This window comes from Schistocerca serialis, unplaced genomic scaffold, assembly GCF_023864345.2.
Source record: "Schistocerca serialis cubense isolate TAMUIC-IGC-003099 unplaced genomic scaffold, iqSchSeri2.2 HiC_scaffold_1420, whole genome shotgun sequence".
NCBI lineage: Eukaryota > Metazoa > Arthropoda > Insecta > Orthoptera > Acrididae > Schistocerca > Schistocerca serialis.
Genome location: NW_026047648.1, coordinates 7569331 through 7713509, shown reverse-complemented (window position 1 = coordinate 7713509; position 144179 = coordinate 7569331). Strand labels below are relative to the sequence as shown.

At 41.6% G+C, this 144179-nt stretch overlaps 1 protein-coding gene and 2 non-coding genes across 3 annotated transcripts; 2 read left to right on the top strand and 1 right to left on the bottom strand.

Annotated features, from left to right (window-relative positions):
* Positions 1-245: 245 nt before the first annotated feature.
* Positions 246-320, bottom strand: Trnat-ugu (transfer RNA threonine (anticodon UGU)). The gene has a single exon. It is a non-coding gene; the product is annotated as a tRNA-Thr (tRNA).
* A 186-nt stretch (positions 321-506) lies between these two features.
* On the top strand, positions 507-581 carry Trnat-ugu (transfer RNA threonine (anticodon UGU)). Its single transcript has one exon. It is a non-coding gene; the product is annotated as a tRNA-Thr (tRNA).
* Positions 582-25523: 24942 nt separating this feature from the next.
* On the top strand, positions 25524-141341 carry LOC126443026 (GDNF-inducible zinc finger protein 1-like). The gene is made up of 12 exons (XM_050090873.1): positions 25524-25755; positions 34500-34745; positions 48237-48557; positions 64833-64957; positions 86672-86752; positions 91535-91609; positions 91692-91811; positions 110671-110751; positions 114417-114491; positions 114574-114705; positions 122931-122968; positions 140495-141341. The coding sequence occupies exons 4-12, from the start codon at positions 64895-64897 to the stop codon at positions 141312-141314; spliced, it is 1485 nt and encodes a 494-aa protein (XP_049946830.1). The 5' UTR covers positions 25524-25755; positions 34500-34745; positions 48237-48557; positions 64833-64894; the 3' UTR covers positions 141315-141341.
* Positions 141342-144179: the final 2838 nt, after the last annotated feature.

The following is a 144179-nucleotide window of genomic DNA, read 5'->3' as shown; positions in this document are numbered from 1 at the left end:
ACAACACGAATGGGTCTTTGAAGCCGGACACGCCGTAATCTCAATATGTGTCAGCACAACACGCACTTCGGTTTTGGCTTTTTGTGGGAGACTTACTGATTATATATGACGGTAGTATCTGTTCCCGAAAGAACACATACCGTGGATGACCATGCAGCTTTGCTAGAAATGAAATGATAATTAAATAGACACCCTAGCTGCAAACAGGCGTTGATATACTTCACTGGGGACATGTTGAAAATGTGTGCCCCGACCGGGCCTCGAACCCGGGATCTCCTGCTTACATGGCAGACGCTCTATCCATCTGAGCCACCGCGGGCACAGAGGATAGTGCGTCTGCAGGGACTGATCCCTTGCACGCTCCTCGTGAGATCCACATTGCCAATATGTCCACACCACTACATTCGTAGTGCGCCTAATAGATGTAGTGGTGTGGACATGTTGGCAATGTGGATCTCACACGGAGCGTGCAAGGGATCAGTCCCTGCAGACGCACTATCCTCTGTGCCCGCGGTGGCTCAGATGGATAGAGCGTCTGCCATGTAAGCAGGAGATCCCGGGTTCGAGGCCCGGTCGGGGCACACATTTTCAACATGTCCCCAGTGAAGTATATCAACGCCTGTTTGCAGCTAGGGTGTCTATTTAATTATCATTTGACTTACTGATTATTACATTTTTGCCGTACAAGTGACATTGCGCACTGCATACCGTATCCCGGCAGCCTGGTGCTGCTGCTGCTCTGTCACAATGTGGAAAGCATTGCTGTGTCTTTGGTTGTCCTTTCTTCTATCCTCTGTATTTTGACTTCTTGCTCGGTACGTCAAAATGCCGTCTTTCATCATTGATAGTTGACCATTATCGTCTCAGTTTGGACGTTTGCTCTGGCTGCTTTTGTTTTGATGTTGGTAGCACTGCCATAGTTTTTGAAAGAAATCTATTTCGCAAAGTAATAAGTTGTCCACTGCGTGCAATAGTGAGTATTATTGGTTCAGATTGTAAAATCGGTGTTACTTGTGGGTTGTGAGAATTGTCTCTGTACGTGTTGTTTACTTTTCGAAGCTCTACTAACAACTAAGCTTTCAGGATTGTTACCTAAATTCACATGGATACAATTCGTATATTTACCATTGAACAGGGTCAATGTCCTGTAGTCTTAAATGCCAATGACCAATAGATGTGTGACAGTCACATGACCCCAGTAACTGTAAGTTTGTCACTGTAACGTGCAATGCGTTTATGTGAAACAAACTGATCAGAACACACAGAAATACAATTGAGTCTCACAAATTTAACACACAGTTACAGAGATAATTATATCTGTTGTCAGATTTTATTAAATTTTGCCATAATCCAGTGGGGAACTTAGCATCAGTCACCTTACAGCAAGAAGCTGTTTGTGGAGTGTGACCCGAAAGACTCACCTCCGTATGAGGTGTTTGGTATGTCTTCTTTCCCATTCTGCGTGTGATTTGCTTCCATTTTGTCCTCCGTTTGACTTGTTCCTTTTTTAGCTAAAATCTCTTTCAGTTCTTGTCTTATTTCTCTGGCAGTTTCCAGTTATTTCACCCCATTGTTACAACTGTAGATGCCGAATGTTAATGTCCAATGTTCACACGAGAAGGAAGTAGCAGTTTTGCTTTCCCCTTCTGCCTGAAGTGGAAAGTGTGTCATAACAGAATTAAAAATCTCTCCGTACATTTTGCGACAGTTTCTGCCTCGCTCGTACGAGTTTCAGCTCCCGAGAACGTGGCGGATGTCTCTGACCGTACTGCCCTCTGATCTGCCATTCATTAGTACGTGAATCGACACAGTTCTGCCCTCGGTTAATCTCCGACTACTAAATTTGTCTGCCCTAATCTTTATGTAGACTACTCTTTCTCCCGTTACGAGGCAGGCAGAGTAGAGATTTTGGTGTGTCGCTTTCTCGTGCGACTCATTCTAGAACTCGCACTTGACTCGAGTGAAAAGGTAAAGCTTGCGATCTTAGCACCTGTATCTGATATGTATATATGCACAGTGTTGAATATTGTTGAAATGTTGTAGTGAACTAGTTCCTTCATATGATTTCAGTGGAAAATTTACTTGTGTTAGGTGTTTCCATTTGTTAATCATTTATATACTGAATTGTTAGATTATGTTGTACTGAATAAGGTAAAAGATAGCAGCCATGGCTAATGATTCTTTATGAACATGATGTGCTAGTTGTTTTGTGCATTTGCTTATCAGCAGTGTGTATTGGTGTGCCCCAAATTTCTGATTCCATAAATATTTGTACTGTATATCTCTTTCTTTTTTGTAATCACCCTACCTGATATGTAACAAATGAATCAATAAAGAGCTATTTGTGTGTTAAATAGATTTATTGTTGTACCACTGCTCTCCTCTTTTCCCCTTTCCAACCTTTGTATTCTGGAGTACCACCCACTGCAGTTCGATACTCCTGGTCTATAGTCCCATTAAAATTACTCGATAGTTGACACTTCACACTTTGTAGCAGGTTTCATTCAGGCAGAGCCCGAACTGTTTGCTGCCATAACAATTGGGCAGTTCTCTTCCTATTTCTTATCTAGCATTGTTTGTTGATGTGTTTGGATCCCAAATCATGGGATTGGTACTTTTATTTCCTATTTAATCGCAAATGATAACCACACACATGCGCACGCACGCACAATGGGTGCATATTAACGTGTTGTGTTGAAGGTAACAGGTTCGAATCTCGTTAAATGCAGCAAAATTATTTTTTGTTTCTAAACCTAATGAAAAGACTTTCATTATTATTTTTATTAAATTAATTAATTCATTGAAATGTAATTTTTTATTTACAATTCTTTGCCTTGTCATTTTCATCACCATACTGACATTTTTATTTGCTCCTATTTTTTTCTTTTTTCGTTTGTAACCTGCGTGTGCCACGTATAACCTGGAACCGAGTGCCAACGAGAGCTGCTCGTCATTTGGTGACACGGGAGCTCGTGTAACTGGTGTGAAACTACTTCCAGGTAACCGATGATAGCCAGAGATTACACTTTGTGTTTTAGTGCTGAAACTGAAATTTACATGTCTCGAGTTTGCTCACGGAGGTTAGCTTTAGTCTCTGTGTACTAACTGGTTGCTATTTCAGTTCTTCTGCAGATTGTTAATTGCCATTTTCTCGGATACATTTTGCGTAATAAGGTTGTGGTTAGGTTAGCACACGAGGTTAAATTCAGGGCTACAAAACACATCATCCACCACAGTTCACTTATTGGTCATTTAAAATATTGTGTATCTGACATAGCTATCTTGAGTGACACGTATAATCTAGTGGGTAGTTGATGTAGCAAGTGACATACATCAGCTATTGTGTAATTTTAATCGGACTTCAGATCTTTCGTACAAACAAAGCTACTGTCATAAACTTTTTTATTGGAAAATAATATTGCAGGTTGGCTAACAGAGGTATATTGTGTGTTTGCATATTAGTTGCAAAAAAAGATGCTAGTTATAAAATTTTAATTATCATGTTAATACATACAATGCTATGATATTTAACCAATTATAAGATGTATTTTTTTTTTCTCAATTTTGTTATTCGAAAAATACAGGATTGTCTCGGACTTGCAGATTTATCGTTGCTGCTGAGGTCAACATTTTTACATTGTTTAATACAGTATATAGGTGTTGCCCTATATTTACAGATGAAGTTTTGGCTATAGAGGTCAGGTGCAGATTTATTTTGAAGGGCAGAGCAGGTAAACGATACTCCCATTCGAATGGGCTGGAGATTTCTTGACACATCGAAGCGTTCGTCCCTGTTCCAATAATTGTGTCATTTGACTCGCACGATGCCAGTGCAAAAAAATGTGAGGTTCAAAATGGTTCAGAACTACTTAAACCTAACTAACCTAAGGACATCACACACATCCATCCCCGAGGCAGGATTCAAACCTGTGACCGTAGCAGTCATGCGGTTCCGGACTACAGCGCCTAGAACCGCATGGCCACCGCGGCCGGCAAAAATGTGAGAAACAACAAACTAGTCACTACAACAATCTTTTGCTCTGCTTAAAATTTTACAGTTTTGTGAAACACTGGACCAAATAGTATTGAACTCTATCAACTTAAAAACTCCAATTGTATTTGAACAGCTCTGTAATAAAACTTTGTACATGTATTTGTGACATTTTCTAGCTCCCCCCATAACTGGAACCTCAGAAGTCGCATCATATTTGGAAGAAATTGCGAAATATTTGTAACATAGAAGATATAAATTTCTGAGCTGCAGTATTAGGAGCAGCATAAAAATGGTCCGAAAATCAATGTATTTTTTTCTCTATGTATTATCAAAATGTGGATGATAAATAGAATAAATGTAGAATATGTATAATGTTATTTTTTTAGGCAAATACTTTGTCAATAAAATAGTTTGTCGAACAGAAACAATAGTAAAGATCGCAGAATATCTCATTTATTAAAATGACTTGTTTCGGGACATTTAAACGGCTATCTTAAGGTTGTGAGCACTGTAAATAAATTAAAGTGCTCGTTAATTAGGGAAGTCGGCCTTCACGTAACATATACAAAAGCTCAGAAATACTGTGGCGTGATGATTACCCGTTTGGCTGCAGCCGACAACGTGACGTCAGTTGCGTGTGGTCAAAGTTTCTAAAGGCTGTTCTGGCACAGGTTAGATAGCATACGAAGGCTCGAGCATTTGCTGCATCATCTCAGCTATAGCCAGTGAGAACAGAACTTAATGTAAAAAATGTTAAAAGTTGTGAATAAAACGTAAAAATAATAGGAGAGTTGTGCACTGCTAAGGCAGAGCTTTAGGACCTCCTACCTAATACCCATTATGTCTATCTTTGGCACAGATATCACGGTGATCCATCATGGTGTGGGAGCAGTGAGGCCTCGGTAGGGAGCTGGCAGCCCCCCCACCCCCCCCCCCCCCACCCCCCGGTCATCTAATTCCCGTAAATTGCGGGTCGGAGGGTGATGAGCTCTGACGCCAGGTTCAATTATCCCAGATGTGTTCGACCAGATTGAGATCTGGCGAGCTGGGGGCCACCACTTCAATTGGAACTCACCACTGCATTCCTCCGACCGCTCCGTCGTGCCCCTGGCCTCGTGACACGGTGCATTATCTTGCTGAAAAATGTCAATGCTGTCGCAAAATGTGACCGCCCCAAAGTGGTTTATGCGGTCTGCGACCGGTGTACGGCACTCCTCGATTGTCACAGTGCCTTTCACGAGCTCCGGTACATCCTCGGAAGCCCACACGACTGTTCCCCGGAGCACAGTGGAGCCGCCGGCAGATTATCTCCGTCCAGCGGTAGGGGTGTCGAGGAGCTGTTTCCCCCCCCCCCCCCCCTCCCCCCCAGAAGGTGACAGATCGCTCAGTCCCATCGGCACGGTGAAGGTGGTGTCGCGATTCGTCAGACCGTGCAGTGCTCTGCCACTGTCGCGACGTCTAGCACCGACGGTCACGAGCCAGATTCGGTCGTCGTTGCCGATGTCGCGGTGTTGACGTCGGCACGTGCGCGGGTCTCCAGCTGTGGAGGCCCGTCGTTAACGGTGTTCGGTGCACGGTGTGGTCGGACCCACTCGTACTCTGTCCGGCATTAAAGCCGGATGCCGAGCCTGTGACATCGGACATCTGCAGTGAGGGCCCAGCCCCACGACTTCTGGACTCGGTTTCGCCACTTGTCGAGCACTGGCCACGGCACACCTGGACAAGCCGTGCAGTTTCAGAAATGCTCGTGCCGAGCCTCTGGGTCTTCACACTCTACCGTCGGTAAAACCCAGATTGCTTGCACCTTCCGTGTTCTACACAGGGCGGCACATTGACCGATACTAGGTGACACTGCTGTCGCGCGGATGGGTTTATATTGATAGTAGGTTGGTGGTCGTAATATTCTGGCCAGTCGTTGCACGTATACAATTGTACAAATGTAACTGTTCAAACGCGTAATAAAAGTCTTCAATAATTCTGCTATAATTTTATGAAATACTTTAAAATAGAAATGCCATTAGAAACATTTGTCATGTCATCTTCTACTTTAGATGTGACGACGCATTTGCAGAAGTATTTTTGGCAATGCGTCTTCAGCTCCACACCGCACATAATTCGACACACACTGGGAGCAAGTGTGTTTTTCGGTCACTGTAGTGGCATTTATATCTCAATTTTGTTACTGCATAATTTCGAGTACCAGTATTATAAAGGGTGTCATTGCTCTGTGTAAAAGCAAAAGTAGTAACTGTGATGTTATAGTTCAGTTTAATGAGACAGAGTGGTGCATATAGTTCCCTTTGCTGCAGTACTAGAGCAAAATTTGTTTTTGCATTAAGTGTATTTCCTTAAAATCATATGAAACTTTCAAGAGTAAATTATCTTGTAAATTATCTTCATTCAAATGACAACTATCAACTTTAAAGGTTCCTTGGAAAGTCTCTGTGTAAGAACAGGAAGTTGGTAAATGTCTCGTCAGTTTCGAATCTGGTTCTATTGAGCAAGTTTCAGTTTCGTTAAAACATAATTTAAATAACTGTTTCGAGATGATTGGCAACTTTACATTCTCAAAATTTGTCCCATCAGCTGAAACAGTAGACGGTCTAGTTAACTTTCAGGAGGAAGTTCTCGAGGTAAGTTGAGTCACTGTTCTCGATCCTGTGGTGTATGCAGTCACAGTGTTCAATGGAGGATGTAAATTATCGAACCGATAATTCGAGATAGGCAGTAAAGTGCAGTCAATACTTTGTTGCTATGTACAGTGGCCCAATAGTGTGTGTAATAAACGCACTAGAAGATGGCCAGATTAAAATTCAGTCTGGTAAACAATCAGTCGACATAGTGTTCGAAATGTTAATACTGTTCTGAAAGTACGTGCCACAGAAGGTAGGTCGTGCTGCTTCGGACTCTAAGTGAATGCGGAAGTAATGAAAACAGTTAATTTGACAATAGGAAAGAGGGGGTGTTTCTTTGAGTGATCGATCTTCTGACTGGTCTGATGTGGCATGCCACAAATTTGTCTTCTGTCAACTTCTTCATCTCAGAGCAGCACTTACAACCTATGTCCTCAATTATTTGCCAGACGTATTCCAATCTCTGTCTTCCGTTACAGTTTTTACCCTCTACAGCTGCCTCTAGTAACGTGGAAGCTCTTCCCAGATGTCTTACCAGACGTCCAGTCGTTCTGTCCCTTCTTCTCGTCACTGTTTTCTAGATACTCCATTCGTCTCTGGTTCTGCAGAGGACCTCTTCATTCCTTACCTCATCAGTCCACCTAATTTTCACCATTCTTCTGTAGCACCACATCTCAAATGTTTCAATTCTCATCTTTTCCAGTTTTCTCACATTCCGTATTTCACTATCCTACAGCGCTGTGCTCAAAACGTACATTCTCAGAAATTTCTTCCTCAAATTAAGGCCTATATTTGATACTAACAGACTTCTCGTGGACAAGAATGGCCTTTTCTCCAGTGCTAGTGTACTTTTTGTGTCGTTGCTCTGTCTGTTACAGTTTATTTTGCTGCCTAGGTAGCAGAATTTCTTAACTTTTCCCTGCTTCGTGGTCTTCATTTCTTGTGCGAGTTCCTCACTGTTCCAATTACTGGTACTTGTCACTACTGTCGCCTCTGTCTGTATTCTGTACCAGTTAGACTATTCGTTCCATCCAGCAGATCCTGTGATTCTTCTTCACTTTCACCGAGGATAGCACGTCGTCGGTGAATCTTATCCTCGAAATTTAACTCCACTCTGGAACCTTTCTTTTATTTCTATTATTGCTTCCTCAATGTACCGGTTGAACGACAGGAGCGAAAGACTGCATCTCTGCCTTATACCCTTTTTAATCCGAGCAGTTCGTTCTCGGTCTTCCCCTCTTATTTTTCCCACTTGCCTCTCGTACATATTGTAAAGGCACCAGAGAGGCAGTTCTGATGTTGTGGTCGATAATGGAGACGAGACTAAAGAAAAATACACTTTCGTAGGATTTGTCAACTTGGAAAAAGAATTCGATAATGTAAAATGGTGCAAGATTTAGAAATCCTGAGAAAAATATGGGTGAGCCACAAGGAGAGATGATATACAGTATGTACGTGAATGTGGTCCGGTCTACAAATCTGTAGTAGTGGCACACATTGAGATTCTCACACCACAGGAAGCCGCTCGTGGAGAAAAATGGAACAGCCGATTGATACAGTGGAGTATTGTGCCCTTATCAATTTTAGGCAGCAGTAGGAAACTCTGGCTAATAAAATCGTCCGGATCGGTCCGTCTCGGCAGCAATATTTTCACTGTTGCTGAACATGAATTTTCGCACAATGTTCCGCTTCATCGGTGGACTGCATAATTGTAATTTGCTTTCTCTGACCACATGTTATGCTGCTGTGATGTGAAGGTTGCAGTGGGTACCAGGAGTGCAGGCACGTCGCTGTAAACAAAGAAATAACTGAAACGTCCCGACAGAGTAGAAATGTGTGCACGACTGGGACTCGAACCTGGGACCTTTGCATTTTTAGGGCTAGTGCACTACCAACTGAGGTACCCGAGCTCCACTCCCGACTGAGGTACCCGAGCTCCACTCCCGACCTGCCAGTATGCCAAAGTGCGAGCTACAGATCACCTGTGTCTACACGTACATCTAAATATACGTACATGTTCTGTAAGCCAACAAACAGTGTGTGGCAGCGGGCACTCCGTATCACTACTGTTCACATCGTCTCCTGTTCCACTCCCAAACAGCGCGAGGGAAAAACAGATGTCTGTATGCCTCCGTATGAGGCGTAATTCCTAATATCGTATCATTGCAGTACATTGGCGGCAGCAAAATCGTTCGGCAGGTAGCTTCGGTGCGAATTACTGAAGCATTTATCTAATAATTGCTTGATGTTCGAACCTACCGGTAATAACAAATCTGACAGCCCGCCTCTGAATTGCTCCAAAGTCGGAGTGGATCTCAAAGCTCGAGAATAGGTCGCACTAGTGTCCTATATATGGTATCCTTTACAAATCTACCACGCTAACCAAAAATTCTCCCAATAAACCAAACTCAGTCATTCACTTTTCCTCTGACAGCATTCACACGCTTGTTCCGTTTCATACTGCTTTGCAAGATTACGCCCAGATTTGTTGTTGTTGTGGTCTTTAGTCCTGAGACTGGTTTGATGCAGCTCTCCATGCTACTCTATCCTGTGCAAGCTCCTTCATCTCCCAGTACCTACTGCAACCTACATCCTTCTGAATCTGCTTAGTGTATTCATCTCTTGGTCTCCCTCTACGATTTTACCCTCCACGGTGCCCTCCAATGCTAAATTTGTGATCCCTCGATGCCTCAAAACATGTCCTACCAACCGATCCCTTCTTCTAGTCACGTTGTGCCACAAACTTCTCTTCTCCCCAATCCTATTCAGTACCTCCTCATTAGTTACGTGATCTACCCACCTTATTTTCAGCATTTTTCTGTAGCACCACATTTCGAAAGCTTCTATTCTCTTCTTGTCCAAACTAGTTATCGTCCATGTTTCACTTCCATACATGGCTACACTCCATACAAATACTTTCAGAAACGACTTCCTGACACTTAAATCTATACTCGATGTTAACAAATTTCTCTTCTTCTGAAATGCTCTCCTTGCCATTGCCAGTCTACATTTTATATCCTCTCTACTTCGACCATCATCAGTTATTTTACTCCCCAAATAGCAAAACTCCTTTACAACTTTAAGTGCCTCATTTCCTAATCTAATTCCCTCAGCATCACCCGACTTAATTCGACTACATTCCATTATCCTGGTTTTGCTTTTGTTGATGTTCATCTTATATCCTCCTTTCAAGACACTGTCCATTCCGCCCAGATTTAAATGATGTAAATGTGCCAAGCAGGACACTAATAATGCTATATCCGAGCATTAAGTTTTTCTCCCCTACTAATCCACATTAATTTATATTTCTACATTTAGAGCTAGCTGCCATTCATCACATCACCTACAAATTTTGTCTAAGTCGTCTTGTTTCTTCTTACAGTCATTCAGCTTTGACGCCTTACCGTACGCCACAGCATCCTCAGCAGATTTTTGCTCCCCCTATCCGAAAGACCATTGATATGTGTAGAAAATAACAGCAGTCCTATCGCACTTCCCTTTGGCACTCCTGGCAGCACCCTCTCATCTCTGACGAACATTCGCCACAGTCGAGGGCAACGCACTGGGTCCTGTTACTTAAGAAGCCATAGATTCACTCACATACGTGGGAACCTGTTCCGTATGCTTGTGCATTCTTTAACAGCCCGCAGTGGGGCACCGGGTCAAATGGTCAGGTGGTTGAGTGTCGCTTGTGTCGTACGTCTGTACGCGAGATTTCCACACTCCTAAACACCCCTAGGTCCACTGTTTCCGATGTGATAGTGAAGTGGAAATGTGAAGGGACACGTACAGCACAAAAGCCTACAGGCCGACCTCGTCTGTTGAGTGACAGAGACCGCCGACAGTTGAAGAGGGTCGTGATGTGCAATAGGCAGACATCTATCCAGACCATCACACAGGAATTCCAAACTGCATCAGGATCCACTGCAAGTACCATGACAGTTAGGTGGGAGGTGAGAAAACTTGGATTTCGTGGTCGAGTGGCTGCTCATAAGCCACACATCACGCCAGTAAATGCCAAATGATGCCACGCTCGGTGTAAGGAGCGTGAATATTGGACGATTGAACAGTGGAAAAACGTTGCGTGGAGGGACGAATCACGGTACACAATGTGACGATCCGATGGCAGGGTGTGGGTATGGCAAATTCCCGGTGAACATCATCTGCCAGTGTGTGTAATGCAAACAGTAAAATTCCGAGGCGTTGGTGTTACGGCATGGTCGTGTGTTTCTGGATGGGGCTTGCACCCCTTGTTCTTTTGCACGGCACTATCACAGCACAGGCCTACATTGATGTTATGAGTACCTTCTTGCTTTCCACTGTTGATGAGGAATTTGGGGACGGCGATTGCATCTTCCAACACGATCGAGCACCTGTTCATAATGCACGGCCCGTGGCAGAGTGGTTAGACGACAGTAACATCCGTGTAATGAACTGGCCTGCACAGAGTCCTGACCGGAATCCCATAGAACACGTTTCGGATGTTTTGAAACGCCAAATCCGTGCCAGGCCTCACCGACCGACATCGATACCTCTCCTCAGTGCAGCACTCTGTGAAGAATGGGCTGCCATTCCCCAAGAAACCTTCCAGCATGTGACTGAACGTATGCCAATGAGAGTGGAAGCTGCCATCAAGGCGAAGGGTGGGCCAACACCATATTGAATTCCAGCATTACCGATGGCAGGCGCCACAAACTTGTAAGTCATTTTCGGCCAGGTGTCCGGATACTTATGATCACGTAGTGTACCTCTGTTACACAAGCAGCCACCAACAGTTTGCCCTAGGTCGACTTCAGTTACCTCCGACACAGTGCACTCACGACTACACGGAACACTGTTATGACGACGACTGACATTTCCGACATATTGAGGACACGGCATAGGTGCCATTTGCTGTCAAATACTTAGAGTGGAAACTAGAGGTTTGGCTAGCATCCACATTTGTGTTCAAGCATGCATCTTTCGAGGTGTCTCCGTATTTTTGGCCAACCCTTGTATTTCTGTCAACTGTGATCAGTGGTGTAACAAAATTCCAAGAATTTTTCAGTCTCAGAAATTTTTCAACAGAGAATCCGTCGATTATCAGGAAAGAGAGGACTGTTCTGTCGACACCTCATTCGCTGTACACAATTTCGAGCATTATTCGAGGGCACATCGAATATTTCCGTAATCTATTTTATTTCTTACTTTTAGGCAGATTAGTGACAGTTCTTCTTTTCTTTTTAAATTTTGTTTTAGTCGGACTGAGACTCCCAATTTTTCGCTTTATGCTTGTCGAATACGTTCCAAGCAGGTACATAACTCCACTCTGGTTCACTGCGAGAAGGCAGAGTCTGCGTGAAAATTGTGGTACTGTCTTATGCTTGTGTATGTCACAGTTCATTTAAAATATTGTCTGCAAGAAAAACCGTGAAAAAGGAAATTTAATGGGGTAGTTAGTGCAAGAATACCAATATTCTTAAAAAGTCTCGTACAAGGAGTGCAGTTATCTACTTAGCACAGCAGCCTCGCAGCAAACTTGTGCTAAACAAGCATTTTACTTGCTTAAGTCTCCATTATCATTCTGTCTTATAACCTGCTGTCCCCTAAGGCGTCTGTACACATGTCCAGGTAGCACCCCACATTCATTGGCAGATCACTAGCTGCCTCCCATAATGTTCTATTTTATTTTTGCACCCTACAGTTTTAAGTATTGCGATTCTTTAGATACTTATTTTCAGCATGTAGCGTAGATATTATGACGCGCTTGATTTATGGTTAAGTAGTTATAACGGGCCATTCGACTGACTTTTCAAAATTTATGTAATATGTTGTAGGGTTCTGAACTATTTTTTACAAGGGCACTCACAAACATAGAGCATGAGCTCATAAATGTTAATCGGTCAGGGTTCGTTAAAGTGTGTGGAGACAAAAGAAAACACTATTCTAGTTATTACTTATGAAATGTTTCTGAAATAACAAAATAGAGGTGATTTGTTGTCAGTTTGCTATGTAAAAACGTACTCAGCTTGTGTACCCCGGTATGGACACACTAACTGACAATTATTAAAATTATTGGAACACGTGAGGCATACTGACCCTACGACTTATCTTAGAAGCTAGATTAAGAAAAGGCAAACCTACGTTTATAGCATTTGTAGACTTAGAGAAACCTTTTGACAAGAGAAACCTTTTGACAGTGTTGACTGGAATACTGTCTTTCAAATTCTGAAGGTGGCAGGGGTAAAATACAGGGAGTGAAAGGCTATTTACAATTTGTACAGAAAGGAGATGGCAGTTATAAGAGCCGAGGGGCATGAAAGGGAAGCAGTGGTTGGGAAGGGAGTGCGACAGGGTTGTAGCCTCTCCCCGATGTTTTTCAATCTGTATATTGAGCAAGCAATAAACGAAAAAAAAAGAAAAATTTGGAGTAGATATTCAAATCCACCGAGAAAAAACAAAAACTTTGAGGTTCGCCGATGACATTGTAATTCTTTCAGAGACTGCAAAGGACTTGGAAGAGCAGTTGAACGGAATGGACAGTGTCTTGAAAGGAGGATATAAGATGAACATCAACAAAAGCAAAACGAGGATAATGGAATGTAGTCAAATTAACTCGGGTGATGCTGCAGGAATTAGATTAGGAAATGAGACACTTAAAGTAGTAGATGAGTTTTGCTATTTGGGGAGCAAAATAACTGATGATGGTCGAAGTAGAGAGGATAAAAAATGTAGACTGGCAATGGTGAGGAAAGTGTTTCTGAAGAAGACAAATTTGTTAACGTTGAGTATAGATTTAAGCGTCAGGAAGTCGTTTCTGAAAGTATTTGTATGGAGTGTAGCCATGTATGGAAGTGAAACATGGATGATAACCAGTTTGGACAAGAAGAGACTAGAAGCTTTTGAAATGTGGTGCTACAGAAGAATGCTGAAGATTAGATGGGTAGATCACATAACTAATGAGGAGGTATTGAATAGAATTGGGGAGAAGAGGAGTTTGTGGCACAACTTGACTAGAAGAAGGGATCGATTGGTAGGACATGTTCTGAGGCATCAAGGGATCACCAATTTAGTATTGGAGGGCAGCGTGGAGGGTAAAAATCATAGAGGGAGACCGAGAGACGAATACACTAAGAAGATTCAGAAGGATGTAGGCTGCAGTAGGTACTCGGAGCTGAAGCAGCTTGCACTGAATAGAGTAGCATGGAGAGCTGCATCAAACCAGTCTCGGGACTGAAGACCACAACAACACCACCACTCATGAAATGTTTCTGAAATAACAAAATAGAGGTGATTTGTTGTCAGGTTGCTACGTAAAAATGTACCCCGGTGCGGGCACACTGACAATTATTAAAATGTTTGTTCAGTATATCCAGATGTTTACCATATTTATTTATCTTTAGTACAACTCAGGCCCTCAGGCTGTATGTAATAAAAATCTCTCCATAACGGTGGACAAAATGAAATTGATTTCAACATTCGTATTACGGAGATATTCGATTTAGGATACTATTTCTGTACAAGTGAAAGGCTTTTGTAATTAACAAGACCTCGTGTATTTCAAACTCACTTATCACTACAATGCTTCGTCTGCTGGTTGTTGACAGTTCTTTGACCTCACAACACTGCACATTCAACCCATTTATGGAGTTGTTTTAAAAAATGGTTCAAATTGCTCTGAGCACTATGGGACTTGACATCTGAGGTCATCAGTCCCCTAGAACTTAGAACCACTTAAACCTAACTAACTCAAGGACACCACACACATCCATGCCCGAGGCAGGATTCAAACCTGCGACCGTAGCGGTCGCGAAGTTCCAGACTGAAGCGTCTAGAACCGCTCGGCCACACGGCCGGTGAGTTGTTTTATTTAGATATTCCAGCAGATGGTACAATTTGAAAGAAAGTGACAGTATGAACGTTTTCTAAAAATTTCAGGATGGTATCTACACTACTTTGTGAGACATTGTTTCGGGATTTACACTTCTGTTGTTCGCCGTAATGCTTATTTTCCTTTTGATTTGCATATAATCACGCAAAAACCTTGATCAGTGTTGTAACTGTCCCACATAAAAATTAAAATTAAAGTATTACCTATTTTGAGAGGTTGTAGCATGGACGAAACCCAGAAAAAAGTTAGTAAACGAGCTCTAAAAAGCATAACTTACGAGCTGTGACCACTTTTTCATCTTCGCTACTGTGAAACACACCTCTTCTACTGTAAGCTCTTCGCCAATCCTTACGAACTATCTTTAGAACGAAGTAAACAATTGACACATCCCCCGATTATTGTGCATGGATACGGCCGTGCAGTACACTCATGAGCGTCATTACTGTAAACTGTATTCGTGGTTCTCAGTAAGTGAAGAGCGTATATTAGTTCTAATGGAACAGGTTTGTTTTTCCACCGTGCTGGAAATTCAGAGATGAAATAAAGTGTAAAAGCTTTTCACAAACTTATCAAAACACAAACTGGTTTCATTAGACCAGTTGTCCCGATACTTTCTGAGAATTCCCGCAAGACGAGATCGTGTAGAACCCAATACCCTCAACAGAGTTTATCAAATAACAAGTCTGGATTGGGAAAACATTTTTTTGACGACCCCTATTTTTAAAATTAATGAGAAATGCATAGTATCTCATAAATGTTCTTGATTCTTAATGCTTTTGCTTTGCTGCTCCAATTTTAGTTCCTGCTTTGTCCATGGGTGACTGGACACAAACTTTTGTGGATCTAACAGCCTTTACATACGACCAGAATTTCTTTGTAAGAAAATGAAACGCCTACCTCCGTCCTTGTGATCTCAGGCGTATTTATTGTGTAGCTACCAGTTTCGGCACTTCTCTGTGCCATCTATCTTCAGGCCTTATGGGTGCTGAAGGGATTATCACGAACCATATACAGGGTGACTGCAACTATTTCAAAGTGTTATTCTGCAAGCAAAACTAAAGAAAAAATTTCAATAAATATAGCTCTGCAATTGTTTAGTTACGAAGTTATGGCTAATAAAAGATTTTGTCTGAAATTTAGCAACTTCGCTAATGTGAAGCCATCGCAAAACTGTATTTTGTTATTGGTCTGGTGAATCTAATCAAATGTGACCCAGAAGTATATCTGCAGAAGTTTTCCAGAACATTCAGAGAAACAAACACTATTGTAGAAGTAAATTTGTTTAATTTACGTTAAGAATGTAGAAACGTTTATGTCATTGTTGGGAACAGTTAGAGTTGTTTAAGACGTTTCTCAATCTTGAAACGAGTAAAGTTTTCTGTATTGTTCAATAAAAGAACATAACAAAAGTGTATTTAAGTGAAACCATATAATAACTGTTGTTTGCCTCACGTGTGCCATGGAATTGATAAAAGCAGATTTTCTGACACATCCATACAGTTTCTGTGAACGTTATTGCCATCATTTTTCCAAAATTAAATTCTCTACAGCTTCTGTTGAAAACTTTGTGCAATTGTCTGGAATTTGAAAAGCAGATTGGGCCAAGTAGATAGTAAATTAAAAATTTTACCAAATTACTTTTTTGCTTCTCTGGATGTTCTGGAAAAAGTACTGCAGATACGCGTTTGAGACAAGTTTTATTAGATTCACTAAAACAATAACAACAAAATAAATGGAAATCGTGCTTTACTTTAATCTCGTACAGTTTTGCAACAGCTTCATTTTAGTGAAGTTGCTAAATTTCCGGCAAAAATCTTTTATTAGTCGTAACTTCGTAACTAAACACTTGCGCACCTATGTTTATATGAATTTTTTTTTTTTTTGTAACCTAACAAATGTGAATCGCCTTCAATACGCTCGCATCAGTGAATGGCCAATATAACTGGTTTACGCAGACTGTGTGCAACTGTGGTATCACCCATCAGCTACCACGAGTTTTTAGCCAATCAGCAGCACATGTGTAGAACAGTCAATCAATCCCAAGGGCAGCGTTTACGAACAGGCTAAGGAACCGAACCGCACATGTCAGCATTGCCAGGGAAGTAGAGAAGTGAAGGAGGTAGTGATGCAATTTGCATTGTAGTACAAGGCGCCGCCGGCAGTGTTCTGCCGTCTGAGTAGTGCTAAACACGACGGACAGATGGCACGGCGCGCAGTGACTCACTTCCTTTACGCCACTTCTTCCAGTGCTCTTCTCTCCTACTACCCGCACCGGCTCGGCGAATTCGTCACCGTCAAATTGACAGGTGTTAAAAAGGCGCGCGCTCAAACACATCAGTGCTGTCTGTGATCGTCCCAGTAACTACGTTTTCCCAGGTGCGGGAATTTCCCGCAACGTGCTGCGTAAAACGCGTGCAGTCGCACAATGTAAACGAGCCAGACGGTTTTCCTAGAGGGCGCACGTACAAGGATGCGCCGCTGCGGGCTCCTTCGGTTGTATCCGTTTTTTTTTTTTCCAACCAGTTTAATCTGACCGTTAAAACCGCTTAAAGTAACCAGTTTGTGAAATAACCGAGCTTCGATTTTTGATTCCTATTGTTTCCTGTAAGACACGTAGAAATCGAACAAAATTTCAAAAAAAAAAAAAATTATGGTTCAAATGGCTCTGAGCACTATGGGACTCAACTGCTGAGGTCATTAGTCCCCTAGAACTTAGAACTAGTTGAACCTAACTAACCTAAGGACACCACACACATCCATGCCCGAGGCAGGATTCGAACCTGCGACCGTAGCGGTCTTGCGGTTCCAGTCTGCAGCGCCTTTAACCGCACGGCCACTTCGGCAAAAAAAAAAAAAAAATTATGGTTCTTTTAGTTTCAAGATACATACAAAAGTATCCAAGCATTAAATTAAATAGGCAAATGAACGAAAATTTTGTCCTCCACCGTTCGCTGCTTTCCTTGAAAAGTGACAACGTGTTTGCATAGTACTAAAAAAGTATTCGATTGATCCTAATTTTTTGAGACGGTGCTCAAAAATCATATTGTAATTGTGTATCATACCGTTCTTAGGGTATTACAAATAGTCAGTGCTGAAGGGTGAAAAGTGAAGTCGAACTGTTTATCGTGTTATAAGTTCGAAGGCTTCCACGCCCGGTGTCAATGTGAATAAAATAATGTAGGTTATTCGGCCGCGTCAAGGTAAACACGATGACCCAAAATTATTTTATCGAAAATGTTTTTCATGTTAATTTCTCAGTCTGGGCTACAAGCAAACAGAAGGCGTATTATGTAGACAGCAGTTCAGTTACTTTTCATTTTTAGTGTATACTTTCAATCAGTTGTTGTTAACAATCAGTTTTTGATGTTATACAATAATTTTTAAATCAACACACTGCCAATTGTCTGTATTGTTGTTTATTTAGTTACGACACAAGTTTCGGCTTTTTATCCAAATTTCAAGCTACTGAGTTTGTCATTAACATATATTGCAGGACATCAGGCCAATTTTGAGCTTCATATCCTGAAATGTACGAGCGTGTTAATGACATAAACTCAATTACTTGGGAGTGGCACAAATTTTCACTGTCACCATTCTCGTATACAGCCTAAGGTAGTCCACATTCCTAACTGCAAGCGCATTTCATCAGAAATTATCGTGTTCACGAAGTGTTTCAATTTCTGAAGGACCACTGAGTTGAGACGGGCATTCGTATGGAAAAAGAAAACAAAAGAAAAATTACGCTTACACAGGCGGCGGCACCAGGAACTGAGAAAACCGCGCAACAGATGTCAGATCGTTCTGCCGTTTTACAGTCCAAAAATGTGATTAAAACCTCAGAAATGGAGCTTCCCACGACTGTAAAAAGTTTGGTTGAAGATTTCTGCCAAATGCCAAAGCTCTAAAACAAGTGTCTCTTGATTCCACATCCATAATGTTCTTGCAGTTCGTGAATGGATGTGTTTCCCAAATCCGTTCCATCCTCCCTGTGGCGTTAACATTTTTCTTAGCTTTGTTCATTCCGTTAACGTGGCGCGTAACAGAAGTACCTCAATACTCAAACTACGAGGAACGTTCAGCAAGTAATGCAACACTTTTTTTTTTCTGAAACCATGGACCGCAATATGATGCTACAGTGCACTTGAGGTAATACGAAGTAATCGTAAGAAAGAAAAGAAATAGCTCGCAAAATCATTATACACACGGACATAGCGGAAAAAGTCTTCCACGCCATATAATACTGGTTTCGTACGTGTTACCATACGTATCGCAGAATGGTTAGCTCAAACAGAGCTTCCAGCCATCTGGCGACCATTTAGGGAAACGGGGCAAATAGTTCCTCACGCAGCCGCAGTTGAGCGCTGCATGTGTTTGCGTTTTTCACCTGATGTGAAAAGAAGCTGGAAATTAAACCATAAGCGAGACATCGCATTATCAACTTCTCATTGTAGCAGTAATCTTAATTTTAATTGTTTTTCGGGTAACTGATTTTATTACTGACGCCAATCAAGCTGTCAGTAACAGGACGTTCTCACTTTGTGTTTTATCACATCGAAGTAATATTAACCAGAGTGCGCATTTGACATTATTTTCCAGCACACGATTAAGACCACCAAAAGCAGCAACATTTTTACAATTTTTGACAGCATTGCTGGTTCGCCAGTAATGCTCATATATTAATGAGAATTGTATAACTGGGAGTGGGTAATTCAACGGCCATGCACTAGTGATGGGTTGAACTGTGATATTCCGATCTTAGTGAAGTGCGAATGCTAATTTTCAGTATCTGATATTCTTAATCGTGATGTGTCGCAGTTAGGGAACCCAGGCAGCACCCCTTATAGAGGATCCAGGTCGCCGTATCCCTCCGCATTCTACCACAGCGATTTCTGCTACTTCTGGGATTTCTGTGACTTACCACCGTATGAAAAAGGTAAATCTGTCCACACAGAAAATTGCATCTCAACAAAACTGTCATTAGTGAGTATGTTTTACGTTTGTTCTTCCGTTGGCTTTAATTTTGTATTAAAGAAACAACTGTGAAAATATTAATAGTGTAATTAATATGTAAGTAGCCACACAGTACCGTAATAGTTCGTGTTTAGAAAATGAATTCTGACATATTGTTATGTTCAAAGGTACCCGAACTACATTTCAGTCACTCATTGTCAACAGATCTGGAGAAATTGCCACCCTGTAGACTGTCTTCGTCAAACAAGAGGTTAGTTTCTAAGTGTTTTGATGAACTCAATTACTTAAGTGAGATTGTTCTTGCAAATGTGAAATATACCCCATGGAGTGGCTTTCAATTCAGCAAATATTAGCAATCTACTCTGTCAATTACATTGTTTGTAATTTGTGACAGCAAAAATGTTTGATAATCCTTGTGATTTTGCAGACGCAGTTCTGACTCTGATTACTGGTTACTGTACGTATCTATCCATATCAAGGCTCTTGAGAGTGAATCGTGGGGATTCAAGACAGGATTTGCAGCCTAAAAGTGCCATAATTATGAAATAAGTGTGCAGAATGAGCGATTAAACTGTGTTTAATTAAAGTTGTTATGCGATTTTAAAGGAATGATAAAAGTTAAATACAGTGAGTGAATAATGAAAATCTCATTTTCCACATGTTAAGCCATGCTATACCCGTAAATTTTCCGCCACCTATTTATTGGTAAACACTTGTTGGAGAGTGACATGCCGCCCCCCCCCCTCCCCCCTTTCTCAACAATCTTGGTGTGACACTGACCTGTAACATATCCCAAAGTCTAGAATATGCATTTTGAGGCTGTTGATATGAAAGTGGCAAGTACAGATCTTCCTGTTAAATCAGGAATAGTTTAAGTGCATTACTTGAAAGTAGCACAGGAAAAGCTTACTTATGTAGGTGTTAGTAGTGTCGGCACAAAGTTCTTGTGTGTGAAGTTGCCGTGTAGAACACCAGGTGTAAAACTTTTCTCCAGAGACTTCAACTGTGTTAGAACAAAAGTGAGGCGTTCATATGACTCAATACTTCTGTTTTCATTTCATTACACTTATGCAGATGTCTGAGTTCTGCTGTGTTAACATGCAAAGTCCTGTAGGCATGTGGAGTATTAACCAAAACTGTCATATTGGAAGCAGAATCACACACACTTTTTTAGGTTACTTGATGTTTTCAGGAGAAAAAGGCAGTGTTGCTTGTTGTTGTTATAATACATTCAGAGTCAGAGCTATGTTTGATCAACCATAACTGATGCTGAATGTGCATGCCGTCATATAATATGAAGGGATTATTTCAATAGTGGTACAAGTCCATTACCTCCACTTTTCTGTCTATAATGCTTCTGAAATTAATAGGTTAGATTAGATTTACTTTCATTCAAATTGATCCGTAGTGAGGAGGTCCTCCAGGATGTGGAACATGTCAGAAAAACAGCAATACATGACAAATATTTACAACTAAAACAAATAAGCTAATGTACCATTCCACAGGTCCCAAGTGGAATGATTGTCATTTTTTAATGAACACTATATGAAAGTGTAATTTTACAAATACTAATGCACTGAAATTAAAATAAAAAAGTTTTGTATTTATTTATAATGTAATAAACATGTAATACAACTACTATAATACTTATTTACAATGAACACATTACTGCACTGAAATGGTGCAGAAGTTAAGATTGTACTCACACACACACACACACACACACACACACACACACACACACACACTCTCACACTCTTTCAATGGACACATTACTGCACTGAAATTGTGCATAAGTTATATTGTACTTACATACAAATCAGTTGCTTTTACTGAGAAGTTCATCAATGGAGTAGAAGGAGTTGGCCACCAATAAATCCTTTAGGCTTCTCTTAAACTGAATTTCATTGGTTGTTAAGCTTTTTATGGCTGCTGGCAAGTTATTGAAATTGTGTGTTCCTGAATAATGCACACCTTTTTGTACTAGACTAAGTGACTTTAAATCCTTGTGAAGATTATTTTTATTTCTAGTATTGATTCCATGAATTGAGCTGTTGGTTTGAAAAAGTGATATATTTTTAATGACAAATTTCATTAAGGAATAAATATACTGGGAAGCAGTAGTTAGTCTCCCTAGTTCCCTAAACAGGCTTCTGCAGGATGTTCTTGAGTTCACACCACATATAACTCCCACTGCACGTTTTTGTGCTCGGAAAACTTTAGCTTGGCTTGATGGAATACCCCAGAAAATAATCCCATATGACATTATGGAATGAAAGTAAGCATATTATGCCAGCTTTTTCATTTTTATATCCCCTATGTCTGACAAAATTCGCATTGCAAACAGAGATTTGTTAAGACGCTTCAGCAGTTCTGTGGTGTGCTCCTCCCAGTTGAATTTATTATCTAGCTGTAATCCCAAGAATTTAACACTGTCCACTTCTTCTATCTGCTTGTCATCATATGTTAGACATATACTCTTGGGACACCCCTTACAAGTTCTGAACTGCCTGTAGTGTGTTTTTTCAAAGTTTAGTGACAAAGAATTGGCTAGGAACCAGTGATTAATGTCCACAAATATTTTATTGGATGATCTTTCTAAGACTACACTTGATTTGCTATTTACTGCAATGTTTGTATCATTGGCAAACAAAACGAACCTGGCATCTGGTAATGTTACTGATGAAAGGTCATTGATATACACAAGAAAAGGTAAGGGTCCCAAAATGGAACCTTGTGGGACCCCACATGTAATTAGTTCCCAGTTGGATGATGCCTGATAGCTTGATACATGTCTCTTTCCTAATAACACCCTTTGTTTCCTGCCAGAGATATAAGATTTGAACCATTTTGCAGCATTTCCTGTTACACTGTAATATTCTAATTTACTTAAAAGGATATTGTGATTTTCACAGTCAAATGCCTTCGACAGATCACAAAATATACCAGTTGCCTGCAATTTTTTGTGCAATGAATTAAGCACATTTTCACTGTAAGTGTAGATAGCCTTCTCAATATCAGAACCTTTTAGAAATCCAAACGGTGACTTTGACAGTGTGTTATTCGAGATAAGATGGTTATAAAGCCGACTGTACATTACTTTTTCGAAAATTTTTGAGAATGCTGGCAACAGTGAAATTGGACGGAAATTTGATGCTATTTCTTTATCTCCCTTCTTAAACAGTGGCTTAACTTCAGCATATTTCATTCATTCAGGAAATATTCCTCTGATAAACGACTGGTTACACAGATAGCTTAACATGTTACTTAGCTCAGAATCACATTCTTTAATCAACTTTGTTGATATTTCATCATACCCACTAGATGTTTTTGATTTTAAAGATTTTGTGATGGACATTATTTCTGTTGGGGTAGTGAGGCTCAAATTCATATTATGGAAGTTGCTTGAAATGTCTGGTCTGAGGTATTCCATAGCAGCATCTACCGAACCTGGCAACCCCATCTTTTCAGTAACAGTTACAAAATGTTTGTTAAAAAGTTCTGCAACACTATACACATCTGTCACCAATGTATCATTTACTCTTAAAGCTATTTGTCCCTCTTCATGTCTGGTTCTACCGGTCTCCTCCTTCACTATATCCCATATTGTCTTTATTTTGATATCTGATATGACTATCTTTTCCTTGTAATATATTTACTTTGATGTCCGTATTGCAGTCTTTAATATTTTACAGTATTTCTTATAATGTGCTATAGCATCAACATCGGAAATGTTTCGGATTGACAGATACAGTTTTCTTTTTGTTTTACAAGGTACCCCTATTCCTCGAGTAATCCATGGCTTCTTTGTAGACTTTGCTCTAACCTTGGTAAGTTTTGGGGGAAAGCAGTGTTCGAATAAGGTAAGCACTTTATTAGCAAAAGTGTTGTATTTTTCATTCATGCCATGAGCACTGTAAACATCAGTCCAGTGAATGTCTCTGAGGAGTGTCCTAAAATAATCAATTTTTGGCTTACTGATTACCCCCCTTGAGCTCAGATTTAACAGATTTTATATCCTGTTCAGTATTAACATTTAACAGAAGGAACTGCATGCCATGGTCTGAGAGGCCATTGACTATTGGTTTTGTAATATAATTTTGTTCATTGGACTTTTCTATAAAGATATTATCAATGGCTGTTGGTGAGCTAGTGGCTATCCTAGTGGGGAACTTTACAGTGGGAATTAAGTTGAGTGATAGTGTTACTAACTCAAATAAGTTCTTATTGGGAGAGTCTTTAAGGAAATCTACATTGAAATCACCAGCAACCACTATTTCTTTGTTTTTGGTTGTTAAATGGGCCAGTACAGCTTCAAGGTGGTTTACAAACAGATTAAAGTTACCTGCAGGTGCTCGATATACACTTAATATTATGAAGGATTTTTTTTGAAATTCTACTTCTGTTGCACATGCTTCCATATGTTGTTCTAGGCAAAATGTATGAATGTCTATGTTCTTAAATTTATGACAGTTCCTGATGAATGTGGCAACTCCTCCTTTCTCCATTTCTGATCTACAAAATTGAGATGCTAACCTAAACCCTGTAACACTTAAAAGTTCTATAGCAGTGGTCACATGATGTTCAGAGAGGCAGATTATGTCAGCTGGGTTTGAAGACTCTAATTCATCTATGCAGATAGTTAATTCATTAATTTTATCTCTCAGTCCTCGAATATTCTGATGCAAAAAAGATAGCTGACATTTCAGATTGACTGAGTTAAAACTGGGTAGAGTTAAAATATCTGCTGACTGTTGATGATCCAAACAAACAGAATGAAAGGTTCATCTCTAGTAAGAAGCCATAAGCTTGAATATTTAATGTATCTCAACAGCAGATTTTTCAGCGCTCATTTAACTTTAGGACTCTGTATCTCAAAATGAACAAAAGTGGACTTGTACCACTATTGAAATAAGCCCTTAATCTGCACACATGGCACATCGATCTCGTGAGGCACAAGGCTCTCATAACGAATTACGTACGTCGGTCAACAGATGGCACTAAAAATAAGCCCTTCATATGCGCACACGGCACATAGATCTCGTGAGGCACAAGGCTCTCATAACGAAGTACGTATGTCGGTCAACAGATGGCACTAAAAATATGCCCTTCATATGCGCACACGGCACATCGATCTCGTGAGGCACAAGGCTCTCATAACGAAGTACGTAACGTCGGTCAACAGATGGCACTAGCCAAAGTATATTAACTGCGCTCTTTAGTTGCTACTTGCGCCTTCTAGCCGCGACTTGTCACTGAAATCGCAGCTAAGTCCATAGAATGACACCAAGTTTTCAGAAAGCAGTACGAAATTTAGCAACAGATGGTAAATGTGATATCCGTGACTTTTCAATCAGTGTGATTTTTCCTGCCCACCACTACTTGAAAGCTTTCAGTTTCATTTGGTTAGTGGAAGAGCGGAACGATAAATTAATGTTTTAATGTTATGTAATTGCAATAATTGAAGTTTCCTCGGAATCTTAGCTAAATGGACGTCAACGGTTTTGTTAATTCTTGGCATAGGGTGGTAATATAGTGCGTGTGGGTTAATTACAGCCGATCACGAATTTCACAGAGCGCGTGAAAGGTATTTTCTGTTTGTTTTAATTGCGATCTCGGGTGACTGTTTGTAAATTGACGAACCCATCGAAGTATTGTCAAGAGGATTATTTTCACACATTCGATGAGTACTTTATGTTCTGCATGTTATTGATGATATCAATCAGACGAGTGTCGGCAGGTTCAATGTTTCCGCGACTGTAGTTATGTGTATGCCATCATTCCGCAATGATCTCATTAGTGTACTTTTGATTGAATAAAAATTAAATTCGTGAAGTTTTTTTCCCAGTTAATGCGACTCTGTGAGTCATAAGAGGAATAAAGGTTAATTTTGAAAATGTTTTGAGCTGTGATACTTTGCGGCCATCTTTGTTCTGTCACCATAGTATTTATATATGTAGTCGGCTGCGTCGGCGTTATTCATATGACAGGTCAATATTTTTACCTGTTGGTAAGTATTTTGGTTCCTGCAGACTGGCGTATTGTTTGCCTTCAGTAGTTGACGCTATTAGTGTTTTACGAAATCATGATTTATGTCCAAGCTAAATGTGGCAAGAATTTAACGAAGCATTTAAGGGTTTGCATATGCGAAAGTACAATGACTGCAATGGAACATATTGCATTGTATGCACCTACACAGGATCTGTATTGGTAGTTTATTGTATAGCAGTGGACCGCTCGAGGATCGTATTAGAAAAATGGACTTGAAAATTTAAAGCGAGGGAAATGTACGTAATGTAAACAGATTATTTATTAACGTCATTACGATAATTCATCTGTAGGCAATTTTCGCGGTATAGATGCAGTCAGGGCATACAGTTTCAATTGTATTTATGCGTAAATATAACACAACGCTGACATATCTAGTTTAATGAATACTTAAATTTAATCGGCCTTGTACAAATGCGTGATTTCTTCAACGTATGTTGGATGACGTTTCAAAAATGTCATATTACCGCCTTGAGCTACTGCTAAACTGCGTTATTTACTCACCCAGTTTGTTGTTTGGCCATCATGAGGTAGGCCTACATAAAATTATTCACAGAATCATGTTAGACGAAATGTAAAATCATGAATAATAATGCACTATTGTTTCATAACAGAAATAACTGTGCTGGGTTGCGTGCTCATTCATCTTACAACTGTGGTCGATGTTACGACCATTATACAATAGTGTATAATTCATGATTTTATATTTCGCCTAACACGATGTTGTGAGTACTTTTATGAACCTGGTGATGGTTAGACTGAAACTGGTTGTATACTAAAGTCTTGCATCAGGAGCTGAAGCTGGTAATGACATTTTTTTTCAAATTAAGAGCTATGGAGCCACCACCTCCTGAAAGTAAGGTGGATGAGATAAAAACTTGAAATTTAAGGCCATAATGTCGACACAAATTGACGCACTTATTTTCACAGTTTTGCACTTCCATCATTTCACTTTTGTAATGTAGGCCTACATCATGCACCCATTAAATTTCTATCTGGCAATCTGGCAGGTTCACCTTGTCATGCCTTGTCTGTCCATGGTACTCGGAGCAAACAACAAGAACGATCAGCAGAAGGATAATTGGTCTAAATCTTTCACAGTTAACTTGAGTGGCCTGTTATGTAGACAGTAACCATCCCTATTTCTCATATTCTAATTTTGTATGTGTATTTAAATGCACATTATTATATGCTTTTAAGTGCATACTATTGTTGCAAATATATGTAGTGAATGACAGTTATGATATTAAGCTCTCTATTTATGCTGGATTATCTTAGGGTCAAATTTGTAACTCATCTAACAGTCTTGTTTTGAAGCACAAGTGGGTTATTTAATGTTAAGTGGCCTAAACTCCGCACTTGACCATCTCCAGTTTTTATGAAATTTTTACAGGATGTACATATAGACCTTACATGAAGCACTGCCAAATTACAGCTTCATAAGTAGTATGGTGGGGCCACTAGTCACCTTTTCGTAAAGGCTCGTTTTTTACCAGTGCAACTGAAATGAATAAATGATCAATTTTGTTTTACCATTGTTGAGGATCTAAGAGACCTGTTGTGCTAAAACTTCGTGATCCTGTTCAACTGTTTTGGGTACAGTATCTTAGCTGTAAAACAAAAGTTCAAACTGTGGTAAATTCATCATAGTGTGCTATCAAAGTGGCCCATAAATCTTGTTGTACCAAATAAACTTACATTTATATTACATTAAAAAATACATGTACCAGTCTTACTCTTTATGGTTCCCAAGCCAAATATTTCAGTTCTTATTAATTCATTTGCTAAAATTTGTTACTAATAGCAATTATAGTTGATTCAAACAAGCTACAATATCGGTCCATTCTTGTTGCTGATGGAGCTGGAATGACAGAAATAATGTGTTGGTTTGGAATCCGACAAGCATCCTTCCTAGCTGGCCAATAGAATGAATGTGCAGGTCCATTATGGTGCATGAAACTGACTAAAACATCATTTTCTTCTTCTGAAACTTCAGACACATTACCAGTCCACCATTTTCCATCATATAGGCCTATATAGGCAATGTATTGGCCCAGTTGTAAGGCTGTAATATTTCTGAATGAAGCTGTTGCTTGACTTTGGTCAACATTTGCCACAAAAAAATTTGTATCATTGGATACTCTTCTAATATAAGCTTGCTTTTCATTTAATGGCACAAAATGGTGATTCTCTTTTGTTCCTGATACTGTGCATCCATTTTTGAACTTTGCTTCCTGCTCAGTTTTTAATGTTTCAGTTTCTTCTTTTAAAACAAAAATTAATTGGATTCCTCTAATATTCTTTGTGCAGTATTTAAACAAATCAGTTGGTGTCAAAATCTGGTCCTCGGATGGTCTTCGAAGGTTTGCTCTTGCTGCCAGGCGCTGTACAGTTCCTCCAATTTCATCACGTGGAGATTTTCCGTGGCTTCTAGCGAAAAAGTTCCAAAGTCATTTTGATGGTGGCAGAGATTCAGAAAATTTTTGAAGTTTTTGTACTGTGCTGCTGACCCATCATTCAAGTAGTAAATGTGTATGAAAGCAAGTACAGCAGTTGGATCATGTTTCAGTCTGTTGCTTATTATACAGTAGCTGATGCTGCTGATGTCCAAGTTATTTCTGAAGTACACAAAAAGTGGGTGAGAAGTTGCTTGGCTGTTATTCCAGTGAAAACTTTGAGCTGCATCCTGGGCAATGAAGGAATAATTGTCAGCAAAGTCCATTAATATGTCAGTTCAGTCAGCTTACAGCTTTCTTTTATGCATTTTAGGTGCTTGCTCTGGTGCTTTGAAAACATAATGATAGTGGAAAGTTCGTCAGTTTTTGAAATCAGATATTCAATAAAATCCTCGGTGGTCATCTGCTCAGTTTCTAATGTATCTTTACCAGAGTGCACATCACTGTCTGAACCCAATCGCATCATCTGGATCACTGTCTTCAAAACTACTTTCTAAAAACTGTTCCAGTAGTTCTTTCCCAGACAGATTTGATAGCGATGAAGCATGCAGTCTGTGGATTCCAAATTGCGCACTGTTTTAGCAATCGGACCCTTATAATCTTCTTTAATTGTAGTGCTTGCGAGCATAAGTTTCACATTTTGGTGTAAAATGCAAACACAGACTGAGTGGGTCCCTGCAGCACCCCCTGTGATGCACCATTTTGGACTCAATTCGCAAAATTTGGAAAATCCAATTTCAGGCCCATGCTGAAGTTGATGTGCAGCAAACATTTCTTTCGAATTATTCAGAAGGTATTTTTGCATCAAAACTTTCCTTCCTTCTATTCTAATTGATACACAGTCTTTTTTTTTTTTTTTTTTTTTTTTACCTGGACAAATTCGGCTAAATTCTCCATTCTGTAAAAATGTTACCAATCTTTCTTTTACAGCATCTTTAATCTTCTTGTGCCACTTATTCTTTGGCAGAGCTAATACACCATTTTCCGCCTGTAACTTCCTAGCTGCTTTTACCACCCTCTCTGAAACATCCAGCCTTGCAACGACAACGCGTCAGTTGCGACTTACTCTTAGACGTCCGGTTGACTGGGCGCAGAAGAGTGGTTTTAAGTTTTCCACTGAGAAGTCCGTATGTGTTCTTTTTCACCGTTCTCGTCGGATTTTAACCTTTCCCGAGTTGAGGACGAGGGACACTATTCTTACTTTTAAAGACACGGTGAGATTCCTGGGGCTCATTTTTTACTCGAAGCTTATGTGGTTACCTCATCTTAAAGACCTGAAACGATGGTCACTTGAGGCTCTAAGTATTTTAAAATGTCTCAGCCACAGTACACGGGGAGCCGACAGGACTCGTCTGCTCCAGTTTTACAGGGCGTTCGTGTGATCTCGGCTCGATTATTGGTGCACGGTGTACGGGTCTGCGAGGCTTTCTTACTTAAAGTTGTCGGACGTTGTGCACCACGAAGGGCTTCGGTTGCCCACTGGGGCATTCCGAACTAGCCCCGTACCGAGCCTCTGAGCAGAGGCCGGTGAACCGCCACTTCATATGTGGCGACGGTTACTTACGGTGCACCAGGCCTGTGAAACTTTGTCCACACCATACACACCTGCGTACTGTACCATTGCTCAGCGTCCTCTGGCACGGCTATTTCATTACCGGCAACGAGCGACGCAGCCCTGTGGGATTCGCGCACACGATAGCCTCGCTGCGATATCTGTGGCTGGTCTTCGTGTTTTACGTCGCGGTTGGAGCAGATTTCCCACCTCGGCTCCTCTGGCGACCCGAACTTATTTTAGATTTGACTACTTTTAAGAAAGATAGCACACCAGATTTTAGATTTGAATCTCTGTTTTTTAACATTTTAGATGTGTATCACAGTTTCACCGTCGTTTACACTGATGGCTCCAAACGAGAGAATTTCCTCGGCTGTTCTGTAGTGTTCCCCGATCACGTTACCCGGCTTCACCTCCCTGACGAATATACCATTTTCGCAGCGGAGCTCCGTGCGATCCTGAAGGCGCCGGTGCAGACGAATCGTGTTCGGGGCGATCGATTTCTTCTCTGCTCCGATTCTCTTAGTGCCTTACAATCACTGCAGAACCTGTACCCGACTGAGGAAATGGTCCAGCTGGTATACGACCAGCTGTACTTGCTCCAACAGCGGGATAAGGAGGTGTCCTGCTGCGTGCCCGGTCGTGTAGGAATATGGGGCAACGAATAGGCCGATCGGGCTGCCGAGGAGGCCTGCAGAGAGCAGGATGTGGCCCAGTGTCCTATTCCCTCGCACTCTGTCATCCCTGCACTCCACAGGAAGTGCACGGAGTTGTGGGAGGACGAATGGCTGGCGGTGACGGCCAATAAACTGCGGTCGGTGAAGTCGACCACTCGGCTGTGGCGTTCCTCCTGCCGGTTGCTCAGGCGGGAAGAGGTGGCCCTGCAAGGGCGGGAGCACAAGTTGATGGGGATCTGCCCTGTGTTTTAGCTAATGATGAGACGTGTGTGTCTAGGGTTTTGAAGTTTTGTGATGTGCCTGGAGTCTCACCTAAACTTTTAGGCTGGAGGTTTTAGTGTACTGCAGAGTGGCTGGCTCCTCCCTTTTTTCCTTGCGGTCAGCCAGCCACTTCCATCTGCTACATTGTTTTAGCTCCCTCTACCACTTTCTTCCTGTGTTGTCCGTGTTTTACTGCTGACGCCCTGCTTCCTCCGACGCTTCGATGTGGGTAGGCACATATTTTTCACACCTTGTTACCTGTGTTTTATGTTCTGTTTTATATTACTATTCCGAGTTTTTTCTTGACACCCGTCTCAATATGTTACTGAACGGGCGCTGAAGATCTTGCTGTCATGCACCCAAAAAACCCTCTACTACTACTACTACTACTACTACTACTCTGAAACACCCAATTCTTGCATTGTCTCTTTTACAGTCCAGCTTAGTGGTACTAATGTCAGTATTTGCAGTTTCTCAGGCTACCTTGACAATTGCAACTTCTCTTTCAGGTTTTTAATCAGCTGCTTATAATCTTCACAGTCACAACGTGCCTTGCTTGTACTAGGTGTTTGAAGACCTTTTGGGCCGAATCCTCCAGCACCGGCAATGTTATTCGCAATTTGCTCTCGAGCTTCGCGAATTTTTATTTTCCGTAACCTTTCACATCCCTTTTTGATACACTCTAAAATTTTAGAGTGGACACCCCAAAAGCATTTAGACTTGAATCGATTGATACTTCTGGATGTGCTTGATCTTCTGACTGCTTTGAAGTTGACTGATTTTTCTGCTTTTTGTGCTAAAAATTGTTTTCTGCAAGTTGGACAGATCTTCTGACTAGGTTTCACATTGCTCTTAGTCACGGCTTGTAATGGTTTTGCTGTTTCCACATTGACAATCTGTAAATCCTTTTTAACAGAATGTTCTTTGCACCAAAAGGATTAAAAGATCTCTCTAGAAAGTCATATTTGTCCACAAGTATTGCTTTGTGATGAAAGCATATTTGTGCATTTCCGGTAAGACATATGTCGCTTCATTGCTTTATTAATTCCTGTTGCTCTACTGAAAATTCTTCGATTGGAATGAAGCCTTGTTGTTGTGTGTGTGTTTTCAGATGACGTGCAGAATTATCTGCAAGGCCAATTACATACGGTACTGTAACCTCGTGGATATCCATTACACTACAATTAAATTTATGCTTCCAATTGTCATTTGTTTCAATATTAGATAAAGTAGAAGTTGTGTATATTTCCAACTGAAAAATATTAAACATAGATAATGGGAACTTCCTTGAGAATACAACAGAAAAAAATTAAATAACGTGATAAACATTTCTAGAGTGTCACCCCGTACCTTAAAATAATGTTTACTTACCGAAAAAAGATGTTTATCCAGTAATGGCAACACACTTTACATCATTTAAAAAGGCACACGCATCATCTGAACACTCTTCACTGCACAACAGTGTGCTTCAGACTGATTGTTGAAGCATGTTACCAAACTCCATTGTTGACACTAAACTGGTCTGTCTGCAAAATAAAAACAACTTTTTCTGATCAGACAAGGTGAGCTCAGATAACTCAGTTATTATTTGTGCAATCCGGGTGCCACTGGCAGAGCTTTGACATGCTGACAGGTTGCAGATAACTAAAGTATCAGCTTCAGAAAACTATTCTTTCAGTAGATGCGTGGCAATAAAGTATAGTCAAAATATGGTACTGCAAGATTTATGAGCCGCTTTGATAGCACACTATGATGAATTTACCATAGTTTGACCTTTTGTTTTACAGCTAAGATATTGTACCCAAATGTTGAACAGGATCACAAAGTTTCAGCATGGCAGGTCTCTTAGATCCCGAGTAATGGTAAATCAAAGTTGATCATTTAAAGTCACTACATCGAGAAATGTAATGTAATGAAAATATAAGTTTACTTGTTCTTAAATGCAAAGTCTCCAAAATAAAAACAACTTTTTCTGATCAAACAAGGTGAGCTCTTTCCAGTGGTGCCGACAAAAATCAAATTTGAGTGACCCCTTTTGAGATATGACCTTTTGAAAGTGAACCAACATTGATTGATTAAATTTGAACTTCGATAACTGGGTTATTATTTGATGCCACTCGCAGAGCTTTATGACGTGCAGGCAGGCTGCAGATAACCAAAGTATTAGCTTCAGAAATCTACTCTTTCAGTAGATATAATGCAATAAAATATAGCCAAAATTTGGTACGACGAGATTTATGAGCAACTTTGATAACACACTATGATGAATTTACCGTAGTTTGACCTTTTGTACTACAACTAAGCTATCGTATCCAAAAAGCTGAACAGGATCACAAAGTTGATCATTTATTCATTTCAGTTGCAATGTCAAAAAACGAGCCTTCGTGAAAAGGTGGCTAGTGGCCCAACCGTACTACTTATGAAGCTGTAAGTACATCCTGTAAACATTTCATCGAAATTGGAGATGGTCGAGTGGGGACCCTTACGCCACTTGATATGGAATGACCCCCTAACTTTTTTCCTGGTATACGCATACGTGCTACATTTCTTTGGACTGTAATGAAATACAAGTGGGAGTAGATGTTGTCATAGTATATTAACTGCATATCTGCCATACTGTTCTAAATAGCTCTCTCGTGAAGAATGTGTAGTACTTGTTTTTGAACATACTTTGCTGGTATGGTCCTACCATGTCAAGGGTTTATCAACAACACCCAGGAATTAGTAATTCCCGGTCTGCCCCCGGTAGCTGAGTGGTCGGCGTGACGGACTGTCAATCCCGAGGGCCCGGGTTCGATTCCCGGCTGGGTCGGAGATTTTCTCCGCTCAGGGACGCGCGAGTCGCCGAAGTGGCATCAAATTGAAAGACTTGCACCTGGCGAGTGGTCTACCCGACGGGAGGCCCTCGTCACGTGACGTTATTACAGTTATTCCCTATTTCACTGAGATCTGAGTTACATAATTCTAGACATACGTTGTAAGTGTTGTAGTTTTATTTGCTTGTAATTGTATCTAATCTAATCTTATTTGCACTTACAAAGAAGTTGTTTAGCGATTACTGGAGCCTGGGATACCATCTGTCAGCTCTGACCAATAATGTCATCACAGTGCCGGAAATCCCTGTTTCGAGCATATCTGACGTGGCAACCAAAACATAGATCGTATTGCCTGCAAATACAAATGCTATGTGAACCAATATGCAGACTAAAGCCAATTAAATTAGTGGGACCCATGGGAAAAGGTTTTGTGTGGGGACAGACTAAAAATTCAATAATAATAAAACACCATTCGAGACCCAACACAAGTAAAAAACGAAACAATCTAAACTGCCAGAAAAATAAAATCTAACAAAACTATACTAAACACACCATAAGATAATGGTATCCCAATCTCCAGTTCTGCTATATAGCTCAATCCTAGAGTGAAAGTGCAGTTGCAGTGTCGGTGGCTTTTCTGTTGCATACTGCAGTCAGTAACAGTATGCATGGTGAATGATGGGAAGTGGACGTGATGAGTGATGAGCCAGATAGAACAAAGAAACCCACGAGAAAATAGTTTTGAATAATCTTTGTAATGGGATCAGTGTTTATTAATGATAGTCACATGTTTGATATAGTATTAAGAAACATTGATCCACATACCTTCTCCCATGATTTAAATAAAAAGTGATCCACCCACTCAATGGTGTGCACAATATATCCATTGTGCTACCGTGTAATTTCACACACTTTGGCACATCGTGATGACTGTAGCACACCAAATGACACAATAACATTCCTCACACACACATCGCCACCACATAATTAAACTGCTAGAACACACCAGCTTTTCATACACAGTACCGTCTACAACATTATTTCACTTCCACTCTGAAATACACACAACGTGACTCGATAATGTCACACAAAACCTTGAATCACGGCACAAGTACGTCAACGGTCAGAGCAGACGGGTGGTGCCTCACAACCGGTATGCCCGCTGTTTTCACTGAAATATTTATAAACCTGCCTCGGATTCTCAGAGATGCTCGATTCCAGGTCTTCTGCTGGGTCACTTTTTCCTGCGACTGAAGTATCGTACGCAAACCCGCTCGAAGAGCCGTGCGTGTTAAAGTACCGCTTCCGTGATGGGGAGGTGTACTGGCCTAGATCGAATCTGCCTGTCGGATTAATGACGAGGAGCGGTGTGTCGGTTAGCCTGGGTCCTGGATACGGTTTTTAGCTGGTTCCCCACATCCCACTAGGCTACAACTGATGCTTCGGGTACCTGAAACTTTATTGGCTGTAAGTTACAGTGTTTGTTTACGGAGTTACACTTATTTTATGCTTTACTTCTACACACTGCTATCTGTTTTGCACAAATGATATGTCAGCTCCTTTTCCCCTGATACTGTAAGTTTAGTTTGTGTATTTGTCTGTAGTGACACGCACAATCGGTGCCTTTGAAAGTTCCAGGAAAACAACACAGGCTCTTCTTCGCTCATCCAATGCCCCAATAACATAAGCTACAATGTTACCTGTGACTGTATTGGTAGCCTTACAGCTTCTAAAGCCCGTGCTGTGCCTCATTGATCACGTTACTCTTCCCTATAAAAAGCAATATTGTATTTTATTCTGTTCATCTTATATCATACATTTTGCAGATAAGCTGATCATATTGTACACAAAGCGTGTCGGCTGTTCTCTTATGATGTACATAATTACTTACTTCTCTAATGTTATTTTTTGAAGCACAGTTTTCGGTTGAGCACAGTTACATTAAATTGTTTTTCTTATGATGTACCACAACTTAGTGTCTAAATTTCCTGGGAATTAAACATTCACACTGTTCAAATGATCATCCCATTATTCATAAATTCGTCCATTGAATAATAGCATTTTTCCACCAGAAGATTGTGTAGTTTCCTCTTCAGTGAACCTGTCTCCATGTCCATTACATGCCTACCCTCAAGTTTGTTATAGATTTTCGTTCTCTTGTACTGGTGTGTGTGTGTGTGTTTTTGGAGTTTCAGATGGTTTTTTTGTGTCCCGTGTTGTACGTATGTTTGAAATGATTTTCTGCAGTTGATGTAACTGATGAATGCAGGTGATTTGACAGGTCAAGGCATGGACAGGGATTCCACTGTTGCCACCTCCGAGCAAAAGTTGCAGTATGTGCACACGTGCTATGCGCTTGAAGAAAGTGTGAATCCTAAAATTATTTCCTTCGCTCGCGTGTGTAGAGTTTATGACGTAGCACGACAATCGGAGATGACAACTTTCAAGAGATGGAATAGAAATTCACCAAATAATGTGCTACGATCACATTTAATTCTTACATTGGCAGTGACATTCACAGCAGATTGCTTTGAACACTACTGAATGCTCGTCGGTTGTCAGAAAATGCTTGACGTACATGCAGACAATGAGCCTTAAGGGGACCACAGCCTGCCTATCTAACCCGTGTTAATTTAGGCAAGTATTTGACCCATTTCCAAAAAAACTGTTTGATGCAGGACCTTAATATTTTTACTGTATGTTACATGATGACAATAAAGTCAACTGTACTAAAATCTACTGTATCCTTTGTATAATTTTTAAGAAATACTTTTTTAAATTTATTAACAAAAAATATTAAGTTTTTTCTGCAGAAAATATTTTTTTGTGGACTTCCAATAGGGTAATATTAATGATTGTAGTACCAGAGATGGCTTTTTATGTTATGCAGAGTCTCTGAAAATTTCATTCATTTATCTATGATACTTTCTGATATAATGGGGCATATGCACTGAAGATTTTAGTTTGCAGGAAATCGACTTGAAAGAAAAAACTTTTGAAATTTGTTACTTACAGTTAAACTGTCCTGCTGCATATGATGGCCCTTCTTTGGCCTCTAGCAGGTTTTCCAGCTTCTTTTTCACCTTCCTGGATGTTTGTCTTGCTTTGTTGGCCGTATTAGGTGCAGACCTGTCTGCATCGGCTATCCTCATTTTATCGCAATGCTGCAGTCCAGTCATCATAATTTCGCCAGGATTAATTCCCAGCTTTTTCAGTACCCAACACTTTCCAATACCACCACAACTGAATGTAACAACAGCATCATGAACTCCTAGTTTCATTGTATGCATGCCTACAAAATACAGTTTTAGGGAGGCAGTTCCAAATTATGCTGTTGAAACTTTCATTTGGGTTCTGTCTCTGCCCATGCAGACATTTCCTTAGATGGTCACGGTGAGCCAAGTCTCTGAAAATAGGTTTAATTGCTGTAATAACAGCAGCAGGAAGAGAATGCTGGTGAGAATAAGATTCTCCAGTTGCTTGAGCCCTACTGTATTTCCACCACGAATTTTCTCCTGACGGACACAATCCATGACATAGCTTATCAGCAGTAGAGGACTTATGGAAGAATATGGCCCAAACACCTCTCTTCATTCCCTCCAGATTTTCTTTATTTCTCCTAATTGCGTGCCCCTTGAACAAAAATAACCACGTGTTTGAAAGCGTGTTGTTTACAAACAGCAGAAACAAAAGAATACCGACTGTTGCGTTCCAAGGCACATAAACACGTGTCGTAGGAAAATGCTCGAAAAAAATGTTTTTCAGCAAAATCCTTTTCACAGTACTTAAATAAAACCTTAATCTATTGAAATATGATGAAAATCGATTTTTTTCAGCCTGAACCACAGTGTGGTCCCCTTAACTTGACCACCATTGTTCGCTGCTCCATCTACAGCTGGGAATTACTGTGTAAAAACAATGATCTGAAATACGAACAACACAGATGTATGTAATATTTTTATGTTCTTGAAAATTGGTCTACAGGATGTTTTTATAGAGGTATTACAACATATCGCTAATGATTCGTCTTTGAAGTAGCAGGATTCATGATGAGACATGAATCCCCCCCCAAAAAAACCATATCTAACAATGGCTTCAGAAGTTGCTGTTGTACACCATTTCCTTACTGCACATTGCAAAAACAAGGCTGTCTAATTTAGTAGCTAAATAATTTGTGTGTTTGCCAGCTTACATTTTTGTCAAAGTTTAGTCCCAAGAATTTGATGGACTGAGCTGCTCCCATAACTTGATTTTTATGTAGGGTACTGATGTTACTGATCTGTGATTGGTTGGTTTTAAATTGTGTAGAGTGTCTTTGAGATGTTAAGTTTAAGATTGTCCTATTGAAGCTGTGCACTTAGATTGTTTAGTGTGTTTGACACTGTTCAGAATTTCTCTCCCATTTCCTTATTCAATAAGTAATGCGGTATTGTTGGCAAATGTGAGTGGTTGGACAAATAACTCATTTCTGTTAGAGGAACAAGATTGACTCTAAGATAGAGCCCTGAGGAACGCTTTGAAATCATATTCCACTGATTTATAATTGAAGACTTGAAATAAAAAAAAGGCTCTTAGTGCCAAAATCATGAATTTGAGGAAAATTAGTTTTAAGTATGCTAGATAATTATTGGTCATAATTGTACTGCCCTGTTTTTAATGTATTTTATTTGAAAGTTAAGCATAATATGGATCTAGTTTCCAAAGCAAGTTACAGACATTGTATTATAAAAGTATGGAAAAACATTCTGAAAGTAGAAATACGATGAAAAGCTCTTAAGTGCCACAGTTCAGTACTCAGCAAAAAGATTGTAAAAGTTCATTCTGATTTTATAAAACAGTGTATGGTCATTATTTGTCAGGTGCTGCATCGTTTCAATCAAATATTTCTTTTCTTTGCAGATGTGGCTTGTACATCCAGGGCAGGTAGCTCCAGTTTTTCGACGTCTTGCACTAGTTCAACTTTTCTCAAAATGACGATGTCTTCCCAAGCTTCTCCTGGTCTTAACTGCATGTGCCTTATGTTTGTCTAATCAGAGCCACTGTACTTTAAATATTTTTAGATTGCTGTGTTTGCATTACAATATGCTGCTTTCTAGGAATATAAGAAATCAGATTACTTTATTTTACTGACGATAAATGATATCGAGCTCTTTAAGTCTTCTGGAACAATACATTTGTTATCTCAAGAATTACCATTCTGTCCAGTTATTGTTAAGTGTAAGTTAGTGTATAAAAATGGGACTTACCCCTGTGCTGTGTGAGCTTTTGCAGGAATACATTTATCACACGGACTTATGAATTCATTCCATCCCTCGATGTTTCAGTTTTTTCCTCATTGCTGTGACAGTTCTTTCTCCTTTATACATCTTTCCTGTCCACTCAAACTGTTATGAACATCCACTGCCTCTTTCATTTTATCTAGCACAGAGGAGTAAACGCATAGAGCATATAGCGTGTTGTATGCTAACAGCATTGGCTGTTAACCCTATGCCATCTGTTGATTGCATTTGGTACTACTTTTTTAATGTGGCAGCGAGCCTTTTATATGTTATTGGGTTTGAAATGTCCCACTTCACCCTAAACTTTAAAATCCCTTATTATGGCCCTTGGACTTCGTAATGATGTGGAGCATATCAGATTAATAAAAGGTGTCTATACAAGATACATTACACAAAATATTACACGACTTTTTTTTTGGGAGTTGGGGAAATAACCCACTTTTTTTTTCCCCCATCAGTCTACTGACTGGTTTGATGCGGCCCGCCACGAATTCCTTTACTGTGCTAACCTCTTCATCTCAGAGTAGCACTTGCAACCTACGTCCTCAATTATTTGCTTGACGTATTCCAATCTCTGTCTTCCTCTACAGTTTTTGCCCTCTACAGCTCCCTCTAGTACCATGGAAGTCATTCCTTCATGTCTTAGCAGATGTCCTATCATCCTGTCCCTTCTCCTTATCAGTGTTTTCCACATATTCCTTTCCTCTCCGATTCTGCGTAGAACCCCCTCATTCCTTACCTTATCAGTCCACCTAATTTTCAACATTCGTCTATAGCACCACATCTCAAATGCTTCGATTCTCTTCTGTTCCGGTTTTCCTACAGTCCGTGTTTCGCTACCATACAATGCTGTACTCCAGACGTACATCCTCAGAAATTTCTTCCTCAAATTAAGGCCGGTATTTGATATTAGTAGACTTCTCTTGGCCAGAAATGCCTTTTTTGCCATAGCGAGTCTGCTTTTGATGTCCTCCTTGCTCCGTCCATCATTGGTTATTTTACTGCCTAGGTAGCAGAATTCCTTAACTTCATTGACTTCGTGACCATCAATCCTGATGTTAAGTTTCTCGCTGTTCTCATTTCTACTACTTCTCATTACCTTCGTCTTTCTCCGATTTACTCTCAAACCATACTGTGTACTCATTACACTGTTCATTCCGTTCAGCAGATCTTCTTCACTTTCACTCAGGATAGCAATGCCATCAGCGAATCGTATCATTGATATCCTTTCACCTTGTATTTTAATTCCACTCCTGAACCTTTCTTTTATTTCCATCATTGCTTCCTCGATGTACAGATTGAAGAGTAGGGGCGAAAGGCTACAGCCTTGTCTTACGCCCTTCTTAATACGAGCACTTCGTTCTTGATCGTCCACTCTTATTATTCCCTCTTGGTTGTTGTACATATTGTATATGACCCGTCTCTCCCTATAGCTTACCCCTACTTTTTTCAGAATCTCGAACAGCTTGCACCATTTTTTATTGTCGAACGCTTTTTCCAGGTCGACAAATCCTATGAAAGTGTCTTGATTTTTCTTAAGCCTTGCTTCCATTATTAGCCGTAACGTCAGAATTGCCTCTCTCGTCCCTTTACTTTTCCTAAAGCCAAACTGATCGTCACCTAGCGCATTCTCAATTTTCTTTTCCATTCTTCTATATATTATTCTTGTAAGCAGCTTCGATGCATGAGCTGTTAAGCTGATTGTGCGGATGATGCTTTTCCGAAAGTCAGATGGTATGTCGCCAGACTCGTATATTCTACACACCAACGTGAATAGTCGTTTTGTTGCCACTTCCCCCAATGATTTTAGAAATTCTGATGGAATGTTAGCTATCCCTTCTGCCTTATTTGACCGTAACTCCTCCAAAGGTCTTTTAAATTCCGATTCTAATACTGGATCACCTATCTCTTCTAAATCCTCCTGTTTCTTCTTCTATCACATCAGACAAATCTTCACCCTCATAGAGGCTTTCAATGTATTCTTTCTGCTCTCTCCTCTGCATTTAACAGTGGAATTCCAGTTGCACTCTTGATGTTACCACCGTTGCTTTTAATGTCACCAAAGGTTGTTTTGACTTTCCTGTATGCCGAGTCTGTCCTTCAGGCAATCATACATTTTTCGATGTCTTCACATTTTTCCTGCAGCCATTTCGTCTTAGCTTCCCTGCACTTCCTATTTATTTCATTCCTCAGCGACTTGTATTTCTGTATTCCTGATTTTCCCGGAACATGTTTGTACTTCCTCCTTTCATCAATCAACTGAAGTATTTCTTCTGTTACCCATGGTTTCTTCGCAGCTACCTTCTTTGTACCTATGTTTTCCTTCCCAACTTCTGTGATGGCCCTTTTTAGAGATGTCCATTCCTCTTCAACTGTACTGCCTACTGCGCTATTCCTTATTGCTGTATCTATAGCGTTAGAGAACTTCAAACATATCTAGTCATTCCTTAGTACTTCCGTATCCCAGTTCATTGCATATTGATTCTTCCTGACTAATGTCTTGAACTTCATCCTACTCTTTATCATTACTGTATTGTGATCTGAGTGTGTCTGCTCCTGGGTGCGCCTTACAATGCAGTATCTGATTTCGGAATCTCTGTCTGACCGTGATGTAATCTAATTGAAATCTTCCCGTATCTCCCGGCCTTTTCCAAGTATGCCTCCTCCTCTTATGATTCTTGAACAGGGTATTCGCTATTACTAGCTGAAACTTGTTACAGAACTCAATTAGTCTTTCTCCTCTTTCATTCCTCGTCCCAAGCCCATGTTGTCCTGTAACCTTTTCTTCTACTCCTTCCCCTACAACTGCATTCCAGTCGCCCATGACTATTAGATTTTCGTCCCCCTTTACATACTGCATTACCCTTTCAATATCCTCATACACTTTCTCTATCTGTTCATCTTCAGCTTGCGACGTCGGCATGTATACCTGAACTATCGTTGTCGGTGTTGGTCTGCTGTCGATTCTGATTAGAACAACCCGGTCACTGAACTGTTCACAGTAACACACCCTCTGCCCTACCTCCCTGTTCATAACGAATCCTACACCTGTTATACTATTTTCTGCTGCTGTTGATATTACCCGATACTCATCTGACCAGAAATCCTTGTCTTCCTTCCACTTCACTTCACTGACCCCTACTATATCTAGATTGAGCCTTTGCATTTCCCTTTTCAGATTTTCTAGTTTCCCTACCACGTTCAAGCTTCTGACATTCCACGCCCCGACTCGTAGAATGTTATCCTTTGGTTGGTTATTCAACCTTTTTCTCATGGTAACCTCCCCCTTGGCAGTCCCCTCCCAGAGATCCGAATGGGGGACTATTCCGGAATGTTTTGCCAATGGAGAGATCATGACGACACTTGAAACTTCCTGGCAGATTAAAACTGTGTGCCCGACCGAGACTCGAACTAGGGGCCTTTGCCTTTCGTGGGCAAGTGCTCTACCATCTGAGCTACCTAAGCACGACTCACGCCCGGTACTCACAGCTTTACTTCTGCCAGTACCTCCTCTCCTTTCTTTCAGGAGTGCTAGTTCTGCAGGTTCGCAGGAGAGCTTCAGTAAAGTTTGGAATGTAGGAGACGAGGTACTGGCAGAAGTAAAGCTGTGAGTACCGGGCGTGAGTCGTGCTTCGGTAGCTCAGTTGGTAGAGCACTTGCCCACGAAAGGCAAAGGTCCCGAGTTCGAGTCTCGGTCGGGCACACAGTTTTAATCTGCCAGGAAGTTTCATATCAGTGCACACTCCGCTGCAGAGTGAAAATCTCATTCTGGAAACATCCCCCAGGCTGTGGCTAAGCCATGTCTCCGCAATATCTTTTCTTTCAGGAGTGCTAGTTCTGCAGGTTCGCAGGAGAGCTTCTGTAAAGTTAGGAATGTAGGAGATGAGGTACTGGCACAAGTAAAGCTGTGAGTTCCAGGCGTGAGTCATGCTTCGGTAGCTCAGATGGTAGAGCACTTGCCCGCGAAAGGCAAAGGTCCCGAGGTCGATTACAGGCCACATGTCCTGTGGATACGTGTTTTTTATGCAGTGGTTTCCATTGCCTTCTGCATCCTCATGTCGTTGATCATTGCTGATTGTTCCGCCTTTAGGGGCAGTTTCCCACCCCTAGGACAAGAGAGCGCCCTGAACCTCTATCCGCTCCTATGCCCTCTTTGACAAGGCCGTTGGCAGAATGAGGCTGACTTCTTATGCCGGAAGTCTTCGGCCGCCAATGCTGATTATTTATCAAAATTTAGGCAGTGGCGGGGATCGAACCTGGGACCGAAGACGTTTTGATTATGAATCAAAGACGCTACCCCTAGACCACCTGTACATCCCACTTACTATATCCAAAAATTCATCTAATGAGTAGAAGGAGTTGCCATTAAGAAATTCTTTTAAATGCTATATCGCTATTTGTCAGACTTTTGATGCTATTAGGTAAGTGACCAAAGACTTTTGTGGCAGCATAATTTACCCCCTTCTGAGCCAAAGTTAGATTTAACCTTGAGTAGTGAAGATGATCCTTTCTGCTAGTGTTTTAGCCATGTGCACTGCTATTACTTTTGAATTCGTTCGGATTGTTAATAACAAATTTCATAAGTGAATATATTGTGAGGCTACAGTGAATATTCCTAGCCCTTTAAATAAGTGTCTGCAAGATGATCTTGGATGAGCTCCAGCAATTATTCTGATTACGCGGTTTTGTGCAGTGAACACTATTTTAGTCAATGATCGGTTACCCCAGAATATGACGCCATACGAAAGCAGAGAATGAAAATAGGCGTGGTAAGCTAATTTACTCAGATGTATATCGCCAAAATTTGCAGTGACCCTAATAGCATAAGTAGCTGAACTCAAACGTTTCAGCAGATCCTCAGTGTGTTTTTTCCAGTTTAACCTCCCATCAATTAGATGTTATGATTGCCTTTTGCTTCCTGTTTTTCAAATAAGTCCTGAGCCGTTGCTCAGCGCTTTAACTTATGCCGTGCCTGTCTATTTTAAGCAGCATCGTGGAGTAATTCGCTGAATTGAATGTTTTTGTAAGATTGCAAAAGATACCGGCCAGTCAACTGCTTTTGTCTAGTGATGAGGTGATTTTTTTCCAGTGAATCTATTAAATGCCTTCAAGGTACTTTTCTCTTCTTGGAATACAAAATAGCTGTTAAGAATAAGGTCATGTTTTGAGGTACAATGCAATGGATAAGGCTGGGATGACAAGAGATAAGATGGTAATTTTCCATGTCCTCTTTTAATACTTTTTTGTGTAGTGGTTTTACATCTGCATATCAGTACTTACGTACATCAAAGAGTTTGGCTTGTTCAGATGATTGATTATTAAATATAGAGAGTGTGCTGTCTTATCATACACAGTTTTAGTTACCTGGATATTTGATTCCTTTTTTCAGCGTTTTTGTTTTTTCACAATGTCTTCAGTTGAAACTACTAAATGTCACAAGGGGGCCACTATTCTGGTCTAGGCCAAAGAAATTCTTGCTGTAATCACGTCTATTAGATTTTGCTGGGTTTATAATAAATTTATTGAAGATTGAGATATTGAAACAGGGTTAACAATAGTGTAGTTGTTTTATTTATTTTTTATGCCACAGATTTATTTTTATGCCCTAAAATCAACTTAGTTGACATTCTTTTGGCAGCTGGTAGTTTTAACACCACTTTTTAATTTAACTTTGGAATGTTTCATATGGTTAATTGTCATGGTTTTTGTGTTTCAGCTCTTTATGTAGCTCTTGTTTGCTTGAACTAGATATTCTTAACCCTGGAGTAATCCTGAGTAGTTTACTTTGACTTTTCTTTGCCAGGTACTATGTGGTTGTAATTCATTGAATAACTCTAGAAAACTTTTTAGAAATTTATCAAAGTTATTGGTGCTTGAAAACACTATTATCTGTGGGCCATTTTAGCTGCATCTATTTTATTACTGTACTATTTTCAGAGTAAGTAAACTACTACAAGAAATTCAAATAGTTCGGAATGAGAAACAGGTGTGCCTATGAATATGTGTTTGGTCTGTATTAGGTCATACATGCTGCACATGAAAAGCCGCTAACATATTGAATTATTCTTTAAACTTGGGAAGATTTCTTTATCTGCGTCCAGTCTCGAAAAAATGGATTGTATATAACATACTGTTTCAGTTGCACAACAATGAAATATTCATAACACCCCTTGTATCTCATGAATGGTTTGAGATATTGAAAGGAAATTTTGATAAATTATAGCATGATAAGAGAGAGTATTTTGTCATATGGTTAATTTGCGAAACGTGTTTACCTACCACAGTGTTGAAGTATTTACAGACTTTTTCAATGAAACAATGATTTTTATGTGCCATTGGTAGGAAGAGAAACAACAGTTGTAGTGGGTTTCGTAACAACATAGGTGAAAGAATTATTAGTTTAATTTTATAACGAGAATGAGCTTTTCATAAATTGATCAGCCTTATGCCAGCTGCAGATTTATTATTAAATTGTTTCAGGATTCTGTCACAATTACAACTGCACTGAAATGTTGGAGAGATGAATATCTGTAAACCCTAAAATAAGCAAATCAAACATGACATGAAGGGAAGATAGGTATTAATGAAATATTTTTTTAGGGGGTTAGCCAAACGTACAACCATCAGCAAATTAATAAGATATAAGAACTCTAGCCAAGAAAGTTGAAAAAACACCACCATTATTTATGGCGTAAATGAGTTAAAATAACCTTTATGCCTCAAAACAACTACCTGATACCATAACGAGATACGAGAAATCAAAATAATCAAAAATATGTCTTATTGATGATGACTTGAATTAAACTACATAGCCCAATCCCAAAGAAAGCAGGTGTTGACAGATGTGAAAACTACCGAACTATCAGTTTAATAAGTGACAGCTGCAAAATACTAACACGAATTCTTTACAGACAAATGGAAGAACTGGTAGAAGCTGACCTCGGGGAGTATAAGTTTGGATTCCATAAAAATGTTGGAACACGTGAGGCAGTACTGACCTTACGACTTATCTTAGAAGAAAGTTTAAGGAAAGGCAAACCTACATTTCTAGCATTTGTAGACTTAGAGAAAGCTTTTGACAATGTTGACTGGAATACTCTCTTCCAAATTCTGAAGGTGGCAGGGGTAAAATACAGGGAGCAAAAGGCTATTTACAATTTGTAGAGAAACCAGATGGCAGTTATATGAGTCGAGGGACATGAAAGGGAAGCAGTGGTTGGGAAGGGAGTGAGACAGGGTTGTAGCCTCTCCCCGATGTTATTCAATCTGTATATTGAGCAAGCAGTAAAGGAAACGAAAGAAAAATTCGGAGTAGGTATTAAAATCCATGGAGAGGAAATAAAAACTTTGAGGTTCGCCGATGACATTGTAATTCTGTCAGAGACAGCAAAGCAGTTGAACATAAACAAAAGCAAATAGAGGATAACGGAATGTAGTCGAATTAACTCGGGTGATGCTGAGGGAATTAGATTAGGAAATGACACTTAAAGTAATAAAGGAGTTTTGCTATTTGTGGAGCAAAATAACTGATGATGGTCGAAGTAGAGAGGATATAAAATGTAGACTGGCAATGGGAAGGAAAGCGTTTCTGAAGAAGAGAAATTTGTTAACATCGAGTGTAGATTTAAGTGTCAGGAAGTCGTTTCTGGAAGTATTTGGAGTGTAGCAATGTATGGAAGTGAAACGTGGACGATAAATAGTTTAGACAAGAAGAGAATAGAAGCTTTTGAAATGTGGTGCTACAGAAGAATGCTGAAGATTAGATGGGTAGATCACATAACTAATGGGGAGGTATTGAATAGGATTGAGGAGAAGAGGAGTTTGTGGCACAACTTGACTAGAAGAAGGGATCGGTTGGTAGGACATGTTCTGAGGCATCAAGGGATCACAAATTTAGTACTGGAGGGCAGCGTGGAGGGTAAAAATCGTAGAGGCAGACCAAGAGATGAATACACTAAGCAGATTCAGAAGGATGTAGGTTGCAGTAGGTACTGGGAGATGAAAAAGCTTACACAGGATAGAGTAGCATGGAGAGCTGCATCAAACCAGTCTCAGGACTGAAGACCACAACAACAACAACATCAACCACCCAATACAACTACTGCCTGATACCAGAACAGATCGTATATGTATTCTTGCCAGTATACACCTGTTCATTGCATTTTTCTATTACAGTTCAGTGCACTTAAACAACCGTACACGTTTCTAAGACTCAAAATGCTGTGTGGGCAACACAACAGCTAATGGTATCGTATAAGTCTGCAGCTGCTGTGAAACATTTTGTCGAGATTTAGAGCATTAAATCTGTTCTTGGAGCTTGTGCTTACAGCCCACTCATAAACGTAAGTACGCAATTGATTCACAAACTGCATTCGTTCTGACAACCTACAGAATTGCACTTTTTCCACACCATTGTAATTTCATTGCCCTAATGTGGCTAGCAGGTAGGAGCCTCAGATTTTCCCTTTTACAGTAGTGCAATCCGCGAGATGCGTTACAGATGTGTGAGGAGTCCCGTTACTGAGCATCGAGCCCCGTCTCGTGCGTCACGTCAAAATGTTACACAGTGGGTCGTGTGAGTAAACGTGAGAGTATTATCCAGAAGAGATTCTCAGGGCAGAAGAACATTCTCAGAGTAAGTTTTTAATTTCGTACGAATAAAAAGTTCAGAGCATATTTTCTGACTAGGGAGTGCTTCTTCGTTACCTCCCCACCTTTTGAATCAGTTCTCAGCGAGGTGATTAAAGTCTGACCTCTTTGGTTCTCATGTTGTTTGCATTTGTATGCCTTAAGTTTGTTGTGATTGTTTGTGAAGTGAAAGTGTGTGTTGTGTTCACAAGTTGGAGGACTCGGAATTGCACTGGTTAGCATAATAAAAGATTATCCAGTTATTGTCCCCAAATCTCAAATTCCTATTGCTAGGGAAAAGGAAAATCTGATAGCTTTACACAAATTCATTTATGACACGTGTCAAGTTTTGGAAAAGACATTACAGATAGTCACATATTTTTTTTAAAAAAGTGCACAGTATGAAGCATGATTTAAGTGTAAAATGGATTCAAAGAAGACAAGGAATGTGAAATAATATTAAAAAAGTGGGAGGACTTTTTTGATGGGATGACTGCAACCCTACGATACACCGTTAGCATTCCTGATAAGTTCTTCCTCCCCACCCCTCATTTATTATTATGTGCTTAACACATTTTTATTATAAATTAGCAAACTATTTGTTTTTATTCTGCATAAATGAAATGACATTTGGGAAAAGTTGACGATCTGTGATGAGGGTTAAGAATCTGCATCACACCTAATCTTCGAATGCGTGGCATTGGAGAGTAAAAGATACAGAATCTTTGAGACAACTAGACCTGAAGAAATTGTGTCTAACAAAAAACTGTTAAAGGGGCTCCTTGCACTATTTGAGGGCATTGGTTGGCTTTACTGGATATACAGGGAGTTTCAGTGTGGGCAGCGGCAGGTTAGACCTAAGATGTTTTAGCTTCCCTGTCAGAATCAAATCAAAAGTTGACTATATTTTCAGTAAACCTAGTGCATTGGAGCATGCATCAAATTGGACAGACCCCTTCCATGTTCTGCATAATCCTGCTTGCTACATGTACTCATTTCAAAAAAAGTTGTGACACACACTACTACTGTTTTCCTTTTTTGTTTGTTTCAGGGGCTTTTGCAGTAGGGGCGTCAGCATCGAAAAGTGTGCCGTACCCTGATGGTAATTTCAAAGTTGTGGTATCCCACAATTCTGATACTATTTTCTTTGATCCACACTCATTTTTACAAGTGTCACCAATTGTAGTTGAAGATCTGTCAGATGTAGTAGGCTCTGAGGTGACAGCCATTGCTTTTTCTCCTCTTTTGGCTACAAAATGATGGTTATTAACTACAGAGACTGAGAAACCCAAAAATTTGTCAGATGTGGAACTACAGAGACTGGTTTTCTCTACCCGCTCGATGTTTTAAATCGAAAACAATGAAAATTCATGTGAGTGGAAGAAAAAGAGAGATAGTGGTTTTCATTTCCTTATGTAACAAAGAACAATTTTATTTTCTTCACATCTGATATTTTGTTATGTAGTATTTGTAAAATTAAAAATTAATTTTTAAGTTAAATGTTTGTTGTACATCGTCATAAATCCGTATCCTCGTACAGAAATGATTTGAGTTCAAATTTCTTTTCACTGACGCCATAAGAATAACATGTTCCATACTGAAATGTTAAAAGTTAAATGATTTGTGCTTTTATTTACTGTGATTTCTAACAATTACATTCGCCACACCTTTGAAACCATTTATGGTAAAGTAGAACAAAAAGAGTAATATGTTCCTGTGTGAAATATTAAAGGCTAAACAGTTAGTACAATTATTTACTGTAGTATTTGGTAAATACCTTCACCATACCCTTGACACAATTTTTGGTAAAGTAGAACTGTAAGAATAACATGTACCTGTTGGAGATGTTACAGCTTAAACAATTTTTGGTGAAAGTAAAATTAGTGAGAGAGGAGGAAGAAAACACTAAATTGCATATTCTTATGTGAGAGCGGAACACTATTTTTTTATTTCCATGAAAATGGTATTTTGTTGTATTTGAAGAAGTAAAAATTATTTTATTTACAAAAAACACATGGATTATTTTTATTTGTACAATGTTTGGAACAAACTCCCGCACGCTACAGTTGACATATTACACTAACAATTTCCAGTTTTCTGTTTGTATTGTGTACATGTATGATTGCTGTTTTCTCTTCTCCCAGTAATGGATGATTGTTATCTTCACTAAGTGCCTCAGAGTTATCATCCCCAGTTTGTTTTGCTACAGTGTGCAAAACAAAATAGGCTATGATCACTGGAGATTTTTGTTTGGGCAACACTTATTTTGTTTTGCAGACCTGGGAATGCCTTTTCAGCTGTCCAAAGCACCATTCGATTATCACCCTTCTTGTAGAGTGAAGTCTGTTGTACGCCCTCTCATCAGATGTTTCAGGATTTTGGAATGGTGTCATAAACCACAGTGCCACACCATATCCTTTGGCCCCCAAAAGTAAACCACTGCACATTTTCTCATCAGGAATACATCTGATGTTCTCATTGTCCTAGCATCATGTACTGTGTCAGGCCATGAAGCAGCAACACAGGTGAACATTTCACTATAACCACGCGTCACCTGCACATTTACGCAAGGAAAACCTAGGTGACATTGTATGTCCTATGCTGCCAGTGTTAATTTATCGAATTTTGTGACCCATTATCTTGAAAACTTTTTAAGACACCAACTTACAATTTTCCATAACTATTGAATGCAACTTTCTAGATACACTGAACTAGAATTATTACTAAAATTGTCTCACCATCTGTGACATGGTCGCGTATACAAACAGTGATCCAATACTGTCAAATGTTTTTTTATTCCAGTCTTTGATCACAATATAAATTCTTTAGACGATGACCAATTTCAGTCCGTAACGACCATCCTCAGATCTTTTTTACGCCATGTCCTAAAGTGATAAGGCCATAATGGAATCGTCAAAACATATAAATATAATCGGCTTAGAATCGTCGTATAGATCTAAAATAAGGTGTAGAATAGGCCGCATTGTCCACAGTCATTGTTGCAACTGCAATAGTGAGTTGCAATAATGACTGTGGACGATGCGGCCTATTCTACACCTTATTTTAGATCTATATGACGATTCTATGCCGATTATATTTATATGTTTTGACGATTCCATTATGGCCTTATCACTTTAGGACATGGCGTAAAAAAGATCTGAGGATGGTCGTTACGGACTGAAATTGGTCATCATCATCTAAAGAATTCATATTGTGAACAAAGACTGGAATAAAAAAACATTTTACTGAAATTGTATTGTGGGGTATGTTATCTTTTTTTCAAACACTGAATTTTTGACAGAATTTTGTAAATAAATGAACATGAAAACAAAACAACTCAGTATATTTCAATGATTGTAGTTCCATATGTGTTGAATCTCGCAGTTGGCATGCTGCGAAAATTTCGTGTCCCTACTATCAGTACCTTTTTAGAAAATAGGTCATATATTGCAAAAAAATGTATTTCAGAGATATTGAGGTTTAAAACTCTCTTGTTAAGAGTTCTTACACAGACATACATTTCTGCGTCTTTTATGCACTAGAATTGCCCTGGCCCATGGTCTGTCTCTTCTTCAGTGTCACAACAGCCCAATGCTTTCTTTCTTGCTTTTTTTGTCATTTGCTGAGCAGCTAACTCTGCTTCGCGTACACGAAGCTCATCCAGTTCTCGCAGTCCTTTAGCTGTGTTCTGTCCAAATCTTACCCCTAACTTCTCCAGAACCTTAAGTCTTTTATAGTTCCCACCGCTAAAAGCTATTACAGCATCAGGCACTGCTAACTTTAGTCATAAGGCCAACAAATACATTTGTAGGCACACGGCACCACACAACGTTATTGAACGACTCATTCACATTCTGGCTCTTCCCATGTAAACACTTCCTTAGTAGTTCAGGATTTGCCAAATCTCTGTAAATAGATTTGATTGCCTCCATTACTGCCAAAGGAAGAGAATGTTTGTGTGTAACTTCATGCAGGGTGCCAGAAAATTCAGCTACCCTGTATTTACACCAAGTGTTTGGTGGTGGTGGACACAAAGCACGACATGGCTTTTCATCGGTTATATTTGATGAAGGAAAGTGCTCCACACAGCTCTTTTCATCTTCTCTAAATTGTCACAGTTATCTCTAATGGCCTTCCCATAATATTCCTGTAATTCGTCAATTACTTTGTCCGTTAGTCTTCCAGCACATTTTATTACCTTGCCATCAGACAGTTTTGTGTTACCCAGCTTGGTTTCTAGCTTACACAGACATGCTCCCATCCTTTCTTGCACACTCAAGTTTTTGTATATGAACATCATTTCTCTGAAATTGGATCTTCAACAGGGTTTTTTCTGTTACTTTTGCTGAAGAACATATGAAAATGTTAGCTATACAGTTGTCCAGTGTGTTCCTAAGTCTTCTACACCAGTCTGAAAGCTTGGGTCTACTAAGTAGCACAAAAAGTTTTCATTTTATATTTGTTGGAAAGGCACACCTTTTTTTCGTGACTTTCAGGTAGAAAGTGATTTGTGAATCGAATAATGATTTCTCTGTCAAATCTGTATAAACTACAATTTTTTCTTCTGTGTTCCTTTGTGCTGCATATATCTTTTTGCCTTTTGAGCACCATAAAGTTTGCCTTTTGAGCACCATAAAGTTTGCCTTTTTCACTAAAAACACTTGGTAACACTTGAACAAAACATAACTTGCTCAGCTCGAAGTATGCTATGCGACTCACATCAGAAAAATGGAGAATGTTCTCCACTTGTGAGAAACTTTTCTAGTTTTATTCATTCGAAATCGGAGAATGATCTCGATGTTGAGCAACTTCCCCCCGCCCTTTTACTCGAGCTGAGAACATTCTCGGGTGGATTATATTTGAAGACTCACTTTATTTGTGCAAACCTAAGAATATTATCTGAAATTCAGAGTATAAAGTATATTCTCTATTTTATTCGTGTGACCCGATGTATTTCAAGTAGCGGTTTCATAGAAGGGTTGACAGAAAGGAACATAAATTCTTTTCGTCAGAAAGGGTTGTGCAGATCCAGTGATACCAGTACAGTTTACTGAAGACTTTTTGTATCATTTCAACTGTTGGCATTGTATGTTTTGGCCCAGAGATTCAAGCACAGAACAGTTGATGAATGCATTGGAACTTTATTGTGAATTATCGAGTCGGATGTCCCTTTTTTGACTTGAGCTGGCTGTGGATTTAAATATGGTCACCTAGAATGTATTTAATGCTGTAGAACCTCTGCAAGTGTTTCATAACATACTTGTGGAAAATGCTACGTTTATAAATGGCTTGGTAATATTTTACATCCTATAGGAGAAAGGCCTCAGATACGACCGACCGATTCAGCTTGTATTTGGCAGGTCACTTGTGCACAACCTAAAATAGAAGACTCAAGATATCTTGGCTCAACAGCTCCATTTTTTATTAAACTGTACTCGGAGTTCGTGATGTGTGATCGACTCGGGACTGACAGGATAAGTAGATAACAGAAAAGGGAGCATTTTTCATCATCATATACACTGACAGAAAAAGCATTGCACCACCAAAAAAGTAGAGTAATGAAATTTCAGGAATATATTTGTTTAGGTAACATATGTAAGTGATCAACATTGAAAGACCACAAGTTAATGTAAGCACAATATAAACCACTGTAAATGTGAATTGCTGGTACATTAATAACAGGTTTAACCACCAAAATTTTGAATGTGAGAATGCAAACGTGCATGCGTCGTGTTGTTCAGGTGCCGGATGTCAATTTGTAAGCTGGAGTTCCACGCCTGTTGCACTTGATCGGTCGATGTAGGGACGGTTTGTGCCACTTGTCAACCACTGGAGTCATCATCTGATGACGTCCCATATTTGTTCAATTGGAGACGGATCTGGGGTCGAGTAGGCCGAGGCGACATGCTGACACACTGCAGACCGTGTTGGTGTCGCACATAGCGGTATGTTGGTGATATCGTGTCGGACAACAGCCCCCGGAATGCTGTTCGTGAATGTCTACATGCATGTCTATACTGTGCAAGCCACTGTGAGGGTATGTCCCATTGTACCGGTTATTTGGATTTCTCCCTGCTCCATTCATGTATGGAGTGCGAGAAGAATGACTAATCCTCACGATCCCTGTGTTGTGCGATACATGGAGGTTTGTAGTATATTCCTAGAGTAATACACTACTGGCCATTAAAATTGCTACAGCATGAAGAAATGCAGATGATAAACGGGTATTCATTGGACAAATATATTATACTAGACCTGACATGTGATTACATTTTCACGCAATTTAGGTGCATAGATCCTGAGAAATCAGTACCCAGAACAACCACCTCTGGGTATTAAGTCAAACAGAGCTCGGATGGCGTGTACAGGTACAGCTGCCCGTGCAGCTTCGACACGATACCACAGTTCATCGAGAGTAGTGACTGGCGTACTGTGACGAGCCAGTTGCTCGGCCACCATTGACCAGACGTTTTCAGTTGGTGAGAGATCTGGAGAATGTGCTGGCCAGGGCAGCAGTCGAACATTTCCTGTATCCAGAGAGGCCCGTACAGGACCTGCAACATGCGGTCGTGCATTATCCTGCTGAAACGTAGGGTTTTGCAGGGATCGAATGTAGGGTAGAATTACGGGTCGCAACACATCTGAAATGTAACGTCCACTGTTCAAAGTGCTGTCAATGCGAACAAGAGGTGACAGAGACTTGTAACCGATGGCATCCCATCTGTCACGCTGGGTGATACGCCAGTATGGCGATGACGAATACGCGCTTCCAATGTGCATTCACCGTGATGTCGCCAAACATGGATGCGACCATCGTGATACTGTAAACAGAACCTGGATTCATCCGAGAAAATGACGTTTTGCCATTCGTGCACCCAGGTTCGTCGTCGAGTACACCATCGCAGGCGCTCCTGTCTGTGATGCAGCGTCAAGGGTAACCGCAGCCACGGTCTCTGAGCAGATAGTCCATGCTGCTGCAAACGTCATTGAACTATTCGTGCAGATGGTTGTTGTCTTGCAAACGTCCCCATCTGTTGACTCTGGGATCGAGACGTGGCTGCACGATCCGTTACAGCCGTGCGGATAAGATGCCTGTCATCTCGACTGCTAGTGATACGAGGCCGTTGGGATCCGGCACGGCGTTCCGTGTTACCCTCCTGAACCCACCGATTCCATGTTCTGCTAACAGTCATTGGATCTCGACCAATGCAAGCAGCAATGTCGCGATACGATAAATCGCAATCTCAATAGGCTACAATCGGACCTTTATCAAAGTCAAAAACGTGACGGTACGCATTTCTCCTCCTTACACGAGGCATCACAACAACGTTTCACCAGGCCACGCCGGTCAATTGCTGTTTGTGTATGAGAAATCGGTTGGAAACCTTCCTCGTGTCAGCACGTTGTAGGTGTCGCCACCGGCGCAAACCTTGCGTGAATGCTCTGAAAAGCTAATCATTTGCATATCACAGCATCTTCTTCCTGACGGTTAAATTTCACGTTTGTAGCACATCATCTTCGTGGTGTAGCAGCTTTAGTGGCCAGTAGTGTATTTCAAGCCGTTTCTTGAAACTTGGTTAACAGGCTCTCTCGAGATAGTTTGTCTATCTTCAGGGATCTTCCAGTTAAGTTCCCTCAATATCTCTGTGACACTTTCCCACGGATGAAACAAATCTGTGACTATTCGTGCTGCCCTTCTCTGTATACGTTCAATATCCCCCGTTAGTCCTATCTGGTATGGTTCCCACTCATTTCAGCAACATTCTACAACCACTTGCACAAGTGATTTGTAAGCAGTCTCCTGTGAAAACTGATTGCACTTCCACAATATTCTACCAGTAAACCAGAGGCTACCACCTGCTTTTCTCACGACTGAACCTATGTGATCATTCAATTTCATATCCCTACAAAGTGTTTCACACAGGTATTTGTATGGGCTGGCAGATTCAAACAGTGACTCGTCGATATTATAGCCGTAGGATACTACTTTTTTCGTTTTGTGAAGTGCAAAATTTTACGTTTCTGTACATTTAGAGCAAGATGCCAATCTCTGCACCACGTTGAAATCTTATCAAGATCTGACTGAATGTTTATGCAGCTTCTCACAGATAGTACTCCATTATAGATAACTGCATCCTCTGCAAAAAGCGTGATTATACTGTTAACATAGTCCGCAGTGTCATTAACACATAACACGAACAGCAAGTGTCCCAACACACTACCCTGGGGCGCACCTGAAGTTACTTCATCCGACACTTACACTCCATCGGAGATGACACGCTGCATCCTCCCTACCAAAAAGTCCTCAATCCAGCCACAAATTTCACACGGTATGCCATACGATCGTAATTTTTGACAATAAGTATTGGTGTGGTACTGTGTCAAATGCTTTCCAGAAGTCAAGAAATACTGCATCAATGTCGTTGCCGTGAGCCAAAGATTTCAGTGTCACTCGAGAACAGTGCAAGTTGGGATTCACACGATCAGTGTTTTCGAAATCTGTGCTGGTTGCCGTTGAGATACCTCATTATGTTTGAACTCAGAAAATGTTCTAAGATTCTACAAAAAATCGATGTCAAGGATATTGAACAGTAGTTTTGTGGATCACTTCTACCACCCTTCTTGTAGACGGGTGCGACCCTCTTTTGTTTGAGGGATCTACGCTAGATTATATTTAGAAGGGGGGCTAACTGGTCTGTAAATTCAGTATAGTCTGACGGGGATTTCATTTGTCCCTGGAGCTTCATTCGAGTTTAACGACTTCAATAGTTCACCAACACCAGTGACACTAATAGTGAGAGGCCGTTCTCCTGGGTTTTCCTTTGTAAAGCAACATTTGAAATCGGAGTTAAACATTTCTCCTTCTGCTTTTGCTTTGCTACCCACAACTTTAGTTCCTGTCTCACTGATAGGGACTGCACACTAAGTTTGGTGCCACTAACAGTTTTTAAGTACAAGTGAAATTGCCCGCCCCGTTAGCCGTGCGGTCTAACACACTGCTTTCCGCGCGGGAAGGCCGGTGCCCGGCAGAGTAGTGTCGAGGTCCGGTGTGCCGGCCAATCTGTGGATGGCTTTTGAGGCGGTTTTCCATCTACCTTGGCGAATGCGGGCCGGTTCCCCTTATTCCACCTCAGTTACACTATGTCGGCGATTGGTGTGCAAACACTTTCTCCACGTATGCATACACTGTAATTACTCTACCACGCAAACACTGGGGTTACACTCGTCTGGTGTGAGATGTTCCCGGAGGGGGGGGGGGTGTGTGCACTGGGGGCCGAACCGAACAATAACCCTGGGTTCGATGTGGGGCAGCGGTGGGGTGAGTGGACTGCCGTAGCCTGTCGTGGTGTTGTGAATCACTGAGGGCTACGGCAGGGACAAAGCCTCTCCGTCGTTTCTAGGTCGCCAGTTCTGTACAATACAATATAATGACTGCTGTTTATTTGGGTTCTGTGGAAGATCACTTGACAGTATTATGCTACGGTAGTTATTGAAAATGTTACACATTGCACTCTTAGAGTCAAATGTGTTTCATTTAGTGCATCTCTATCTATAGCCCTATGCTTCCTTTTACACCTATCGTGCAGTAATCTCGGTTTCCTCATAAGTTTCTTTACAGTGACAGTATACCGTGGAGCTTCCTTCACATTACGAACTCGTCAACAGGGTATATATCTGTCCAGTGCACGATCAACTATTCTTTTAAACTTGGCCCAGAGCTCCTGTTCTCCGCCGAAAGTTTCAAGTTACACGTTGAAATACGACACTACTGATTTTTTTATCTAGTTTAATGACCTATATACCTTTCTGGTTCTTTTAGCCATCCTTTGTACTTTGGTAATCATTGTTGCCACAACTGCATCACTGTCACCGATACCAGTTTCGATGTGGATTCCTCGACGAGGGCAGGTCTCCAGAATGAGATTTTCACTCTGCAGCGGAGTGTGCGCCGATATGAAACTTCCTGGCAGATGAAAACTGTGTGCCGGACCGAGACTCGAACTCGGGACCTTTGCCTATCGTGAGCAAGTGCTCTACCGTCTGAGCTATCCGAGCACGACTCACGCCCCGTCCTCACAGCTTTACTTCTGCCAGTACCTCGTCTCCTACCTTCCAAACTTTACAGAAGCTCTCCTGCGAACCTTGCAGAACTAGCACTCCTGGAAGAAAGGATATTGTGGAGACATGGCCGGCCACAGCCTGGGGGATGTTTCCAGAATGAGATTTTCACTCTGCAGCGGAGTGTGCGCTGATTTTGAAACTTCCTGGCAGATAAAACTGTGTGCTGGACCGAGACTGAAACTCGGGACCTTCACTTTTCGCGGGCACGTGCTCTACCACGCACACGCCCGCAAAAGGCAAAGGTCTCGAGTTCGAGTCTCGGTCCGGCACGCAGTTTTAATCTGCCAGGAAGTTTCATATGAGAGCAGATCTATTTATTGCCATTAGATTCAGTATATTTCCATCATGAGTGGGTTCCTATCAGTTCCAGATAGTTTCTGGGAAGGAATTTAGTAATGTTTCACAGAATGTCTTGTCACACCCACCTCTGCCAAAACTGCAGTTTTCCTAAGTAATTGTTGGATGATTAAAGTCTCCACCAATGTTTACTGTATGACTGGGGAACTTACATGCAAGTGAACTGAGCTTCTCTGTAAATTTTATGGTTACATCAGAAAATGAATCTATTGAGATATAAGGTTCCAGTTATCATTTTATGGTCACCCATCATACTGAGTCTTGTCCAGACACTTTCACATGTAGCTTCAATTTCTACCTTGCTGGTTTGATTTTCTTGTCTACTGTGACAAATACACCACCTCTATTCCACACCTGCCTATCCTGTCGATATACACTTAAAATTTTCCCAAAAATCTCACTGCTGTCAGTTTCAGGATTCGACCAGACGGCAGCACAACAGCTCGAATCATCAGACTGGTGTACAAATTTGCAGTCAGGGTGTGTGAGATAATGACGAGAACATTCCAGCTGTTGTACGAAATCGCACCCTAGACCGGGCGTAGGTCCGACGTGTCGAGCAGGCACACAGGTCGGCTGCAGGCCGTCCCTGACCGACAGCAGGCTATTACTGACGCCGAGGCAAAACCGGCTCCGATTCGAAAACACGACACACCCCCTGCCTGCCCTCTGATGGGTTCTTACTCGATGCTACTGAAGTGTAGGCAGTGGGTGCGACCACTTCCGACACCAAATCTGTTGGCGGTGGACACGACCACTTCTGACACCAAATCTGTAGGCACCTCTGTGGCCCTGGTCGCCTACGGTGGACTGGATGGCCGAGCGGTGACCTCTCCAGTTCTCAGGATGCTAGGAAATGACTGTAGAAGTGTCAGAAACGCCAAAGAAACATTATTAATTTGTAACACCTTTATTTCTGCCGAGTACAGTGTGATATCGATATCGACGACGTTCCCCGAGTCCTCGCTGACTCGTAGCGACGACACCAGATCCGGGCCGCACCAGTCTCGCTAGCGCAGCGCCGCGTGCTGTGACGTAGGGGAGGAATGTCCTCACTCCGGCTGCGCGTGGCTGGCGGCACTCGGCTGGCCGGCCCGCTCGGCGGCGGACGGCAGGTGGCTCCGGGTTCGAGTCCCGGTGCTGTCTGCACGAGAGGCGTTCTCGTAGTGCGGAGAGTACTCTATCCCACCCCGTCTTCTTCCCTGCTGCTCCCAGTGGCTCGTCCGCGGCGGATGGGCGGAACGGGCCGCAGTCCCCCGGCGTCGTCGGCTCACCCGGTCGTGACGGCGGATGCACGGGGCCTAGGCCCCGCACGGTCTCGACGACGGCTCACCGGTGTGGTCGGCATTGGCGGCGCGCGAGTCTGCCGCGATGTCCGCTAATCCCGGGTCACCGATTGACAGCGGCAGCAGAGAGGACCGGAGCCGGTACTGTCCCCTCACGTCTGCTGCCGGACGGCCCGCCGTTACTGCGAAATCTGCTCAATAAAGATTAACATATTGATTACCGAGCTGTGCGCTACGCAGCGACCCGGTACACATCTAACTGCGACTGCGAGTGCGAGTGAGAGTGCCTCGTCGCTATCAAAGCTGGCGTATTTAAAGGAAGCACGAGCGACGTCCTGACGTCGTGCTCGTTTGTAATGACCGCATTCGTTCCACTTGTACTGCCGATTCATCTGTAGTACTCGCCCCTCAGGTGTTCTCGCAACAGAGTCACGTGTCGTTGCGGCCGACTTACGCAAAGTTGCGAAATGCAGTACAGCTGACGCTATACCTCTGTCTCGCGCTCTACGAAAGTCTCCGTCTGACACGAACCCGTGCGCTAAGCAATTCTCTCTCACCCGTCGTGTGTAACCCGGCCGTTGCCCCTGCGTGACGGCACATTTCGATATATGTGAAATCCTCCTACCTCTCGGCTAACGTACTGCTTCTGGCTCTCGGCATAGGGAACGAAACTTTGACAATATTCCACGTTTCCGACTCTTTACTATTCCGCGACACTACAGAAGTTGTAGACAGTGGCGTTTGATGTGAGTGGGATGGACGCCGCAGGGCATCTGCCCCGGAGCTGACCTTCGAGTAAACGATTTGCGACAGTTCGTTGTGTCAGTGTGGTGTCGACTGCTGCTCAGGCTGCAGCCGTATCTCGAGAACAACCCGCCACAGCCGCACGCTGAACACGACGGTCTCTCCTCTCGGTAGTGCCGTGTGACCGTCTGCGATCCGGTCTCCTTGCAACCGTACGTTCTCGTAACCGCCGGTGTCAGCATTCGTCACAGTGGCTACGTTCCTGCCAGGTCTCACTGCAGTAGCGCAGAAGGATCGTCCGGCTCCTCGTAGCCCTACTGCGCGACCTCGTCTGAACTCGACGGGGTGTCCATAGTAGCGTCTGACTCGTCTTGAAGGCGTCCTTCACTGACGTGAACTCGCCGTGTGCGATATCAGAGGTAACTGACACTTAACAGCTGTTACAGTGTCTATTTGAAGAAACCTGATTTGCACCCTCACAGTGTTGCTGCTAGCAATACTGTTGTACGAATGGTGCAAAATTTGGGCAGACGTGTAGAAAAAGGTCCACCGAGCAGACAAACTGTTAGATTCTTGGACATAATTGGCAGTTTTTTTTTCCCATTTGTGTTTTTTTCACATCCAGATGGGTTGTGATAGGAGGGTTAATACAACAATAAATCGATAAGGAGTTATAACAAAGTAGACAGCACGAATTAGTGAAGAATTAGAATTTTAAGGCCTATTGTATGAAAACAATTCAGAGTACGGTTTCTGCGAATAGGAGCAATCTGTGCGTATTATCGCATAACGGAGAGAAACTAGTGGTTGTCACAGTTGGTAGTATATGTCAAATTGTGCATTCGTTGGAATGTTACCACTGCTGTTTGCTGTTGGGAAGTTTTTCACTGGAGTATCAATTCAGTGATCTGCCAGTCGTACGTCTATCTCCCAGTCGTATGTCTGTAATTACCACCAGGTCTTCCCTTTATGCACTCGTGTCACTCCTCGATGTTGTAGTCGTGCCGTGCGTTGCCACTCGTAGCTAAACCGAACTTCTTTTCCGTCTAAAGCAGCGGTCTCCAAACTACAACCCGCGGCCCGCGTCAGCTGGCCGGACATCCCCGGTATCTGGCCCCCAAAATATTTGAGGTGGTACCTATACTGCCAACAATTGAGTTTCGAGGCCTGTCGCGACCGATACACCGCGACATTGTCGGAGCTCTATCTTTACGAAGCGGAAGGTCGTGGTTAAACTTGTGGCTAACCACAATAAACAGACAGACCGTTCTCTGTCCGATAGTGAAAAAAAAACAACATTTAACACACTAGTTTGGCGAAAACATTTTAAGTAAAAAAATTCTTTGCATTTTATTCTGCGCACGAGTCTGGTGCAAGTCTTTCAAATAGATGCCACTTCGGCCACTAGCCTTAGTAATAAATCGTTATGGAAGATGATTCTTAAGCGAGGTTTCACTTTCTTTTGATTACGTTGTAAATTACACATAGCAAGTAAATCGTATAAAATATTTTTTTTTAGCTGTTTCCACAACCTTAGATTTTTGCGATTTCATCTTTCCTTTAGCCTTACAATACAGTGATCGTGGAGTGCTAGGTTGCTTCAATCCCACTTGGTAGATCTTGGCCCTTATGACTTCGTGGGAAGTCAATGTGGCCTGTGGACTAAAAAGTTTGGAGACCCCTGGTCCAAAGGAAACCACTGTGATAATGGAAGATTACGTTTGCTACCCGCTGCAAAACCACATAACTGCTGCTTTTCAAAATCCTTACGTATTTTGGCAGTCCCAATAATACTTTCAACATACCAGTTAAACATTCTTATTTGAGCTTTTAATAAGCAGAGTTGTTGACAGATTGTTATTATCCACAAAAACCAAGACATACATGTGTAATTAATCCACTCACTTCAAACCATCTTCTCTGGAACAACAGCCATTGCTTCGTCGGCATCCACGGACCCCCAAGTTGCGACGTCAAAGTGTAAACGGCTCCTCCCCACCAGTAAAAGACTTGCCCTCAATTGTGCCTCGTGGCTGTACGGTACTCACATTTGCATTTCGTATCTGCGCATAAATAAAAACTGTGCGCACTGTATAAGGTCTTTCCTCTGTCACTACTACCGTAAATTAAGGTTCCTACACATCTTTCACGGCACAGTAGAAAGGAAGTGGGACATGTTACTACCTCGAGTAGCAGCATATACCACCGCTTCGTACGTGGCACAATGTTCCAGCACAGCATCCGAAAAATTGTCGTATAAAGTTTTCTCGTTCTTGTAAGAAACTGACGATTAATTTGGTCCTCGGCATATCGTATAACTGACTTGCTGAAAAATTGTCACTTGCTCCAAATCTAGTAAACTGACAAATTCAGTATCTTGAGAACATTGTAAACCCATACGTTGCTGATAACGAGTTTTGCCTAATATTGGATACCTGCAGTGGACAAACTAATAGTGTAATGTGTGACGGCATGTCGACAGATAACAAAAATCAACTGTCTCGCACGATCGAAGGTCGACGCTTCGAAACTGCAGTCTGCAGCAGGAATTGCACGGCTGCAGTGATAATTGGCAGCTTAATTCGTGATCAACTTTCAGCATTGATTTTTCAGGCAGTGCGTGATAAGCATCAAAAGTAATTCTCAAAACAGAAATATTTTTAAATGTCAACAAAGACTTGTTTTCTGCCAAATCTTCGGAAGGAGCAATGTAGTTTCGTGAAGACTGCAGTTGTTACATATTCTCGGTGCTGCGAGTGTGTTCGCTTCGAACGATTACGGCAAGTACCGTCCGCGTAGTTCTCTGAAGGAAACTGAGGACACGTAACGGAGTGAGTAAAAGAGCTGTTGCAAAGAACCAGGGATTAAATTTTTAATTCTTTACTAATTAAAGTCGTTTGAGAAATTTGTTTGCCTATGTTGTTATTTCTTATTAGATTACTTTTGTTAAACCTCCTATTACTACCAGTTTAGAATTTGGGGGGGGGGGGGGGAGGAGGAGGCAAAGAAACGGCAGTGCACACTGCCGGAAACAATACCAGTAGACGCTTTTAGAGGTTTCAAATTCACTCAAGATTCATTGTTGCAACAGTGCATATGGAGTACATAAAATGATGACATTTACAGATCAGTAGCAGAGCAGTTTTTGGGTACCAGACATTGACCCGTGCCGAAACATCCGTATTAATTCATGGTGTAGCCTCTGCACGTGGCAATGTAGGTGCCGACTGTGGCATCCAGTCAATTGTACAGAGAGCGAATACTGTCCTGGGATATGTTGTGCCACGCCTGCTCAACCTGTCCGTGTAGTTCTGTAAGAGTTGTCGGTCGACGACTCCCGAGAGTCTACTCTCCTCTCGTTGTACCCCCCACCTGCTCGATTGCAGACGAGTCTGGAGATCGTGCCGGCCAGGGGTGCACGTCTCACAGAGCACATCGAGTTCCCCGAGCACAGTGTTTTTGTAAGGATTATTCTGGTGGAACAACATATCACCTTCCTGTTGCGAGAACGGAAAAAGAATGGATCCGACAACATTCTCGTGTACCGAGTGCGTTACCGTGCTCTCTAGAAACCTGAAATGTGAACGAGAGTTGTAGCTTACTCAGTATTGAGAGATCCACAGTATTAAAAGTGTGCTGAGAATACCAAATTTCGGGCACTACTTCTCACTACAGACGAGGTAGTGGTCAGCAGCTTTCACTTAACTGAGAGCAGCAGTGTTTATGTAGTTGTCAGCACTAACAGACGAGTGATGCTGCGTCAAATGCCCCCAGAAATCCGTGTGGGACGTAGGACGTCGAGGTCTGCGGTGGCCCCGGTGTGTCTCCGACGAATACGCTGTACGACACGACACTGACCGGGTCTGTGTGGTACGTGCAAATGACCGTCACTCGCTTGCGGGCAGAATACGCTTTTGTCGCCGACGACCGAGGCGCGCCGTTCCGTCTTCCGAGCGATCCTCTGACGGCACTTGTGGAGCCGTGCACGTCGACGCTTTGGGACGAGTGGAAGACGGGACAGAGATGTGCGGGTCCGTAATCTCACTGCTAGTAGACATTTCGCAGCAATTCGTGTCGACTCGTCTGGGCTGGCAAGCTCACTCACCTGTGTCGTGGTAGCTGCGGTCTCTCAGTACGACCGTCGTGGCAAGTGTCTTGTGTTGTGTGGATGTCCGGAACCTCATCTACAGACGTGAGAATCTTCACGTGACCACTGATACCGGCATCGTTGTACGACTGACGCACCATGTCCGGCTTGTGTCGTAATTCTCCAAAAGGACCATCCCGTTACTCAGAGGGCCACAGTTTGACCCCTTTGAAACTTGCTCGGTTGGCTGTAGTAATCTCGAGTTTGTCTCCGTGGCTCGGTTGCTTCGCACATTTGCACGACACTGAACCTTCTGGGTGTGAGCATTCCATGTCGAACGGTAGACGCAGATAGTGCCCCGGTATGCCGGTATGCTGTCTGTTGCCGGATGACATTCAAACCGTTATCGGTACATCTACTACATCTACTATCTCGCAGGTGGCATATGCCGTCATTGGATCAAAATCAATTTTGTCTTTCAATGTGTACTATTTCTTTTTTATTTTCAGGGCAGCATATATGTGAAAATCAAATGCGGGTTCTCTGCTCTGTAGTTGCTACGACAATGTCACTTTCCTCGTACAGTGTTCACCTTTTGGGTGCATAAGCAGCAGTCATAATAGTTCCTTTTCCTGATTTCTATGGAGATATGTGTGTGGGAAACCCGTATATGATGAAGAATGCTCAGTTTTCAATTATCTATTCGATTCTGTCAATTCTGAGGCGATTGCGTGTGGTGAACTTCAGATGTGGGTTTCTCAAAAATGGGGTGTTGAGCCAAAATATCTTAATCATTCATTTTAGGTCGTATACAAGTGACCTGCCAAATACGAGGCAACTCAGTTGGTGTTATCTGAAGCCTCGCCCTCTCGGAAGTACGTGTGACTGGTCGTACTCGGTCAAATTCGAAACAAAATTATGATAAATCCGTGTCTACTGGCAGTTCATAGTTATGAAAGCTACGTGATTTGGTTTTAATCTTTGTTACAATATTTAGTTTACTTGTTCTATATGGAGTTGATGATTCGACTGTCTGTTCTTATATCAACAGTTTCTACAAACACGAACCAATTCGGAGAGGTTGACACCCGTGAACATTAATAATCTGCCCACATGTCGTCTCCTCGTGTTCCCGTCAAGGAAGAACCACTGGACGCTTTCACAGGGGCCGACACGGTGAGAACGCATCCCTTTTCTTTACATTTTTTCCCATTCATCCATTGTGTTCTGTAGATCCCATCAAGAAGGACAACTTTCAGACACGTGTAACTTATCAAAGTACGCAGCAACAAAAGAAGGAACTCGTGGAAACTTAATCTGTGCCTGTATTAACAATAAATATTGCTATAGTGGGTTGGGCCGCTTTGCATTTTGGATAGTGTGTTTACAAAGTATATAAACAATATGCATCAAAATACTCATCACAGACTCGTATATTATGTAATATAGAAGGTATCAGATAGATTACATAATGGTAAGACAGAGATTTAGGAGCCAGGTTTTAAATTGTAAGACATTTCCAGGGGCAGATGTGGACTCTAACCACAATCTATTGGTTATGAACTGTAGATTAAAACTGAAGAAACTGCAAAAAGGTGGGAATTTAAGGAGATGGGGCCTGGATAAACTGACTAAACCAGAGGTTGTACAGAGTTTCAGGGAGAGCAAAAGGAAACAATTGACAGTAATGGGGGAAAGAAGTACAGTAGAAGAAGAATGGATAGCTCTGAGGGATAAAGTAGTGAAGGCAGAAGAGGATCAAGTAGGTAAAAAGACGAGGGCTAGTAGAAATCCTTGGGTAACAGAAGAAATATTGAATTTAATTCATGAAAGGAGAAAATATAAAAATGCAGTAACTGAAGCAGGCAAAAAGGAATACAAACGTCTCAAAAATGAGATCGACAAGAAGTGCAAAATGGCTAAGCAGGGATGGCTAGAGGACAAATGTAAGGATGTAGAGGCTTATCTCACTAGGGGTAAGATAGATACTGCCTACAGGAAAATTAGAGAGACCTTTGGAGAAAAGAGAGCCACTTGTATGAATATCAAGAGCTCAGATGGAAACCCAGTTCTAAGCAAAGAATGGAAATCAGAAAGGTGGAAGGACTATATAGAGGGCCTATACAAGGGCGATGTGCTTGAGGACAATATTATGGAAATGGAAGAGGATGTAGATGAAGATGAAATGGGAGATACGATACTGTGTGAAGAGTTTGTCAGAGCACTGCAAGACCCGAGTCGAAACAAGGCCCCAGGTGTAGACCACATTCCATTAGAACTACTGACAGCCTGGGGAGAGTCAGTCGTGACAAAACTCTACCATCTGGTGAGCAAGATGTATGAGACAGGCAAAATACCCTCAGACTTCAAGAAGTATATAATAATTCCAATCCCAAAGAAAGCAGGTGTTGACAGATGTGAAAATTACCGAACTATCAGTTTAATAAGTCACAGCTGCAAAATACTAACACGAATTCTTTACAGGCGAATGGAAAAACTGGTCGAAGCCGATCTCAGGGAAGATCAGTTTGTATTCTGTAGAAATATTGGAACACGTGAGGCAATACTGACCTTACGACTTATCTTAGAAGAAAGATTAAGGAAAGGCAAACCTACGTTTCTAACATTTGTAGACTTAGAGAAAGCTTTTGACAATGTTGACTGGAATACTCTCTTTCAAATTCTAAAGGTGGCAGGGGTAAAATACAGGGAGCGAAAGGCTATTTACAATTTGTTGAGAAACCAGATGGCAGTTATAAGAGTCGAGGGGCATGAAAGGGAAGCAGTGGTTGGGAAGGGAGTGAGACAGGGTTGTAGCCTCTCCCCGATGTTATTCAATCTGAATATTGAGCAAGCAGTAAAAGAAACAAAAGAAAAATTCGGAGTGGGTATTAAAATCCACGGAGAAGAAATAAAAACTTTGAGATTCACCGATGACATTGTAATTCTGTCAGAGACAGCAAAGGACTTGGAAGAACGGAATGGACAGTGTCTGGAAAGGAGGATATAAAATGAACATCAACAAAAGCAAAACGAGGATAATGGAATGTAGTCGAATTAAGTCTGGTGATGCTGAGGGAATTAGATTAGGAAATGACACACTTAAAGTAGTAAAGGAGTTTTGCTATTTGGGGAGCAAAATAACTGATGATGGTCGAAGTAGAGAGGATATAAAATGTAGACTGGGAATGGCAAGGAAAGCGTTTCTGAAGAAGAGAAATTTGTTAACATCGCGTATAGATTTAAGTGTCAGGAAGTCGTTTCTGAAAGTATTTGTATGGAGTGTAGCCATGTATGGAAGTGAAACATGGACGATAAATAGTTTGGACAAGAAGAGAATAGAAGCATTCGAAATGTGGTGCTACAGAAGAATGCTGAGGATTAGATGGGTAGATGACGTAACTAATGAGGAGGTATTGAATAGGATTGGGGAGAAGAGGAGTTTGTGGCACAACTTGACAAAAAGAAGGGATCGGTTGGCAGGACATGTTCTGAGGCATCAAGGGATCGCAAATTTAGCATTGGAGGGCAGCGTGGAGGGTAAAAATAATAGAGGGAGACCAAGAGATGAATACACTAAGCAGATTCAGAAGGATGTGAGTTGCAGTAGGTACTGGGAGATGAAGCAGCTTGCACAGGATAGAGTAGCATGGAGAGCTGAGTCAAACCAGTCTCAGGACTGAAGAGCACAACAACAACAACAACAACAATATGTTTTGTGAAGTTGCCCTGGTGCTGTTTTAGTTTTATGACAAAATGTTAAGTATTAAGGCACACAGTGTGGTGTATGAAGTCACGGGATACCAGCAACTCGACACGGCACGGACTGAACGAGTCGTTCTAGGTCTCCTGCAGAAATATTGATGCACGGTGCCTCTATACGTCTGTAATTGCGGAAGTATTGCGGGTTGAGGATTTTGTGCACCGACTGACCTCTCAATTATGTCCCCTAAAGTTTCGGTGGGATTTGTGTCGGGCAATGTGGGTGACTAAATCGTTCACTCGAATTGTCCGGAATGTTCTTCAAAACAACTGCGAACAATTGTGGCCTGGTGGCCCATTGTCGTGGGAATGTTAGGTCCATGAATGGCTGCAAATGGTCTCTGAGTAGCTGAACGTAACCGTTCACAGTCAATTGTCGGCTCAGTTGGACCAGAGGTTACAGCCCATTCGATGTAAACACAGCCCATACGATTATGCAGCCACCACCAGCTTGCACCGTGCTTCGCAGACAACTGGTGTCCACGGCTTCACGTGGACTGCGCCACATTCCGGCCCTACCGTCGGCACTTACCGACTGGAATCGGGACTCGTCTGACGGGCCACGGTTTTCCGGTCGTCCGGAGTACGACCGGTGCAGTTCACGAGCCCAGGAGAGGCGTCTGCTGCAATAGCCCATTATTAAGGCTAAATTTCACCACATTGTCGTAGTGGATACATTCGATTTACGTCGCACATTGATTTATGCAGTTATTTCACACCGTGTCACCTCTTTGTTAGCACTGACAACTCTTTGCAGCTGCCGCTGCTCTCAATTGTCGAGCGAAGTCAGTCGGTTCGTATGTTGCTCAAACAGTCCACGGGTATACTGCCGGTTCATAGTGTCCAACGAGCACAACATTTCAGCGATTAGACGTGTCACCATCGTCAGGTGCGCTGACAAACTGAGCTCCGACGCTCCGACAGATTCCGATGCCCACGTCTTCGCGACGCGGCCGTGGACGGCGAAGAGAGCGGCTTGCGTGGGGAGGGGATTAAATTGGCCGCCCGCCCTCAGGACCTCAGTTCATCAGTGCACCTGACGACGGCAACGTGTCTGATCGCCGAAATGTTGTGCCCGTTGGACACTATGAACTGGCAGTATACCCGTGGACTGTTCGAGCAAGAAATACGTCAGGAGAAACTGAAGGTTCTTATGTTGTCCGTGGCGAGAGGTAATGGTAGTCTTGGCATAGTCTTGAGACTGTGGATTCAGAATATTTAATTACCTGACGATTTCTGAAATGGAATGTCCTATGCGTCTAGCTCCAACTACTCCTGTCGTGCAGCCATAATTGTGTCGGAGACCTTTTTGGCGGATCACTTGATTACAAATGACAGCTCCCCCAATGCACTGCCGTTTCATATCTTGCATACCTGATACTACCGCTGTCATTGTGCATATCGGTATCCCGTGTCTGTCACCTCAGTATATTACAGACCAGTCTGTTACCGTAGCTTATGTTCCACATGCACATTCGTTGGTTGTGCCGTCTCGGAACCAAATTATCAGCATACAACCTAAACTAGGTCTTGGACTATGTTACAGGTAAGTCTGTCACCACAACCAGCATATCGAGGGGGTGGGCATGGGGGGGGCCGGGGGGGGGGGGGCAATATCACACTGTAGTCCCAATATTTCTTAATTCTAATCACAGTTATGGCATCTAAATTTAATCGAGGAAATTAAAAAGTTTAATATCTCCTTAGGAGAAAAGTCTGAAACATATTACGTAGCTAAAATTCTAGAACACTCAACGAGTTGCATGTAACTTTTTTATTTTCTTGATGTTTCAGTCGAGCAGCATGAGCGTCTTCAGAAATTATATAGCCGAGGGTGACACATTATGAGTATTGGGCCATGTGCAGTGCAACTGTCATACAGAAAAATATAAAAAACTAGTAATATAATGAATGAAACTTGAAACTTCCTGGCACATTAAAACTGTGTGCCGGGCCAAGACTCTAACTCGGGACCTTTGCCTTTCGCGGGCAAGTGCTCTACCGACTGAGCTACCCGAGCACGACTCACGCCCCGTCCTCACAGCTTTACTTCTGCCAGTACCTCGTCTCCTACCTTCCAAACTTTACAGAAGCTCTCCTGCGAACCTTGCAGAACTAGCACTCCTGAAAGAAAGGATATTGCGGAGACGTGGCTTAGCCACAGCCTGGGGGATGTTTCCAGAATGAGATTTTCACTCTGCAGGTAGAGCACTTGCCTGCGAAAGGCAAAGGTCCCGAGTTCGAGTCTCGGCCCAGCACACAGTTTTAATTTGCCAGGAAGTTTCGTATCAGCGCACACTCCGCTGCAGAGTGAAAATCTCATTCTGGAAATATAATAAATATTTGTAACATGTGGCCCTGAGCTACTTAATTTCTGAAGATGCTCACACAGGTATGTATTTATTTATTCCATGTGATCTGACGGTACACAGTCTGTTGCAGATGTCGGAAAATATCATTTAACATTGTTAACATATATTAACATAGGCCTATAGTATCCTAATGTATTATATTGCTCAGTGTTTTCAATTTAACCCAAACAGTAAGATTACTGTTCTAAGTATTCATTTACAAAGTAAAAACAGTGACACAACAAATATGACTTCACGGCTCTGCTAAATTTTATGTTGTCTTTGAGGGACTTAATACTAGTGGGAAGATTGTAGAACAGTTGGAGGCCCATGTGGAAAGCTCCCTTTTTACACAGTTGAGTGTTTTTACATATAACATACAGGTTTACGTTTTTCCAGGTGTTGTATTCATGTATTTCATTATTTTTCACGACTCTGGGGTGAGTTCGCACTATGTGGTTTTTGAAAAATTTTAGAGTCTCGAGAATGTGGAGGCAAGGCGGTGTAAGGATTTCCAACTTTCTGAAGATGGGTTTGCAGGAGTCTCTGCGTTTGCTCCCAGTAATAATCCTCATTGCTCTCTTCTGGATTCTGAATGTGCTCAGAACAGTTGAAGAATTTCCCCAGAATATTACACCATATTTTAGGTGGGCTTGTATGTAAGCGTAGTACACACTGTTTAATGTTTTCAGGTCAGCACATGTTTTCAGTACACTCAATGCATAACAGCCAGTAGAAATCCTGGCATTTACCTTTCCTGTATGTGTATTCCATTTCAGGTTATCTTGAACCCACAGACCCAGGAATTTGAAAACAGTGTCGGTATCTATTGACTGGTTATTTATAGTGACAAATGGCTGAGAGGAATTTGCATTTTGTCTTGTGTGAAAGTTCATGGAAGCTGTCTTTTTGGTGTTGGTAGTTAATCTGTTGATTTTTGCCCAGTTGCTGAGTTGTTCAGTGGCCAAGTTCACAGCTTTTTGCACAGCCTCTGTATTCTTGTTAAAGTAAAGCAAAAGCTACATGTAACCTGTGGTTGCTCCAGAATATTAATTTGTAACGGTTGCTGTTCCCCTGGATACAAATGCGTTCATTTGGTATATTACCATATTTACCCAAGTTTAGGATGACGCTTCACCCCCCCCCCCCCCCCCCCCACCCTTCCCAAATTTCTTTTCTTTTCCTTTTTTCAATAAATTAGGTCTTTGATAAAATTTATTTTTTAATAATTCTTACTAATCAAAATTACAAACTGTTATTGATGTAAGAGGTCTGTCTAAAAAGTTAACGTTATACGTATTCTAAGTTTATTTCTTTTATTAATTGACTGCTTTTTGATAATACAATGGGAAATAAAATAAACAAAAAGGAATCGTGTACATTAAATTTAATCTTCACTTCCTTCTTTATTTACTTAGTATGTTGTCTCTGATGTCACTATTTGTTATCATTGTCATTCTATCAGGACACCTGTGAAGCAAATATTTGGCTGTTTCTTCTGAATATGTTGCAATTTCTGATGTTGTAGTTACTGCAGGGCATGAGAACACAGCTGTTTTTTTGTGAGCACATAGCTGACATGAGAGAGTTACAGTGTGTCTCGCCTCCAAACGTATCTTTTGCCCACCTCTCTCTCACTGGCTGTGAGGACCAGCAGGTGATATACCCCCTCAGTCATTCCCATCATACGTTACGGCGAGTGTCGACAACATTGCTGCACGAAACACCTAAGTACGCCACTGTCGCGTTTGTCCAATTTTATAGTCAGTTCGATTCAGAGTGCAAATGGATTCAAGAAAACGCCAGTTTAAACGTGTTAAATGTACATAAAAACCCACAGTACACAGTATACTTTCCCACAGTTGGCTGCCCAGTGAAATTTCCGCCTGCTCGACACTCTCCGCCCCGCACTCCTAGCTCTCAGCCGAGATGCCGTCACTGTAAACCCCCCCCCCTCCCCCCTCTCCAATTTTCCATAGTGTTGTGCTCGAGCAAAGGTGAAACGTGGATGGCAATACCTTCTAGGGTTCAGGTCCTATGTGTAAACAGTGACTAATATATAAAAAAAGATCGCAATCACTATTCAGTCCAATTCTCAAACTTTTGCTCATCCTGTGATTTAGCAAAGTGTGTTTGTACTATCTTCACGGTGGTACTTTCCAATATATTGTATTTCCGTGACAATGATTACAGACAGTTTAATATGATTTATGTTGTTTGTTAGACATTTCATTGTGGATTAATTCTTCTCGTTTCATCGGAATGTCATATATTGTTCTAAAGCTGATTAAAAGCTCATAACAGTCTGGCGTTCTAATAGGTGTACTGCAAGCAGATTTCTCACTTGCAACCCACTCGGTAAATCGTTAGTTTCTTATAACCGAACAAAATATTGACTCGGGTTCAGAATCGAGTAATGATTATCGAAGAACAAGATTTTCTCATGCGGGTGTTACTTTTACTTAAAAAGCTACTTAAGTGTGTGTATCAGTATCCGTACATCTGTGAGAATTTTTATTGCAGACCTGTTCAAATACAACAAAACCTTGTAAGCCAATAGAATGTAGTGTTATTTCCTACTGTGTTCCAAAAAATTGTATCGAGCTCTTTGGTGTACTGGGAAATCCCGAGCTTATCCGAACACAAATATTGTTTGATTGTGCCCGTCTTTTCAGGGTTGTTTAAAATTAATTTGTACAAAATCTTCAAAGCTTCGTCTGCAAATGTAAGACGACCCCTGTATTAATCTATTAAACAATGTAAAAAAGTTGACCTCTACAACAATAGTTTAGTCGCTAAGTTTAAGGTGACACTATGTTTCTCAAGTGATCACTTTGGGCAAAAAACTCGTCTCTTAATCGGGTAAATCCGGTAAATAGTTCATGCATATTTCTTATTGGTAGCTTAATGTTTACCTGAATGTACTGATATTTTTTGAAGAAAATAGCTGCTTACAAATTTAAATACAGAGTCCTATTTACAGTACATACTGCCACTGCTTAAATCATTGTCTTTGATGAAACCCATTATGTCAGTAACTGGACTTCTGTAGTCTATCAGGATATGCAGTGGCAACTTAGCACGTTGCAGGTTCAAGACTTTGTCTCTGTCGAGACATCAGTTCGTGTCGGGATGGTCGATTGACAGTCATTTTTTTCTCACTTGTGCAAAGTTCAGATGCGCATTTGTCCATCTCGTCAGTTTATGCGTGTAATTCATTCTATGTAAATACAGAAACTGTGACAATTGCCACAAAAAGCTCTCCGGCTTCTAGGTATTTTGTAATATCAAAATACCACGGCATGCGTTTTTGCCAGAAGCTCTGTTTGTGATGCGGCAGTGTTTCAGCATTGCCACTCACCTGGAATCCAGAGCTCACTGTGTCAGTAGTGTATGCTGTTAAAAGTCTGCATCTGTGAATGTGCAGAAAAGTCTACTCCCCACCGTATCTGTTATTAGGGATTATCCCGTTGCATTTGTGTACTGAGTGTGGGAGTAATGCCTGTTTAAGTGTCAGTGTGTGTGTGGAATGTGTAAGTTTCATCTTGTCTTCACAGTGCTTACAGGAATAATATGTAGGGGGTTGTAGTGTACTGATAACTGAGTGTGTCAATGTAAACCAGATTCACTGTGCCTCTTTCTTATTTGTTTCCTGCCCGAGGCTCTCATTTTGAAAGAAATTAGTCTTCAAGTCGCAAGTGCACTGCCTCGTTGTTGCAACACAGTAAAAACAGTAGCTGCAAATAATGAATTTAAATCCAAAATTACAGATGTGTTCAAATTATTAAACTGAAGACATTTTTTCCAAAACTTTACATTTATTACACATTTGCATCCACATACAATTCGGGAGGACGACGGTTCAATCCCGTCTCCGGCCATCCTGATTTAGGTTTTCAGCGATTTCTCGAAATCGCTTCAGGCAAATGCCGGGATGGTTCCTTTGAAAGGGCACGGCCGATTTCCTTCCCAATCCTTCCCTCACCCGAGCTTGCGCTCCGTCTCTAATGACCTCGTTGTCAACGGGACGTTAAACACTAATCTCCTCCTCCTCCTCCTCCTCCTCCTCCACATCCAGATTATGTTTGAACATTCAATACTTTGTATGCGTGCCTTTGTTCTTAATCAACGTTTTGATCCTGTTTGGCATAGTTTTTTTCTAACTTTTTGCATGACATTTTAATACCATTGTCATGGTACCAGATTTCCTCTAGTTTCTCCATGAGATCCTGTTTGGTGGTTATTGTAAATTTCCTTGTCCTCAGTTTCACAATAGCCCATAAATTTGCAGTTGGGTTCATATCAGGGCTACTCCCCGGTCAGGGCAACACTTTCATTTGCTTTTCTTCCAAGTACTTTGAAACGCATTTGGCTTTGTGGCAAGGTGCCCCATCATGCATAAAAATGGCATCTTTATTAGGAAACCACTCATTTATTTGGGGGAAAAGTTCCTTTTCGAGGGCTTAATTATATTGTTCTTGCCGCATTGTCCCTTCAATAAGGTGTAATCTGTGAGGACCTTCCATGGACATCACACTCCAGACCACAATGGAAGTCGGATGCTTCACACAATCCTGCACACACTCAGCTCTGAACTGTTCTCCAGGTCTGTGACGAACATCCTGGCTGCTTTCTTCCATCACAGTGAATACAGATCCCTCACTGAAACATACCTGAAGCATGTGTACAAAATTGCAAGTTAAGTTGGGAATAGTAGCATAGGAGACCTCAACAGTCCCAAAATTCAGATGTGCATTCCTTCAATATCAATAAAAGATCACAATTTCAAGCTAAAACTCCTCATTTAGAGATCAGACCCACTTAATTTACCATATCATTGCACATACCTTAGCCCAGTCCTCATTTGTCCACTCCCGAAGTTGTTTAGCCCACTGCAATCTTTCGATTTTCATCGTAGGTGTGATTTTCTGTTCTTTCCTTGGTCGGCGCGCCTTTAAACCACATTCAAACAGCCTCTTCCTCACTGTCATAGGTGAAACTTCAACTCCCAAACCTTTCAGCTGATGCCTCATGTCTGTAGAAGTAAGTTTACAGTTCATTTTTGCCATGTTTGTAAGTCTTCTCATTGCTCTAGGACTGACATTTCTTTTACGTCCACATTTTGCTTTCCTGTTTCGCTTGTATTCACTGCACTAAAAGTTTGATGCTGCTGCCAGTTTTCTGTGATGTTCTCATGCTGTCAGCAATTTCTTGCTGTGTATAACGATTTTCAGCAAAAAGTATTACCACAGCCGAAACTTTCCGAAGTGAAACATCATTTGTCTTCCACGTAACCTCACTTTATTTGAAAAGTCCACGATTTATTGCTATAGCTAAAAAACGTGCAATTTCACAAGCTGTATAACACCTTGTTAATGTAGCAAGAAGTTGATAGAATAAATAACAACCTGAAGTACACCACAGAAACATAAAACATTAGTGTAAACACAATTTCAAAGTGTGTACAGAGACAACTAACACCAACGTGATTTGGAGGGAAAATGCCAAATGCTACCAACTGTGAAAAATTCAGTGATCTGTGAGTTACTCAGAACGGAACCATTAAAACCGATCAATTAAGAGTATCAAAAATAATCGTTTAGTCTAATAATTTGAACACATATGTATAGTGAACACACTTTTTAAAAAAATCTGAAGGAGCAAGTCAGATTCAAAGACAGACCAAAAGGGAAACTGTGCAGTTAGTTGTAGTTGTAGTAAGTGCGTCGGACGTGACTGGTATGACAAACTGAGAACAGTGAAAATAACATAATTCACATAGCGGGTGTGTCCCCTACGGGTCGTCAGGTGTATTTTCTCTGGTGTTTCGACAGGTATTTGCAGTTTCGTTTTGGCAGTGTATAGCCGGAGCTGACCCAAACGAATCCTATTCGTCGCGTCTTTCATAAGATGCCGAGCGTCGAAGGAAAGCGTCAGTTTGTTTCCCATTACTAATGAGGTGATTTTTAAAGCGGAATTTTATGTGCCCACTTAAGAGTGTGCTCCCAAATTCGTCTACTGCGTTATTCGTTTTATAGACACGTGGTAACAGGATCAGGAAAACACAGAGGATCATCAAGAACTCCAGCAGCGACTGGCACAGTGGTAGCGGTCAGTGTGGCGCTGTCGCTAGAGCACTGGCGATCCTTCGTGTTTTACTGTTCCTGTTAACAAACGTCGATAAAACTAATATCTTACGAGACTAGTTTTTGATTCGAATAAATGATTCTAGCTTCGTCATAGGTTGCACTGAGAAGTATCTATTTCTTATTTCCCGACAGTGACTGGTTTCGGAGATCTGTGTCTGTTTTCAAACCGTCCTACAAAGAAGATTACAGTTGACACTAGAATCTTATACAAATGAGGCACATATTTGTAATACTATTGTAGAACACTAATATATGTGAAAGTTATAGAAATTTGTCACAGTTCTATTTTACAAGTTGCCTTACCATTCATGTACCGTGCTGTAAGTATGACCGACAAAGGTGTACAGAAACTGGCCCTGCAGTAGTCGGAGCAGTATATGGATGACTTAAGGGGAGGTTTACTATTTTTGGTTCAAAAAATTGATTTTTTAAAATTGCATTTTTGGATCCATAAAAGTGTTTAGAATCCACCCCTGAAACGGTTTTTCCGGATACGGGACGGAAGTGTTTGTTACTCGTGGTTGAACAAAAAAAATGCACCTGCCTGAAATCGGCCTTTTTCACACACCAGTTTTTTTCTTTCGGAGGATGAGTTATTGTACCGGTGCTTGGGAGGAAAAAAAAAAGCACTCTGTTGTCGGGCCACGAGTGGCCTACCGGGACCATCTGACAGCCGTGTCAACCTCAGTGGAGCATGCGGATAGGAGGGGAGTGGGGTCAGCACACCGCTCTCCCAGTTGCTATGACAGTATTCTTGACCGAAGCTGATACTATTCAGTCAGTGATCTCATGGGAACCGGTGTATGCACTGTGGCAAGGACGTTGCCCGCTTGGGAGGAAACACACAAAAGTTCAAATGAAAGTTTGAACACGTGTGTTCGGAAGTTAGCCCCCAAGCATTTGCATTCTGGTGCGAAGACTGTGGAGATTGCGACTTTCCCGGCAGTGAGCAGCTTCGACGAAGGGTATTCAGCAAATCTGGAGACCGTAACAACGATGGACGTCGCCCTGGGACTCTATTCGAGGCAATTCGCTGAGCATTCGGACGACCACCGGATTCGAGTGGCCGAAAACCGCTTGTCACCGGCCGTACTAGCGACTCTGGAGCAGCACAGGATGTCCCGGATCGAGCAGGACATTCTCTGTGAGGAAGAGGAAGGACTAGTTTATTGTTCCAGAATAGCAGATTGAATGTATGTTGCATAATATTGCATTTATATGTAGTCAAAACTTCAAATGTGTTTTTCTCTAAATGACTTTTTTAATCGCACGAGATGGTGGCTTCAAACCTACTCAACCGATTGGGATGATTCTTTGTTTCTGGTGAAGCTAACTAAATTGTCTAGGAGTTGTACCACTTTTATTCAGATCCATCAATTATAAATATTTTTACTTGGCCGATGAAGTCGGAAAACTGATGAAAAAAAAAAATTCTATTTTTTTTTTTTTCAAATGGCCGCCATTTTGTTTCCTATGGTCCAAATAACTTAAGCGAGGTATAACTCCTAAAGTATCTTATACACTTCGCTAACGTCAACTCAATTTTGATTTCAGACGAGCCGGTTGACCTGTGACGTACCGCGTGTGGAGGTCTACATCAAAATTTTGTTTCGTTCCGACGGCACTTCCGCCTTTGCTCTTCTACATTTCTGGTCGAAAAAATTCCAGTTTGTAGAGGAAATACCAATAAACATTTTGACCCAATTTGACATTGATATCTATAACACATCACAAGAAAAAAATTCTCATATATCATGCTTTTTTCGGGCCAAAGATAGTAAACCTCCCCTAATGACACCTAATTGTGCCACACAGGATGTGCATTAGGGAACTGGCACTTCACACACACCAGTGGTTGCCACGTAAAACTGCAGAGGTCGCTGACAGCGGTGTGCGTCAAGTATAAAATATTTACTGGCTGAACACTACATTATTTTTCTTTTTATAAACTTAATATAGATTTTAAAATCCTACAGTACCAAAAATTCTTTTTTACACAACCACTCTTCAGTCCCCGTCGAGTCGAATCGCGCCGAACTCCTGTGCCTTACGTCACTTGGAGGTGCTGCAGTTGCCTGAGCTACGCTGGGTAGTTGTACTGTTACACATAATGTGTCCAGTCCCTAAAAAACTACATGTCTGCATTACAACCCAAAACCAAAAAAATGCAGCAGCCGCCACTCCAAAAATAAATAAATCAACCTGCCAGTCTACAAGAAGACTGATCACCGCCACAGTAATTCGTCGTACTGCGGAGTGAATAAGTGCCGTCATTTGTGCCACGTACATGGCAGGTTGGGTTGGCCTTTAAGTGTCTTTCTTGTAAGCAAATTAGCTGCTGTAAAGTTGGACATATACCTCTTGATCAGTGCAGGGCAGTTTCAGTGCACGGGCTATCGCCTGTATTTGTAGCAGTTAAAGCATGGTATGTAATTGGTTAGACAACGTGTGAAACAGATCCAGGACAAATTTGTATACCTTACACGTATATTAGTGTAGACTGATGATTATCAATCTATTCTGAATTACAAAGTTGCTGTTTCACAGCCATGTCTAAGATTTTGGTATAGTAGTGTGTTAGTTAGACAGGGTTGTAGCCTATCCCCGATGTTGTTCAATCTGTATATTGAGCAAGCAATAAAGGAAGCAAAAGAAAAATTTGGTGTAGGTATTAAAATCCGTGGAGAAGAAATAAAAACTTTGAGGTTCGCCGATGACATTGTAATTTTGTCAGAGACAGCAAAGGACTTGGAAGAGCAGTTGAACGGAATGGATCGTGTCTTGAAAGGAGGATATAAGATGAACATCAACAGAAGCAAAACGAGGATAATGGAATGTAGTCGAATTAAGTCGGGTGATGCTGAGGGAATTAGATTAGGAAATGCGACACTTGAAGTAGTAAAGGAGTTTTGCTATTTGGGGAGCAAAATAACTGATGATGGTCGAAGTAGAGAGGATATAAAATGTAGACTGGCAATGGTGAGGGACGCGTTTCTGAAGAAGACAAGTTTGTCAACATCGAGTATAGATTTAAGTGTCAGCAAGTCGTTTCTGAAAGTGTGTCTATGGAGTGTAGCCATGTATGGAAGTGAAACATGGACGATAAATAGTTTGGACAAGAAGAGAATAGATGCTTTCGAAATGTGGTGCTACAGAAGAATGCTGAAGATTAGATGGGTAGGTCACATAACTAATGAGGAGGTATTGAATAGAATTGGGGAGAAGAGGAGTTTGTGGCATGACTTGACAAGAAGAAGGGATCGGTTGGTAGGACACGTTCTGAGGCATCAAGGGATCACCAATTCAGTATTGGAGGGCAGCGTGGAGGGTAAAAATCATAGAGGGAGACCAAGAGATGAATACACTAAGCAGATTCAGAAGGATGTAGGCTGCAGTAGGTACTGGGAGATGAAGAAGCTTGCACAGGATAGAGTAGCGTGGAGAGTTGCATCAAACCAGTCTCAGGACTGAAGAGCACAATAACAAACAGTTAGTTATATCTAAAAACAAAGATGATGTGACTTACCAAATGAAAGTGCTGGCAGGTCGACAGACACACAAACAAACACAAACGTACACACAAAAAATTCAAGCTTTCGCAACAAACTGTTGCCTCATCAGGAAAGAGGGAAGGAGAGGGGAAGACGAAAGGAAGTGGGTTTTAGAGGAGAGGGTAAGGAGCCATTCCAATCCCGGGAGCGGAAAGACTTACCTTAGGGGGAAAAAAGGACAGGTATACACTCGCACACACGCACATATCCATCCACACATACAGACACAAGCAGACAAATATGTCTGCTTGTGTCTGTATGTGTGGATGGATATGTGCGTGTGTGCGAGTGTATACCTGTCCTTTTTTCCCCCTAAGGTAAGTCTTTCCGCTCCCGGGATTGGAATGACTCCTTACCCTCTCCTCTAAAACCCACTTCCTTTCGTCTTCCCCTCTCCTTCCCTCTTTCCTGATGAGGCAACAGTTTGTTGCGAAAGCTTGAATTTTTTGTGTGTATGTTTGTGTTTGTTTGTGTGTCTGTCGACCTGCCAGCACTTTCATTTGGTAAGTCACATCATCTTTGTTTTTAGATATATATTTCCTACGTGGAATGTTTCCCTCTATTATAACCAAACAGTTAGTTAGTTAGTTATGTGTTCCATTGATCAATCTCACGGTAACTGTGTGGAATGTGTCAATGTGTAAGAAAGGCACGCATAAATCAAGGTTTTTTTTTTAAACTTAAAGATTTTATTACCTACCATATTCCCTTAAATGGCACAAAATGCATATGTTATACCTATAGATTTATTTATTCCTATTCAAGAATTCATCTGTTGTATAGAAGGAGTTGTCAAGGAGATGTGATTTCAGTTTATTTTTGAAACTATTACTGCTGTGTGTCAGACATTTTACTTCACATGGTAATTTATTAAAAATTTGTACAGCAGCGTATTTTACCCCTTTCTGTGCCAAAAATAGGTCAAGTAGAGGATAGTGTAAGCCTTTCTTTCTTATAATCATGAATGTCACTGTTGTTTTTAAACTGGTCCGTGTTGTTGCGGACAAATTTCATTACTGAGTAAATGTACTGTGAGGCTGTTGTAAGATTGTCTAACATTTTAAACATGTGCCTACAAGATGTGCAACTATGAGGCCAGCACGTTATTCTAACCACTTTCTTTTGAGTTGTGGATACTTTTTGCCTGAGTGTTGAGTTACCTCGAACTATTATTTTGTGTGACATCAGAGAGTGAAAGTCTGCAAAGTATGTTAGCTGGCTAATTTCGATATCTTCAAAATTAGCAATTATTCTGATTGCAAAAGTTGCTGAACTTGGTCACTTTAGGAGATCCAAAATATGAATTTTCCAATTAAGATTCTCATCTATATGTACACCCGAAAACTTAGTTGCTCTGCCCTGGCCACTGACTTCTGTTGATGTGTTACATTTATTGTAGTCTATTAGAAAATTGGATTACTGTGTCTTTTCAAAGTTCAGAGCAAGCCCATTCGCAGAAAACCAATCAATAACTGTTCCAAAGACATTATTTGTATCATTTTCTATTGGAGTCTCTTTTACTGGATTAATAATGATGCTTGTCTCATCAGCAAACAGTGTCATTTTAGGTTCTTGTTTGAGATAAGAAGGGAGGTCATTCACATATATCAAGAACGGAAGGGGACCCATGATTGAACTGTGTGGAACACCTAAAGTAATTTCACCCCAGCTAGATGAAGTGGGAAACATCCTTAACTCACTAAAACCATATAAAGAAACTTTTTGCTTCCTATTCCATAGATATGACTTAAACCACTCATATGCTGTTCCATTTGTACTGTAGAATTTTAATTTCTCTGACATAATGTCATGGTTCACACAATCAAATGCTTTGCATAAGTCACAGAAAATTCCTGTTGATGACATTTTACTATTTAAAGACTCTATTATGTGCAGTAAAACTGTATATTGCTGTTTCAGTAGAACAGCGTTTTTTAGATCCAAACTGTGATTTACTAAGTATCCCATTACTGGTGAGATGGCTGACCACTCTTGAATACATTACTTTCGTGACGTTTTTTGAAAATGCTGTACACAAGGACACTGGCCAGTAATTATTTACATCTGTGGTGTCCCATTTTTTGTAGAGAGACTTGACAACGGCATATTTTAACCTGTCTGGGAAAATACCTTGAGTCAGTGATGCATTACATATGTGGCTCAGAACATCACCTGTGACTGCTCCACATTATTTTAATATCTTGTTAGAGATGTCATCTACTCCAACAGAACATTTATTTATCAAAGATTTGTTTAATGAAAATTAATCTGACAAGGATTTCTCAAAACTGACTCTTCCATGGACTGCTTGGCTTTTTCTTTTGAACTATTCTCACCAATTTTTTCATGTACACTTAAGAAATGGTTGTTAACTACATTAACTACTTGCGTACTGTTGGTTAAGATGGTCTCATTCTCTTTAATAGTAATACTACCTACCACAGTAGTTACTTTTCCTGTGTCTCTTCTAACAACGTTTCTTATTGATTTGATTTTATTGCCCGAGTTGTTAATTTCATCTGTAATATACATTTTTATTTTATTTTCTGACAACTTTTCTCAGTATGTTACAATAGTTATTATAGTGTAAAATTACTTTTGAGTCTTTACTAGTTCTTGCTGACTCATACAATTTTCTTTTTCTTTCTGAAATCACTGTAACACCTGTAGTAATGCAAGGTTTCAAACTGTTTAAGTAATTTTTCTGGGCTAACAATGTTCAAAAAGAGGTATAAATTTGTGAAGAAATATGTTGCATTTATCATTAGCTTTTGGTTCATTATGTACATCTCCCCAATTAAACTTTTTCTGAAGTGCCCTATTGATACCGTGTTGACCAGCCTTACACTTTTACTTAATGCTTTCTGAACTGTGCACACTGCTAGGTTCTGTAAGTTAATCAATTGTGCATCATGGTCTGATAATCCATTATCACGGGGAAAGCATGTGCTAGTTTTACATCCTCTTATGGTACAAATACATTATCTATTAGAGTGCTACTATCTTGAGCTATAAGTGTAAGGAAGTAGATCACTAATATGAAACTTCCTGGCAAATTAAAACTGTGTGCCGGACCGAGACTCGAACTCGGGACCTTTGCCTTTCGTGGGCAAGTGCTCTACCAACTGAGCTACCCAAGCACGACTCGAGCCCGGTCCTCACAGCTTTACTTCTGCCAGTACCTCGTCTCCTACCTTCCAAACTTTACATAAGAACTAGCACTCCTGAAACAAAGGATACTACGGAGACATGGCTTAGCGTTTACCCGCGAAAGGCACTTACCCGCGAAAGGCAAAGGTCCGGAGTTCGAGTCTCGGTCCGGCCCACAGTTTTAATGTGCCTCGAAGTTTCATATCAGCACACACTCTGCTGCAGAGTGAAAATCTCATTCTGGAAGTTGATCACTGATTCGAAGTTATATGTCATTAATAACATTTCTAATTCACTTTTCCTTTCAGAATTGTTTAGAAAGTTAGCATTGAAATCACCACAGATTAATAACTACTTCTTTTTGTCTCACAGACAGCGTAGTAGGGGGTGAAACTTATTTATGAATAGCTCCCAATCTCCTAATGGGGACCTGTACCTCTTGCTAATATCAACACTATATTATCTATCTGTAGTTCACACGCACAAACATCAAAGTGCTGATCGACACAAAATTTGCTTACTTCTACAGTTTTGCACTTGTACCCTTGTTTTGTGTAAAGGGCAACTCCTCCTTTACCCATGCTACATCTGCAAGTATAAGATGCTAAATTATACCCGTTTATACTGACATTTTCCATCCCCACAATTACATGGTGTTCAGACAGACAAAGTATAGCAATCTCATTCTTATTTTTGAGATCGTCTAAACAAACTAACAGCTCATCTACTTTATTTTTTATTCCCCTGATATTTTGATGAAGTAAATTGATACTGTCTCTATTTAGTGTTCATGAACTTCTTTTATTCTATTTTTCTTGAATGTGGTCTGTCTGGACTTCGGCTTTTGCTTTAACCTTAAAAAGCTGTCTTACTGGTCCCATAAACCAGAAGGATGATCCCTTGTGCGACGGTGGCCCCGCTTACATTATTTGCTAATAGAGAAGCTAATTTATCTTTCCCCTTCCTATTTAGGTGCAGGCCATGTGTAATGTACTGCCACCTACCAATAGCCTCGACTGGAACAGTGCTTAACTATATCTTGGATTCATTGACAGGCTGTTTCCTGCTAACTCCCATAGCCTACCTGATCTTCTGTCTCAAAGTCTGCGCATAGCTGACCTAAGTTTTCTGTCGCATAGCTAAGACTCGCTCTTGGTTTCACAAAACTTGTGACCTGGTACCCTGCACCTAACTTCTCCTGAAGCTGCTGGCCTACACACCTTCCATGACTGCTGCCTAGGAGCAGAATTCTTCTATTCCTATCCTGATTTGAATCTGACCTGTCTTTTTATTCTTTAAGCTAATATTCTGCTTCAAACTACATTCAACTACATCTGGATGAGGCCCTTCCTCCACTACTTCAGATAGCAAGCCAAACTGATTTACTAACTGAATTTCTAAAGTTTTTTCAACAGTTTCCCTTTTTTGCCCTTTGCTTGCTGCCTTTTCCCAGCGCCCTGTCTCTTCGTTGTCCCGTAGCCTACATAATTCCAAATTGTATTTTCTAATTCAGCCTTAAGGACACAAATTTTTGCCTCCTGTTCAGCAATTTTTCTGTCCTTTCTACATAACCTACACTGCCACGGAAGAGCCTCATTATGTACCCCTGCTTCCTCACCACTACATTTGCCCAATGAAACCGTAACCTACAGTCTTCACAGAACACCCCCTCCTTCAGATTTCTGCGGCAACCACCACATTTGTTGCACAGGGTTTGATAAAAAAAAAAAAATTATGCAAAATTTACACAGAAGTGGAGAACAACGTGGCACAAGGGCTCTGAAGTTTCACAGCCTGTACTAATATGTAACTAAACACTGTTGTTGTTGTTGTTGTTGTTGTGGTCTTCAGTCCTGAGACTGGTTTGATGCAGCCCTCCATGCTACTCTATCCTGTGCAAGCTTCTTCATCTCCCAGTACCTACTGCAGCCTACATCCTTCTGAATCTGCTTAGTGTATTCATCTCTTGGTCTCCCTCTATGATTTTTACCCTCCACGCTGCTCTCCATTACTAAACGGGTGATCCCTTGATGCCTCAGAACATGTCGAAAGCTTCTATTCTCTTCTTGTCCAAACTATTTATCGTCCATGTTTCACTTCCATACATGGCTACACTCCATACAAATACTTTCAGACTAAACACTAATGTAAACAAACTTTCAAACTTACTTTTGAAAGTTTTAATCATCTACCTCAATTCTATATGACAGACACGAATTAATTTAGCTTTGAACCACTAAGACTAAGAAAGATAATGTGACTTACCAAACGAAAGTGCTGGCAGTTCGATAGACACACAAACACACACAAACATACACACAAAATTCTAGCTTTTGTAACCAACTGTTGCCTCGTCAAGAAAGAGGGAAAGATGAAAGGATGTGGGTTTTAAGGGAGAGGGTAAGGAGTCATTCCAATCCCAGGAGCGGAAAGACTTAGGGGGAAAAAAGGACAGGTATACACTCGCACACACACACATATCCATCCACACATACACAGACACAAGCAGACATATTCAAAGACAGAGATGTCAGTCGAGGCGGAAGTGCAGAGGCAAAGATGTTGTCGAATGACAGGTGAGGTATGAGCGGCGGCAACTTGAAATTAGCGAAGATTGAGGCCTGGCGGGTAACGGGAAGAGAGGATGTATTGAAGAGCAAGTTCCCATCTCCAGAGTTCAGATAGGTTGGTGTTAGTGGGAAGTATCCAGATAACCCGGACGGTGTAACACTGTGCCAAGATGTGCTGGCTGTGCACCGAGGCATGTTTAGCCACAGGGTGATCCGACACGGACACAGGGAGACAGTGTTTGTCGGTAATGAGGATCACCCTGTGGCTAAACATGCCTCGGTGCACGGCCAGCACATCTCGGCACTTCCTCTTCTTAAGACATGTTAAAAAACATATAACCCTGTAGCATTAATGTAAACGTGACATTACTGAAACACAATACAAGATTGACTCTTCTCTACTAACACTATTGAGGCTAACATAATTCGTCAGCTGGTTGGAAGTGACTGTACACAAATGGAAAAACACTGCTGAGTATTGATAAGATTTCAGAATGAAGCAAAGACTGGCAACCAGCTTTAAATATTCAGAAATGCAAAACTGCTCACTTCATGAAAACTGCTGCCCTGTGACTACGCTATCAAAGAGACACAGTTGGCACCAGTCAACAGCACACGTGTTTTGTAAACGGTCTCCTCGCAGGCCGATCGGATGGCCTCAGTATTCCACCAGTGAACCAATGTATGCCACCAGCGTTCCCTCTGGCTAATCGGATGTGACGGTTTTACTTCATATCCCCACAAATTCTTATACAGATATCTCGGTATTTGTGTGAGTTACACGATTCCGGTCGTGACTCGTCGATGTTGTCGGCATAGAATTCTATTTTTTTTTCCTTTTGTGAAGTGCAAAGTTTCACATTTGTAAATATTCGAAGAAAGTTGACAGTCTTTTCACCACCTTGTACATTTATTGAGATGAGATGGAACATTTGTGCATGTTTTTCATCTGTACTTCATTATAGGTAACCACATCATTTGTAATGAGTCTGAGGTTGCTATTCAATTGATCCGCGGGCTCATTAATGTACAATATGAACAGCGAGGGTCCTGACACACACTTCCCCGGCGCATTACAGGAGTTACTTCTCCTGTCGATGACTCCCCGTGTAAGATAATGCACTGCATTCTTCGTGCCAAGAAATCGTCAATCTAGTCACAAAATTAGAATGATATACTTGTCTACATGAAAGACAGGTAAAGACAGTTCAGGCTGCAGTATGTTTGTTAGTAGCATTGCAATACGTATCCACTGCTCGACTCCGTTTGGAGAAGACATTAATTTTTGCATTGCAGTTTTCAGAGTGTGATTTTTTGTATTGTGTGGTTCTTTACAGCAAAGTAATATCTTTTGCAGGATCCTGTATGCATCAAAATTGAACCGGAACACGATCAATGTGCAGCTACACTTCCAGTCCCAGAAGCGACAAAAATTAAGGTATGCACCAAATTCCTGTTACTGCTTCTGTCATGAACCCGCCCTACTGTGCAGGAAAAGCTATCTCCATGTGGACACCGTTATGGTGTGGCTAATGGCTGTATAGTACTTTAGTAGAGCTGGCCATGATGTCTCCTTTGTTGATGCTGCCGAGTCTGCATTGTCCGTGTGGCTTCTCGTTGTCTAGGCGATGATTCCTTTGCTGCTCTGGGTCCAAGAAATTGTGCGGGTTTTTTAATTATCACTGGACTATCGAAAAATGATGCAGTATTCCACGGTTTCTTTGTATCAAAAACACATTTATTGCCAAAACTAGATACACAACTACACTCAACCGCGGCCAACACTCAAGTGGCCGAAAACCCATTGTAGACCAAAGTTCATGGTCATAAGCTACAAAGAACATACAATTCCAATATCGATTATTGATCGCAACACCTAACTTAGTACAATCTTAAGCAAAAGCTTTTTTAACAAGACTTTAGTGTATAATATAACAAAATGATGTCTATTTGTCAGTTCCATTAAACTTCCTGGCGCGGAGAGAGAAAGAATGTGAAGTGATTTTCACACCACTCTGTTCACATCATTGGTTCCTTAGTGCCTCTCCTCACATATGAAATACTTGCCCTCATTCTAAAACTGCAGTGCCAGATTACATATGTGCGGCATCTCGACTGTGCCTTTGCCTGTCACCAAATCGTTCTCCAGTTCCTGCATTTCATTCGTGTGGCTGTGCAAGAAATTAACCTGTAAAATGTATCTTACTCAAAGACCTACACACCCAAGAGAAGAATAGCCTATTCGTCCTCTCACTTTTTGTCCACTTTTACTCGCAAATAAATGTATTTTGTTGAAGTTTTTAATCTGGAGTGTGCATGGGAGTGTGTCTGTCTACCAGTCTGAAGACTTGTAGTCTACAGCTGTCTGTGATGGTCTCTCTCCATCTCTATGGTTGTGGTCTACTTGTGCAACCTTTATCCCACACACTTCCCCCCCCCCCCTCCCCCTTTCCCTGATTAAAGTGACTGTTTGTTGATGTTTCAAGATGTGTTGTACCAGGATGTGCCATAATACACACATCAAAAAAAGTTTTGCATCACCCCAGTTCCCAGAACTCCTTAAGATAGACGTTGACCGTGGATATTGTATCACAGACACAGTCCCTTTGACTGTTCAGAGATGTCACCAAACCTGTCCGAAGACGTAAACAACCGTGCATGAGCAGCGCCTATTAGACTGAGGGAGTCCGACAGCCGATCAGTTCCAGTCATTCCACGAAGAAGGAGGTACACGGTTCGTGTTGTCTGTAGGTAAACAGTGCCTAGACGGTCAATACGCGGTTCGATCGTGTCCGCACTATTACTTTGTGTCAGGAAGGGCTCTGAAGATGGGAAGTGTCCAGGTGTCTCGGAGTGAACCAAAGCGATGTTGTTCGAACACGGAGGAGATACAGAGAGACAGGAACTGTCGATGATATGCCTCGCTCAGGCTGCCCGAGGGCTACTACTGCAGTGGATGACCGCTACCTACGGATTATAACTCGGAGGAACCCTGACAGCAACGCCACCATGTTGAATAATGCTTTTGGTGCAGCCACAGGACGTCGTGTTTCGACTCAAACTGTGCGCAGTAGGCTGCACGATGCGCAACTTCACTCCCGACGTCCGTGGTGGGGTCCATCTTTGCAACCACGACGCCCTGCAGCGCGGTACAGATGGGTCCGACAACATGCCGAATGGACCGCTCAGGATTGGCATCACGTTCTCTTCACCGGTGAGTGTCGCACATGCCTTCAACCAGACAATCGTCGGAGATGTGTCTGGAGGCAGTCCGGTCAGGCTGAACGCCTTAGACACACTGTCCAGCGAATGCAGCAAGGTGGAGGTTCCCTGCTGTTTCGGGGTGGCATTATGTGGGGCCGACGTACGCCGCTGGTGGTCACGGAAGGCGCCGTAACGGCTGTACGGTACGTGAATGCCGTCCTGCGACCGATACTGCAACCGTATCCGCAGCACATTGGTGAGGCATTCGTCTTCATGGACGACAATACGCGCCCATCGTGCACATATTGTGAAACTTCAGGATAATGACATCGCTTGACTAGCCAGCGTGTTCTCTAGACATGAACCTTATCGAACATGCCTCAGATAGATTGAAAAAGGCTGTTTATGGACTACGTGACCCACCAATCACTCTGAGGAATCTAAGCCGAGTCGTCGTTGAGTAGTGGGACAATCTGGACCAACAGCACCTTGATGAAGGTGTGGATAGTATGCCACGACGAATACAGGCATGCATCAATGCAAGAGGACGTGCTACTGGATATTAGAGCTACCGGTGTGTACAGCAGTCTGAACTGCCATCTCTGAAGGTCTCGCTGTATGGTGGTGCAATAAAAGCAATAAAAAGGGCGGAAATGATGTTTATGTTGATCTCTGTTCCAATTTTCTGTACAGGTTCCGAAACTGAGATGATGCAAAACTTGTTTTTGACGTGTGTAATTCTGCCTCCCGGTGCACGATAGAAGTTATTTCATCCGTCGATGACTCCACGTGGAAGATAACGTGCTGCATTCTTCCTGACAAGAAATTGTTAATCTGATCACAAAATCTGAATGATATATGTGTCAACATGAAAGGGGGTTAAAGACATTTCAGCCTGCAGTATAATGATAGTCTACACCTCCTCATAAGCTATACAATCTACCCATCCAATCTTCTGTTACACCGCATTTTAAAAGCTTCTGTTCTCTTCTACTCTGAACTCTTTATCGTCAGGGTTTCACTGCTGTAGAAGGCTGGAATTCAGACAAAGAGTTCCTAATTTTTAAATTTATATTAGACATTAATAAATTCCTCTTCTACTCGAATGCATATCTCCTCAGTGTCAGACTGCATTACACTTCGTATATCCTCTCTACTGTAGACGTTATCAGTTACTTTCCTGCCCAAGTAGGAAAGTTACTCATCTGTAATCTCAGCATCGACTTATTAAATTCGACTGCATTCCACTACCCTCGTCTTACTTTTACATTTAATCGCTTTTCGAGATACTGTCCATTGCGTTCGACTGCTCTTCCAACTATTTAACTCTTTTGCCATTGTAGGCAGAATTACAGTGCCAGTAAACCTTAAGCTGTTTATTTCTTCTTGCTGAAAATTGGCCCTCTTCCAGATTTCTCCTTGGTTCTCTCTCTCTCTTCCACACCTTGCTCATGTACAGGTAACACTGAAGATGGGGTACAACCGTGACTCACTCCCTTCTCAAATATAGATTCCCTTTCATGTGCTTTGGACATTATTGTTATTATTATCATCACTGTATACTGTCCATGTATTATACATGTTGTAATGTTGACTCAATAAAGATATTGGTTAGATGTAAGAGATGGTTTGAAGATGCAAATTGTGCTATGTAAAGTATGAGGGTTGTTTTTCAAGTAAGGGCCGTGGGCGCGTATAGTCCCGTAGTTCGCGCGGATGCTGCAACAAGCCACTGCGCCACTTGCCGGCATCCTTCCCATTCGCACTGATGCAAGTTGCAGCTCCGTAGCTGACGTGTACGCATCGCTGTGCTACTTTATAATGTTTACGATTATTGAATCGCCCGCCGCGTCGGTCAGTGATACGTTTTTTGACCGCGAGAAGCCTATCAGCTGCAGAAATTCGTCGTCAGTTAACAGAAGTTTATGGCTGGAATGCATTGAGTGAAGGTAAAGTGCGTCAATGGGTTAGAGAGTTTAAAAATGGCCGTCAAAACGTCCGTGACGAAGAACGCTCGGGCCGGCCCGCTGTGATCACAGATGATTTGGTGGCTGCAGTCGAAACAAAGATTCGTGACAAAAGATTGACAATTTCCACTCTTTCTTTGGAATTTCCACAAGTTTCGAGATCGTTTTTGTACAAAGTTGTGTCTGAAAACCTAAACTTTAAGAAACTGTGTTCTCGGTGGATACCCAGACTCCTCACAGAGGACCACAAAGGGAAGAGATTTGCCACTTCATTGGACTTTTTGATTCGTTACGAGGAAGGAAGGGATGACATGTCGAGTCAAATTGTCACTGGAGATGAAACACGGGTATCCCATATCACTCCCGAAAGCAAGCGACTGTCGACGGAATGGCGACACACGCCCTCACCCGTCAAGGTCAAAGCCAAACAGACGCTGTCAAAGCGCAAGATTACGGCAGCTGTGCGCGGTGTTTTGCTAGTGGACTTTATGCCACGAGGAACGACAATCAACTCAGTTGCCTACTGTGCAACTCTAAAGAAGCTCCGCAGAGCAATTCAAAACAAAAGGCGCGGCACGCTGACAAAAGGAGTTTTGCTGCTGCACGATAACGCTAGGCCTCACACCTCTCAAAAGACTCGGGATTTGATCGATTCTTTTGGCTGCGAAGTTTTGGACCGTGCACCACACAGCCCCGACCTTGCTTATTGCGATTTTCACCTTTTCCGGTACCTGAAACACCATCTTGGCAGCCAGCGCTTCAATGACGACGATGAAGTGAAAGCGGCCGTGAACTCTTGGCTGTCGGAGCAGGCGGCCCAATTCTTTCAAGAGGGAATTAAAAACTTAGTTGTACGGTATGACAAGTGGTTAAATAAACAAGGCAACTATGTAGAAAAATAGGTAAAAGTGTGTAGAATCAGAAAATAAAAGTTTTTTTACAAAAGTATTTGTATCTTTTTTTTTTTTAAAAAAAAAAGGCCCTTACTTAAAAGAAAACAACCCTCGTAAATGCATAAATACCTAAATAATAAATGGCTTGTGTTGCAGATATTTCATTTGGAAGGTTTGAAGAGGGAATGGATTGAAGACAATGTGAAGAAATGTGGCTGGGATGAAGCTCAGGTCGGTCTTCGCGCTGTCGAGAGTTACCTGGGTGTTTAGTCTCCCCTCGGTTTAATACAGAATTTCACGGATTCTGTTACAGGTGTGTGAAAAAACAGCTCCAGAGACAGATGGGGTTAAGTTACACGTGTTTGAGAAAGCAGCTGCAGAGAAAGATGTGGTTCACGTCAAAAGAGGGCCGTGTAAGCTGTGCATATCAGAGGTAGGCTAGTGGGGAACCTTGTGTTTCCAAGTATTTTCTTGCTGCTATTGTTGCTATTATTATTTCCTTCACTTTCTCAGACGTTAAGTCCGGTTAAAAATGGAGTGACGCGGACCTTGATCAAGCGTCACTTCCTTTTAACTGTACGGCATGTGTTATATTGCATTTAGGAACTTTCGGGTAATTGAACATGTATCAATAATTACGGATTTCTGTAGTTGTATATATCAGTTTGGGTGTAGCTGTATTGCATTGATGTACTGGTGGATATTGTGTGGTATGACTCCTGTAGTTGAAAGTATAATTGGTATGATGTCAACTTTATCCTGATGCCACATGTCCTTGACTTACTCAGCCAGTTGGATGTATTTTTCAATTCTTTCTCCTGTTTTCTTCTGTATATTTGTTGTATTGGGCATGGATATTTGAATTAGTTGTGTTAATTTCTTATTTTTATTGGTGAGTATGATGTCAGGTTTGTTATGTGGTGTTGTTTTATCTGTTATAATGGTTCTGTTCCAGTATAATTTGTATTCATCATTCTCCAGTACATTTTGTGGTGTGTACTTGTATGTGGGAACGTGTTGTTTTAAAAGTTTATGTTGTAAGGCAAGCTGTTGATGTATTATTTTTGCGACATTGTCATGTCTTCTGGGGTATTCTGTATTTGCTAGTATTGTACATCCGCTTGTGATGTGATCTACTGTTTCTATTTGTTGTTTACAAAGTCTGCATTTATCCGTTGTGGTATTGGGATCTTTAATAATATGCTTGCTGTAATACCTGGTGTTTATTGTTTGATCCTGTATTGCAATCATGAATCCTTCTGTCTCACTGTATATATTGCCTTTACTTAGCCATGTGTTGGATGCGTCTTGATCGATGTGTGGCTGTGTTAGATGATACGGGTGCTTGCCATGTAGTGTTTTCATTTTCCAATTTACTTTCTTCATGTCTGTTGATGTTATGTGATCTAAAGGGTTGTAGAAGTGGTTATGAAATTGCAGTGGTGTAGCCGATGTATTTATATGAGTGATTACCTTGTGTATTTTGCTAGTTTCTGCTTGTTCTAGAAAGAATTTTCTTAAATTGTCTACCTGTCCATAATGTAGGTTTTTTATGTCGATAAATCCCCTTCCTGCTTCCTTTCTGCTTAATGTGAATCTTTCTGTTGCTGAATGTATGGGATGTATTCTATATTTGTGGCATTGTGATCGTGTAAGTGTATTGAGTGCTTCTAGGTCTGTGTTACTCCATTTCACTACTCCAAATGAGCAGGTCAATATTGGTATAGCATAAGTATTTATAGCTTTTGTCTTGTTTCTTGCTGTCAATTCTGTTTTCAGTATTTTTGTTAGTCTTTGTCTATATTTTTCTTTTAGTTCTTCTGTAATATTTGTATTATCTATTCCTATTTTTTGTCTGTATCCTAGATATTTATAGGTATCTGTTTTTTCCATCGCTTCTATGTAGTCGCTGTGGTTATCCAATATGTAATCTTCTTGTTTAGTGTGTTTTCCCTTGACTATGCTATTTTTCTTACATTTGTCTGTTCCAAAAGCCATATTTATATCATTGCTGAATCCTTCTGTTATCTTTAGTAATTGGTTGAGTTGTTGATTTGTTGCTGCCAGTAGTTTTAGATCATCCATGTATAGCAAATGTGTGATTTTGTGTGGGTATGTTCCAGTAATATTGTATCCATAATTTGTATTATTTAGCATGTTGGATAGTGGGTTCAGAGCAAGGCAGAACCAGAAAGGACTTAATGAGTCTCCTTGGTATATTCCACGCTTAATCTGTATTGGCTGTGATGTGATATTATTTGAATTTGTTTGGATATTAAGTGTGGTTTTCCAATTTTTCATTACTATGTTTAGGAACTGTATCAATTTAGGATCTACTTTGTATACTTCCAATATTTGTAGTAACCATGAGTGGGGTACACTATCAAAAGCTTTTTGGTAATCAATGTATGCGTAGTGTAGCGACCTTTGTTTAGTTTTAGCTTGATATGTCACCTCTGCATCTATTATCAGTTGCTCTTTACATCCTCGTGCTCCTTTGCAACAGTCTTTTTGTTCTTCATTTATAATTTTGTTCTGTGTTGTACGTGTCATTAATTTCTGTTTAATGACTGAAGTTAATATTTTGTATATTGTTGGTAGGCATGTTATGGGGCAATATTTAGCTGGGTTTGCTGTGTCTGCTTGATCTTTAGGTTTCAGATATGTTATTCCGTGTGTAAGTGTATCAGGGAACGTGTATGGGTCTGCAACCTAACTGTTAAATAATTTAGTTAGATGTGAATGTGTTGAGGTGAACTTCTTTAACCAGAAATTTGCTATTTTATCATTTCCAGGGGCTTTCCAATTGTGAGTAGAATTAATTGCTTGGGTGACTTCATGTTGCAAAATTATCACTTCAGGCATTTGTGGTATCATCTTGTATGTGTCTGTTTCTGCTTGTATCCATCATGCATGCCTGTTATGTTGTACCGGGTTTGACCATATGTTGCTCCAGAAGTGTTCCATGTCTGTTATGTTTGGTGGATTGTTTATTTTAATGTGTGTGTTACCTATTGTCTGGTAAAATTTCTTTTAGTTTGTGTTGAATGTTTGGTTTTGTTTCCTTCTATTTTCACTTTTTTTGTATCTTCTGAGTCGTTTGGCTAATGCTTGTAATTTCTGCTTCTTTTCGTCTAATTGCTCTGTCGCTTCTTGTTGTGAGATTTTACCTAACCTTTTTCGTTTTTTTTCCGAGATTTCATTTCTTATAAATTGTGTTAGCTGTCCGATGTCTTTTCTCAGTTTTTCTATTTTGATCTGTAGCCTGTGTTGCCATGCTGGTTTTGTGGGTTTCGTCTGTGTGTTGGTTGGTTCTGATCTCTGCCTAGTGTGTATATTTAGTGTAGTGAGTGCTCCTATATAAACCAGTAGTTGTAACTCTTCCATAGTTGTGTTTTCATTTATTTTGTTGTGTATGATTGTGTTGATAGTTTTTATTGTTGTTTCGACTTGTGGGTTATTTGGTGGTCTATGCAAGAATGGTCTAATGTCTGTATTTGTGTCTTTGTATTCTATATATGTTAGCTGAAATTTTTCTTCTATATCTAACATGTGTGTCACTTCATGTTCTATTTGTGCTTGTTCTGGTGGCTGTCTTAAGATTTCGTTTTCCTCTGATTGTTTAATTGGTGCATGTTGTTCTTTGTTTGTTTGCTCTGGGATGTTTGAGTCCATTACTGTATTTTCTTCTTCTTCTGATTGCACATTATTTTGTTCCAGTATTTGTTGTACTTGTTGTTTGATGTTTTCTAATTCTGACTGGGGTATCCTGTTATTTTTTATTATTACACGGATCTGATCAGCTAGTCGTTGTTCTGTTAAAAATTTTAATTCTGGGTATCTGGTAACAAATGTTGTGTATACTTGTGATCTGTGTCCAGTTGTGTTGGTTCCTAGGTTTGTTGCTTGGTAATAACAGAACATGAGGTGTCGATTAACTTCATCTGACCATCTCATCCTGTCTTTGTTTTCCTTCTAGGGTGGTTGCAGGAAGCATATCCTGCAAAACACCTCTATTTGGATTTAATTCATTTTCCAGTTGGCTAGCAGTGTCGTTACCATTGTGGGCGGGCATAGGGTTCAAGCGTCGTCCCCGACCATGACGGCGCTTGTCCGAGGCTTCTTTAGTTCTGTCCTGAACCAACTAATCACACTAAAAGGGGGGTTAGCCCTATTAGTGGTTTGTTCTTTTCGTCGCCTTTTATGACTGGCAGAACATACCGGAGGCCTATTCTTATTATTGTTATTATTATTATTATTACTACTATGTGCAATTGAAGCCGTATTGGATCACACTAAATGAAAATTGACATCAACATTGTGCACGAATTCTGTGCTTAAAATGACAGTGGCCGTGAAATATTAAAAATTCTAAAATACCGAGGAGCTATCTTGTTGTTTTTGTGATCTCCAGTTCGCCTCTGCGTAACTACTGCAACCTGCCACTTCCCTCCATTATGAAATTCACTCTGTTTGTGTACAAAAATGTAAATAACACACAACAGTCATATAGAAAGGGTAGATTCCTACTCGCCACATAAAGGTGCACTGAGTTGCAGGCAGGCACAGTGAGAAATAATGCTAGAAATACGTCAGCTTTTGGACAGTGTCCTCTTCTAGAAGTAGAAAATCAACCACATACACCCAAGAACATTACACACACACACACAGGCACTAAGGCCACCCCTTCTCGTACGTAGTATGTAGCAATCTGCCGTTTCCATATTATACGGTGTCCCACTCAAACCTCCCTGATTTCAAAGACCGTGGAGAGAAAAACCACAGTAGATATGACAGTGAAAAATGCACCACATTGTAGAGCATCTCATAGGATTTATTCATTTATCATCAATACACCTCTGCATGTGAATCATTTGTAGCACGAAGAATATTGGTATACTCAATTTGTTGCCAAGTTCTTTGTAACCATTTCGTCTGTTATTGTTGCAATCGCATTAGTGATAATATGTCGCAACGTAGGAATATCGCCCACTTTGGTTGCAAACATGCGATCCTTCACGACTCTCCACATGAAGAAATCGAGCGGCGCAATGTCGGCTGAACGTGGTGGCCAGGCAACGGGTCCTCCACGTCCGATTCGACGATTACAAAATTTCCTATCCGGGAACTTGCAAACAGCCGTTGACTAACACGGTGGAGCTCCATGTTGTTGAAAAATGATGTTGGGTTGCAAGTCTTGTATCTGAGGGTACGCAAACTCCTCCAACATTTCCAGATACACTGACCCATTTACTGTTTGTTGCGCAAAGAACTGCCCTATAGTCCCGTCGTGCATTAGCCCGCACCGTACATTAAACTTAGGGCTATCACAAACATGTTCAATGACAACGTGCAGATTTTGCAAACCACAAATCCAAACATTATGCCTATTAACCCTTCCTGACAGATGAAAGGTTGCCTCATCTGAGAATAAACATCTTTCCAGGAAGCTGGCATCCATATCGATACACTGCAGCATATCCGCAGCAAATTGTTGTCGGCGTGGTTTGTCGTTCGGCATCAGATGTTGCAGAATGTGCACTTCGTAAGCGCACACACGAAGATGCTGGTGAACTACACGATGCAATGTTGATGGAGGTACATCAAATTGCTTAGATACTTGACGAATTGACTTTTTTTGGCTTCTGAGAAATCTTTGTATGATGTCGTCCACTGTCTCTTCTGAAACTCCATAATGTGCCCCGCCAGAATGTTTCAGAACACTTCCCGTTGCCAGAAATTCCCTATACCACTCCTTAACTGTTTTCATGTCAGGTGGATCACATTCATACACAGGACTATAATTTCTTTGCACAGTAATCAGCAATTTTGTTTCTTCAAACCACACTACTGCTTGCATGCGCTGCTGTGGAGTTGCCATTTTCACTTCGTGCGACTGTGCTGCACTGTGGTGACGATACTTGGCACTTCTGACGTGGGAGTATAAATTCTTTGAGATGCTCTACAATGTGGTGCCATTTTCATTCTCGCATCTACTGTGGCTTTTCTCTCCTGGGTCCTTTAAATCAGGGGAATTTGAGAGGAACACCCTGTATTGTTATTCCATCCTGGACTCTCCATAACACGTAAGTAGATATGATACATAAAAATATGTATATCATTGAAAATAATCAAATTTTGAAAATATAGTGTAATTGGAGAAATAAAAAATCTGCTCTCCAAGCAGTGGCAGTAGAACACATGTGCTAAGGTACTTAAATTTGAAAGCTCTTGTATCCAGTGGCTCCTTCTGGCAGATGGGTTGAAGAGGAAGGAAGAAGAGTAAATGAAAAGGAGTGGTAGAGTTTAGGGAATTTTTAGAGTTCAGAAAGGCCGTCCAGAACCCCAGGTCAGGGAATACTTACTGGATGGGATGAGAAGGAAAGACTGATTGTAGGAAACAGCACTGGATGAGATTTGAAAACCTGAGGGCTTAAAGGTGGTAGATAGGATATATGCAAACCAGACATTACTGCCAAAACTATATGCACGAGTTAATAAGAGCAGAAATCAAAGTACATTGTATGTGGGGGGGGGGGGGGGGGGAATAGACAGAGCATGTTGTGCAACAGGATATTGTGTGTTGCCAATATACACCCTCTGCCTATGCCCTGCCCATTTGTTGTAGTTTTGATAGCTTGGTGATAGTCGTGATGAAGGTTAAAGGTGGAACTGCATTTACATAACAATTGGTATATGACGTGTTGTTTCACATTTGACTCTCCCTTTGATAGTATACGTTTTGCCACTTACGGGGCTGGTATAGGTGGTGGTAGGGCGGTGGTAGTGCAAGTCTTGCAGTGGGGGTGGTCACAGGGGTAGGAGCTGTGGTGTAGACAGATGGCTGGCACGGGATTCAGAATAAGGCGATGTGAAATTTAAGTGCGAGAATGTGCTTGTAGATTCCAAAAATTTTTACGGGTCATGCTCACCACGAGTCCATATATCAGAGACTTTGTCAATGTATCGAAATCGAACCAGGGGCTGAAGGCTGGAGACCTGGAGCCAAACAATCCTCTCTCTTTGTGTATACGTCGGACTGTTTGTAACGTGCCGGGACATGTCCTTGTTTATGATGCTTCTTTAAGTTCACGTCACAACCAGATGTACCGGTCTTGAAACATTTCCTCACCCAGTAGATAGTGCGCAGTGTTCTCGACCTACCTTGCTTTGCTTATTCAATATTGTCTTCCCGGTAGCTGCGTCCGTCTTGCCTAAACACACTGAAATTAAGAAGCCAGGATCCTAGATTAAGTTTTCCAAAATCAAAAGTCAAGACCGTATTCATTGTTGAACATTTATGTCAACCACTGTCCGATTTATTTGTTATCACTCTCACACACAATATTCGTGTGACCGGGCCTCTTACACTTAATAATTGTCACATTAGGTAGATCAGAAACTTCCAGTCTTTAACAATGTTCACAATTAGAATTACCGAAAAATTAACCAACTTGCCACACTTGCTCCGTGAGAATCTGACCGAGAACTAACTTAGAACTGCACCAGCGCAGACCTTATATAGACGAGCGCTTAAATATTTGACTATTTCTGTTAATTTATTATAGTTATAATTTCCCAGGGTTAAAATGATCCTTTCTAACTGGTTTTGAAGTTAACTATTGGGTTTTATTGTTTAAATAACACGAGTGAGCTGTATCAATTTAAATGTGCGGAACTAACTTATGCATCCGCCGTGGGAATTCCCGACTTATAACCGTGGCAGCCCTCTTGAACAATAATTTTTACATATTCAAATTTACTTAATTCTTGATTAATGCACTTACAAAGTTGAGACTGGAGTCATTTTACATAGAAAAATATATGCAGCAAAAGTATCAAAACACATCTCGGAATTATACAGTAGTTCGGTCACAATTGGCACTGAAAGTCATACAGGCTACAGGTTTCGAGTCTTAATATCTATTTAACTAATAGACTTTAGGTTAATTTAAACACTTTGCTGGAATCAGTAAAATTTAGGCTTTCTTTGGGATGCAGTCTTAAAGCTGAATTTGATCTATTAGCTCACTCAAATTTTACTTAATATGTATTGCACAATATACGTCATTGTTCATAACTTTTAATAGGATGCATTTCCAATAAAACTAATTAGCTCATTACTTTCAGAATAGACATTAGAATGTACTGAAATAATAGATTTTACTAGGGGAGTTTTATTTAAACTATTTCTGAATTCTGTACTATGAGGCTGAAGGCCACAGAATCTGTAGTCTGAATGTGAGTGGTGAAAATGAAAAAAAAAATAAAATAAAATAAAAGTTCCTTGCTTAACTAAGTTACTGAAGGAGTGTGAAACCAAAACAGGATAGCAGTGGGCAACCCTGCTTCGTTACACGTTTTCCAGTGCTCGTTAAAAGTCCTTGCAGTGATCAGGTGAAGAGGGTGCCCACTTGCTATACACAGCTGTCGTGTAGGGTAGTACAGCTGTTGTCATTAGTCTTATGTTGTGGCAAGAAAGAAAATCTGATTGTACTTGCTACAGAAAATGCTGCTGGTAAACCTTGCTCTTCCTGTGATATTTTTTTTTTAAGTCTTGCTGTCAAAACTGACAGAGTACTGACAGTATGGAGGCAGATGCTGAGTAAGTGCTTAAGGAGACCAAACAGAGAAAGTCATCGGTCAACCTGCCCCTCGCCACACCTGCCCACGTCTCCCCTCAGTCTGCCTGTGTATAGAAAAGAGTGAGAAAGTGTTCTAAATGTTTGTGTAGTACATGTTTCCAGTGGAACATGGGAACCGGCCTAGTACTCACCAAAAACCACCTAAAAACTGCATCCAGGCTGGCTCGCACACTGACCCTTCGTCATTAATTTACTGGGCGGGAACGTGGGAGGTTGGGCAATCTAAATGTGGTCGGACATCTGGTCCCACACGCTCTAAATACATGTCAAAAACTTTTCTGCATTGTATAATAGAATAAGAAATCCAGTTCCCTATCATTTTTTTCATTAATGGTCATGTAAATCACATGACCTAACACCTGCCTCATTTCCATTTTATGCTTGTTGCATCGAACCACTACATATCCCCCGCCCCGTAAATTGAACACGATATTTTATACAATCATTATGTAAATTGATATCACATACAATTCTAGCAGTATACACTCCAACAAAGATCTTTGTACTCATTTAGAATAAACTCTGGCTAATCTTTCATATATTCTACTCTCGCTCTATTTTGACATCAACCCCGAATATTCCTATTTGATCTGGTAAGTTTTTCTAATATTTAGGATTCGTTAGGACTCTGTCTCAATTTTTAATTGCAAACTCCAAGTTTTCCGGACACTTGTGTACTTTATTCTAATTCTTTGCACTTCTTTTTTAGTACGCAATGATCTGATTATTTATAATCTTTTTGTAGTCTGGAGGAACTCTGGGCAAAATAAAAGTATTCCTACTGACACTCATAAAACATATTAATGCTAATGAAGTATAGAATTCAAACTTACCAGAATAATTTCTACAAAATTTTGTGGCTTTTGTCACGATACTGCCATTTCCCCTGTAGAAACAGTACCTATACGTCCCATACGAGTTGATCCTATGATTACCCTTTCTCCTTCCGTTTTGGTAGGTACGCCCCATTTTTAATTCCTGTTTTCCTATGGTACAGGTCTCTTGGTGCCCCTGTCTGCACAGTATAGGTCAGCCTTTCTTAGGTCTGCCTATCTGCCCTTTTCATCCAATACATGCTGGGTGCCCCCCCCCCCCCCCCCCCCTCCACCTCTTAACCTTTATGAGTAGGCCTCATGGTTCGTTTCCCTAGTATACATCTTTATGAACACTATAATTAAATGTTTTCTGGTAAAGTTACAAATCTATTTTACACATCAACTCCACTTCTCGATACTTCATTTAGCCCCCGCAGTCCTCCCCTACTTTTTGACTTATACATACTTGATATATTCTATGTCTCTATACACCACTCAATATATAGTATGTTTACTTAGGTTATTAGAGTCCCACTATCCTACAAATCATCAGAATATTTGTTAGACAGACATTGCTTAATAATTATCACAATTAGTTCCTCCCTGACTTACGCTCATTAGTTATGCTCCTTATCAACATGATAGTTTTTTTTTTTTTTTTTTTTTTTTTTTTTCCCCCCAAGTACCTAGACGATGTAGAACCGTCACAATGAATAACAATAAGTGCGTATTTCTCTATGTGCAGTATGGGCTTGATATCAATCACTTGCAGTAGCCTTTGCCTGTCGGCCAAGTAAAGACAAAACTGATCAACTTATATGTCTCTCTAAAGGTGGATAATAGGATAATATAAGAATTCAAGAATAGATTACAGAATACTTTAAGATTTGAAGGGAATTCGGTGCAGGAAAAATAGTACAGAAGAAACACCAAAAATGCCTAGGGATCTGACGGTCGTCGCTCCACCTGTTAAGACAGAATGTTAACGTCCCTGGGAGACAGATGTGACTCCGCCCGGATCCCACGGATCTAACCTTAACCTCACTCGATTACTTACACACCAATACTTCTCGTTAAATTTGGTGTGAAAGTCCCCCTACAACAAAACAATTACCACTTTACTAGGAAACACAACATTAAGTAAAGTTATTCTATTTTCTACCGTCACGGACAAGTTTGAGTTCTTCGCACAAGTCGTCCGTAACCTTGCTAGCATCACTAAGTTCAGAAAAAGCAATTGATGAAATGTTTCCGGAGATTATACTCTCGGTAACTTCCCAATCTTGAATTAGTTCAAATGGTTCTGCCAAACTACATACATTTATAATATCAGAGCTGGATGTATTCTCTTTGAAATTGTGTCCTACATTATCTACTCGTGAACTGACAAGTCGGTACTGACACCTGTAATTTGCAATTGAACAATTGACATTAATCGCACAGGCTGATTTACACTCTCTTTCAAAGCATTCAGTTCCTGTCTTACATTATTGTATTTAACGTTACATACATTTTCACAAGATTCTAACTTTTCATTAAGATCGGGTTCTTTAAAATTTGACGTCGCATTCAACCTCCAAAGTAACTATGCTTTTGCATCAATTACTAGATACTTTGTTCTCGGCGTGTATTTTGACGGGCCGTAAACCTATACTTGTCTTTTGGATAACTGAGTTTTCATTCTGAGCCTTTAATTTAGAATTCATTGTGTTTATTAAGTCTAGGTTTTTCTTTAACATCTCACCTTGAGCATTCAATTTAGAATTTATTGAATTCATCAAGTCTAGGTTTTTCTCGAATTTATTGTCTAATGTTTTATTTGAGGCCACAAAGCGATCGTCTAAATATTTCCTAAAAGCATTAAAAAACTCATTATGGGCTTTGAATTTGGCATCTGGTTCCTTTCTTAAAGAAGCATTTTCAGCATTTGACTCTGTTCTACAGCCATCTAACTTAGCATCTAATCTAGAATGTACTGAGCCTATCTCCTTTGGAATCTGCTCTCTGGGCTTTAATTAAATTCACTAATTCAGACAGGTCTCGCATTTCCCTAGTCACTTTAATAGCTGTGACTCGTTCTGCTAGTTGCTGTTCTTGATCCGTATTTGTTTTACTATTAGCTCTGGTGATCATTAAAAAAAAAATTCACCTCTATGTATAATAACTGTACTAACAGTTTATCATTCAACAGTTCCCTCAACTTTACCAAATAATTATTTTTTTCGGCGTCGGTGGCTGGTTACTGCGTCGGTGTCGGCACGATGTACGTGTGTGAAGAGTGCTTACTATCCACACTCAGTCGAAAGGTTGAGGTATTCTCCCCGGTTTTTTGCCGCTATCACCTTCTCTCGTCTTTTACTGTGGTGCACTCGCGACTTTCTTCCATTGGTTTATTGGACTCGATACAATTACTGGAAACAGTTCTCGTATCTTGTTAGGCCCAGTTGCTATGGCAACTCGTAATATCTTTTTCCCGTTTCTGTCTTAAAATTCCCGTTTTCTTCGGGTCCTATCACTCGGGTCGCCACATTCTAACATTTTTCAGCGACTGAAAATAGTTGTATCTGCTTATTTCTGTAATCTATTGATCACGTATATGAACTGTAGTGTCAACGTACTCGTTGAGTAACGATGTACTAGAACTGCTGTGCTGAACAAAATTCTCTTCTTAGACGTATAAATATCTTCATCGTCTCACTCGTGTCTCGAGCTTTAGAAATAATTAAGTACATTGAGACACAAGAGTTGGTTTAAAAACCGTATGAAAATATGAACGTGCGTCTTCTCCGAGTCCAGGACGTGAAGTTAGTTGAAAGTCTCTAGTCTAAAAAAGAGTCCAATACATGAACGAACATAGAAATCTATATTCAGTTGTTCATTAGTCTTTTTACAATCAACAGAGACACTAAAGAGCACAGAATACTACATAAAGTTTCCTCGTTCTTCTCGACCCGTACACGCAGACTCCGTGGACCGTACGGCAGGTACTCGGCTTCCACCGTTCGGCCCCCGGGTCCGTCTTTTCCTTGTAACAGTTTTTTTCTACCTGCACATACAAATAGACGTGCGCAGTAGCATGTATTCGTTTCTGCCACTCACTTCTAAAATATCGGGTGGTGAAAATGCTGGAAGACAGAGTGGTTCTAGAATTTACTCCGAAATTCTCGAAGCACTACAATTTGACCTAACCATATAGGAAATTCATTGCTGTTCTCAGTGCGTTGTGAAAGTTAGTGCATCTTCCTTACAAAGGGAGGCCACAATGTTTGGAATGCAGATTTACTTCAAACTTTGTACACTCATAGTACTCCATGAGGACAACAAAATGTGTAAGCAGTAGCACGTACTTCTCAAGCGTTATTGAGAAAATCGCAAGATAATTTCGGTCGTCCAATATATGCCTATGCGTGGCCATTTTTAACGTGAAGCGGCGGAAGCCGAGTGGTTAGCGTTCGGGCCCCGTAATCGTGGGATCGCTGGACCGAGTCCCGTTCGTCAGTTTATTTTTTATTTTCGACACGGTAATTTTCTTTACTATTTATTTTGCAATTGATATAATGGGAACAATACGTGTAATCGGATGAACTTGTATTAATTTTACAATGTTATTTGGCAGTCTACAAATTTTTTGTTATCACAAATAATATAATATTCATAACTATCGACTAGTAAACGACCAAATGCATAAAGTGATACTGAAAATGTATGCTTACCCGTGTCTTCAAAATTGTTCATATTTAATCGAAAGAGAACGACAAATTCCTTTTCGTGAAGACGCTATTAAAATACACTCGACCCTGCACGACCAATTCTCAGCACCTATATTTAAGGAAATACTGCGTTATGCATGGTTTGCTTCCAAATTATCAGCTGAAAGAGACGTTTTTGAAAATGTTAACGAGGTTTGTTTTTCCATGGAAAACCTCGAAAGACCTTGCGTATGCAAAAACATAGCATTTATTCAGTGCAGCTGGTGCCGTTTAACTTTATGTTTCCCATGTTTTTAAGAAAAATAACCTTGTGCAACTTGTACTCGTAATGTCGAAAGCGACGATTAATTGTACATCTTTCGAAAGCCGTCTGTGCCAGTCAAAACTTGGAGGTAACAAGTCGCTACGGGCTCCTTCCAGGTATGAGGGATTTCTCAAATCAGGGACAGGCATACATTTTCAGTATCACTATATGCGTTTCGTCGTATACTAGTCGGTAGTTATGAATATTATATTATTTGTGATAATATAAATTTGTAGACTGCCAAATAACATTGTAAAATTAATAAAAGTTAATCCGATTACACATATTTTCCCCATAATATCAATTGCAATACAAATAATAAAGAAAATTACCGTGTTGAAAACAAAAGAAAAACTGACTAACGGGACTCGATCCAGCAATCCCGCGATAATCGGGCTCGAGCGCATACTTTTTTAATTTTTTTATTTTTATTTATTTATTTATTTTTTTAATCTAATTTTGTTCATTGTATCTGCTCGGGGCGGACATGGAAAGACACCCATTTCAGTTCGTTGTTGATCTATTAACTGAGTTTTTTTATTACAGAGGGCAGCTGACCCTCTGACCAAACACGCTGAGTTACTGTGCTGGCTCCCCTTGGCTGCCGGCGCTTCATGTTAAAAATGGCCATGCACAGGTATATATTTGACGACCGAAATTATCTTGTGATTTTCTCAATAACGCTTGAGAAGTACGCGCTACTGCTTACACATTTTGTTGTCCTAATGGAGTACTACGAGTGTACGAAGTTTGAAGTAAATCCATGTTCCAAACGTTGTGGGCTCCCCTTGTTAGTGTTGTACATTTCAGAGCTGTGGAAGGAAGATTCTGCAGAAAGAGGGGGAAAAAAAATTCAAAAGTTTTATGTGAAATGATAGATATATCATTGCTATTACTATTGTTTACTTGTGCTTTTCCTATGTCCAACAAACATTTTGTAGATATTTCTACAGTTCAAAGAATAATTACCTCCTGTTAAAAAGTGAAAATTGGCATTCATAAGATCATACACTCTGTTCCAAAAGTAATGGGATACATTCTAATATCATGTCTAACATCCTTTTGCGTGGCATAGTGCACCGACTCGACGTGCAGAAATATTGAGGCGTGCTGCATCTAAAGCTGTCTGCAATTGCGAAAGTTTTGGCTGTGCTGTACTTTGTTCACAAACTGACTTGTTGATTATGCCCCTCAGGTGTCGGATAGTGGCCGTATCGTTTGCTCGAACTGTCCAGATAGTTCTTCCTACTGACTGCAAACAACTGTGGCCCAGTAACACGATGCACTGTCATCTGCAAAAATTCGATCATCGACTGGAAATGCGAAGTCCACGAATGCCTGCAACTAGTCCCCAAGTAGCCGAACGTGACGAAGTCGGCCACTGATTGGTTCAGTTGGACCAGAGCCCATTTCATTTAGCTCGGCGCACACCTATATCGAGCCAACACCCACTTGCAGAGTGCCCGTCTGACAACTGGGATCTGTGCCACACTCGAACCCTGCCGTCTCAAACCGATACGGTCAGGAGCAGTAGTTGGGAAGACAGTGGGACAGGGTTGTAGCCTCTCCCTGATGTTATTCAATCTGTATATTGAGCAAGCAGTAAAGGAAACAAAAGAAAAATTCGGAGTAGGTATTAAAATTCATGGAGAAGAAGTAAAAACTTTGAGGTACGCTGATGAAATTGTAATTCTGTCAGAGACGGCAAAGGACCTGGAAGAGCAGTTGAACGGAATGAACAGAGTCATGAAAGGAGGATATAAGATGAACATCAACAAAAGCAAAATGAGGATAATGGAATGTAGTGGAATTAAGTCGGGTGATGCTGAGGGAATTAGATTAGGAAATGAGACACTTAAAGTAGTAAAGTAGTTTTGCTATTTGGGGAGCAAAATAACTGATGATGGTCGAAGTAGAGAGGATATAAAATGCAGACTGGCAATGGCAAGGAAAGTGTTTCTGAAGGAGAGAAATTTGTTAACATCGAGTATCGACGTAAGTGTGAGGAAGTCGTTTCTGAAAGTATTTGTATGGAGTGTAGCCATGTATGGAAGTGAAACGTGGATGATAAATACTTTGGACAAGAAGAGAATAGAAGCTTTTGAAATGTGGTGCTACAGAAGAATGCTGAAGATTAGATGGGTACATCATATAACTAATGAGGAGGTATTGAATAGAATTGGGGAGAAGAGGAGTTTGTGGCACGACTTGACAAGAAGAAGGGATCGGTTGGCAGGACATGTTCTGAGGCATCGAGGGATCACCAATTTAGTACTGGAGGGCAGCGTGGAGGGTAAAAATCGTAGAGGGAGGCCAAGAGATAAATACACTAAGCAGATTCAGAAGGATGTAGGTTGCAGTAGGTACTGGGAGATGAAGCAGCTTGCACAGGATAGAGTAGCATGGAGAGCTGCATCAAACCAGTCTCTGGACTGAAGACAACAACAACAACAACAACAACACGGTCGGAGCCCGGGAGAGGCGCTACCGGCGACGTTGTGCCGTTAGCAGAGACACTCGTGTCGGTCGCCTGCTGCCGTGGCGTGTTAACGCCAAATTTCGTCGCACTGTCCTGACGGGTACGGTTGCCGTGTGTCCCAAATTGATTTCTGCAGTTATTTCACACTACACGGTGAGAGGTAATGCCCGGAATTTCATATTCTCGGCACAGTCTCGACACCGTGGATCTCGGAATACTGAATTCCGTAACGATTTGCGAAGAGGAATGTCCCGTGCGTGTGGGTCCGGCTACCCAAACTGTGTGAGACGCTGTTAGTTCCCGTAGTGCAGCCGTAATCACACTGGAAGCCTTCTCACAGGAACCACCCAAGTACAGAGGACAGCCGTGCCCTGCTGTACGCCGAACTACCGCCGTCTGTGTGTGTGCTGTCCCACGGCTTTGGTCATCTCGTTCTGTGACGAGAGTGTAAGTGCTGTTATAAATACTGTCTCGTCTATCTTCATCACCACAAATAACTTTATGTCCAGAAACGAAATAAAAAAAAATGTGTGGAGCAAATACCACTTAGCTGCCAGTAGGTACTGACTGTCACGATTGCCTTTCTTGTATTGTTCTTTGCTACAAATATGTGAACAGCAGTACGTCTTTTTTAAATGTTATTATTTGGTAATCCGCTTCCTCTCCTAAAGACATGTACCTTTTGTATAAAAGTGACATTACTAAAAAATGGTACTGAAACAGAGGATGACCGACTAAAGGCTGAAATATTAAATGTCTTTTTCCAAAGCTGTTTCACAGAGGAAGACTGCACTGTAGTTCTTTCTCTAGATTGTCGCACAGATGACACAATGGTAGATATCGAAATAGACGACAGAGGGACAGAGAAACAATTAAAATCGCTCAAAAGAGGAAAGGCCGCTGGACCTGATTGGATTCCAGTTCGATTTTACACAGAGTACGCGAAGGAACTTGCCCCCCCTTCTTGCAGCGGTGTACCGTAGTTCTCTAGAAGAGCGTTGCGTTCCAAAGGTTTGGAAAAGGGCACAGGTCATCCCCGTTTTCAAGAAGGGACGTCGAACAGATGTGCAGAACTATAGACCTATATGTCTAACGTCGATCAGTTGTAGAATTGTGGAACACGTATTATGTTCGAGTACAATGACTTTTCTGGAGACTAGAAATCTACTCTGTAGGAATCAGCACGGGTTTCGAAAAAGATGATCGTGTGAAACCCAGCTCGTGCTATTCGTCCACGAGACTCAGAGAGCCATAGACACGAGTTCCCAGGTAGATGCCGTGTTTCTTGACTTTCGCAAGGCGTTCGATACAGTTCCCCACAGTCGTTTAATGAACAAAGTAGGAGCATATGGACTATCAGACCAATCGTGTGACTGGATTGAAGAGTTCCTAGATAACAGAACGCAGCATGTCATTCTCAATAGAGAGAAGTCTTCCGAAGTAAGAGTGATTTCAGGTGTGCCGCAGGGGAGTGTCGTAGGACCGTTGCTATTTACAATATAAATAAATGACCTTGTGGATGACATCGGAAGTTCACTGAGGCTTTTTGCAGATGATGCTGTGGTGTATGGAGAGGTTGTAACAATGGAAAATTGTACTGAAATGCAGGAGGATCTGCAGCGAATTGACGCATGGTGCAGGGAATGGCAATTGAATCTCAATGTACACAAGTGTAATGTACTGCGAATACATAGAAAGATCCCTTATCATGTAGCTACAATATAGCAGGTCAGCAACTGGAAGCAGTTAATTCCATAAATTATCTGGGAGTAGGCATTAGGAGTGATTTAAAATGAAATAATCATATAAAGTTGATCGTCGGTAAAGCAGATGCTAGACTGAGATTCACTGGAAGAATGCTAAGGAAATGCAGTCTGAAAACAAAGGAAGTAGGTTACAGTACGCTTGTTCGCCCAATGCTCGAATACTGCTCAGCAGTGTGGGATCCGTACCAGATAGGGTCGATAGAAGAGATAATCCAATGGAGAGCAGTGTGCTTCGTTACAGGATCATTTAGTAATTGCGAAAGCATTACGGAGATGATAGATAAACTCCAGCGGAAGACTCTGCAGGAGAGATGCTCAGTACGGGCTTTTGTTGAAGTTTTGAGAACCTACCTTCACCGAGGAGTCGAGCAGTATATTGCTCCCTCCTACGTAATTCTTGCGAAGAGACCGTGAGGATAAAATCAGAGAGATTAGAGCCCACACAGAGGCGTACCGACAATCTCTCTTTCAACGAACGATACTAGACTGGAATAGAAAGGAGAACCGATAGAGGTACTCGAGGTACCCTCCGCCACACACCGTCAGGTGGCTTGTGGAGTATGGACGTAGATGTAGATGTAGACTCTTCTCCGATTGCACTATCCCGGTAGCATATCTCGTCAGCTTGCTAGTGGTGACTGTAAGCAAATGGAAAAATCCTGTTCAGTATTGGTAGGATTTCAAATTGAAGCAAAGACTGACGACTAGCTTCGAGTGTTCAGAAATACAAAATTGCACACTTCACAAAACGTAAAAACCTGGTATTCTGTGACTACAATATCAAAGACACACAGTTGGAATTCGTGCACAGCACAAGTGTCGTGTAAACAGACTCCTTCACAGACTGATGGCATCGTCTTAGTTTTCTACCGATGAGCTAAAGTCTGCCACCTGTTGTCCTATGACTGATCCGTGTGTGACGGTTTTACTTCACATCCCCACAAACTGTTACGTCTCAGTATTTGCACGAGTTGCCCGATTCCATTTGTCACTCATTGATGTTTTTATCATAGGATGCTATGGATTTCTTTTCTTCTTTTTTTTCTCTCGTCCTTTTGTGAAGTGCAGAGTTTCATATTTCTAAACATTAAAGGAAATTGACAGTCTTTACACCACTTTTAAATTTTAACAAGATCAGATTGAACATTTGTGCAGCCATTTTGTACTGAACTTTGTTACAGCTAACCACACCATTTCTAATGAGTCTGAGGTTGCTATTGACACGATCTGCCAGCTCATTAGTATAGAGTAGGAACAGTGCAAATGTCTGAACACACTTCCCGCTGCACGACAGAAGTTACTTCACCCGTCAATGACCCCCCGTGTAAGATAACGTGCTGCATTCTTCCTGCCGAGAAATCGTCAATCTAGTCACAAAATTAGAATTGTATACTTGTCTACATGAAAGAAGGGTAAAGACAGTTCAGGCTGCAGTATGTTTGTTAGTAGCATTGCTATGTCTATCCACTGCTCGACTCTGTTTGGAGAAGAAATTAATTTTTGCATTGCAGTTTTCAGAGTGTGATTTTTTTGTATTGCGTGGTTCTTTACAGCAAAGTAATATCTTTTGCAGGATCCTGTATGTATCAAAATTGAACCGGAACATGATCAATGTGCAGCTACACTTCCGGTCCCAGAAGCGACAAAAATTAAGGTATGCACCAAATTCCTGTTACTGCTTCCTGGCACAGAGAGAGAGAGAGAAGGCAAAAAGTCTTATAACTTGTTTTGTTCAGTCATCTCCATACTGTGTTGTTAATGGAGCCAATGAACATATGTTAAAGAAAATACACAACACAGAAGGAAATTAATTTTGATATATTCCTATTTATTGCACAGAGTTTTAAACATAAAACAGTAAGTTACAGTAATTAACAATCATTCACTCGTGTCAGACTAATGTATTTCTCACAATTCTGATAGGACAAATGGGTTCAAAATTTAAACAGTCCAGTAGTGTATGACTAGGAATATGTGAGGTTGTATAGAGTAATGAAGATGTGGAAATTGCAAAAATTAAGTACAAAGAAATTACATAACCCTCCCCCCCCCCCCCCCCCCCCCCTCTTCTCTCTCTCTCTCTCTCTCTTTCTCTCTCTCTCTCTCTCTCTCTCTCACACACACACACACACACACACACACACGTGCGCCAATTTACCAAGGCAATCACAAGTAATGTATCCTCACAACCATTGAGAAGAAATATTTTCGAACACAACTACAATAACCTGCTATACAAATATTAAAAGATAATTATGAGAGTAGTATTGACAGCAGAAAATAATATACAAATAATTATACAAATAATTGCAGTAAGATAATAGAACAGTAACAGATGTGTTTCACGAATCAGATGTCAAACTGTACCACGAATATGAGCTGCACTGCAGACAGACAGTTGGAGTGTGTGTTTTTTGGTAGATATTTCATTAAAATGTTCTAAATATAATGACTACAGTCGCAGCAATGTACGTCTTGTTATGCATGTATTTAGCTTTTGCTCTACACAAAATAAAATTAACCCATTGATGGTGGTGAATCTCCAACAAAATATGAATGGCTGAAAAAAGAAACAGTCTTATTTGTTCAAGGCAGAATCCTCCTCAAAAGCTTTATTGCGTATCAGTGATGTAGCTCGCTTCTCGAGGTTTTGGAGCTACCTTCCTTCTGTGTGACAAGAAACTTGCATTCCTGGCATACTGTAAACTATCTGTACTTTTCATATACCTTGCTGTTTTTGTTTTCCTCCTCCTATATCATCAGCTAATCAAAGCCGTTATTTCTCATTCCTTCTCCGACAAGTCAACTTTTTCGTGTCACTGTTCATTCTGTGCTGATGACGCATGTTGGACAGGAATATGATGTGGAAATTTTGTAACACAGTGTTTATAAGACAGACATTTCTTAAATTCTGTGTAAGTAGAGGGAAACATTCCAGGTGGGAAAAATATATCTAAAAATAGAGATGCTGTAACTTACGAAACAAAAGCGTTGGTATGTTGATAGAGACAATAAAAAACACACAAACACAAATTTCAAGATTTCTCAAACCAAGGTTGCTTCATCAGGGAAGAGGGAAGGAGAGGGAAAGACGAAAGGATGTCGGTTTTAAGGGAGAGGGTAAGGAGTCGTTCCAATCCCGGGAGTGGAAAGACTTACCTTAGGGTGAAAAAAAGGACAGGTATACACTCGCACACACACACATATCCATCCACACATGTCTGTATGTGTGGATGGATATGTGCGTGTGTGCAAGTGTATACCTGTCTTTTTTTCCCCCCTAAGGTAAGTCTTTCCGCTCCCGGGATTGGAACGACTCCTTACCCACTCCCTTAAAACCCACATCCTTTCGTCTTTCCCTCTCCTACCCTCTTTCCTGATGGAGCAACTGCGGGTTGCGAAAGCTTGAAATTTGTGTGTGTGTGTGTGTGTGTGTGTGTGTGTGTGTGTGTTTGTGTTATCATTGTTACTGTTTTCGAGGTGCTCAGTCCAAAGACTTGTTCTGCAGCTCTCCGTGACACTCTGCTGACCTGTGCGAGCACCTTGACCTCTACAGCTCTGCAATCTTTACACCACATACTTGCCCCTCCCCTTTCCATCAGCAACGTGACTTATTTGTCGACGTCTCGTTACGTGACGGCAGTGACTGACACTTTTTCTCAGGATGTGCCCTGATTGTTCCCCCCATCCCACCTCATTAGTTAATTCATCTACCCGTCCAATCTTCTGAATTCTTCTATGGAACGTTTGAACAACTTCTATTCTAGTCTGGATTTTTTGTTGCCAACGCTTCACTTCTGGACGAGGCTTCAATTCAGACAAATACCTTCGGAAAAGACTTCCTAACATTTAAATTTGAAACAATGGAAAATCCAGGATGGAATGTAACAATACCAGAAAAGGAAAGTAGCTACTCACCATATAGTGGAGATGCTGAGTCGCGACAGGCACAATAAAAAGATTGACACAATTAAAGCTTTTGGCCATTAAGGCCTTTGTCAACACACACACACACACGCACACACACACACAAATATGCAACTTGCACACGCATCTGCATCAGATCTGCATCACAGGCTGTGAAGCAGTCAGTAAGATGAGCCTGTGCCGTATGGATCCTTCCCACAGCACCAGCTTTTCTGAATTGTGCAGGTGGGAACTTTCCCTGCAGTACATCCCACGTTTCCGTAACCCTCCTGGCCTCGATCTTTGTCAGTCGCTGTCCTCACCCATCCAGCCCCCTCCCTGTTCCCATTCCAGCACTACACAGCCGTCATTTCACCGCCACACCCAGTCTTTTAATTTCTTTTATTTCTCCCCTTTTCGCTACTTACCCCGTCCCACCTCCGTACCTTCTCTCCTGCCCTCCGTCTTAACTGCAGCACTTGACTGTCCACCACTCCCACCATACTGTTCCCTCCCCCTCCCCGCCCCAGCCTCCTCCTTACCCCCACCCAGTCGCCACTCCTATCATGCACGGGTGCTGCTGTTCGCAGTCTTGTCTCAGCTCTCTGAGACTGCTGAGGTGTGTGTGTGTGTGTGTGTGTGTGTGTGTGTGTGTGTGTGTGTGTCTATATACTGCTGACAAAGGCCTTAATGGCCGAAAGCTTTGATTGTGTGAATCTGTTTATTGTGCCTGTCGCGACTCAGCATCTCCACCATATGGTGAGTAGCTACTTTCCCTCTCTGGTATTGTAACATTTAAATTTATATTAGACATTAACAAATTTCTCTTTTACAGAAATGTGTTCTTGTATACCCTGTCCACTGTGGCTGCGGTCATTTATTTTGCTGTCCAAATAGCAAAACTCGTGTACTGTTTTGTGTGTCTCATTTCCTTGTCTCAATTTCCTCAGCATTGACTTATTTAATTCCACTACATTCCACTGCCCTTGTTTTATTTTCTGATCATCATCGTATCATCTCTTATCGAGACAGTCTCCATTTCATTCGACTTCTCTTCCGAGTCCTGTGCTATTTTAGACTGAATTATAACACCGGCAGGCTTCCGAGCTTTGATATTTTGTTGTGAGCGTTAATCCTCTTTCCGAACGTGTCCTTGTTTTTTTTCCACAGTGTCCTCAATCTACAGATAACATGGGAGATGGATTACATCCCTGCCTCACTCCCTTCTCAGCCATCGCTTCCCTCTCGTGGACTCTGAAGATCACTGTTATTGTTACCACTGTGTGCTGCCCGTGCACTATACATATCGGAATGTCGACTCACAAAAGATATCGGTAGATGTAAGACAGATCCTAATCTCGCTGTGTAAAGTAAATGCATAAATACGTAAATAATAAATTGTTTGTGTTGCAGCCATTTGATTTGGAAGCTTTGAAGCAGGAATGGAGCGAAGATGATGTGGAGGAAGATTTCTGGGACGTGGCTCAGGTGGGGCTTCACACTATTGAGTGGTACACAGGTACCTAGTCACCCCTCGGTTTAATCCAGAATTTCATGGAATCTGTTACAGGTACCTGAGAAAGCAGCTGTAGAGAGGGATGGGGTTATGTTAAAGGTGTGTGAGAAAGCGGCTGTAGAGAAAGACGGGGTTCGTGCCGAAACACCCAAAGCAGCACAGTCATCTGAGCAGTGCGTACAGCAGGTAGGGTAACGGGGAACCTTGTGTTTCCATGTATTTCTTGCCATTGTTATTACTATTACTATTATTATTATTATTACTATTACTATTATTACTGCTACTACAGTACTACTATTGTTATTACGTACAACTGGAACCTTATTAGATCACAGTAAATATTAGATCACAGTAAATGGAAATTAACGTCAGCCTTCTGCAGAAAGTTCGTGCCAAAAATGACAGCTGCCATGAAATATAAAAATGCTTAAGCACACAGTGGCTATCTTTTTGTTCTTGTGGTTTTCAGTCCAATGCCGGTTAGATGCAGCTCTCTATACTAGTGTGTCTTCTGTAAGCCTCTCACCTGTGCATTAATGCCATGACTTACATCCATTTGAACATGCTTCTTACTCAAACCGTGATCTCCAATTACAATCTCCTTCCCCCCTCTCCCCCCTGTTTCCCTCCATTGTCAAATTATTGACTTTGTTAATATACAAACACTGGAAAGTCCAGGTTGGAATATAAACAGTATAAGGAAAGGGGAGATTGCTACTCACCGTAAAGATGACATGTCGTGTTTTTTGTGTCATCGTTGCCGCTGCAGAGTCTCGTGTCGTGGGTAGCGAGGAGAGGATGCTGTTTGGTGGCCGATACTCTCTTCCTACAACATAAGGTTCTTTATTCATAATAATACTGGGTGTATACGACATGGAAAATCCGGCAAAAACCCGGGAATTTTTTCATTCAGGAGAATACCGGGAAAAACTTGGGAATTTTTCGGAATTCCGGGAATTTTTCATTGTTTTTGCTTTCAGTTAAATTTTTGTAGTTTTGACTGGTAAGAATTGATTCTCTACAAAAGAATGCTACTGTCACCTGCTACTGGAGAAAGATACTGCAGCAATAAAATATAAATGAAAGGAAAAAAAAATAAAACTTTAGTGGCAAAGGAAATGTGCCATTTATTTCTTAACAATAAACTGCTTTCTATGGGTGTGACAACACAACTGTTTACATTAGCAGTGGGTACTAAAAGAAATCCGATAAAATTTTGGGTGTACGATAAATCACATAAATCTAAGGGCTGTCAGTTCGACTAAATACCTAGGAATTACAATTACGAACAACTTAAATTGGAAAGGCCACATAGATAATATTGTGGGGAAGACGAAACAAAGACTGCGTTTTGTTGGCAGAACACTTAAAGAGATGCGACAAACCCACTAAAGAGACAGCCTACAATACACTTGTCCGTCCTCTGCTGGAATATTGCTGCGCGGTGTGGTATCCTTACCAGGTGCGATTGACGGAGGACATCGAAAAAGTGCAAAGAAGGGCAGCTCGTTTCGTGTTATCGCGCAATAGGGGTGAGAGTGTCACTGATAAGATACGCAAGTTGGGGTGGCAGTCACTGAAACAAAGGCGGTTTTCTTTGTGGTGAGATCTATTTACGAAATTTCAATCACCAGCTTTCTCTTCCGAATGCGAAAATATTTTGTTGACGCCCACCTATGTAGGGAGAAATTATCGTCATAATAAAATAAGAGAAATCAGAGTTCAAACGGAAGGATTTAGGTGTTCCTTTTTCCCACGTGCCATTTGAGACTGCAATGGTAGAGAAGTAGTATGAAAATGGTTCGATGAACCCTCTGCCAGGCACTTAAGTGTGAATTGCAGAGTAACCATGTAGATGTAGATGTAGCAGCAAGCAGCAAAACATCTAGGGCGAGGTTTCAGTAAATTCACTGGCCCGTTTACATATCTACGTGGCTTTCCACGTGGCTGTGTACGCACTCATTGCTGTGGCTGCTCGGGGTGGTCGCGACCGAGGGGCGACTCGACCCGACAAATTGGGGCCTCGTCAGACTGTGGCACCCGAATCGTATTGTTCTAAGATGTGCTATACTTGAGGAAGTGTTGGATCAGAATACTTTAAGATCTGTTCCTGTGTTCTGCTATCTGGGACACTGAATGTTATCGCATCTCTAATCGTTAAATCACTGTAAAAGTTGCCGCAACTACACTTAAATTTATGCTCCCTAGTCGTGGCCATTAGTTCTCTGTACCATTGGCAGTATGTCTGTTGCGATTTTTTCTGCAGACGAAAAAACTGATATCTGCTTGCAGCTACTTGGAATTACTGATCATTGCACACGGTTAATGTACCAATTACCTCATCGTAACTCGAGTCCGTTGGGAGACGCAGTTGGCAATAGTTTTTGTATTAACCTGAACACTCAAAATCCCCCAATCGAAAGAAAGTATCGTATCCGTACAGTACCTCGAACACAATGAATTTCACAATGTGCTTGGAACTGTGTTAGGTATTTGAGCCGTTCCTCTTCTGTGTCATTAACTTTCCGGTACATCGGTACGCTGGTCAACGGCACTTGTCGCGCCGATTTGTCGGTGTGTTGTGTGGCCGACACGGCTCGTGCAGCCAGTAGTTGTTGTACCGTCGTCAGTAAGGTAGCAGTTTGTCGGTTCTGAAACTGAAAAGCTCGTGTCTGAGCCGTCACATTGTCCATCTGCGGCTGTAGCATGGGGGCAGGGGGAGGAGGCGGCGGCGGGGAAGCCGCGGTTTACACAAAGATGTTATAGCGAAACACAGGCGAAGCGTCCGAAAAGAGAAATTTGATTACTTTTGCGGCTCCTCTCGTGGAATACGTGCAAGAATACAACAACAGATTAGGAAAATGATCACCCATGCAAGTTAAAACACAAGAGAAGCAAGCAAAATCAGTGACCAAGTCGATTAACTCGGATCTGCACCGAATTATCCTCGTCGCCAGTTTTGTATCGTCGTTGCCACTGTAGAGTCTCGTACCGTGGGAAGCGAGGAGAGGATGTCGTGTGGTGGCCGGTATCCTCTTTGTATAACACAATTGCACATGTGTAAGGGTTCTTTGCTCACAAGAACGAGAAGAAACTTAACTTTAACCGAGCTGTTGTGGTACAAGCTTCATAGCCTCACTGCTGGTGAAGTACAAGTCCTGCTACAAATGGTCACGTAAACTGACAGACACCAACTAGAACAGTGACCGAGCTGGTAACTGAGCTGACTGCGACTGCCTGTGTCTGAAACTGGGCCGACTGTCTGTGACTGACTCCAACTGACCGGTCGTCCGGTCCTCGGCTGCGATCTAAAAACTGGCGGTCGAGAGAGTGTCGGCGGCGTGTCGCTCGCGAGTCTGCCTTCGACCTCTCTCGGTCCGACGCCTACTGTCGATCTTCTCGCAACCTCTTTGCCGACCGGTGTGCCGGTGACAGCTTACTCCGGCACGGCATCAAACACGAGCGTGACAGAAAGACAGCTACACATTTAACTTTCGACCGAAGCTTTCTTCAGAAAAGGGAAGACACACATTCGATCGCACGACCGAGTACACCTCACGCACACACAACCACCACTCTGGCAGCTCGGACTGGAATACTCTGTCACGTGGAACGAAAGTGGCAATTTGGAGTGGGTGGGTAAGGGGAAGGGATAGCAGGGTACAGGTGGGGGGACAGAAGAGTGCTATCTGCACAGCGTGCAGGGACTGGAACGACAACAGGCGCAGCGTCTGCAGCAGGGGAGGGGGGGGGGGGGGGAGGCTGGGAGGGATAGGGAAGAGGGGAAAAGGAGAAGAGTGGGGAAGGGAAAGGACTGGCAGGTGAATTGGCAGAGGGCAGCTCACAGTGACGGTTACAGGACGAGAATAGGGAGTACGTGACTGTCTACCGTATCATCCTTCGTCGTCGGCGTTGTCATTGTTGCCGTGAGGCACCGTTATACCAAGTGTAAAGGCGCGTCGATCTTAGAGCACGAGATATGGTAACCTTAAGTCACTGACAACACACAACGGTCACGGTAGCACCTGATTCCAGAATAGCTGCAGTGGGTAGGATCTACCAACTACCCCTCTTGGCCAGGTCCCCAAAACTTAACTCGTAACGAGATCCCTTCGAAGCAAATTGTCATAACGATCATCTATAAAGGCTTCGTATAATCAGAAGAAATGTTACAGTTTATGGAATAATAACAGATACGACCAAACTGTCTTGTTTCTTCTGTTTTATTTAATGTAACGTTGTTCACAGTTTTATTTCGCATTCACCACTCGTACACACTCTGATGCGGACTATATGCGAGTGCCCGAACCCTGACTCCCAAGTCCCAACAGTTTTGGTTGCCAGACACCAACAGTCAATGATAATAATGCAGTATTTTGTAATTGACTCTTCTAGGTTAGCCACCGCCCTCCACGAATGTTTGTTAGGCGTAAGACAATTACGCACTTTTCTCTCTGATCCGCAATTATTAAGAGTTTGTTTCTGTGTCTATCGACCTGCCAGCGCTTTTTTTTTTTTTTTTTTGTGTGTGTGTGTGTGTGTGTGTGTGTGTGTGTGTGTGTGTGTGTGTGTGTGTCTGTCTGTCTGTATATATATATATATATATATATATATATATATAGACAGACACACACACACACACACACACACACACACACACACTACAAATGAGTGGACATAACAGAGACTCAAATGAAGAAAGAAAGACTAAACTGGACAAGGCATACAAAGTAGTGTGGAATCATTACAACAAGAAGTCTATCTCACAAAAAGCCAAATTACGCCATTACGACACGGTGGTGCTCCCCGAGGCACTATATGCAGCAGAGACCACACTAATCCGAGGGCATACACGTATCAGACAATTAGAAAAAGTAGAACGGAAAATACTTAGGAAAATATTTGGCGCAACTAACAACAATGGAATATGGATCAAGAAACCTACAGAGGAACTGTACAAACATACGGAGACAATCACAGAAAAGATTAGAAAACGCAGACTACAATTCTATGGACACCTATACAGAATGCCATCACACAGGCTGACCAAACAGATCTTTGACTGGGTAACCACTAGAAACAACAAATGGGTGGCAGAGGTAGAAAACGACCTGAACCAGCTCAACATAACAGCAGACACAATAAACGACAGAATAAAGTTCAGAAACATCATTAAGAAAAGTAAACTACATGAGATACAATGCGACAAACGAACAGGCATAAAATGGACCGAAGAACGCAAGCAAAATCACAGCCAGAAGATGAAAGAAATATGGGCAACCAAAAAGGCAATCAAGATGAAGCCGAAGACACGAAGCCGACAAGAAGCATGGACAGAGGACCGGAAACAGAAACACAGCGAGCGAATGAGGGAAGTTTGGGCAGCAAGGAAGGCAGCAAAAGGAACTGGCCATGTAGTTTAGTCCAAATGCGCTCTTTAAGGGCAAAACACCAATAATATATATATATATATATATATATATATATATATATATATATATATATATATATATATATATATATATATATATAAAAACAAAGATGATGTGACTTACCAAATGAGAGTGCTGGCAGGTCGACATACACACAAAATTCAAGCTTTCGCAACAAACTGTTGCCTCATCAGGAAAGAGGGAAGGAGAGGGAAAGACGAAAGGATGTGGGTTTTAAGAGAGAGGGTAAGGAGTCAATCCAATCCCGGGAGCGGAAAGACTTACCTTAGGGGGAAAAAGGGACGGGTATACACTCGCACACACACACATATCCATCCACACATATACAGACACAAGCAGACATATTTAAATATAAACCATCTCAATACCGCTTCCCTCGTGAGATGCGTATATATTTATCCCGGAATTGACCGCCCCGTAGGTGTACTCAATTTAATGACCACACTTCGCTATCCGCGATTTCGTGTAACTAAATGTCCTTTTGTTACTCTGATTGTATACCGTAGTTTTATAAAACTCGCCCCTATATTTTTTTCACAACGCACAATTAGCACTTCTTTACTTGTTTATTACTAAGAGTAAACGAAAAAATGACGCCGTATCATCGGTTTCGTCGATATAAAGCAAAACAGCTCAATATGCCCAATTTTACCTCTTCTTATAGGATCGGCTACCTTACTCATTAATTTACTACATATTATTTCCAACACCACTAAACAGGTATCGCCGTTAGATTTTAATTGTATTCAAAATCATGTTGTTGTTATTATTATTATTATTATTATTATTATTATGACCGATCAAATCGTAACAAATCGAGTGGCGTGTGTTTTTAACGATAGCTTTACACTCGCCCAGCCTTTATTCGTGCAATATTATATATAAATATACAGACTGGACTGAAAGATCAATCTCTCTACCGTAACCAATAGAGGCAAATACGCTATTCGAGTTCGGTTACATCTATCTTGACTCGTACTGTTACTCTGGCCAGAGGGGGCGGAAACTGTGGGGTAACCCGGATCGTCTGGATCCTCCCCTCCACAGCCGGGCTTTTCTGACGTGCACAGATGGGAGTTATCCTCAAAACAAATACTCCACTCCCGAAACCGTCCCAGCCTCGACCTACAGTGACCTACTGTCCCCACTGCCTCCACCAGACAGTTTTCATCCCCTCTGACGTATCGTCTCCACCCTACTCTAGTCCTCTCACTCTCGTCGCTTGTCACCCTCTGCCGACACCCCTGCCCGTCTTTGCCCGCTCCTCTCCTTTTTCGCTCCTTTCCCCCCCACCTCCTCGCCCCACAACCTCCTCGACACTGTGCTCGTCGGCATTCTAGTCCTCGTACACTCTGCCGGACAGCATTCCTCTCCCCACCACCTGTACACCACTATTTCTTCCAATTCCCCTTCCCATGCCGCTACATTGCTGCTCCCATCCCAAGTGATAGGTGGATTTTGGTCTGTGGTGCCGGAGTCGGCGGTTGTGTGTGCGTGAGGTGTGCTCGTGTCTGTCAGTGAGTGTGTGTCTTTCCTTTTCTGAAGAAGGTTTGGCAGAGAGCTAAATGTCTAACTGCCTTTTTTTTGTGCTCGTGTGCAATTGACGCGTCATCATTATGGTGAGTAGCGATGTATCTTTTGTCGATATACAAAAATGTAAACAATACGTAATGATACGTAACAACAGTACAGAAAGGATGGATTGCTACTTGCCCCGTAAGTGAGGTGTTAAGTTGCAGAGAGACACAGTGAAGGAGAATGTTAGAAATATTTCAGCTTTTGAACCGAATCCTCCTCTAGAAGTAGAAAATTGACACACATTCGCCCAAGAGCAACACACACACACATGACCACTGTGTCTCTGTCTCTACGTACTAAGGCTACACATTCTCTATGTGTTGTTGTTGTTGTTTTTTTCAGTCCTGAGACTGGTTTGATGCAGCTCTCCATGCTACTCTATCCTGTGCAAGCTTCATCATCTCCCAGTACCCACTGCAGCCTACATCCTTCTGAATCTGCTTTGTGTATTCATCTCTTGGTCTCCCTCTACGATTTTTACCCTCCACACTGCCCTCCAATAATAAATTTGTGATCCCTTGATGCCTCAGAACATGTCCTACCAACCGATCCCTTCTTCTAGTCACGTTGTGCCACAAACTTCTCTTCTCCCCAATCCTATTCAATACCTCCTCATTAGTTACGTGATCTACCCACCTTATCTTCAGCATTCTTCTGTAGCACCACATTTCGAAAGCTTCTATTCTCCTCTTGTCCAAACTAGTTATCGTCCATGTTTCACTTCCATACATGGCTACACTCCATACAAATACTTTCAGAAACGACTTCCTGACACTTAACTCTATACTCGACGTTAACAAATTTCTCTTCTTCAGAAACGCTTTCCTTGCCATTGCCAGTCTGCATTTTATATCCTCTCTACTTTGACCATCATCAGTTATTTTGTTCTCCAAATAGCAAAACTTCTTTACAACTTTAAGTGTCTTATTTCCTAATCTAATTCCCTCAGCATCACCCGACTTAATTCGACTACATTCCATAATCCTCTATGTACTGAATAGTAATCTATCATCCCCATATTCTTGTCGTTTCATCCTGGACTGTCCGTAACACACCAACAGGTTGTGATACATATGAATTCATAGATTCTCTCGCTCTCTTTCTTTCTATCTGTTTCTTACGCACAAAGTTACAGACTGGCCTTCGTTATACTTACAGGGTTTTCTAACACTAGATGACACAATTCTTAAGGAAACTCGAAAAATTTTCACATTTCTTTTTGTGTCAGTAGGGAGCCAGAGATTGTGACAATAATCACATGTAGAAGTACCAGAATGTTTTGTCACTGATTATCACACTCTGATAGTGCAGTGCACTGTTGATGTAATTTGTTTGTTTTACAGCTGAGTGTCATCTAATAACGTTATAAATCTGTTCCAGGGACTGGAGAGTGCAAACACAACAGTGGACACTGTAAGGTAAGAGGAACATTATTTACAACACATATACAATTCTCTTCACAGGAAAACTTTTAGTCCAAACAAAAAATAGATTCTTCATCTTTGTGCAGTATTCCTTTTCATCACAAAAAAATCACATCGGACAAAATACTTAATCACTTCACTAAAAGAGCCACCTGCTCCCTTTGGCGCACAGTAGACGGTGTATAACTGCTGCTGGGTCGTCGTGTGACCCTCCAGAGCTGACAAGTCGTGGCAGGCGAAGCGTTCTGCGTGTGACCGTCAGCTGTACAGAATCGGTGCAGTCAGACGAGTCGACGTGGTCGTGTGGCGGAACGACAGAAAGGGACTGCGCTGTGACCCTGCTTTTAATGCCCCAGAATTAATGTTTTCTAACCGTCCGTGACATGTTTTTATCGCTTCTATCAAAGTTCCTATGTTCACAATGTCAGTTTGCACCTGATTTCGCATTTACACATTTATAATTTTCCTGCGACTTACGCTTCACGAACCGATGTTTGTGGAGGAAAAAACTGACACAAATGATGCCGGTATGGCGCGGGTCTTCGAGTAATGTACGCAAATGTTGTGCGGTAAGTTTGTTGACACCGGAGCACTCTGTTCAGCAGATCTGAATTGGTAAAAGTGAGAGCAGTTGGTGCTGCTCCCGAGCTGTACTCTGTGTCGTGGCTGGTGGGAGTGTGAGCTAGGTTCACTCGAGTAAGGGTGTCGCGACTGATCACAATTGTTTTCATACCGTCTCTACTGCACATGCACAGCTTTGTCACTGTTGTGATTTGCATAAACTCGAAGGCTTATTTTGTGTGTGTCAGTGTTTGACCACTTGTAACGCTAGCTCACACCTTTGCTCTCTCTCTCAGCACTGCTTAAATGTTTTCGGTTTCAACTAACCTCCTCTTTGGTTTAAATTGTGAAACACAGCACCAGGTACATATTTTTTCAGACTTGCCAAGACGCATTTCAAGAATTTATTCTCCTTGTTGAATGCAGATATTTATGTAAGTAGTTCTTGTGATGGTTTACACACGTGTGTGTGTGTGTGTGTGTGTGTGTGTGTAACCTCAGAAAGATGGCTACTGTTAAAGAGACATAGAACTACACACTTGCAAATATCACAAAAAAATACTAGTATTCGACAATGAGAGCAAATTCTCTAAATGTGTCATGCCGAGCTTGGAAAAATATGAAACCTCTGTAATGTTTCATTATTTAAATAATGAATGATTTCCAAAAATAACTGTTTTGATGCATGAAGCTAAGTCAAATGTTCTTAGATATCAGACAGTGATCTATTCCAGTTACATCAGCAGCTGAACAATACAAAATTCAGATAATGGAAAATCCAGGACGGAGTAGTCATAATATTATGAAAAGGAATGCAGTTCACTGAGTCGCCGTTTCGCCTCTTTTTGCAAATGCTGTGAGGGATCGGTAGCGACAATGCCCGGTGAGGCTTTTTGTGTGGTTCAGGCCGGAGGTGGTTGTGTGGTGTTTTTGGGGTGTCGTCTATGCGACAATAAGAAGAGGTTGTAGCAGTGGTTTTTATTATTTATTGAAAAAGTGTTTGTTCAGAGTGTGTAATTTAAATGTTCTTTGCAAACTAAATGAAAAGGCTGATTTCGTGTTACTGAAAATTAAAATTTTACTTAACATTATAGAAACATTAGTTTTCTTAATGTGACTACTATTTATCTGACCCTTAGACAAGAGTGACTCCGGAGTTTAACTCGCCCCTTTTTATCATAAACTAGCTGTACGTGGCTGTGTCTGAGGTCTCCTTAAATGGAAAAGAAACGAAAGAGGAAGCGCACATTTTTGGAGTACATCCTAATCTCCTCCCCTCTCCCCTCTCTCTCTGTCCATCCCTTTCTTCCTGTTTTCTCTGTCACCCCTCTTCCCATCTCCTCTTCACACTCCTCTCTCACCTCGAGTCTCGTTTATTGTTACTGCAAATTCAGATTCTGTAGTAGTATTCTAATCATAAACCAATAAGCCATAAACGCAACTTTCCTCTTTGCTAACAATGTGAGAAACTGTGAATGTCCGTTAAGTGCAAATCTCTGAAAGATTTTGACCAAATGCTATCACGTTTTGACACGACATTCCATTAGAATGGATGTGAGTTAATATGCCTGTTGTTTTTTTTTTTTTTTTTTTTTTTTTATACAGGATGTACATAAAGTCTGGGGACACTTTAAATTATTTATTGCAGAAGAACCAATCATTGTACAGATATCACACATATGTCATTTTGAAGAGAAACCCTGAAAGTTTCTTTTTCGTGTATACCGCCACACCGTAGTTTGGTAATTTCCCGATAGTCAGCGCTAGTCCCAAATGTGGCGAGTTCAGGTGCAGAGTGGCTTTCTGTGTGTTGGAGTTCGACAAAAACACCAGATCTCAGTTCGTGTGACTTTTGTACCACCTCTACCACGTGATGTAGCAGAGCTCCGGGAGAGAATACTGGAAGCTGCAGAGTGAAAATCTCATTCTGGAAATATCACCCAGGCTGTGGCTAAGCCATGTCTCTGCACTATCCTTTCTTTCAGGACTGCAAGTTCTGCAAGGTTCGCAGGAGAGCTTCTGTAAAGTTTGGATGGTAGGAGATGAGGTACTGGCAGAAGTAAAGCTGTGAGTACCGGGCGTGAGTCGTGCTTGGGTAGCTCAGTTGGTAGAGTACTTGCCCACAAAAGGCAAAGGCCCCGACTTCGAGTCTCGGTCCGGCAAACAGTTTTAATCTGCCAGGAAGTTTCATATGAGCACACACTCTGCTGCAGAGTGAAAATCTCATTCTGGAATACGGGAAGCGACTCCCATAGTCAACGAAGGACAGGTATGGCAAGAATTTGATTACCGTATTGACGTCTCACTCGTGGTTCGCATATTGAAAGTTTGGGGGGGGGGGGGGGGGGAGGTGGGAGGACGACTTTCAGAGTTACTCTTCAATATGCAATATGTATGACATCTGTACGATGTTTAGTTCTTGTACAATAAATAATTGGAAGTGTTCCCAGACTTTATGTTCACCCTGTATATGCGATTATAATTTTTTAATAGTAGGGAAACATAGTCATATATATAGACAAACACACACACACACACACACACACACACACACACACACACACACAGACAGACAGTTGCGTCAAAATTTCAATGTATTCAGTCAAGAACTTTCAGAGGTACACAATTTTGAACAAACAAATAGTTACATTTTTATTTGTATAGATTTGTAATTTTTGAACATCACAGTCACCATATTTTCACAAAGCTGAAGGCAAAACATTGTGAAACTTGAAGATTCTCTTCTGCTCAGTTTCGTTGTCACCGATACCTGCAATTTAATCCCTTGTTATTCAATGTTTACACTAGAACAACTGGAAGTCACGCACAGTAGGTAGGTGCAGTGTAGTGTAGTGTCCTCCGGGAATATTTAATGCTGGCTTCTGATTGAGAAAAAAGTTTTACTATTTATAGACAGTTGTGTTGAAAAGTGATCTAATTTGTTGGAAATGGATAGTGTGCAGGCTCAAACTGGCATTGTGTGTGCGTGCATGTATGGATGCTTTCACACTCCAGCAGCACTCCAGAAAATGATAAGTTTCTCACCTTTTAACACAAGTTCTTCATTTGAAATTTTTACAGTTGTCTAAGAACATAAACTTTTTTTTTTTACACAAACTTAACACTTACCCTTTAAATAAACTTCTAGGCGTAAAATTTCTGTGCACGAGAGATGTAGTAAAAAAATAACTCTTTGTACCACGGAGTTTATACGCCGTTTCTCGCAGTCGACAAAATTCGGCTGACTTTTGAACGGGTTTCTTTTTTATTGCTGCTGCAGGTTAAGTGGGAACTGCTATATAAATCACTTTTCTATTTAACATTTTCGTAATGACACAAACAGACACGTGCTAGCTGCACAGATAATTGTCAGTTACCCAACACAGTTGAGCTAATGCAATGACCCTCATGGGAACATTTTTAAAAAAGAAAACAACTTTCATTACCACTCAGACTGTTTATAGACAAGCAAATTTCTTAATGCTGCAGAGGAAGCAGTAACAGCAAAAACGATTACAATACTTTAGCAGAGGTAGCACAAATTAACGGGCTACCTGTTATGCGAGGTCGACTGGACTAATCGTTTGTTTAACGACAGAACCGCTAGTTCGCCGGAGCGCAGTTATTCTCGATTCTAACCATTTGGTCAACTGTCGAAGGAAAACCGTGGGAAACATTGAACGAGATTCACCGACCTTGTGCTTGTCCTCTTCAGTTACTAATTTTAGTGAGTAAATGAAATCTTTTGAACATTTCCTAATGCCACAAACAAATAGGTGCCCACCGCACAGCTGATCGGCAGTTACCCGACACAGTTGAGCTGTTAGAATGGCCTGAGCCCACTCATTCAGTGTTACTCTGAACTCAAACGGGAAGATTACAAACACTCTGCCACCGATCGCGTTTCCGTTGGCCCACAGCATCAAAAATGGCTCTGAGCACTATGGGACTTCACATCTGAGGTCGTCAGTCCCCTAAAACTTAGAACTACTTAAACCTAACTAACCTAAGGACATCACACATCCATGCCGGAGGCAGGATTCGAACCTGCAACCGTAGCAGCCATGCGGTTCCAGTCTACCGTATCTCCGTATCTTCCTTCATCGTCGGCGTTGTCGTGAGGCACCGTTATACCAAGTGGAAAGCCGCGTCGATCTTAGAGCACTGACAACACACAACGGTCACGATAGCACCTGAGTCCAGAATAGCTGCAGTCGTTAGGATCTACGAAATACCCCCTCTTGACCAGGTTCCCAAAACTTAACTCGTAACGAGATCCCTTCGAAGCAAATTATCATAACGATTGTCTATAAATGCAACGATAAGAAATGTTACAGTTTATGGAATAATAGCAGATACGACCAAACTGTCTTGTTTCTTCTGTTTTATTTAACGTAACTTTGTTCACAGTTTTATTTCGCATTTACCACTCACTCACAATCTGATGTGGAGTATATGCGAGTGCGTGAACCCTGACTCCCAAGTTCCATCAAAACCCTTTGACGAACACTTTTGGTTGCTCAACACCAACAGTCAATGATAATGATACAGTTTTTCTCCTTTTCATAAATTAGAGCCCACTCTCCGCGATATAATAAAACAAACGGTCTCAATACCGCGTCCCTCGTGAGATGCGTATAGATTTATCCCGGAATTGACCGCCCCGTAGGTGTACTCAATTTAATGACCACACTTCGCTATCCGCAATTTCGTGTAACTAAATGTCCTTTTGTAACTCTGATCGTATACCGTAGTTATTAAATACTCGCCCCTATATTTTTCACAATGCACAATTAGCACTTCTTTACTTGTGTATTTCTAAGCATAAACAAAAAACATGACACCATATCATCGGCTTTGTCGATATAAAGCAAAACGCCTCAGTATGCCCAATTTTACCTCTTCTTATAAGATCGGCTACCTTACTCATTAATTTACTACGTATTATTTCCAGTAACACTAAACAGGTGTTTCTGTTATATTTTAATTGTATACAAAAACATATTATTATTATGACCCACCAAATCGTAACAAATTGCGTGGCGTGCGTTTTTAACGATAGCTTTACACTCGCCCAGCCTTTATTCAGGCAATATTATATATAAATATACAGACAGGACCGAAAGATCAATCTCTTTACAGTAACCGATAGAGGCAAATATGCTATTCAAGTTCTGTTACATCTATCTTGACTCGTATTGCTACACTAGACTGAAGCGCCTAGAACCGATCGGCCACTCAGGCTGGCCCCATTGCATCACCTAATCCTAGTGTCGTAGAAAACGCGTGGGAATACTTGGAATGATGGGTGAAGCATCCTCAAAATTTGATAGCTGCGTGGGATTCGGTGGTCAGTGAGTATTTTTAGCCAGTGGTCAGTGAGTATTTTTAGTCGGTTACGGCATACCTGGAAGGCACTCTCTTCTCCACCAAGTTGAGGCCGTTATCGAGGCTCTTGGTGGTGCTACACAGTATTAGTGGGAAGTCCAGCAGGCAGTGGCTGTTGGTGCAATGCACCACATACAGTATTACAAAAATAAATAGATTGTGAACTAAATATTTTGTCTTTCACTACGTTGTCACGAAAAGCGTGACTTAATATTTTGCGTACTGCCTTTATTTAATGCACTGAGATCGAGTATGTCGTTTATATGTTCACAATTTCTGCTAAGTGTTTGTATTACTGCATCGATATGTCCTAGATCTTTTATGCCCCCGTACCACCACGTCGTTGGCGATTTCACAGCTCAGCCGATCCACCTCTGTGTTGCAAATGTTTTGAGTGAAATGCGCAGTCGATGTGCTGCTGTTTTCACGTCAATTCTACCACCATTGAGAGTTATTTAGTTCTCGGGGACTTGTAAAATACCCGGGTTTGTGTGTCGTCGCTGTGCAGCCTGTGAAAAGGATTGTGGGAGACTCCCAGATAAATTCCAAACCACAGTGCAGTTTTAATACCGATATATTTCCAGGACTCTGGTGTCCGAGTCCGGTGAACTGTACCGGTTACGTCACGTGTACACAAAAGTTGACATCAAACGACACAGAGTTCACGCCACAAAAGTCAGCAAACGAGTGAGCCTACAATACGTGCGATCGCAGCCGTAGCCAAAAAACGAACGAGTGCCCCCCCAAGAGGCGCCTGCGCGACCTCTATTAATACTTTTGTTAACAATTACATACATTGAAAATTACAGTTTTATGTAAAATCACAGTTAGAAGTTAAACCGAATATGAGATACACATTGCTAAAAATTTACAATCTCAGTGCTGAACAAGGTGAACCTATTTTCAACTTAGTTACGAGTTAATATAACATTATCCGACCAATTATGTTACAGGTAACAATTACATTTCTAAATTAGTGTATAACATATCAAATAGTTCCCGAATTTTAGTGCTAACATATACCGGAGATTCAATTAACGTGCTTTATTTGTACGTTCTATTTAACTTGCTGTAGTGATTTTATAATTATAGGTTTACTGGTACATCCAGACCGTGTGCTCGATTTCTTTCGATCAGTTACAGTATTAATTTCACATTTATATTGCGTTTCTCACATAAGAACAATGTTAAATGCTTTTGGCACATTCAAAATGCACACGGTGGCTTTTGCACGTACGGTTTCAGCAAAGCATCGTTTTTGAATTATATGTATGCTGAAATAGAATATTGTGTCTGGCCAATTCTCCCTTCCACAAATGCTATATTACACATTAGACATTTACATTTATCATGACAGCGTTGTTTTATATATCACGGTGGTTATTTATGTATGTAATTTGGAAACAGGTCACTTTACATTTTGTTGTTTATGTCGAAATGACTGCATTTGAAACAGTTATTTAGTTATTCACATTGGACAATTACGACTGGTGTTTATCTTTAATGCTTGTTTAGCATTTGAGAAATCTTTCACGCAGGAGGATCCTACAAAAATACCGCCATTTCGGTCTCGTACTGATTCCTGTATGGAGGACATAGTGATAGACATCCCTGGGGTTGTGAAGCAGCTGAATGGGTTGAAAATAAATAAATCGCCAGGTCCTGAAGGGGTTCCAGTTAGGTTTTACAGAGACTACTCTACTGCATTGGCTCCTTACTTAGCTTGCATTTATCGCGAATCTCTTGCCCGACGTAAAGTCCCGAGCGACTGGGAGAAAGCGCAGGTGACGCCTGTATATAAGAAGGGTAGAAGGACGGATCCTCAAAAATTACAGACCGATATCCTTAACATCGGTTTGTTGCAGGATTCTCGAACATATTCTCAGTTCGAATATAATGAATTTCCTCGAGACAGAGAAGTTGCTGTCAATGCATCAGCACTGCTTTAGAAAGCATCGCTCCCGCAAAATGCAACTCGCCCTTTTTTCACATGACATGTTGTGAACCACGGATGAAGGGTATCAGACAGATGCCATATTCCTCGACTTCCGGATAGCGTATTTGGGCGTAACAGTGCAGAGTGATATGAAGTGGGACGAGCATGTAATGGCAGTTGTGGGAAAGGCGGATAGTCGTCTTACGACCTGTTCTCGAGTACTGCTCGAGCGTTTGGGATCCCTATCGGGTCGGAATGAGGGAGGACATAGAAGCAATTCAGAGGCGGGCTGCTAGATTTGTTACTGGTAGGTTCGATCATCACACGAGTGTTACGGAAATGCTTTAGGAACTCGGGTGGGAGTCTCTGGAGGAAAAGAGGCGTTCTTTTCGTGAATCGCTACTGAGGAAATTTAGAGAACCAGCATTTGAGGATGACTGCAGTACAATTTTACTGCCGCCAACTTATATTTCCCAGAAAGACCACAAAAATAACATAAGAGAGATTAGGGCTCATACAGAGGCATATAGGCAGTCATTTTTCCCTCGTTCTGTTTGGGAGTGGAACAGGGAGAGAAGATGCTAGTTGTGGTACGAGGTACCCTCCACCACGCATAGTATGGTGGATTGCGGAGTATGTATGTAGATGTAGATGGGTTCTGATAGGTAGCAGTGAGATACAGTAATATTTCAAGTGACACAATGAACTGTTACAAATCGGTTACTTCGAGATCAGCTTCGAGCCGGACACCCTGTCGTAGCTCGCATTCCGTCGACAGCTAACCGCCACCGTTTGCGACTTCATTGGCGTCGAGCGAGAGCTCACCGGAGGCCAGGGCAGAGGTCCATCGTGTTTTCTGATGACAGCTGGATCTGCCTCAGTGCCAGTCGAAGGCCTGCAGCCGGCCTGTCTGCCTACTAGACACGCCGGACCTACACCCGGAGTGCGATTTCGTACGACAGCAGGAGCACCCTGGCTGCAGATTTGTACGTCAGTCTGGTGATTCGACCTGTCGTTCTGCCATTTGTGAACAGTATTCCAGGGAGTGTTTTCGAATGCTCGCCAACATACAAATGCTTTTGACTGTGTTGACCACAAAATATTACTGCACAAGTTGGACAATTATGGAGTAAGGGGAGTAGCTTACAATTGGTTCGCCTCTTACTTTAAGAACAGAAAGCAGAAGGTAATTCCCCGCAATATTGAGGGTGGTAGTGATGTTCAGTCCCAATGGGGCACCGTTAAGTGGGGCGTTCCCCAAGGGTCGGTGCTGGGGCCACTGCTGTTTCTTATTTATATAAATGATATGCCTTCTAGTATTACAGGTGATTCAAAAATATTTCTGTTTGCTGATTACACCAGCTTGGTAGTGAAGGATCTTGTGTGTAATATTGAAACAGTATCAAATAATGTAGTTCATGAAATAAGTTCGTGGCTTGTGGAAAATAATTTGATGCTAAATCACAGTAAGACTGAGTTTTTACAGTTTCTAACTCATAATTCAACAAGAACCGATATTTTGATCAGACAGAATGGGCATATTATAAGCGAGACGGAACAGTTCAAGGTCCTAGGCATTCGGATAGATAGTAAGCTGTTGTGGAAAGCCCGTGTCAGGATCTTGTTCAGAAACTAAATGCTGCTTTATTTACCATTAGAACAGTCTCTGAAATAAGTGAAAGTTCAACACGAAAAGTAGTCTACTTCGCATATTTTCATACGCTTATGTCGTATGGTATTATTTTTTGGGGTAATTCTTCTGATTCAAGAAGGGTATTTTTGGCTCAAAAACGGGCTGTTCGAGCTACGTGTGGTGTAAGTTCGAGGACCTCTTGTCGACCCCTTTTCAATAGTCTGGGAATTCTGACATTGCCCTCGCAGTATATATTTTCTTTAATGTCCTTTGTTGTTAGCAACATTAGCTTATTCCCAAGAGTTAGCAGCTTTCACTCTGTTAATACTAGGCAGAAATCAAATCCGCATGTGGACTGCACTTCCTTGACTCTTGTGCAAAAAGGAGTGCAGTATTCTGCTGCATCCATTTTCAATAAGCTACCACAAGAACTCAAAAAGTCTTGTAGTAGTTAATAAAAAAGAGAAGAAAAATAAGAGAGAAGAAAAGATGTTGAAAATGTGGAATAAATCGTGAATAAAAAAAAAGGGGTTTTAAAATCGTAAATGACCGCGAACAAAAAGGGAAAGAATGAAAAGCAAATCGGACTTTGTATTACGGAAAAGCTATTGTTGGGGTGGTCCTTGTGGCGTTTTTGAGCAAAAGTTAAACCAATTTCCACTACAAAAGTTATTGAAAAGAAACAGAGAATAACAGAATGTAACTGACAAGGGGAAGTGGCGTAGACGAGAGATCATCCTTTACCAGATTAACTTATCTTCTTTCGGGCGGCGTCCACGTCTTCAAAAATCTCCTTCATTTCAGCGTGAAAAAATCTGCTCCGAAAGCTTGCAATAGTCCAGGGATCACTAATTTATACCAATTAAAATCATCTTGATACTGTATGCAATTTAATTCACTTTGCTACTTCCATCCACCGAATTTCTTAGTAACTTCCACAATGTCTACACATTACAATCAGATCAAGATTAGCCATTAAGTTTTTACGTCAGCATCCGATCACGCCTGCCTTAAGCTACGGCTATCAAGAGACAATTGAAAACGGACAGGAAACAAAAAAAGGTTACAATTTTAGTATTTTCTCTGCCGTCGAGCACTCATACCGCTGCGACGGGATATTTTTTATTTGAGGGAACGAGTGTAGCGCGGCGAAATTCAAAGTCCCGCTACAGTCTTAGCAGTAGCCCAAACACTTTTAAGTCTAAACCGAAGAGTTTCCTCACGGCTCACTCCTATTCTGTTGAGGAGCTCCTGGAAGAGCTAAAAAATTAAGCAAATTCCAGTGTTACATTGTTGATTTTCTCTATTTAAACTTACGAATTGTCGCCTGAATATGTTACTTACATTTCATTTTATCTGTTTCTACTATCGTCTTATAATTTCATGCATTGACTCGTTCCATGACCATGGAGACTTCTCCTTAATTTGGGCCCACGGAACAATAAATAAATAAATAATGCTCTCGTAATCCTACACGCTCTACGGGGTCTCGACAATTCCGCCGGCCTGCTCCTTCGCGAGATCTGTCTCCGGTTTAACATGTATTGGACTTTGTCGAGTGACAACTCCACTGTCATCCGTAGACAGCATTAACTTTCGCCGTATTGACCGACCGAGTACAATATTTAGTCCCACAAACTGACATCTGTACAACAAAATGCGTGCACGTTTGCATTCTCGCACTTAACATACTCAAAGTTGCACCAGTTATCATTGTACTGGCATTTCACATTTCCAGCGGCTTTTCTCGTGCTTACATTAGCATGTGATCTTGCAGTGTTAATCAGTTAACTGTGTTACCTAGACAAATTTATTCCTAAAATTTCATTACTGTACATTAATTATCTTTTGGTGTTGTAATCCCCCTCCCACCTGTCAGTGTATCTGCATTCGAGGTGAACCGACAGTCTCTCTACAACTCGTCGATTGTCCACAAGTATTCCTGTCTGGTAGTTTTGCAGTCTTCCAGTAGACAGCAGCGTCTTCTGCAAAACGCCTTCTGGAGCCCCCAACAGGCCAGTAATAATTTGTAAATGATAGTATCCTCTACAACACTCCGTTGGCGTACTTGAAAAATTACTTTACATCTCATTCCATCGAGAACGTCGTATCGAGTTCTGTCTGTCGAGAGGTTTTGAATTCGGTCATAAATCTGGTCCAGTACTCACTAAGCTTGTATTTTGTTCACTGAACAACAGGAACACTACCGAATGTCTCCCAGGTGTCTAGCAGCACGGCTCGAACACACGTCACTCTGGATCATGTAGACAGACGGAGCTAGCCGAGTTTTGCAAGATCTCTGTTTGCGGAAACTGTGTCAATTTTTATAGAAATTTTCATTCTATGAAGATAAACATAGCCAACGCCTTGCAGACAAACAAAAACTACGCGAAGCGAAATGTAGTGTGAGGAGGGCCATGCGAGGGGCGTTCAGTGAATTCGAAACTAAAGTTCTACGTACTGACTTGGCAGAAAATCCTAAGAAATTTTAGTCTTATGTCAAAGCGGTAGGTGGATCAAAACAAAATGTCCAGACACTCTGCGACCAAAATGGTACTGAAACAGAGGATGACAGACTAAAGGCCGAAATACTAAATGTCTTTTTCCAAAGCTGTTTCACAGAGGAAGACTGCACTGTAGTTCCTTCTCTAGATTGTTGCACAGATGACAAAATGGTAGATATCGAAATAGATGACAGAGGGATAGAAAAAAAAAAAAATTAAAATCGCTCAAAACAGGAAACACCACTGGACCTGACGGGATACCAGTTCGATTTTACACAGAGTACGCGAAGGAACTTGCAGCGGTGTACCGTAGGTCTCTAGAAGAGCGTAGCGTTCCAAAGGATTGGAAAAGGGCACAGGTCATCCCCATTTTCAAGAGGGGATGTTGTACAAATGTGCAGAACTATAGACCTATATCTCTAACGTCGATCAGTTCTAGAATTTTAGAACACGTATTATGTTTGAGTATAATGACTTTTCTGGAGACTAGAAATCCACTCTGTAGGAATCAGCACAAGTTTTGAAAAAGACGGTCGTGTGAAACCCAGCTCGCGCTATTCGTCCACGAGACTCAGTGGGCCATAGACACGGGTTCCCAGGTAGATGCCGTGTTTCTTAACTTCCGCAAGGCGTTCGATACAGTTCCCCACAGTCATTTAATGAACAAAGTTAGACCATATGGACTATCAGACCAATCGTGTGACTGGATTGAAGAGTTCCTAGATAAAAGAACGCAGCATGTCATTCTCAATGGAGAGAAGTCTTCCGAAGTAAGAGTGATTTCAGATGTGCCGCAGGGGAGTGTCATAGGACCGTTGCTGTTCACAATATACAGAAATGACCTTGTGGATGACATCGGAAGTTCACTGAGGCTTTTTGCGGATGATGCTGTGGTATATCGAGAGGTTGTAACAATGGAAAATTGTACTGAAATGCAGGAGGATCTGCAGCGAATTGATGCACGGTGCAAGGAATGGCAATTGAATCTCAGTGTAGACAAGTGTAATGTGCTGCGAATACATAGAAAGAAAGATCCCTTATCATTTAGCTACAATATAGCAGGTCAGCAACTGGAAGCAGTTAATTCCATAAATTATCTGGGAGTATGCATTAGGAGTGATTTGGAATGATCATATAAAGTTGATCGTCGGTAAAGCAGATGCCGGACTGAGATTCGTTGGAAGAATCCTAAGGAAATGCAATCCGAAAACAAAGGAAGTAGGTTACAGTACGCTTGTTCGCCCACTGCTTGAATACTGCTCAGCAGTGTGGGATCCGTACCAGATAGGGTTGATAGAAGAGACAGAGAAGATCCAACGAAGAGCAGCGCTCTTCGTTACAGGATCATTTAGTAATCGCGAAAGAGTTACGGAGATGATAGATAAACTCCAGTGGAAGACTCTGCAGGAGAGACGCTCAGTAGCTCGGTACGGGCTTTTGTTGAAGTTTCGAGAACATACCTCCACCGAAGAGTCAAGCAGTATATTGCTCCCTCCTACGTATATCTCGCGAAGAGACCGTGAGAATAAAATCAGAGAGATCCCGACAATCCTTCTTTCCACGAACAATACGAGACTGGAATAGAAGGGAGAACCGGTAGAGGTACTCAAGGTACCCTCCGCCACACACCATCAGGTGGCTTGCGGAGTATGGATGTAGATGTAGATGTAGATTTCGTAATGGGTGACAATAAATCACGTTCTACTCCAGACTGACATCTGTGACATACTACTGAATTACGTCTGTCTTTATTGCAGTACTCTTTGAAAATTGAAATTAGCAGCACTTCTGTGCAGATGTTTTTCTCTGTTGCTGTCACCGGTCATTAATCCGAAGACTATTTTGATGCAGCTCTCTGAGTTAATCTATTCTGTGCAAGTTCCTTCGTTTTGGCACAACCACTGCAACTTTAATTTCCGTAATGTTCTCGTGGCAAGCTTCTCACTAAATACACTGCTCTTTCTCGGATCTTCTCAGCCTCTCCCGTTAATCCGACTCGGTCAAGGATGCTGCATTCGTCTCGTGGACTCCCTCTACGAGGCTCCCTCCGTTGCCAAACTGACAATTCCGTAGATGCCTCGGGCTGGTCCTGTCAAAAAGTAATAGTTTTTGTAACCGCACGAAACCATTTTTAGATGACAGCTTCTAGCATATCCTGCTTCATCAGAAAATCACCAAAAATTGATTCTTTCGTGAAAAATTAATTCGGAGGGAAATTTACCTGGCCAGATGACACAAAACACATCGCCACCTGTCGGCAGTGAAGTGGACGATGTCAGATCAATCGTGAAAGACTTCTTGTAGCTGTATTGTATACTTACTTAATGCTGGCTCGACAGGCCTCGGGTACTTAATTTGTTCCATCCGGACACACTTCCTTCGCTACTTTTATTTTATTATTTGGAGACACAAACCAAAGTTGTAAATGTCAGGCACTGCTGTAGATACATTACCCACTAATATACAAAGTCCGACTCGTGTATTGACTGCAACAGTCACTTCCTGGTAGTCTCACCCACTTACATGTTTATAAAAATCTAACTATCAGCTTATTATGGTGTATTGTTGTTTAGATTGTGTGCCATTCCTTCTGTAATTTTACATCAGTTTTGTATTATTTGCTATATGGTAAAATACTCAGTTTTTTTCGTTTTTTCTTAAGAGTCACAGTTTCTTGTGACAGAATAGTATTACTTATAATGAATTTTAAATTTGTTGCGTCACTTAACATTTTCTGGAATATTATAACTTTACCGAGCGAGGTGGCGCAGTGGTTGGCACACTGGACTCGCATTCGGGAGGACGACAGTTCAATCCCGCATCCGGCCATCTCGATTTAGGTTTTCCGTGATTTCCCTAAATCGCTCCAGGCAAATGCCCAGATGGTTCCTTTGAAAGGGCACGGCCGACTTCCTTCCCCGTCCGTCCCTAACCCCGTGAGACCGACGACCTCACAGTTTGGTCTCTTCCCCCAAACAACCCAACCCAACCCATTATAACTTATTTCATTACTGTCCGGCTTCTACAGTTACTCACATGATTTTGACTATTTAACGTTGATTGGAACGTGAAAGTAATTTTGTATTTAATACTAGAGCTACAGTTTATGGTGAATTTGAAATTTAGTTAGAAATTTAGTTAAAGTAAGCAATGGACTGCCCCACGCATCCGTATTTTTACCAGACGTTATTATTTTAGTCGATTATTGCATTCGAGATTAAAATGGCGAAAAACTTTTATGAAGAATAATCAGAAGTGATAACTGTTGTTGCTGTGGTCTTCAGTCCAGAGACTGGTTTGATGCAGCTCTCCATGCTACTCTATCCTGTGCAAGCTTCTTCACTACCCAGTACCTACTGCAACCTACATCCTTCTGAATCTGCTTAGTGTATTCATTTCTTGGTCTCCCTCTACGATTTTTACCCTCCACGCTGCCCTCCAATACTACAGGGTGATTCAAAAAGAATACCACAACTTTAGGAATTTAAAACTCTGCAACGACAAAAGGCAGAGCTAAGCACTATCTGTCGGCAAATTAAGGGAGCTATAAAGTTTCATTAAATTGTACATCTGTTCGCTTGAGGCGCTGTTGACTAGGCGTCAGCGTCAGTTGATGCTAAGATGGCGACCGCTCAACAGAAAGCTTTTTGTGTTATTGAGTACGGCAGAAGTGAATCGACGACAGTTGTTCAGCGTGCATTTCGAACGAAGTATGGTGTTAAACCTCCTGATAGGTGGTGTATTAAACATTGGTATAAACAGTTTACAGAGAATGGGTGTTTGTGCAAAGGGAAAAGTTCTGGACGGCCGAGAACGAGTGATGAAAATGTAGCACGCATCCAGCAAGCATTTGTTCGCAGCCCAGGAAAATCGACTCGCAGAGCTAGCAGAGAGCTGCAAATTCCACAATCAACTGTATGGAGAGTCCTACGAAAAAGGTTAGTTATGAAACCTGAACGTCAACTACCCGAGGCGATGGATCGGCCGCCAGGCAGCCCGTGACAGAGCACGTCATCACTGGCCTCCAAGAAGCCCTGATCTTACCCCCTGCGATTTTTACTTATGGGGGTATGTTAAGGATATGGTGTTTCGGCCGCCTCTCCCAGCCACCATTGATGATTTGAAACGAGAAATAACAGCAGCTATCCAAAGTGTTACGCCTGATATGCTACAGAGAGTGTGGAACGAGTTGGAGTATCGGGTTGATATTGCTCGTGTGTCTGGAGGGGGCCATATTGAACCTCTCTGAACTTGTTTTTGAGTGAAAAAAAAAAAAACCTTTTTAAATACTTTTTGTAATGATGTATAACAGAAGGTTATATTATGTTTCTTTCATTAAATACACATTTTTAAAGTTGTGGTATTCTTTTTGAATTACCCTGTAAATTGGTGATCCCTCGATGCCTCAGAACATGTCCTACCAACCGATCCCTTCTTCTTGTCAAGTTGTGCCACAAACTCCTCTTCTCCCGAATTCAATACCTTCTCATTAGTTATGTGAATTACTCATCTAATCTTCAGCATTCTTCTGTAGCTTCTATTCTCTTCTTGTCCAAACTATTTATCGTCCACGTTTCACTTCCATACATGGCTACACTCCATACAAATACTTTTCAGAAACGACTTCCTGACGCTTAAATCTATACTCGATGTTAACAAATTTCTCTTCTTCAGAAACGCTTTCCTTGCCATTGCCAGTCTGCATTTTATATCCTATCTACTTTGACCATCATCAGTTATTTTGCTCCCCAAATAGCAAAACTACTTAACTACTTTAAGTGTCTCATTTCCTAATCTAATTCCCTCAGCATCACCCGACTTAATTCGACTACATTCCACAATCCTCATTTTGCTTTTGTTGATGTTCATCTTATATCCTCTCAAGATACTGTCCATTCCGTTCAACTGCTCTTCCAGGTCCTTTGCCGTCTCTGACAGAATTACAATGTCATCAGCAAACCTCAAAGTTTTTACTTCTTCTCCATGAATTTTAATACCTACTCCGAATTTTTCTTTTGTTTCCTTTACTGCTTGCTCAATATACAGATTGAATAACATCGGGGAGAGGCTTCAACCCTGTCTCACTCCCTTCCCAACCTCTGCTTCCCTTTCATGCCCCTCGATCCTTATAACTGCCATCTGGTTTCTGTACAAATTGGAAATAGCCTTTTGCTCCCTGTATTTTACCCCTGCCACCTTCAGAATTTGAAAGAGAGTATTCCAGTCAACATTGTCAAACGCTTACTCTAAGTCTACAAACTATCTATGTAAAATTGAAAGACAATGCAAAGGATGAGGAATTAAATTATGAATATGAAATACTGTATGTGTATCAGATTGTATATTAGCTTTGCATATCCTGTTGCATTACTACTACTATTACTACTACTACTACTACTACTACTACTACTTCATATTGCAAGTTATGTTACAAGCAGAAATATGAAATGTGGACATGTTACCAGATTTTCTAATGGACTTTCTGCGTAATTTTGCAGGTTTATTGTGCAAGGCCAGGATAGGCCTCCTCCTATCGACAAATGTACCTCGGTATGCACCAGAATTGACGGGACTGCAGGCACACGAGGGATCGGTGGCGGCCAGCAGGTACGCGAGAGGAACAAAAGGAACACGCGCGTACTGTCGGTAAAGGTAGTGTTCGCACAGAGGCGGGGTCGAGTCGATACCCTCGAGGAGACCCGTCCCGCACCGAGCGCCGCGGTAAGTGACGGGAGGTGCGGGGAAGCGTCCGACAGCGGTCGTGGCTGTGACCCGGTCGACGGCAGTCGCGAGGTACCGTCCCGGTCGGGGGGCGACGCGGCTCCACCTGCCGGACGCGAGACGTACACGTGCGACGACGGGGAGCCCCCGAGTACGCCCGCACGGAGGCACCGGTGGACCTGCGAGACGTGCCAAGCGCCCTGCCGCAGCTTCCACGAACTCAGGGTGCACTGCTGGAAACACCAGGGGAAGCAGGTCTACGGCTGCGACCACTGCACCAGGAAGTTCGCACGCCGCAACAGCCTGAAGCGCCACTCGCTCCAGCACATGCTGCTGTGGCCCTACGAGTGCGGCGTGTGCTACAGGCGGTTCGTCAACAACACCCACCTGGCGCACCACTCGCTCGCGCACGAGGGCAGCCGTCCCTACCAGTGCGACTCCTGCGGCAGGACGTTCTCGCGGAGCAGAGACTGCAAAATGCACTACCGCGCGTGCGTCGGCGAGCGGATCTACTGCTGCGACGTCTGCGACAAGAAGTTTGCCAGCGAGAGCGGCCTCCGGCACCACGGGCGCCTCCACTCCTTGCGGCAGTGTTGAGACCGTCTCTCTGCACAGTCGGGAAGGCGACTGGGGGGGATTCTGCCGACGGTGCGAAAATGCGCCCTCGTAAACCTGCCGTGCGTGTTCGCACTGCAACGTTCTCTTTCGTATAATCACTGTTGTAACAATAAGTCTGTAGTAAAGTGAAATTGTACCGAACTAATGAACTACTTCGACAGAAATAATCGATTTTTGAAAATACGATGCCATCGGTTATATAAAATAATCTCGCCGAGTGGCAGCAGGCGAACACGCGTATAAAAAGTATTACAGTTTGTGAGCTTTAACAGCCAGTGACTCCTTCTGCAGCAGGGTTGAAGGGGAAGCGAGAGGGGTGAAGGAAAGGGACCTGTGAGGTTTGGGAAAAGGGGCAGTGTTTGGAAAAGTTGCCCGGAAGCCCGGACCGGCGGATTCTTTACAGGTGGGATGAGAAGGGAAGACTCATTGTTGGGGACTGCCAGCACTAAAAAAGATGTAGGAGCAAGCTGTCAGTTAATATAGGTGGTACAGACAAATAAACGAGTGGAGTAGCTCATAATGTAGAAAACAGACAGCAGAGACAGACAAGAGGGTTACATAAAGGAGGAACGGTGGCCATACGGGCTAATATATCGACGGAAATAATCAATTTTTGAAAATACAGTGTAATTGGATAGATGAAATACTCATCGAGCAGTGGCGAGAAACTAAAATTAAATTGAGGTCCGCCCGAACGGGCCACAAAGGCACCGACCGGCCGCCGTGTCGTCCTCGGCCCGCAGGTGTATTTTGATGGAGATACGGAGGGGCACGTGGTCAGCACACGACTCTCCCCGGCCGTACGTCAGTTTACGAGACCGGTGTCGCTATTTCTCAGTCGAGTAGCTCCACAGTTTGTCTCACGAGTGCCGAGTGCACTCCGCTTGCCGACAGCCCTCTGCAGACCGGACGGTCCCCCGTCCGAATGCTATTCCGGCCCGCCGATCTGTCTGGAAGCGGTATTACTATTGCAGCGAGGCCGTCGGCTGTGGCAGGAAACACACGTATAAAAACTATTACAGTTTGCAAGCTTTTGGAGCCATTGGCTCCTTATTCTGGCAGAAGGGTTTAAGGTGAAGAAAGAGCCTTTCCTTCTCATCCTGTTTGCCAAGTCTCCCCTGACACGGTGTTCTGGCCAACTCTTCTGAATTCTGCCCCTTTTCCTCAACCCTCACCAGTCCTTTTCCTCGACTCCTCTTCCCCCTCAACCAGAACAAGGAGCCACTGGCTCTGAAAGCTCGCAAACTGAAATGCCTTTTAAATGCGTGTTCTCCTGTTGCGACTTGGCGAGTAGATTTTTTTCTATCCAATTACAAGTTAATGAATCATAATTCGTGTGAAATACAAAGCTTATTTGCAAGTTTAAATTTTTTTAGTACTAGAGATGTCACACTGTGATCAAAACCACTTTGCTTTGTAGGTTCAGGTGTGTAATAATGTTGATGATCACATCTGCTCACTGTTAAAAAGTAAAGTCCTAAGTTCTTTCTGTTTGGAGCATTTAAGTTTGCACTACGTATGCACCCGGAAGACACGAACAGCACTTTAAAATTCACTTCTACACAGACTGACTGATATACTGTGTCTGTCCCGTAATGACACGAACTGAACTGCCGGTCTGCAGTGTACTTTATTGGCCGTCAGTCTGCAGCTCGTGCTGTAGCGGTAGAGGTGCCACCTCTAAACCGTGGGCTCCAGGGTTCGATTCCCTGCCGGGTCAGAGATTTTCTTTGCGCTGAGACTGGGTGTGTCTGACGTCTTAATCATTTCCTCTCGCATTCCTCACAGAGATGCACAATTTGCCGTCATGGCGTAAAATGGAACAACTCGCACCGGGCAGTCGAACGACCCCAGACGAGATCTCGAGGCTGGCAGTGTTGTGCTGTCATTTTATTTCAGTTCATCTGGTCGGTGGACACAGCGTACCGGTTTGACAGGCAGACGTGCATTGTTACAGGGTGTATACGCCCCAGGACAACCGGTAAATCCGGGAAAAACCCAGTGATTTTGTCATCCAGGAAATACCTGGGAATTTTTCGTTGTTTTAGTTCCCAGTCAAATTTTTGTAATGTTGACTGGTAGGTAATGTTACATAAATGAGAGAATAACACAAAAGGAAAACTTCAAATGCAAAGAATACACAAGTGTCTGCCGACAGCAAAATGTGTCAAAGACTGTGCAGTACTTCGTAACAACAGACTGCTTACGATGAGCGTGACGTCACAACTGCTGACATTTTGAACAGGTCACTTTTAAGATGTTGCAAATCGTTTTTTGAGGAGTGTTACTTTGAAAGTAATTTCCGTTTACACAAGATGAATTACGTTACATGTGTGAATGTGGGATTAATTTCTTAAATCACGGAGTGTTCGATTCTCATTCAAAACGCAACACTTCGAGGACCACCCACTTAGAAATTTCGAGCCCAGAAGACCAGCTATTTATGCCGGTATTTAAAAGATTGCTGGCGCATTTGTGTTTGATATATCTTAAAGGTTGCTGCGTGCTAAGAAAGACCGAGTTTCGAGATTAGTTTTCCATTTTTATTTTAGTTCTTCCATAGGTTACAAATTATGCAATAATGATAGCAAAAAGTGTAATTATCCTACAAAAAAAAACAGCACAAAGTGAGTTCTCGAGCAGTTTCACCCGTAATTGGCTTTTCTGTGGAAAACTTATATTTGGCCAGGTAACACACACAATTTTTGGTGCACAGTAGTGAAATTTATAATTCTGCTTGTTGGAAAGATTCAGCTGCTGCAGTTCACGCTGTGCTCCAAGGATCCTGCCTAACTACACTCTCGGAAAAATACAGCAAAAAATTAAGTGTTGCCGCACATTAAA

Coding starts and splice junctions, on each gene's coding strand:
- LOC126443026 (XM_050090873.1), top strand. CDS start 64,895: ATGTCGTCTCCTCGTGTTCCCGTCAAGGAAGAACCACTGGACGCTTTC. Junction 114,492..114,573: donor ATTTCTGGGACGTGGCTCAG/GTGGGGCTTCAC, acceptor AATCTGTTACAG/GTACCTGAGAAAGCAGCTGT. Junction 122,969..140,494: donor ACAACAGTGGACACTGTAAG/GTAAGAGGAACA, acceptor GTAATTTTGCAG/GTTTATTGTGCAAGGCCAGG.